General features: G+C 27.9%; 2 protein-coding genes across 3 annotated transcripts; one reads left to right on the forward strand and one right to left on the reverse strand.

Annotated features, from left to right (window-relative positions):
* Window positions 1-5,405: 5,405 nt before the first annotated feature.
* LOC129968725 (structural maintenance of chromosomes protein 6-like) lies at window positions 5,406-96,536 on the forward strand. 2 transcript variants are annotated; one of them, XM_056082907.1, is made up of 26 exons: window positions 5,406-5,670; window positions 6,625-6,720; window positions 8,061-8,142; window positions 12,722-12,845; window positions 16,829-16,934; window positions 21,136-21,272; window positions 24,161-24,222; window positions 25,395-25,481; window positions 29,836-29,937; window positions 33,251-33,367; window positions 36,720-36,800; window positions 41,275-41,421; window positions 46,135-46,223; window positions 48,111-48,275; window positions 53,559-53,731; window positions 61,317-61,495; window positions 66,830-66,931; window positions 68,969-69,162; window positions 75,580-75,790; window positions 82,765-82,938; window positions 83,725-83,862; window positions 89,560-89,669; window positions 91,731-91,830; window positions 91,985-92,143; window positions 92,842-92,991; window positions 94,778-96,536. In XM_056082907.1, exons 3-26 carry the CDS (start codon window positions 8,137-8,139, stop codon window positions 94,973-94,975), a joined length of 3,111 nt encoding a protein of 1,036 aa, XP_055938882.1. In that variant the 5' UTR covers window positions 5,406-5,670; window positions 6,625-6,720; window positions 8,061-8,136; the 3' UTR covers window positions 94,976-96,536. The 2 variants fall into 2 exon arrangements, with proteins under 2 accessions (XP_055938882.1, XP_055938881.1); XM_056082906.1 differs by lacking the exon at window positions 8,061-8,142.
* Window positions 96,537-101,191: 4,655 nt separating this feature from the next.
* On the reverse strand, window positions 101,192-105,407 carry LOC129969439 (60S ribosomal protein L21-like). Its single transcript, XM_056084009.1, has 2 exons — window positions 105,271-105,407; window positions 101,192-101,725 (listed from the first exon to the last, which is right to left on the reverse strand). The coding sequence occupies exon 2, from the start codon at window positions 101,698-101,700 to the stop codon at window positions 101,218-101,220; it is 483 nt and encodes a 160-aa protein (XP_055939984.1). The 5' UTR covers window positions 101,701-101,725; window positions 105,271-105,407; the 3' UTR covers window positions 101,192-101,217.
* Between the last annotated feature and the right edge of the window lie 1,325 nt (window positions 105,408-106,732).

Genomic DNA, 106,732 nt, shown 5'->3' on the forward strand with positions numbered 1-106,732 from the left:
TCTTTTCTGTAAAGGTTGAACTATTTCAAAAAGGTTATATGAAAGAGGAAAGACAAACTGATATCAATGCTTCCTTATTTTGTACAAGGTATCTTCAATTACCCACATTCCTATTTCAGGAAATAAGTTGCCAATAGTATTAATTTCAAAATGATACAAGCTGAATATCAGTAATTCTGTTTCTGATAGTGAACTTATTTCACGTCAAAAGAAAATAATTGCTCGTATCTATAATTACTTCCAAAGAGGGAAATAATTTTAGATTTCAATTTTCAAATCTGTCTGGGAAATATACATTCTATATCTATGGAAAAAAATTTCAAGAAATGAATAAAACTATAATTCCAAGGATTTTAAATAATAAAACTTGTTACATATACAACTCTCAGCCTTAAAATGTTTCTTACCCCTGTATATTTTTGATACCATGCAGTTTCTACTGAACTTGATCTGTTAAAGAACTTAATTATGAATTTTAAAAATCATAGTAAAAATGTATGATTTACAATTTTTATTGCTAGTGTTGAAAATCTGATTTCCTAGGATTTTGTTTGTGATGTACAAAGAATTATATTTTAGGTGCTTTATATAAAACCTTGTTATCTAACTCTTTATGCTTTTCCTCTTATCGTGTTTATCTGTACTCAAATACCAATACAGACTCCCTAAGAATGGATTTCGTTCAAAATTTTAATGAAATCTTCAAATTTAGTATAAAATCCATGCACCAAATTTCGTACATATAGCTCAAATCGTTTTTCAGTTATCAAGGTCTAAAAACATGTTTGCAAACTCGGGAAGATCTGAAACGTAGACAGTTATGAAAATCATGCCTTTCAATTTACTTAAATTTTCTTTAATTAATTTATTTATTTTTTCGGGAATTATAATTGTATGTACTATCTACATGTACAAAATTTGGTGCATGGTTTGTATACTAAATTTGTAGATTTCTATCAAATTTTGAACGAAATCCATGCTCAGGAAGCCTGTATGGCTATTTGAGTACAGGTGAAACGATAAGTACAAAACTTAGAGCGATAGATTACAAGATTTTATAGAAAGCACCTAAAATATAGTTCCATATTATATTTTAAATAATATCTAAGTGCGATAACTTAAATCGAAATCAATGAAATTTGTTAGGTAATTTTGTTACTAAAATTGCAATCCTTTTTTTCTATTATATTTGGGATTCTTGGTCCAATCGGTAGAAGAAACCTTTCCTAAAATACATACGCAGTTTGCACAGCCATATTAAGAGGCACAATACTCTCATTTACGGGGTTCTGAAAATAAAAATTTGAATACTCGTGATGTATACGACCTTTATTAAGGTCCATTTTTGTGGTAGGAGGAGGAATGATAACATCATTATTAGAAAGTATACGGAAAAGTTTCAGGGAGACAATTTCTGCTAACATTAAGTTTAACTGCTATTTTTTAAGATTGCGACTTTATAAAATATTTTCATTAGTATGAATATTAGAGTGAAGATCAACAAAATTCCTCGAATAACAATAAAATATCTCCATTCATATGATGATGTAAAAGTTTGAAAAAATCGTAAGGCTTGAAAACCACTGATACGACTTTATATTGACTTTCATGCAAATATTTGTCTCTTCAGAAAAAAATTTCACTTTCCGTTTGACAGGTTATGAAGATAAAATTTGCAAATTTTCTCATCTTTGGTTTTTAAAAATTTTAGTCAGTTAACCGGAAGGCGTTGAAAAATTTTGTTTATTAAGCAATAAAGTAATAAAAAAATACAGCTCTTTCGTCATTTTCCCACCAACTTTATAAAAATAGAGCTATGAAAATGAAAGAAAATGTGAGAGAATGTAACCAGCATGAGTATTCTCAAGAATTGTCACAAGCAATGCTTAGAAAATTTAAATATTCATACTTCAAAAACTCAGTGCATGACAATGTATTAAACTTGATTAGTTATTATTTTGGAAATTTTCTCCTAATTAAAATAAATAGCAATGAATATGTACGAAAATAAATGTATTTAGTATAGTCGCTAAGTGCCTGAAAACAAATAAAATGACTGAAGTAGTAAAAAGTATTACTATAACATTAAAATCTTGCATTGACTGGAAATGAAATTGATTTCACTGAAAGGTGCAGGTGAACACGATAATTTAAAAACATAAAAATCTAGATGGATAAAATGTGGTTTAGCATCTAAATTTTGATCTATCGACTGAGAATTCAATGCAGTGGTTGTCGACGATGTTAAATCCAAATTCGCAGTCATCTGATTTAAATGCTATGATGCTCATTCAGTATATAATTTATACTATATTTAGCAGAATAATCAATAAGCAGGTCAGTAAATAAGACGTCACATTTTCACCCGACTAGTCTTCGTCCTTCAGCTAAGATTTTATCATAAATTATAGAGAAAAAAAATTCTTTTCATCGGGGACTTCTATTTACTATCAGTGGAATTATTAGAGAAATGGATGCTTTTTATATTAGTCGTGAATAGGACGATAGTTGTTTTCCATAATTCAAATTCTAAAATCAATCGTCATCTTATTCATTTAATTGTTACTTCCTCTGTAACGAATTGGTAAATTTATTTTATTCATTTCATTATGAGAATTGTCTGCCTATAATTTAGTTAACGGTTAAACTAAATAATTTAATAAAACACTCTTTTTTTTTTGCCACTCTTGTGCATATGCATGCAAAAAGAGTTACTTTGCTGTAACCAAATGATGTGAATTCATTTAAAAACATGGAGTAAATAAATTATATAATTGTAAATTAAGTTTTTTTAACAGGAAAATCTCTGTTTTCCTTTGCAATCTAATTTATCAGTGTACAATTATTCATTAAATAAATATTGCTGATTGCAACTGACGACAAAAAATAAAATAAAATAAATATTTGTGGTATGGTAGCTTTTTAACTACACTAAGAGTTTATCCAAGTATGCACTAAATTTGTTAAATAAATTACTGCCTAACTTTTTCAGACTCTGCATTCAATATTATGACTATGTAATCGGGGAACTATCGTTTTTATTTATTTGTTTTCTTTCAATTGCTATTCGTGGCAAAAACTATATAATTTCAGATGCTTCTAAATTTTTAGTAGACTTTGAATAAAGACGTCTTGATGATTAAAATAATTATTCATAGAATATTTATATACAACACTTTAATTCCTTAACATACGATTTTACTTAACTTCTTTATTAGATGGAAGATCTTATTTGGGGCAATTATTATTATTTTAATCCCTAGAATAATATAACGACATTTGAGGTAATGATGCGTTTTCAAGTGATTTTGCATTTTAAATTACTTAATGCTTTCACTTAATTGCAGATTTAAAATTAAAAATTTAGTAATTCCATAAGCGAGTCAAACTCGTTATTTATACGAAGGGGTTAAGAAAAACCAATGCATGCAACTGAGGGGATAAAACTCACTTTTTGGGAGTAATATTATCTTGCACTAATTTCGAATTAAAAAAGTACTTAACCATAAGAACGCATGCCTAAAAATGAAAATAAGGGAATTCATATTCAAGATTTAATTGTTTCCTATTAAAATGCATTAGTTTTTTAAGCCTGAATATATATTGAAGAATAAATACAAGGGTTACTAGTACTAACATTTAAGCAAACTTTTTACATAAAAATATTTTTCATATCTTACATAAAATATTAAGTTTGTACATATATTTACAAAAAAATTTTCTCAAGCTTTCTTAAGAAACAACATCATTGTATCTATTCCGTATTCTATATTGTTCGTATCCGAATTATAGTATATTTTTGTTGTGCTTGAACACTTATTCTCCTGGGATTCGAAATACCTCTGAATTCCTGCTTGTTGTTGCAACCCTTATTTTACAAATATTTTAGGTAGGGGACTATGCTGAAAAATCGATATTTGGTGAAAACACCGAATGTTTTTTTATTTATTTCAAAAAATGTTTCTTTAATAAAACCTTTTTGTTTCAATATTCATTTTAAATAGCTTTATATATATATGTAAATAGAGCATACGTTTGTTCATTTAGCATGACACAATCTGTGTTTCTATCTAAATACTACAAACTAGAATGAAATATAACTATATTTTTTCTAAAATTAGATGTCAGAGACATTAAATCTCAAAAGCCTCATAGTTTTAATTTTATTTAGTTATATTAACGTCCATTTTAAAACAACTCTAAGGTTATTTTGGGAAGGATCTCGTAATTCTGAATCGAGGTCATATAACGAAGATGGCACCTGGGCTGGCAGCCCCCTCTCCAAGCTTCCACATCACACCAGCGGGGGGGGGGTGCGTTTGGCTCCGACGGATTTAGCGTGCAACAATGCCAGCTTATACGATGGTTCTTCAGTGGAAGCGGGCATCCTGCCCTCCTGCATGTAACAATGAAGTTGGGAATAAAAATTATATAATAAATGCTGATATGGAAATTGATTTTCAATGAAAAGACCTTTATTTATTAAAACAGAAACCACTGAGGTGCACAGCGTTATAACAGGATATGATAACAGTCAATTTCAGTTTAAATACAATAAACTATTGACATTTCATTTTTAACAATAGAAATGTTATTTGATATAAATTCACTTTGAATTCATCACAAATCTGCAAAAGTAATTAGAAAACTAGTAATATTCACTTCCACCTAAGTTTAGCATTATAGCAGATGTTATTTTTGCAACAGGAGTTTGTTTATTTACATTAATTAAATTTAGATAAGATTTTGTAAAAAAATACAATGTAATACTCATGTAAACATTTTAAAACCTTCTAAGCATATTCAAAATTATCAGAAATTCCATCAAATGTGAATAAAGTAAATTAGAAATTCACTCACGATTTTGTTTGATTGTTTTTGACGGCAAATCGCTTACCGACTTCTTTTTCTTCGAAGAGTTTTTCTTACAAGTTATTGGAACAGCTATATTTAATAAATGGATATACACTGAATGAATTCTTCAAAATGATCGGAGCATATCACCGACTTCGAAGGCTTGAAAAGATCTATACCAAAGCTATCAACCCAAGTCAGGATTGTTGAAAGGAAAATAAGAAAACATTTTATCATGACAGTCACTCTTGTATTTCGCATTAAAGCATGCATCCATCAGCACACCAGTATTTCCTCTGTTAACACATAATAAGAGGAAAGAAAATGATTCAAAATTTATAACTTCGAATGTAAACAAAAAATCCGCTTCATACTTGGCGGAGAACGCTAATGGCAGACTGATCGACGAGAGCGGTGCGGATGAAACTTAAATACCATGCGCAGGAAGTACATGACATCTGACTTTTACGTCACATGAATTGACCCCCCCATTCTACTATTGAAAGTTTAACTCTGAATGCTGATTGGCTGATAACACTTTGGACGTGTCTGCTCTCTCCCGCTAATAGGAATAACATTATTTAAAAAGAAACTCGATAATTTGAAAACTATCGATAGATTTTTCATATTGCTATCGATTATGTAATTTCGAAAATTCGAAACTCCATATTGTTTTTTCTGTATCGATATGTAGCCATTGTAATATTCAAATTAAAGCAGAGCGCTAACTTTTATGATGTTTCTATTGTTGTAATGTAATTTTTTCACACCTGATCTTAGAACTGAGATTTTAGCATTGTGATTGTCAAAGAAAACGTGAGTAAATTTATTAACCTAATCTTTTTCCTTTATATATTTTTATAATAAGATTTGACAGTTGTAAATGTGAATAATCTTCTCATGAAAAATGTGTTTATAAAATATTAATATCGCCTTCAAAGAAAATCTGTAATCTTGCAATATATACTTATAATAAAATTGAAATAATGGAATGAATGTTGCAAGAATATAGTTTGTAAATTGAAAGAAGTTTGTAGATCATCGTTTGAACTGTTTCTGTGAAATAAAATGTTCCTTAAATTTAGAATCGTTTATTCAGTATTAAAAGTTTTATTTGAATATTTGTTACAGACAGTTTAGTTCATGTTGGATAAAAGATTTATCAATGAAATTTGGTCGGAATTTAAATAATAATGATATAAAAAATTCGGAGGATATGTCAACTACGTGTTTGTAGCCCAAAAGTGTAAAAATCCGTAATTTTATAAACTGTTAGAAGTTTGACCGAAAGGAAGCACTGATTATTTGCTTTAGTAGGAATAATGTACCATTAAGAAAGATTATGTAAAAATGACAAAATCAGATATGCATTTTGAATATATCTTTTTGATTTAAAAAATCATGTAGTTTGATAATGTACTATTGTATGACAATTCATCTATATGAAGCAATGTACAATAATATAGTGTTGTTAAATTTTCCTCCTTGTGTGTTGAAAAAAGTTACAAAGCTGCTTCAGTACAATTTAGCTTTCAATCGTTTATTAATATTCTCTTTTATTCATTAAATACCATTGTTTCCTTTTGGGATACCTTTTTTTAAAATTTATTTCTACCAATGCAACAGCTTTCATTGTCGAATCTCCACAATGAATATTGGTACTAATAGAATTGGTTAATATTCAAGCTTGGTAATAGTTGATATCTTGCTAACACAGTTATAACAGATTACATAAACTTTATGTAACTTTAATTAATATTTTTTTCTTAGACTTTTAAAGCCATGAAGAGACTACCAGAAAATAATGCCACTGATAGAAAAAAGAGAAAATGTCTAAAAAATGCTGAGTGTGAGAATTCCTCCCTTGTAAGAATTTAATTTTTTTTTATTGTATTTCATTTGTTATTGATAAAATAAACAAATTTATAGAAAATTAAAGATTTTGGATACTTTTCTGTTTGTTAAATTGCAACGAAATGCCTATTAAATTTGCAATATCATTTAAGGATATTGCAAATTTAATTTACAGGTAACAAAATTACAGGAATTTATAGGTAACAAAATTAACATAATCATATAATATTGAATTGTAAAAACAAATGCTATGTATACAGTATAAGTTATTCATTATACTGGTATCTCTTTGTTTTCTAATTGTTTTTAATCCATTTTGTCAAGTATCTCTGAATACTTACAATTTTAATTATTTTTGCCATTGCCAATTTCAAATAAGAAATATTTGTAAAGTATCTAGTTAGTAATACTGTTTATATTCCTTATGATGCCATCTCATTCATTGTTGATATATTATTTAAATGACATCATCATGTTCTAACATATTTTACTTCTAGACTGTTCTATAAAATGAAAAGTACACAGGAACATGTAGAGATCTGCTAAAAAATGAATTTTTGAACTAACAGAAAAGCAAACAATTAAACTAATTTTTGAATTGGAAACCATGTTTTTAAGAAAATCTTATCATATTTATTTTTCTTTTTCTTTATTATATTAGAAAATCATTTTTATTCTTTTTTTTGTTCCAAAATTATAAAATTTTATTTATTTTCTATGTTAAAAGAAAAATGCAGAAATTATATTTCTCTGCTATGTAAATTTCTTTTTACGCTCCCAATTTTATGGTTAATTTTAAAGATGGTTTGATCTTAAAAGAATTCATAAAATACATAGAATATTAAATAATTTATTTATGTTCATGCTATCTGAATTTTAAGTCATTTGTTTATTTCTCCTCTTAAAATACTTTTGTGATTTGATTTCAGAAAACAGCTGAACAACCATATTTGTCCAATTCTGTTTATTGTTATTCTAAACACATAAGTGCTCTATCTATAATTTATTTTTGTTTTCTAAGCAATTTCAATTATGGGAATATTCTGTTTTTTCTGCATGCACTAATCTCTTTTTTTTTTATTCATTTCCTCATAATTGAGGTGAAATAATAGATAGGAAAGTTGCTTATTTTTTATTAAAGTTAGAATTACACAAGTTAGAATTAAAGCAAAACAATACAGTTCAAAAATAAAGTAAAAATTAATATGAAAAAATAATAGAAAAAGAGAAATGTGCCTTTGGGAAAGTGCTTTTCTTACTTTCCATGTATATATTCCCTCTGCTGAATAAATTGTCTTAAAAGTATATTCATAAGATTCTGAAATGAAGAGGTAATTTTCTTTTTCCTTTAGTTGTGAAATTGATCCTCAGGGTTGCCATGATACTGGGAGAATCATAAAAGTACAGGGAATTTAAAAAACAGGAAAAATGCAGGTAAATTTTAAAATGTTATTAAAAAAACAGAAAAATACAGGAAAGTTCCTTAGTCCCCCCTTTTTTTTTCATCTAAAAATGCCGATCTCTGAACATTGCAAGGGGTAGAAAAAATCATAGTCATAGCACCAAAAATGAAAGAATTGTGTAATCGTGGGAATTGCCACTTTTCTATGCATTCTCTCTCTCTTTTTCTTTCCTTTGTAGATCAGTCTAATTTCAATTTTAGACCATTGCACTCTTTCCAAGAGATTCTTGGATTGCAGCGAATGAGGATGCTCTAGACTGCTATAACTGCTTGGAGAATAGAATTAATTACTTTGCCGAGAATAATAATATTCAATTTGTGGAAGAATCACAGTGGTGTTTAGGCACTCACATGCGAGTTCATTGAATGGTTATTTATTATTTGAGAAATTGTGAGCTTATTCAAAGTAGATTAGAATTTTTTTTAAAAAAAATAATAAGCTGTTCAGAATTTATATTTAATACAGATTGGATGGATAAAAATATGAATCTTGATTTTACAGAATGAGTAGAAAAGTCCTGTAAAATTTATATTGCTCACTTTGTAAGAAGATAATTGTTGGAAGGTCGGATTAAGTGATTGCTCATTATTGTTGTAAAAATGACTACATCATATGCTGTAAAACCAGTTTATTTCAACTTGAAATAAGTTAACATAATAAAATAAGAAATAACATTATTCTCTTTATTCATTCTTTCTTCATTATTACTGCTTCTGCTGCACATAAAAGTTTACACTCTTATTTATATGCAATTAAGAGCTTGTGGTTAAACCTGATTAGTCATGATATCATAGTCAATTCTTACTGGCCATGACATCACAGCACTGAAATTTACATAATAGTAATTTTATGTAAAGAAACAGTGCATTTAATTAGATAAGTTGAACAAAAATGATTTTTAAGTCATAAAAAAGCTTATAACAGACAACAGTAATAAACTTAATTAATTTTTGAAAACGGACACATAATGGGCATGCTAAAAGAGGAAAACATACAAAATTGCATACCAATTCAAAAAAGTCATAATTGATATTGGACTTTATATCTAAAAGGAATATAAGTGAAGATGATATACCAATTCCAAAAATGGGAAATTTGATTTCTGAAAATAAGCCACTTTTGAATTTTTTTGTTTCAGAACAATAATTTAAAGCTGAACTTTTATGAGCATTAACACATGTTGCCTCACATTTCTCCTTTAATGCATTCAATGATATATTGGAAATATTTTCACATGTGTTACTGATAGCAAAATAACGCAAAAATGTATTTTAGATTGTACAAAAATGTGAGATATTATTTGTTATGGAATGGTTCTGTTTTTTCAACAATTTCTTTAAAAAAATCTTTAAGCAAAAAAAAATTTGTAATATGTTTTGACAAAGCTTTGAACCGCATTTTGCAAAAATACCAAAATATATTTAATTGTAAGATACTGGTGTGAATCAACCAATAGTCTCCACAAGATTTTGGAATTTAATATTAAGGCATATACTGCTTGGGAATAGTTTGAGAATTTTAAAGAAGTTATATCAGGTTTTGAACATACTTACAAAGTAGAATGAATGGACCAAATGTAAATTAAAAATTTTTTTAACATGTCAAAGAAGAATTTCTGAGCAAAAATGATTGGCAAATTATATCTAGGTTCTTGTGTACTACACATAATCCATTCAGCATTTCAGAATGAACATAAATCTACTGAATGCAAAGTAGATGTTATTCTAAGAGCAATATATAGAATATTTAAAGGTACTCCAACTAAGTGTACTGATTTCCTTTAAATTATTAGTTCTTCTGAATTTTCATTAAAGATTTGTTCTTTGCACTGGCAGTATCAGTATTTGTGAAAGGTCTCTAAAAGATTTTGACAATATAGAGAGATACATAGGCTTCAATAAAAAGGAAAAAAGCTTTTCTTGGATCTGCTATGAGTGATAATATTAAAAATGTTTGTCAGAATAAATTGATTTTGACTAAATTCAGCTTCTCTTATATTGGTAATATTCTTCAGCCATTTGTTTAAAAAAATGAACCAATGGTACCTTTCTTATATGAAAATCTTTTCATTTGTATTAATGAAAAGCATTTTCAAAAGAAGTATAATTGAAAAATCAAAAACATTAGTCTATTATTATTGATAGAGCTTGATGATCATAAAAAAAAATATAATGCTGAGAAAAAAATACTGATATTGGAATAATGCAATAAGTTACTTGATTACTAGTATGACCACTAAAACAAAAAAAAGCTTTTGTGATGTTTTATATTTGTGAAGAATATTATAAAAATTAATTGAACATATGTTGAAACATTTTATTATTTTAAAAATTGCATCTTGTTTAAATTCCACATTTATTGAAAAGCCTTGCTTTTTCCCCCATTCATTAAAGCTACGGTGTATTGTTATTCCATTATAACTAGCACATGAGTACTGTTCGTGCATCCTCTCTTATATTGCATATATGTGCTGGGTAAACACAGAAATTTTTTTTCCCGATTTGAGTGATGGCCGTGGTGGCCAGGTGGTAAGGTCTCGGCTTCGGAACTGGAGAGTTTCAGGTTCGTGACCCGATTCCACTAAAAAAAACCATTGTGTGAGCTGGTCTGGTCCACGTTAAATCTGTCCATGTGAAATATCCTTTCGCTGGTGTGGTGTGGAGAAGGGGGTGCCACTCGGGTGTCGTCCTTGTCATCCAACTGTGGTTCAAAATTACGAGGTCCATTCCTAAATAGCTCTAGTGTTGCTTTAAAATGGGACATTAATATAACTAAACTAAATCCAGATTTGAGTAGCAACCCTGATTCTGGCTCAGTGCCAAGAATATTCATAGCAACTATATATTTAGGATAGTAAGCAAAATAAATGAACCAATTGCCCAATTTCAACTAATAATATAGGGATTGTGCTAATTTTAGCTTCATGTGAAAACACATGATCCTTAAATACGTCATCAAGGGTGATTGCCTGTTTTGTGGGGAGAAATAAAAAAACCAAACCTCACTGTACATTCTCTATGGATAAATCTTGTGACAGAGTTTGTCAGCTAGCACCCCAGTTTTTAAAGAATACTCATGATCTCTTGATATATCATGAATAACTATTTATTCCCTTTTTCTCCATTGATTTCTTGATATATCATCAATAATTATTTATTCCCTCTGTCTCCATTTCAAGAGATAGTTTGTAACACAGATAGGTTGTTGGAGAACAAGAAAACCGGGAAAGCACAGGGAATTTAAAAATAATCTAAAAACACATTAAAATGCAGGGTTTCGCTGTTCAGAAGAGTCATCATTCATGTTGTACTTAGTATCTCAAAGGAATACAAAAAAAGATGACATGTCAAAACTGAAAACATCAAATGTAATGTCCAAAAATAAACTTTAAAATTTTTAATTCAAGAACAATAATTTAAAGCTGGATTTTTATGAGCATTAAAACTTGTTGCTTCATATTCGTCCTTTAATGCATTCAATAATATATCAGAAATATTTATAAATTTTAAATAATATTTTTATTTAGATAAATCGGAAATATAATACACTTGTTCAATGAAAATGAAATTGATAAAAAAATGTTTGTCAGGCTGTACAAAACTGTCATACCTTATTTGTTAAGGAATAGCTCTTGAAACTGAGAGATGAAAAATCTGCAGAAATCGATACCCAAATACATGAATTTGCAAAAATGAATAAATAATTAAAACAAAGTAATTTTGATTTGTAATTTTTTTTTATTAAGTAATCATTAAATTATGTGTATCATAACAAAAATGTTTTTGTTTTATTTCACCTAAGTTCTTAATTTTGTGTGACTCACAATTAAAGAGCATGACAGATAATATATCCCTCCCCCTTTAATATATAAGTTTTCTCTTGCTAAATTCTAGATAATAAATAAAGAGAAATCGTCTTTTTTTATGTAAAATATAGACCTACTTTTAATATGCTGTTATTTCATATAATATTAAATTGTTCTTTCCTTTTTCCACTCCTTGAAATCATATTGCATTTTGCCTAGCACCTGAGTTCTATTCTCATATTTCCTCATATCTTGAATATATGTTGAAGGAAAAAACACGGGGAATTTTATTTTTTTAAATTAAACCCTGAGAGATATTTCAGAATAAAATCAGTACCTAGATGTCATTAATTTTCATAAGAAGTAGAAATGGCTGAAATCAGTTACAGTGGTTGAGGGACTTTTTTCTTTGGTTTTGTTATTTATTTTAAATAAAGATGAATATAATAACTAGTTTCCAAAGACAATTAATTTTCTCCATTTTCTGAAATAAGTTTCTAGCAAGACTTTTTTTTTTAAGTATCTAAGTCGTTAATTCTTTTTATACACTAGTTTAAGGGCTAGGCAATTTGATTTTTTCTAGTCTATGAATTTTTAATATTGAGATTCTTGGTACATTACTGTTTTTGGAAAAAGCTTCTTGATCAAATTGTGTTCACAGTATTCAATGTTATTATTTAGATTCATTGTTTTGTGATATAATTATATATATATATATTATTTTTTATTTATTTTCAATTTTTAGGTTCCATATAAGGAAGGTGAACTTGGTATTGTTGAATCGGTTACTGTGCAAAATTTTATGTGTCATGAAAATGTAACACTTAATTTTCAACCACATATGAATTTTATCATTGGAAGGAATGGAAGTAAGATTTTTGTTTTATTGAGTTGTTTTTATTGCATGTAATTTTTAGAATTCCACCTTTCTTGAAATGTGAGAATTAATAAAATATTTAAATTTCCTGAAATTCCAATAATTTTCAGAATTTTCCTTTCTTTTTTTATATTTATAGTATCTTGTGATATTCTTCTGGATTTGATTTGATTTTAACTTTTTAAAGTTAATTTTTTAATCCTCTATTGAGCTGAATGAGATCCCCCCCCCTCTCATTTTCTTTACTTGTGTATCTTTTTCAAAGTTCCATATGTTAAAATGTTCTGGATTTCTAGGTTTCAATTATGTATAAAAAATAAATTTATTATTTACTAGCCGCCTTTGGCGACCAGCCGGTTCACCAATCTTAATGCTCATTAAAATTTTAATAATTAAATATTTTATGTAATTCCTACTTTAATAGCTACTTCATTAAAATATTTTAAAATTTCACATTTCAATTCAATATTATATTATAATTACAAATTTCAATATTATAAAGGCCTCCAGTCATAACGTAATCTGTATCTCTAATTTTCTGTTAGCTCCCGTAGAATTTATGCTTTAAATTAAAGTGGAAATGATTAATCTGCAATTAATATAATAATATTTTTTACTGAAACAGAGCTTTTTTTTTGTAATATGATTACTGAAACAGAATCACTGAGCATTTAAACCTTATGCGCACTAAAGAATATCTTTCTTAATTTATGTGATATCTCAAGAATTTGTCAACAATTTTCTCAGATTCATCATGAACAGATCGATTAATTATCAATGTTTAGTTTTAAATGCACACACACATGCACACATGCATGCACACAGCTTTTAAGTGTTAAGCAGTTATTATCTGCTAAAGTTATTTAAGAAACATAATAGAGTGAGCTGCTGGTGACATTTCAGGCTGATACTTTTATCTCCTCTCCTCTCCTCTAGAATATAATATAGGTCATTTTGATATGGATTTGATCAATTGTTACTTTGAATTAAGGCAATCAAAATTTATCATGAAGCAGTAATAACACAAAAAATTATTGCTAAATAACATATTGACCCAGTGAAACATGACTTTCAAAAGTGGAAACTTTCTTGTTCTTATGTAGTTGATTAATCTACTAAGAAAGGAATACTAATATTGTTCAAGTTTGAATTTCCAGTTTGTTTATGACTCATAATGATTTAAAAAGACAAATTCAAATTTTTTAACTAGAATTACAAGGATCTATAATAATGTTAATGTTATAGTATGTAAAAATTTAATAGATGAATGTGTGCAAGAAGCTAATATAATGGTAAAAATTAAAACAAAAACAAAAACATTTATAATTTTGTCTCATAGCAGCGGAAATTGTTGTGAGCTTTATATGGATACATGTTGTAGCTCCAATAACCCTCCATCTGATATTCTGATGTTATTGAAAAAATGTATTCTCTGTCATAATGTTGATAAAAATTATTTTACCATTTGGCTAGTGATGCTATGAATTCTAAGTTATTATCCATTAGCAATGTAACTAGAATGTAGAATTCATTTAGCATTTGTATTCACAATTTCTTGAGAAAATCATAGTTGATGCACTTGGTCATAAAATATGATGTGGAATAACTTTCATTTGAACGGTGACATGAATCTGCATATTTGTTGTATCTGGCAACAAAAAAAAAATTCAATCAGAATTCAGTAAGAACACCATTAGAAGTTGTGGCATAATGTAGTTTCACTATCATGTTAATATTTTGAAAAATAACTTTAGCAAAGTTTGAATCTGTTTCTTGAATAATAAATAACATTGAAATATTTTAACAATTTTTTTTTTTCAAAATAACAAAAGTATCATTAAAATAAAGATTTAGTTTTGATGCATGATGGAGCACTTATCCATTTTCATATATCTATTCAAGAAATTTTACTGCAAATTTTCACCTATATTTGGTATTCTATTTTTTATCCATTTAATTTCTTTTCTCATCATTGCATCTGATTGCATCCCTAATAACTTCTGACATTGGGAATTTTTAAAGGATCATGTTTATAAATAAATGTAATTCTACAAGAACTTAATGTTACTGACAGATCTACAAACTTATTATATCTAATGGGAAACTTTTGTCGGCATATTCATAAAATTAAAACAGATTTCCTGAGTTCTATTGTCATTACTGATTTCAGAATGAAGAGAATTGTAGAAATTTCTAATAGGCTAATAATTTATTCAGGAATGCTTCAGTATTATCCTTTAAAAATTTTTTTATGCTAATTTTTTGAAAAGAAATCTTGAATGCATGGGCAGACATACCTGTGATTTTAATACATCTTTATAATCTTTAAGTCTATGAAGCTTGTTTTCATTTATATTTTTATTTGTAATAACATATAAGATTATTAATTACTATTGCTTTTTTTTTACTTACACTCAGTTCAGTAAATTCTTTTTAGCTTTGTTTACATTCACTGAAAAGAAAAATATATTTAGACATTTTAATTTAAATGCAATAACTAATTAAGCATTAGATGATTATATTGAAATCGAAAAGAAGTCATTCTTAACTATTCACATTAATTTTTTTTTATAATTTTAAGCAATTAGTCCTTTAGTTATTAAATATAGTTAATAAAAAAGCAAAAAAAAAAAAAAAAAAAAAATGGAGAGGCGGTTAGTAATATCTTTTGTAATAAGAAGCATCCGCCCAAGGACTATTTTGAAACTAAAAATATGTCTCCTGTTGAAAAAAAAAAGTGTATTTTGAAAAATCTTGTTTTTTCTCTGTTTTGCTCTTTTCAAAGTTTTGTAAAGTAAAAAATTCATGCTTATATTGTGCCAAGCCGCACTATTTTTTAATGTTTGATTATCCTAAAGAAAATATTAAGAATAAGTCTGATATAATTGAAACTAATTCATCGTCTAACAGTTGTAGTAAAAGTAATGTATTTCTAATGACTTTAATTGCAAAAGCATGTGTGAATAACAGAGTTATAACACTAAAAGCTTTGATTGACAGTGATTCTCAGTATTCTTATATTTCAAAACATGCAATATTAAAGATTTGTCTACCAATGAGTTGTGTAGTCTCAAAAGTATTGGAATTATTGATGCAATTTGGAAGTGAAATAAAAATAATGAGCATTCAAGAGTGATTGAGGAATTCTGCTGAACGATAGATACGAACTTAGTTTGCCTTTTAAATTGAATGTTATTGAGCTGCCTTCCAATAAAAAATAGTCTTGGAAGTGGCATACAAAGATATGTGAACATGTGCAACAGAATTGGCTTCTTCTAGAGGATTATAAGTCTGTGTTTAAGGAATGGGAAGAATAAAAAATAATTGAAAAAATAGGTTGTGAACTGAAACTTCTCATTTTCTGCCTCTTCTACTATCGGTTATTACTTATCAGTTTTTGATGTGTCGACTCAGGAAACTGGAAAAAATTCATTAAATGATTTATTGTATAAAGGCCCAAATGCTAGTTTATTCAGTATATTTTAAAATTCTCTCAGCTAAAACATTGATTGATGTCAAACTGTAGATGTCAGCTCAGCATAATTATTTGAAATAATGAATAATATAGAATTACGGTACAGTAGTGTTAGAAAATAGTTTGTTTCTATTTTTGACTAAAGTAAATTATTTAAAAGTAAATTAAAAGCTCTTATTTTATAGTAAGAAATTCATTATTGGAACTTTTTTTTCAATTAAAAATAGTTTTTTTATCATCTTGATAACTCAGGGACATGAATAATATTTTTTTGGAAAAATTATGAGAATTGAATATAATTAGAATTTGAACCTAAAATTTTGTATTAAAATTTGAATTTATATAATTGTTTATTATGTATAAATTTATTTAATAAAAATAAAATATTTTACAAATAGAATGTTTTTGTGAAAAACACTCTTGGTATTGGAATGAAGATAACTGAAAATCTTATCATTTTAAAATTTTGTGGAATTTTATTTTTGTTTACTTTTTTATAGGTGGTAAAAGTGCTATTTTAACTGCAGTAATGTTGGCTTTAGGCGGGAAATCCAGCAGTACCGATAGATTTACAAGTATTAAAGGCTTCATCAAAAGAGGGAAAATGTAAGTTTTGAATTTTTTAAAGTACTTTATCACTCATTACTTTTGGTCATTTAAAAAAAAAATAGCTTTACTTTTGAGAAGAAATTTCATTTTGTGAGTAGTAATGAATGTGTCTTTTTATCTCTTTATATAGTTTATATTATCTCATCAGAGGATAAACCAGAATCATGATATATTTTCTGTAGAATTAGAACTAAATCTTTTTGATTTTCCTCAAAAGTGCGTCCCTTGGCAGTTAAGGTAGATTAATTGCCACTGTGCCTTAGACTTTCTTAAGGCTAAGACCTATAAATTAGTACCACTCTTTGAAATTTTGTTTAATTATATAATGTACTGTTAGTTCTGAAACATTAATATTGAAGAATGAATTAAATTCTCTCCTTCAATGCCTTATAACCCAAAAACTATATTCTTGGTGTTGAAATAAATTTTTATTAAAAAAGTAGATATTTTAAGCAATTGATGTCATGACAAATTTCACTCTAATTTATATCTAAAACCTTACTTTTACACAAAATTAGACATGATGGGATTTTAAAATTATTATCATTATTTTTCCCATTTTGTAATGGGGGGAAAAAACCCTCCAAAATCTTTTTTTTTTTTTTTTTTTTTTAAAGATTGGTATGATTAAGATTTTCTTTAAAATTTTTCTTGGAAAGTGTGCTGGAATTTTATATGCAAAAAATGGCCAACATAGTTTTTATTATCAGTTGTTGCTTGCATTAATTAAAAAATAAATAGAAATCATCCTGTATATTGTGTGCTAAATACAATTGTAAAGCCATTTTTGATTATGGAAGATGAATTTTGTTTTTGAAAGTTTTCTTTTCTGGTGAATTTGTATAATTGTTTACTTATAATTTTGTTTTCTAAATGAAATTCACATATACTCATATTTGACGAATTAAATAGCAATTAATTATTAAAACCTTCTGTCAATTTTAAAGATGCCTATAAATTTTATAGGTTTTTCTTTTGTTTCTAGATGAGTATTTCTGTGGGTTTTATTTATTAAATTTGATAAAGGAAGTGATTCAGCAATAATCAAAAATTCTGTTACCATTTATTTTATTTTTCAAATTATATATTTACATTTATATTACTATTTCTTTTTTGCATCCCCCCCATTTCCTTATGTTGCATTATTTCTATTTAAATTAACAAATAAACATATTGGTAATGCCCTTTATAACCGGACCAGGGTGGTGATAAGACCAGGAAATCGGGAATATCAAGGAAAAGCCAGTGAATTTTATTGACCTGGAAAATTAGGAAATTTGTAAAAAAATATATCTATTGGAGGAAAATTGCTGAGAAGAGTATTTCACGCTAAGCATGCACATAATTGGCAATTTTATTAAAATAGGGAAAATACTACGAATTTTTTCTTAGTTCTCTATTTTTCCCATCTAAAAAATGCTAGTCTCTAAAGATTACAAGAATAAAAGATTGTAGTAATCGTTTCCAAAAACAAAACAATACTATTCGCGATTATGTAATGCGGAAACTTGTGCCTTTTCTACCCTCTGCCCCTTTTTTTCTGTATAGATTTTTCCAGTTTCAATTTGTGAGACATTTATTCTTTTTCCATGAGATTCCTGAATTTCAGCTAATGAGCATGCGCAGGATTTCTGTAACTGTGTGAAATATTAGTATACATTTCTCAGGTAGAAATATCAACATTCAACTTGCGGACGCATAATGGTGGTATTTAATCCCTCACACATGATTTTATTGAATGGTTTGTTCATCATTTTAGAAATTGTGATCTTGTCCAGATTAGATCAGAGAATTTTTCTAAACAATGAGCTGCTCAAATTCTGTATTTAATACAAATTGGATGGATAAAAATAATTCAATCCTGATTTTACTGAAAGGGTGCAAGAAGTCCCGCGAATTCTGTTTGTTGCATACTGCTCGTGTTGTAAAAAAATAATAAGCCTAAGTAATATAGGAAAACAGGCATTTATTAGTAATGCCAGAAAAGGAAAACAAAAATATGCTTCTGTTAAAAAAAGTTACAAAAAGAATGAAGGAGAAGGTGATATGTCAAGTCTGAAAACATCAAATTTATTGTCTGAAAATAAACAGATTTCAAATTTTTAGTTCAAGAACAATAATTTAAAGCTGAATTTTTATGGGTATAAAAACTTGTTGCTTCACATTCGTCCTTTAATGCATTCAATGATATATATCGGAAATATTTTCATACATGTTCACTGAAAGTGAAATAGCTAAAAAATGTACATTAAGCCATACCAAAATGTTGTATCTTATTTGTTAAGGAATAGCTCCATGAAACTGATGAAAAATCTACAAATATCGATGCCCAAATACATAAATTGACAAAAATGAATAAATAAAAAAAAGTAATTTGATTAAGTAATCATTAAATGATGTGTATCATAAAAAAATGTTTTGTGCTTTATTTCACCTGAGTTCTTAATTTTGTATGACTCATAATTAAAGAGCATGAGAGGTATTATATCCCTTTCTCCTTAATATATAAGTTTTGTCTTGCAAAATTCTAGATAATAAATTTAGAGATTTTTTTTTAATGTAAATATCAAAATTTTTTTAATATGTTTTATTTCATATTTGTTGCTTTATTTCCTTCCTTTTTCCTTTTCTTTAAACCATATTTCATTATAACTAGCACATGAGTGCTGCTCTTGCATTTCTTCATATCTTAAATATATGTACAGGGAAAAACACAGGGAATTTTTTGAGGACTCTGTTTGTTGTGTAAGTGAACCTTTCAAATGGAAACAATCTCATGACATCACAGCACTATTAAAAATGTAACTAAAAACGTTTGAATTTCTGGTAACATTTTAATCTATTGTTGAAAGTTAAGCGAAAAAAAAAATTAAAATTGTGAATATTTAGGAAAAGTTTGTACGATTCTTAAATTTATATTATTGAAAGATGATTTATTTAAATTTTGAAATGGTGAGAAATATATTTCTTTGCAATAATATTTTTGGTAGTATCACATTAAAACTCTGAAAACTCTGCTTAATTTTTAATTGATTAAAATTTCCAAAAAAAAAAAAAAATCGCTTCAGGCTGCATATTTCCACACTTTAATGTATATATGTGTTAATTTTGGTGATTGTTGGTCAAACGATTTTGCCTGCAGAACACCATCACACACATTCATCCATATTTGTAGAAATAATGAATTGTAAACTTAATGTAAGTATCACTAAATCTTAACATAACACTGATGATTGTCTCCTAGTATAAAAACAAAAACTAAGCAAACATCAAACCATAAGTGCCATTCCATGAGCACAAGTATGTAAAATGGAGAGACCACGAAGTCAAGTTTATAAAAATAAAGGGTGAAGCAAAAAAGAAACCCTTATCAAGATCTTGTTTAGTGCAATTACATATAGTGTGAGTTGTAATTGACTTACAGTTTGTATTAAAATAACTTATTAGAATGACACTTGATATTGCTATGAATGTGGGAAGTGAGACAGGGTATAAATAAAAATTACTATTATTTTAATTTTATTTTATTTCCTCTTTTAAAGAAATGTCATCTAAATTGTGTTTTTCAACTGAAAATCATATTTTAAATGTGCAAAATTAATATTTATATGGTAAAAATGCAATTCTATGTCTATAGAAATGAGTTTCAAAGTTGAAAGAAATAATTAACTTAAACTATTATAAGTAATTCAGAAATAAGTTATATCTTGTCTGTTTAAATTATTATTTTGGTTCATTGCATTGGAAATCATATTCACTTGATATTAATCTATGTGAATTCTGTTTTCAGATTGTATGGGGAATTTAATTTATGAAAAGAAATGGAAAGACCTTATTAACCTTATTAAATCATTATTATTATTAAAATGCCTCAACTGATTCATTTTCATACGCACCACCCTCTACCCTTTCTGTCTGATTTGTATAAGATATATTTTAGGTTCTGTTACTTAAAAAGGCTTTCCTTTTTTGAATAAATTATCTATTTAATTCTTTTTCATCTTCAAATAAGGGGGGGGGAGTGTAGTTTTGTTTATAATGATTCAAAAGTTATTTTACTTTGATGTTAAAAATTGATTAAAAGTTGTGATGTTATTAATTTCTAAGACTCTTGATAATGTTATTCTTGTTCTAAATGATATTATTTTGCACATTATCCTTACTTTGCATATAAAATTCTTAAATAATTTTCTTTCAGTAAAAGCAAAGTTGAAGTAGTGTTACGAAATAGGGGAGAGCTTGCTTATAAACCTGATGTGTATGGAGAAAAAATAACTGTTTCACGTGAATTTACCAAAGATGGCGGGAGTAATTATAAAATAAAGTCTGAATCAGGTATAATTTTTCAGTTAAATTTAATTTTCTGTTATCAGTAGATCTGAACTATTATTGTGCAATTTATTAATGCATGTTGATTAGATTTCTGCTGTTATTTCATGATTTATGAAGGATTATAAAATAATCCCTTCTGTATTTATAGTCTGTGTATTCTGTGTATTTTCAATAGGTGGTTCAAGGTCACATTTTCTACCTCGTTATTGGTTGTCTGGTACCAGTAACACGGTAGAATATGTGACCTTGAACTGCCTATTGAAATTACACAGACTGAGTATTCATGCTTTTTAACATGTAATATTTCTTTAGTGATGTACATGCATTCTAAATTTCTGTATTTTTACAGCCAGAAGGGGGGGGGAGGAAGCGGCAAATTATTCATATCAAAGATATATGACCGAGCCTAGACTTGTAATTCACTCATGCTTATAATTAGAATGCGAATAATTCGCATTGATCTTTTATAGAGCAAAAATAACTTTAAATAATAGATATATGGCAAATTATCATTTGTACCACAAAAATGCTGCTAGTCGTTCTGTTAAAGTTGTATTCATTAAATTTTTTGAAGAGCTTGCAGTAGTAAAGGAAGGATTATTTGCACTCTTTAAGAGATCTCTAGTGTGATGCTAACTACAAAAATTTGGATAAGATAAAAAAGATTTTTATCCCATACACCATATATGCTAAGGTTAAAAAAACTGATGATCAAGAAGCATGGTAGTCTTATATATGCTCTACATTTGCAATGGATGTTTTCATTCCCTTGGTATTGTAAACAGACTTGAGATCTTTGCGAGATTGAGTGATTACTGCTTTGAGTCGTTGATTTTTAATTGCGTCATTAGAAGTCTCGTGCCCTTAGATTTATTGATTTTCTTTTGCAAAGCTAGTGTTAGGACTGTGCAGATTAAGCAAATAGTGGAACATAAGCAGAATACAAGCAATGAAATGTCAAAGCAGTTGATTTTGAGTGTGAGGAATTTATGAGCCGAATATGAAGAGAATATAAAAAAAAGAAAAGAAAAAAAAAAAAAATGGAGGGAGGAAAAAGCAAGTAGAGTATCAACTCAAGGAATTAAATAAAAATAATAAAATCTTGATTAGTTCAAAAAATGATTTTAAGTAAACTTTGAAATTTTATAAAAAGGAGCTTTTAAAACTTTTTAATTCACTTAAAGCAGGACTGGTTGTTTTAAACCAAGTATTTTTTTTATTACTACTCTAATAACTGGTATTTCAATCATGAAATTAATAATTAATTATTATTTGTATTTTTCGCATTTTAATTAAGATAGGCAGACATTTGTTACATAAGCTATTATCTTTAAATTAGTATCTTACTTCTAGCATTACTTGTAATAATAAACAGAATTAAAGAATTTTTATTCATTTAAAAAAACCCACAAATTTTTGATTAGAGAGTATGATTTCTTATGATTTGTTAGAAAAAACAGATTTAAAGTAATATTTTGGCAGTTTTTTTTAATTCTTACTAAAATTTATATTATTAGGGGCATATAGTGAGGCTATTTTTATATTTATGTTGCAGCATGTAAATCTGGTCATTAAGCAAAAAGTGCTAATTAATTGTTGGATTTTTAAGAAATGTTGAGCAAAGATCTTAACCTTTATTGTTAAAATAATTTAACTTGTTTTGCAAAGAGTAGTTTTCATTTTTTTATGCAGATTTAAAAATAAAGTATTTTATTAAAATTTCAATTTTTTTCATATAAGAAATGTAATATACTTTTTAATAGTTTATTTTAAGGATGTTCATTTTTAAAAAACTAAAAATTCATGAAAATGTATTATTTTTTTATATTAAATTACTGTTAATATTTTTTATATTAAATTTTTTTATTTTAAATTAAATTAATTTTTTATAATAATGTATATTGTACACATGCAATATACCAGGTAGAAAGAAAACCAACAAACTAACATAATTGATAACCACACCATAAGAAAATTTTTTCACAATTTCTTTATTGACATTGTATAAATAAAATTTCATGTTTGTGTGCAGCATATTAGACATGTCTATGCAAATACATCTAATCTTAGCATATTGGGCATTTCTAATATGCCGAGCATTTCTTTGTAAAGGCTGACAAATGTTTTAAGTTCAAAAATTATCATTTTATAAATTTTTTATATATTTAAATCATTTCTTTTTTTAAAAATATTTTTAGAAATGAAAATAAGTTTTAAACATATTAAATATATAAATTCTGCTAATAACACTTAAATAGATTACTAACCATTCACAGCTCATTAACCATTATTGGTTATAACACAGAACAGAACACAATCTGTATAACAACTACTTAACTATAGAAGACATATAGTTTTTAAAAAAGTTATTGTACTAGAATATTTCTATTAAAACGAAGGAATGAAGTATATAAAATTCATTGTAAATAAAAAATATATAGTATTTTAAATGGTAAAAAAAAAAGAAGAAAAAGGAAATGATAAATAATTCAAAGAACAAAACTTACCATAGAAATCATTTATGAAGGATATCCTTGCTTTTAGAAACTAGAATGGTGTCATTTCTGAATCGAGAAATTCTTACACCTGTAAAATAATATTTGTTGAGAATTAACTAATAGAACCATAGCATTTCATTAATTATTAAATAAATAGAAGCAGCTCAAAACTAAATTCAGTTTAATCATTCAGATATAATGATTTTTTTTAAAAAAACCTTGCAATTGTAGGAAATCATTGAAAATAGTTACTTTACATTGCATTCAGCAGAGTTACTAAATTTTAATTTAATCAATTTAAACTGTCTTTTTAGTTCTGAAATTTTTGGAATAGCTCTTTAGTTTGTCGGATATGATATAAACAAATATACTAATAGAAGTATCTATTTTTAGGTACAATATGTTCAAATTCAAAGAGTGAGCTAACTAATATCTTGGAAGCAATGGATATAATGGTAAATAATCTATAGAGCTTATTTATTCAAAACAAATTATTATTCAAATAACTATAAAATTGAATTCTGCTGAATTCCATTTCTAATTCTTTATTATGCACTTTATTAATAAGCTATTTAATTTCAAAATGCTTTTAAATTACTATTCATTCAAAAGTTAGTTAAAATTTTATGTTAAAAAAAAGTGTTTTGAAGGAAAATTGAGAGAATATATATAAAAAAATTATCTTAGATATTTAAAAATGATTTTATTAATTTTATTACTTGTAAGATCCTTCAGTAGTGCTGTGTCACCAGCTAATATATTAAAGTTTTTTATGCATTGAAAAATAAAATTCTATAGAGAAGCTTCATTCGTTTAATTCTATTTTTGCTCTATTTAACTCTTTCAGAGATATAAATGCATAAAAATTTAATAATTAGCCAAATTACTTGAGAAAGGTAACATCTAAAATTAATAAATATGAAATATTTTGAAAAATAGAAATCTCATTCCTTAAAAAAGATTCGGGAAGCGGTTTCTTGACAAGATGTGTTAAATAATTTTTTGAATGATAAAATTTTATTTTGTAACGATGAAACATTTATATTTATTATAAAAAATTTAAAAGTAATTTTTATTTTTATTCTTTAATGATTTAAAATCATTAGTTTGATAATTCATTTCAATATGAAGATCTTTCATATATGTTTCCATTTAAGAATAAATAAATAAATTCTCTTTTTGAAAAATTTTGTGATAATTTCTTGATTATTGTTTTTCTTAAATGAATAATTTTTCTAAGAAATATCTTTTAAAATTTTCATTTCTTATGATTTAAGTAGCAAATAAATAATTAGTTATAAGTAAACTTATTTATTTGTTTATATGGCCAGAATTTTTTAATATATATTAATATATATTTTCGTTATTAAACCTCAATATCATTATATCAGTCCTCAACATATATATAAAAAAAAAATAATTTTCTGGAAATTTTCTTTGTTTTTTACATAAAATTCAGGTTCTTTATTTTATTGATTTCTATTTTCGAAATTAGGGTTTGATATTTAAAAATCTTTCAGTATTTTGAAATTTTATTCTTATATAGCTCTTCATGTAGAATATTACCATAAAAGATTTAGATAAATTGTTCTTTTTCAATCTATTATTAATTAAAACGGTTATTCAGATTGATTGTCCTCTCTGTATTCTGACTCAAGCAACCAGTAAAAGATTTTTGATATCCAAAGATGCAAAAGCTGAAAGGTTATTTGAAGTAAGTACAAATTTTTCAATATTATGTTTCTGTATAATTATGAAATAATCTATGTAGAATTGAGAGAATTAGAAATACATCTCTATTTATTCAACAAACAATTTCTGATGTCGAAACACATCTTTAACTTTGGAATTGAAGGATGGTGTTAAAGTAACTTCTTTCATTTCTATTTTCCCCCACTCCATTTGCTATTCTGTAATTATGACAGAAAATTCTCTACTACTTTAAATTGTGGTTTATAGAAAATTAATTTTAAAAAAATTACTAGAAAAATAAATGTTGGCAAGGTGTCTAAATATTGGGAAAATTGACAATTTATAATACAGGGGTGTTTGTGCTCCGGGGAAACCCCGGAATTCCGGGGATTTTGAACTTCGATATCCGGAAATTCCGGGGATCGTCGTTCAAAAGGAAGTAGGAATAATAATGAATTATTTATTTTGATCTGGGTAATTTTGTTTGCTTTGAAAGCAGAAAACGCAAGGTCAGTGTGTGTGGTGAAAACTTTTCCTTTCTTTCTCCAAAGGCAGTGATAATGCGTGAAAAGGGGGAAAAAACTTCTTTTTTGTTCTTTCCTTATTGCGAGTTATGACTCATTCCCCCGGTTCTCGGACATTCTCTTCTGGATTCTTTTCGGCAAGTAGGCGCGGCAGAAAAAAAAGGGAGAGACTTCGTTCGACCAGATGTGCGATCACGTGACCTGGGTTCAAAGGTCTTAATTTTGCAAAAAAAGTAATTCATTGAACTTTTATAATTAGGTCATTCAGTACTTCATAATTGTAATTTTTCATTCCCCCCCCCTCTTCTCGAAACTCCAAAATGTCGGTAGTAAGTCCGTAAAAGTTTCAGGGGATTTTTTGGGGTCCCACAAACACCCCTGATAATATTACCCAAGCTCAATTTAGGAAGATGATAGTTTTTAAATTTTTGAAAACTTCAACCAGACAGATTTCCTGCTGTGTTGTCATACTGGTTTATTCTGTAATGTTTAATATTATAGTTATTTATGTGGGTTTAAATTTCCATCCTTTGTTTGTATTGTCCCTGCATCTGAAGATGTTTCGTTATTAAAGAAAACTCTGATTCTGGAGTCTGGAACCTGATGGCTACATGAACATTTCATGCATTATTTTAGTAATACCTCACAAATAAGATCACCTCCACTATTTACTGAATCTTGAACCTCTAGAAGCCAGCTTTGAATCTAAGGAAAGAAATATATCAATGAAGTTCAAAAACTTATAGCATTATTAGAGGTTATTGTTACAGAATCCTTTTAGAAAAGGTATATTTGTATTTTATGGCTCACTTTACTATTTTATTTAAAAGTGATACTTTATAATTATATTTTAAATGTGACTGATTAAAATGTAAATGTGATTTTATTATGAATGCAATAATTTTTAAAAAGCGTTTCTGCTGGAAAAAAGTAATGAAGGGGGGGGGGAATTCGCAGACAAATTAAGATTTATTAAATTTTTCACCATGCCTGTTAATTCTTAGTTGAATCGTATCCCATTTAGATTGTTATGAAAATGTCTCCCTGTGTATTAAGCCCTTAAAAAAAATCTTAGTTATTAATTCTGAATTCATTATAGTGTCAAGATACAATATTAATTGTGTATACTGTGAAGTGAATTTTTAGCTGAGTAATATTGTAAGGTAGTTTTTCATGGATTTTTCATTAGTAATAATGAATTGTTTCTACAACATTCCTCGGGAAAATATAATTATCTTGAAACCTCTATATGTGCATATTTTTGTATTGACTCGTATCTCAAATCTGCAGAAGAATCAGGTTTTAATAATTTAGTGAAGTTCAAGACTTCATTTCATATAAAAGACTTCAGTTTAAGTATATCATTGGTGTAATTTATATTCCTATAAGTCACATAAATTAGGTTCAGGTATTCTGATACATTATGACCTTTGATCATAGCATTAATTGAAAATTTTATAGTAGGCATAATATATGAGTATGCATATCTTCCTCAATAAACCGTTTTATGATTTTTTTGCCATCATTAACCATTGCACTCAAAGTATTGTTTTGTTGTAATATTAATACAAGTCCTGGTTATTTTGCATAAATATAAAATTGGGTTTTTTTTTAGTTAATTCTAGATCTAAAACCAAACTCCTCCATTCTATATATTGAATAGCTTTTGAATTCAGTTGCTCTGTGTGATTTTATTCTTGTACAAATCTTATAGTGAATGCCTATCATAAATCATATATATTTATCATAAATCATATCAGATATCTGTAAACTACAGGCTCCATGGAGGCTATTTGTGATGTAATTGCTGTGCACACGCGCTACTCATCATCGGTTATGCTTCTAAAAAAGTATTCTCTCTCTTTCTCTTCGGAATGCTCTTGCACACTGCATCGGTGAAGCGCATAGTGAAAATCAAATGTTTAATTTCTTTAGTTAAAATGTAAATAAAATTATTTTTCTAAAATGACCCAATAATTGGAATCGCAACAAATACATGCAACCTTAATTACGACAATCTCTTTTAAATTGCTCTTCTTAATTGTTATTGAATTTAAAAGCTTTAAGATGTGACCTAAATTTATAAATTTCTCACATTTTTTTTTCTACAGGAGGAAAAAACCCTGGTTTTTTTAGATAAATTCTTCAAATGTGAATTAGAAAAAAATTCTTCAAATGTTAACAATTTAGTTATAGAGTTTTTAATTATATATATTTTTCAATGTTTTTATACAATTTAAAAATGAATACAGACAATAAAAATAAATTTCCAAATCAATGAACATTTAAAAAAAAAGAAGTATAAAAATTTTTTTTTAATTATGTATGTTGTTTGATAATGTTTAAGGTATTTTTCCTTGTTTGCTGAAAAGTATTCTTTCAAAGAAAACCTATCTAGTTTATTAAAAATGTTAGCAAATTTATAATGCATTATTTTTTTGCAAAATACCATCTGAATCAGCTGAATTGCAGCAATTTGATTTATTCAGTGGCACCATTTATTTATTACCTTACACCAGGAAAATTGAGAAAATACTGGGAATTTAAAAATCATCTGTAAAACATGAAAAATGCAGGGACTTAAAAAATGTCTTCATAAAAACAGGGAAATTTAGAGTTCTTAATTTTTTTTATTTATGGAAATACCAATTTTTTTAAATATGGCAAGAATAAAAGATTGTCACCATAGCTTTAAGAACTAAACACTGTTTTCAGAATCTAATTCTTTTTCTTCTGCATAAATCTGTCAAATTTTCAAGGTTGGAAAAAAAAAAATACTAATATTGGAATAATGACAACTACTTGAGTAGTGGGGAATTAGTGGAGCTACTGAAATTATATAAGGACACTTTTATATTTGTGTGTAATACTACAAAAGAAGTATTTTAATACATGTCTAAAAATTTTGCTATTTTAAAAGCTGTATCATATTTAAAGCCATAATTATTGAAAAACAATGTAGTTTTATGTGAAAAGTGATGATAGTTAATTGTTAAAAAAAAAAAAAATCAAATTTGAAATTTTTATGAAGAAACTAAAAAGTGAATACTTCATTCAATGAAAAAAAATCATTTAGATTATTTCTATTCTACTGTTTAGAGGTCCAAAGAGTTTTTTTATTTTTGGGTATAATAAAACTTAAATAAATCATGAAAAAAATTGCAAGTAGGGAGGGGGGGAATTGGAACTGATAATAGAAAAACAATCAGAAATCGATGCTCAAATTTATGAGTGGCACAAAAAAAACAAAAAAAAACCCACCATATAATGCTTTTTGTTAAGTAATCATTAAACATATTTTTATCATGATAGCAGGAATGTTATTTTCTCTTTTTATTTCATCCAAATCTTTAATTTTGTTTAACTTTAAATTAGAGAGCAGGATCAATAGCTTTTTTCTCTTAAAGTGAATTTATCTTGCAAAATTTTAGGCAATAATAAGGAAATTTTTTTTCCTATTTGTTAATATAAAAATTCATTTAATATGTTGTTGCTTCAGATAATGATGAATTTTTGATTATTTCCCTCTGCTTGTTCCCACTGATAAAAACTAGGTCTGATAAAAACTGTCTACAGTTATTTATTTCATTGTAACTGGCTCGTGAGTGCTATTTGCACACTTTCTCTTATACTGTGTATGCTTAGAAATTTTTACTCTTTCCGATTTGAGTAACTACCCTATTTATTACTCAAAACTGAAACTAGTCTGTTCAATTTTTTGTTCTCTTCTTTTAAAATTATGTTTTTACATGCCTCTAAAATAATAATTGTGCATGTTATAGTATTCTTTAACATGGCAAGTGATAGCAAGTTTATAATTATATTTTCTTCTTATTTTTTAATCAATTTCAGTTTTTTTACAAAAGCACTGGGCTGGAGCTTTTGGAAGATAGATATAAAAAAACACAAACTATACAAGCAGATGCTAAAGCTGAACTTGATAAGAAAAAGCAGGTAAGTTGTTTTCAGGCTTGAAAGATGAGAAAGAAAGGAAAGAATCTTTAAATAGTTCTTATTATTTGAACATGCTTCTATGTTTTTTAGAAAAATTAAATTCATGTGCTTCAATACCGTAAATTATATGTCTTCCTTAGTATAATTTAAATTGCAACTCTTAAATTAAGAATAAATTTAGTAATTGTTTGTTTGTTTGAACTTTCAGTTCTTTTCTGTAAGCCAGTCTTATTCTGAATACTTTTGCTTCAAAAATGCATAATGTGACTTTCCTGTGGTAATTTCTTTGATTTTTTTTGAAAATTAAATATGAATGATTATTTCCCGGAAAACTATAATTTAAACTAACTAATCAAGAAAATTATTTTTTGCATAAAATTCATTGTTTTATTACAAATTTTATTTTATATGATCATATGATCACTTTTCATTTGTGCCTTAAAATATCCTATTGATAGATCTTCTAAATATTTTTTAACAACTTTAATTTTTTACGGTTATTTGGATTTCATTTGAAATTTACTTTCAAGGAGTATAAATTATAATTAAATATTATTGTACTTTGACTTTAAATATTTCAGTATTTTAGGTAGATTTCTTATAGGAAGACTACCTATTACAATTTTTCTCTGACACGACTTTGAAAAAATTTCTGCTGATCTTCACTGATTATAGTCCCTAGAATCCAAAACCACCTTTCATTCAAAAGTTTATGTATATATTCGTGTGCGTATAATGCTTTTCCCATGTTATCTTGTAAACAAGATAACTAGAGCAATTTTGTTTGAATTTTAATTAGCTTGGAATAGGTTGGAGAGTTTGTAGATAGACGATCTAGCTCAAAGGGGGTGGAAATGGTATGTCGTTGAAATTTAATTTTTCTATAACTTCTTTAATATTAAAGATAAAAAAAAACAAATTAGCTGAATTAGTGTCTCATTAAGACAAACAGCTTTTGTATTTAAAGTGTTTCGATAGCTGCAATTGCTTTGCAGTTAGAAGCTAAAAAGGGATTTCAAAGCAAAGTAAATTTGGATTGTTTCTAACATCAAAAATTTATGTTGATAGTTTTGAAAAGAAAAGAAAGAAAATTTCTACTTTTCTTTTACTTCCATAGTTTGGAAATGTTTAAATGCATATGGAGTAATGATTAAAAACTTGAATAAAACTGACTAAATAAAATAAAGGAGGAGAAAGATTTAATGGCAACATTTATGTAAAAATGATTAGCTTACTCAATTTCCAGAAGCTGCATGTTTCTTAGGTGTTTATAGATTTAAAAAAAAATACTAAATAAATAAACCTCATTATTCCAAAGCTTTTGTTAATTTGAAAGTCCTTTGGTTTAATGTCTACCACATTATTGAGAGTATACCATATTAAAATGTATTGTAATAAAGATAACCATCAGAGCTTTAACCCAAATATGGGTACTTTTATTAATGGACTAATAATGATTAATCCTTAAAAAAAGATTGACAAAGGTATCCCTTGACATTGAATACAGTAAATTAAAAACATTTCCATTAATTTTATTTATTGAAACAGAAAATGGATAAAGAGAAGAATTTGAGTGAAGGAATTTTGGTAGAAATAGATTAAGAAGTATCAATATATATAATGTTTTAATTGTCTCCCCCCCCCACCTCTTTGGCACTACAATACATTGAAATGATTGTTGGAAATGGTTAGATGGTAGTATGAATGATTATTAGCAGTATGGAGTATGAGATGTACCAGACTTGTTGCATGTCAATAAACATTCTAATTTCTTTAATTTTTAGCGTTTTAGATAATGAAGAATATTACTTATGATTAGTAAGTGTAAGTTTAATGTTTTGTGTATTGTTCAAGAAAAATATGCAGATTGTCTGATGGAAAATAAGAATTTTAGCAAGATACCTTTTGTACACTGTAGGGGATAGATATATTGAATGTTGGAGAAGCCTCTCTAAAAATGCAAGAAATTTATGTATGGCATTTAACTACTTTTATTGTTATTGCAGGAAGTCTCTTTCCTACAATACTCATTCAATCATCTTTCTCATTTTCATGCCGTTTTGAAGTGATTCCTTGAATGACTTATTTAAAGGATTTTACTATGTTCTATTGAATTGTAATTCACTGCAGTGTATAATTAAGTTAGGTGATTATATAAAATCCAGTATGATGAAATTTTAACTTTAAGCATTAAGTTTTCAATGATTGCAGTTTTTTTCACAGTGTAGTCCCTCCTCCTCCCCATTTCTTTGAAAATTATTTTTGTTGGACCAATTTTGCCAAACTTTAATTTTTATTAAGAAAGAATCCTGTTTAGGGTGGTGGTATTTAAAATTATTATTATTTTTTTTAAATTTCTATTTTTTTAAGATTTTGTAATGTTTTTAAAGTGATTTTTCCTTTTTCACTTATTGCAACTCTTATTTTTTTGTAGTAACCTAAAATTTTTTTTAATTTATATTATTTTTTTATTATTAAATATAATTCCCTTTAGTTTTCTCTCTCTCTGTATATAATGGCTTATCTTGACTGATAGAATAAAACACATTCTAAACCTCTAAAGTTAGGACATAAGATTTGGCTGGAAATTGTTGAATATTAAAGGCTCACGAAGAACAGAGATTGCAAAATTAAAAAAATAAATAACTGGTGTGTTTCCATATTACCCCACAAATTTTTTCTCCATCATCTTAAAGGTAAAGAAAATTAGATTTTAAATTATAATTTTTATTAATATTTATTTAATGAAACATCCCCCCCCCCTTTAGTATAATGAACTTCAAAACATTATCATTCCTTCAAAAAGTCTTTGAGTCCCATGATTTTACTACTTTTAATTTTAAGGCTAACTAATATAACAACTAATATTTTTGTTTCATTTTTGCATCTAAATCTCTTTTCATTGCCTTTTCTCATCTAGCCTCTTTTTTAACTTCAGGAATTTGTTTGTTATTTTATAAAACCCAGAATTTTAAAATCATTTCCATTTCTTAATGAAATATTTAATTGCATTTCTCTTGTAGTTTTTGAAAATATAATTTTCTATACTTTTTTTCAAAAAAGCAGAATCACTTCTGATCTGCAAATCAAATATGGCAGACTACAGACTCATCAGGCTGTTTCTGTAGTTTGTTTTTTAAAATGTTGTAAGCTATCGATTGTTCTAGTTCGATTATGATTATATATATATATAATTTTTCTTCATTTGAATATGTATTAGGAAAAATACTAATTAATCAATTAGGAGTTTTCTGCTTCTTAAAGGAAATATTTTGGAGTTTATTTTACATTTTGTTGGGTTTTTTTATTTTAGACTTTGCCTGATTTAAAGAAAGATCTTAGTAAGTGGAAAAAGTTTCTTGACAGTTCAAAAAGAATATCTGAGTATAAAAATGAGTTGATTTGGGCTGGAGTGATTGAAATGGAAAAGGTAAATTCTTCTTACTTTTCACCATTGTGGTTTTCTTCTTTTTTAAGAAAATTTTGCTTTTGCTATTTAAAAAAATGTTCAAACTATTGTGAAGTGAAATTGTAATTAAATCACAGTAATTGTAATTAATGACATATTTATATGGACCACAAGGAAAAAGAAATCAGCTATAAAAATAATTGTAAATAACATGTAATGGCTATGAAAATAGCTATTATATGTTATTTATTCATTTAAAACCGAGAAGCTCATTGGATAAATACCGTAATGAAATGAGGTGTGATATTTATCATTTATTTTTCTTTTTCTCACAAGTTGTAATTCTTTTCTTGTTGCTGACATTTTAATTGTTGTTATATTTTAACAACTTTTTCCTAAAAATTCAGCAAAATATGTTATTAATACAAATTAATGGAAGGCTATATTAGCCATACAGTTATCCAGTATGAGAGAGAATATTTTATTTTGTTTTAGCTATTTAAATTATTATTTACATTACAATTGTAATTCTAATTCTCCTTAAGCAGTATGAATTTGTTGCTCTTAAAACAGTTGAATAGTTTTTAATATATTCAAATTAAAGGATCAAAGTAAAGGATTTATTTTTAATTCGATCATTTGAACTGATATTTAACTGTCAATTTATATTCAGCTGCTTTTATATATAATGTTTTCTGTTTGAAAGAGTGCATTTTAATTTATATCTTTTTTAAAAAAGTAAATCATTTTTGTATATGCATAAGATATCTTTGCATAAATTTTCCTGTTTTTAGCTATAAAACTTTCTTACCATTTTACTGATACTAAATTGATTGGTGCAGTTTTACCAGAAACATTTTAAAATGAATTCTTTATGGTTTCAGTTGTCTGATATTTAAAAATTTTTAATTTCAGCATTAATGAGAGCTTTTTGTTTGTTTGTTTAAGTAATACACTTCAATGAATGTTCCTTTATTACCATTTACCTCGTCTTAGTGTGCAAGTGCGTGCATAGCATCATTAAGAAGTCCTTAAAAATTGCTTATTTAAGGGCTTTAAAAATGGTAATTTTTTATCAAAATGATTATATTTCCCTTCTGATGGGGGGGGGACCATTTTACCACATTCAAACATTTATATGTTGAAAGAAGATTCAGCAATGAATAAAAATATTAAAATTTGAATGAAAAATATTAGATTTCATAGTATGTAGTCTATAATCACATTAAACAGTCTAATAGAATCCACTCAGCAAACATTACTAAATGAATTGGGAATTTTAGAAACCTCAACTCATTCAAAATATCGTCGATTTTTGAGAAAATAGATGGCAAAAGAAATAGTTGTTGATGGCATAACGTTATAATCTGATTTCTGTATCTCCTTACAGAAAAAAAATTTCTCTTAGAAAGAGATATTGCTGAAAGTGAATATAAAGCTAATTCACTTATTCGGCAAGTCTGTTTTTTACCACTAACAAAACTACATAATGAGTAAGGAAAGATTATCTGTCCTTTTTTTGTGTACAGATCAGTCCAGTTTCGATTTGCGAGACAGTTGTTCTTTCTTTTTGAGATTCCCGACTTGCAGCTAATGAGCATGCACGAGACTTGCGTGAAAGATTAGAATAAATTGCTTTAGTCGGAACATTCAATTGGCAGAAGCAGTGTGGTGGTATTTAATCTACCATATTTGAATTTATTGAATGGTTTGTTTATTATTTGAGAAACTGTCAGCTTATTCGAAGTACATTAGAGAATTTATTTTTAAACAATGAGCTGCTCAAAATCTATATTTAATACAAATTAGACAGATAAAAAAAAAATCAACCCTGATTTTGCTGAATGGGTTCGAGGACTTCCACAAAATCCATTTGTTGTGTACTGCCATTTTTGTAAGAAAATTATAATCCTGATTTTGCTGATGGGTCCGAGGACTTCCACAAAATCCATTTGTTGTGTACTGCCATCTTTGTTAGAAAATTATAAGCTTAAGTAATATGGGGAAAAAAAAAGACATTTACTAGTCATGCAGAAAGAGGGAAACATAACAAGAGTGCCTGAAAGTTCAAAAGTGTCATCATTGATATTGAACTTATTATCTAAAAGGTATACAGGCAAAGATGACATGCTGAATCAGATAACATCATATTTAATGTCCGAAAATAAACTGATTTCGAATTTTTTAGTTAAGAAACAATCCTTTAAAGCTGAATTTTTATGGGCATTAAGTGCATCATATTCAATTTTTAATGCTTACAATGATATTTCAGAAATATTTTCACATATGTTTACTGAAAGTGAAATAGCATTAAATGTACATTAGGCCATACAAGAGTGTCATACATAGGTATGTATGTATTTGTTAAGGATTAGCTCCATTAAACTGATGGCTGCAGAAGTTGCAGAAATTCATGCCCAAATATGAATAAATAAAGAAAAGTAGTTTTGCTTTATAATGTTTTTTTTAACTAATCATTAAATGATTTGTATCATGAAGACAAAAAAGTTAAGTGCTTTATTTCATCCAAATCCTTAATTTTTTGGTGACTTACAATTAAAGAGCATGGGAGGTAATATATCCCTCCTCTCCTTGATATATCAATTTTTCCTGTTAAATTTTAGGCTAATAAATAAAGAGTTTTTTTTTTTTTTGTGTGTGTGTGTGTGTGTGTAAATATAAATCTTCTTTTAATAAGCTATTATTTTGAATAGTGTTAATTTGCTTTCACTCACTAAAATCTTATTGCATTATAACTAGCACATGATTGCTATTTGTGCATTTCTTCATATCTTGAATATATGCACAGGAAACCTGAGGTATTTTTTTTTCCCAGTTTTGAGTGGCAACTATGTAAATGTTATATTACCATCAGAAACTTTTAACTATATACAAATTTCGAACTCTAATACTCCAGAAAGTGCATGAAAAATCTGTTTCAAAATTGTATTTTTTCAAACATGAAGCAAAATAAGTTAAATGAAATAACATTGAGCATAAAAACGAAGATAGGATATTCAGGAAGAAGAAGAAGAAATAAAACAGTAATGTTGAAAATAATAACCTAAATTGGAATATCGTTAATTAAAATAAGAATTGCTAAATGACAAGAGATTTTTGTTTCAAAGAAAAATGCATTAAACAGAAACAGTATTAGATTTGGAATTTGGAATTATATCTCCAAATATTATAATGCTATTTTAATTAATATAAAAAGTTTGTACACAATAAAATATTTTATAATAACTTAGTAGTAGATATTTTTTAAAAATAATAATAAAACAATTTTAAAAGAATTTTTTTCAAAGTATTTCATAAACCATTTGATTTTTTTTCATTATCTGAATGAATCTATTTTGCCATTTTTTTATAGCAATTGCAAGAAAAGGAAGAAGAACTTAAGAAAGTAGAAGAAGAATTTGAAGAGCACCAAAGAACGTTAGAAGGATGCAGAGTTAGTTATTTCATACAATTATAAATATTTATATTGAATATCCATGAGCAAATTATTTTGTTAGAAATTTGATTACAGCTCTTTTGATTTACAATTTAACTTTTTAATTGCTATGAAGCTAATTTTCTTAATAATTATCTTATAACGGCAATAAATTGAATATACAGTTTATTTAACTTATGTTTTTCCACCATATCCAAAATTACTGTTATTATGTTTAGATTGGGAGTACACAAAATATGCTAAAACAGTGAAACAAGTGTTTTTTATCTTTGAATGTTGTACTTAGATATATACTTCTAATTACAAAATTTCATTCATTAAGACAATCAATTCTAGGAAAACAATTTGGCTGCTGTGGAAATAGATTGATTAAGAATGAAAAATACTATCTGTTTTTATAGCTTCCTAGTTTAAAAGTGTGAATTCTCCTTTTGTATTCAACTTTAAAGGCACCAAGTTTCATGCTTCCAACGGCAAAGTATTGTTTGACCTAACTGTTCATAATGCTCGATATTGATGGAAAAGTCTACAAAACTTTTCTTCAATTAGTGTCATATTACCTAAGTGCTCATATTCGCTCATGAAATTTTTATAATACTCTACAAATTCTGGAATACTGTTAAATTTATTCTCTATAGAAATTAAATGAGACATTGCTGGGAGCTTTGAGTCACCTAAATTTATAGGAGATTTGAAAAAGAGAAGTTTTATCACAAACTAACAATTAGAATGAATTAAGTGCATTGCCGAAGTATATGTTTCACAAAATTATTCTTCAGATATGGGAGGATTAATTTTTGTCATCATGGTTCCTTCCACTTTCGAAAATGGAAAAAATTCCTTTTCAGAATTACCATGGTTGCTTCCATTTCATAATTGATATTCAACTTATATATTACTAATGCAAAAGGCACCATTTAATCAGTTATTGTCATTTAGCTACAGAAATAAATAATAAAATAAGTTATTAAAAAAATAAGAAATAAATAATAATAAATGAATAAAAAAAACAGAAATGAAATTTTGTTCAGTCAAGCTATTCTATGAGCTGATAGATTACTTAGGTATTAAAATATACAAACAGTGGTTGACTCCCATAATTAGGCCAATTTGACCTGTTACATTAAAAGAAGTTATCATTATTTAATATTCATCAAATGCAAAAAATCTTCTAGTTTTATTACATGCAATGGGAGCGATGCCATAAGTTTATTTAAAACAACATGTGATGTGAGTGATACAATAAGTTTATTTAACACAACGGCAGAAATTTTCAATTCCCTTTGGGAGCTGTGATTCAAATTTCTGTCTATGGGCTAAAGATTTTTAAGTCCTAATTCTGTAATTGGATATCTTGCATTTTTCTGGGGACATTCAATTTGTTGAAGCTATTTGTTGAAATGAAGCTATCATTTGTTTTGAAATTGGAAGTCAAAGAATTGTTTGTTTGGAAGTCCAAGCAATTCCTTGCTTTGGCTTTGATCTGTGATGTTTTTAAGGGTTGCATTTGCAGTAAACAGGAACATGTAAGATTTATCAGCTTTTGCATCTGGTGAGGCAGTGTTCATGCTAAGAGTAGGATTTTCTTACAGGACAAAATATCTATGTTGGGTTGCTAACTTATTAGGATCATCATTGATTTTTAGATGATATGAAATACCAGCACTGAATTTCTTTGATAATTACTGTCGTGTATATTAGAATGTTTTCTTTTGCAGAAGAAGCACGTGAAAGAATTATATGCAGTTTCTTTATGTTTGTCAGAAAGGCATTTTTTTCCTCAAAAATATAGTTGATATACTTATTATTTGCTTTTTTTATGACTCGATTTGTGATATTTAGCGTTTATATAGTAGATGACTTCCCTGGTATTTGCAACATTTGATGTGATTGTAAATAAATGAATAGAAATAAATATTGTTGTATCAGGAATTTTGTTTGCATTAAGTTTATCACAGCAAGTTCATTGTTTTTATAGGGGAACTCTAGAAATTTTTTTAAATGTTGGGGGAGGGAACCCTTTTGGTCATTTTATGAGAGTGAGTTTTAGTAATATAATGTAAATTGACCACTGGCATAAATTGATTACTCTTTGGTGACACTTTCTGTGGAAACACTTGTGGATTTAAGGCCTCTACTTACTTCATCAGAGACATCAGCAGTGTTGTATAAGTTAGATATATTTAATTGAATAAGATCCAGTTGGTCCATAAAGGTTTTAATTATTTCTAAATTGGAATATGTTTTATCACAGCTTCTGGCATTAAAGAAAAAGCATTTAAAAGACTAATGGGATTTTTGAATATTGGAAGGCGTTACATGACATGAATCCTTTATATATACATAGTTTTTTAATTTGGGCCATTTTTTAATATTTGCTGTTGAATGTCTCCTCCTATAATTGATCAATGTCCTATGATGGATTTTATTACCAAGTTCTGTTTGATAATAAACTTCCTTTTGAGAAACTATTCCAATCATTCACCATTAATATTTGAAGATCCATATATGACTGCTTAATCTCTGTCTTCAGACTGATATATTAGAGAATCCTTACCTTTTATATGAACATATTAACTTAGGCACAATAGATGCAGGCATATATGGCTATCATGACCTAAAAACATCATTGCAGGCTAAATGAGTATCAGAATGTGGTGTTTTACAATATGGCATCAGAAATTTCTGCAGTTTATAATTTCTACTACCAAAAGCCATCGTTTATTTGTCATATAGCATCTTTAAAAGAACAAATTTTTGTGTATATCTATGGACTTGTTTTAATCTGGTAGATATAATTTTTATTAAAAAGTTTTTGAAACATTAAAATCAAATGAACTATCATTATCAGAAACCAAAGTTATTGGTCAACTATATCTACAAAATAGTGATCTTAATATTTCAATAATTTTTCATTGCCAATGGAATTTATTTTAAGCACTTTAGGGCACTTTGAATATGCATTCCTTTCTTTTAAATACATAGAATTCATAAAAATCTAGCAAAGCCTTTATGAATCTTTTCTCATGGTTTTGAAGATCATTTCGAAGGATGAATTATTGTCTTAGGAGAACTTTTCATGTTTTTAGAACATCAGATACAGTTCTTAGCTGAGGATTCGATTTCTCTTGATTCCTATCCACCAAAAGTATGAACATGCTGACATTTTCATTTTACATATTAGCACTGTGTAGTTTGTTTAAAACTATCTTTTGATGCCCTTTAGGAGTTGGAACTCTGTCCATAGAAAATTATTCCTTTTTGTAAACTGTGATCACAATCTTTCCCAAGAAATTTTAATCCCAATATTGATTTCCCCCTTTCATATACAATTTTAGGCTCTAAATTATTTCTAGTTATTAAAGCTAATTTAGGAAGCATCAGTAATGTCATCTAAAATGTCGGAGGCTTCTAGTAAATCATCTGCGTTTTCACATTTGTTTCATGATATTTAATATCATAACTACATACACTAAGAAAAATCATATACTGTTAAAACCTGGTTGCTCTTAAAGCAGTAAATCTTGTTTAGATCCAAATCTGTGAATTAGTGGTTTAAAATCTGTTAACTATATAAACTTTTTCCAAAACAAATATTGATAAAAACGTTAATTCCCAAGTTATTGGAAGACCCTCTTTATCTATTTGACTATAATAATATTCTGATTTTGTAAAAGTTTGAGATGCAAAAGCAATAGCTCTCTCTGGTCCAATATCAAAAAAGTGTGAAATTATAGCCCAAAGCCCATAAGGTAAAGCATCCTTAGCAATAAGGGCATATAGATTGGGGTTATAAAGAATAAAAACTAGATAACTTTCTATTAAAGTTCTTTTGAACAGTGAAAGATCTAGAGCATCATTAATCCATTTAATTTATGCATCTTTTTTAAATAATAAATATAAAGGATGCAAGTTATGTAAATAGCATAAAAGTGAACCAATCCTAAAAATGATTTTAACTGGCTTGAACTGCATCTAATTTGGCACTAGTGTTCTGTTGTATACAATCCATCTTTGTTAATTAAATGACCTCTGTATTCAGTTTTATCAATATAGTTTAATGTAAAATCTAAACAATCCCCCCCCATAAAGAACCGTGAAGCTTAAGTGGTGATATATCTGAAAATAAAGAAAAAGAGTGCAATTTGACATTACCAATGAAGCAAAGAAAAAGCATGCAATATATATATATATATATATATATCTTTCCTACCTCTCTCTTTCTAATTTAGCCTTACCCTTTTTAAATATATTCTTTTCAGAACCCTTAAATTTAATTCCTGGAATATACTACTAATTATATCATTTACTTATGTAAAGTTCAAAAGACATTAAGCATGAACAAATTCTGCATTTTTTAGTTTAATTACTTGTATGAATGTTTGTTTATAATATATGAATGAATTATAAAATCTGTCATAAACTTTTTTTACCATTGCTGTTATATATTAACATTTTTTTCATGATTTAGAAATCGCTTGCTGAGAAAAAATCGGAACTTGATGAACTTATTAAACGGAAAAGTGCCTTAACTACTGAGATGGAAAATTATAGAAAAAAACTGGAAGAACTTAAAAGTGAATATGAGAATCATTCATCATCCTACAGAAGAAATAGGGTATTTATTTTATTTTGTGTGTGTGTATGTGTGTATGTGTATACACATAGGGTGTTGCCAAATTTGACTGACAAATTCAGAGAGGTGATAGTAGGCATCAAGAAGATAAATAATCACTATACAACATTGGGTTCCAAATGACGTTTAGTAAGTAAAAATTCCAAAAATATAGAAAATCCGATAATTGTTGGAAAAAATTAATAAAAAAATAACAATGATGTTTCAATTACAAATTTTTTTTAAGTGGGAGCACATTCTCTAAAACTTTTTTTTTTTTTTTTTTTTTTTTTTTTTGTGTAGGTAACTTGCTGATTAGATGATCTAGGGGGTCATAAATTACTGGAAACGAAAAAGTAGTTTAGAACCGTTATCTGTAAAAATATTGAGGAAAAATAAAAGCCTAAAATATAAGGAATTTTATACTTTTTAATTTGATATAAGCATGTAGCATGAAAACTGAGGAGTTTTAAAAATATTTAAGAAAAACTAAAAGGGGCAACAGAAAACATTGCTGCAACATCAATACCAATATTTAAAGAAGGTGTTATCAAATTCAAAAGATAAGTTCAGAGTGGGGATTGTAAGCATTAAGGATATGAAAAGTTAGCAGAAAACATAGGGTCGCAGGTAACGTTTATTCAGTGCAAATCGCAAAAACAGACATCGAAAAGAATAGCCCTATGAATGCGAAGATTAGGAACAAGGTAATTGAGAAAAAGCTTTCTCGTATGTAAATTGTTCATGCATTCAAGGAAAATAAAAACACCAAGCAAGTATTCAATAATGAGCATTGTAGAATTGTTGGTCATTAAACCTGCAAACAAAATGTTAATGCAACTAAAATGTATACACAAGAAAGAAACATATGAAAGTATAAACAGTATAAAATACACACACAGTATTTTATTTGATGCCAAAATAAATATAAGGTGATCTAAATTAAGCAAAAGGTATTTAGACTTACTTCTCTGTAAGAAAAACTATTTGAGTGATTTCACTTTTACAAATCACTAAAAAATGAGCTTTCATTTTGAGAAGATTGAAGAGATTGAAATATTTGTCAATTAACTTAAACGAGGCAAGAAGTGTATATAGTAACTGTAGTGCATGAATGATGCAATAGGCCTTGGTCATACCATATCTAACAGTGTGGAGTTCATGGGAAAACTCTTGATGTCTTATCCATTTAAGATTTCTTACTTAATAGTTGTATTTTGCTGATAATTAGACATGGAGAACTTTTGTTTGATGTTTATTGCTCAGATGATGGTGAATGATAAATTTCTTGACAGCTGCTGTCAAGAATTGAGACGGGAGATTTGTTTTCACTTGAAGGACATTGTAAACACCCGCAACTACTGTATTTGGTCTGGCACAAATTCCCATATTCATTAACATGGCCATTCTAATGCATGCTTCCAAAGTGAGTAGTGTGGTGGCTACATCTTGTTTTTTGTCATTCATCCTAACTTATTTGATGAGAACATGACCTCCGACCAATGACATGTTCTTTTATTGGCTCCTGGCATACATGGATGGTTTTGAACTTTGCAATTCCATTGCTCCAGAAGGTGAAAATTAACTTAGGCCAGTTTTATCTGAATTTTGTACATATGCTGTCTTGAGTATAAGTTCTGAATTCACTTCATATTTTGGCTGATAGGGAGCAAAATGATGCTGCAGAGCAGGCAATTTTTATATTTTTAAAATTTACCTAATAGTAATCTGTAATGTATGCCATCATGTAAAGATGCAGTAACTTTCAATGCAATCATGTGGCATTTACTACAAATAAGACAGTATGACTAATAACAATTTTTGCAATAATTTGTTATTACATGTGGAACAGATATGACTTTCTATATCCTATATTTTTTTTTCTGCTTTAAAAATTGCATTTGATTTATAACAAATTTCATGATCGGACATAGGCCATTTACTCGAAGTTTTGATACATGTTGCAAAATATTGTCTTTTAAGATAGGTCCAGAACATTAGTTTCATAAATGCAGTCTTTAAGTAACCTCAGAGACAAAAGTCACATTGGGAGCATCTAACCAAATCACAGAAATTGGATTGGGTGAATGAGGCAGCCATGCCTTAGAAAATGATCTGTTTCTCTATCACCTGAAGAGTTTTGTCACAATAATGTTTGAAAGGTGGAATATGAATGCTTACCTAATGTCAGTAACATAATATATCATTGATCCTGTGATCATGTTTTCACTTTATGAGTGTGCAATGGAATGATTATGTTGATAATGGGAATTTGTGTCAGAGCAAATGTGGCACTCCATATATTTATTGCAACATTTAATTGAAAAAGAGTTCCATAAAATATAGTACTTGTCAGGAATATTCTTATCTATTAACATCATAAAAAGGAGCGTCAAAGCAAATGTTTTCCCATCTTCATTATAATCAGAAAGCAGTTGTTTAGTGATCTCCATTCTATAGTATATGATATGTCCAACTTCGAGTTACTACTCTTATTCTACTGCTAGGAGGTGTCTTTGCTGCTTCATAGCTGCAACTGCAACTTCTTTAGTTTCTTGCTGTCAATTTGGTTTTTCAGATTTAATGGTAAAAACACTTGTCTCTTCAAATTCAAGATCATTTTTAAAAGATTTATCATTTTTAGATGTCCCCATATATACTTTTTACTTGCTGATATGCAGCAAAAGTATTGCTATTTCTTTGATAAAACAGCTTAATAAGTAATGCATGATTTGGTAAAGGCAGTTTCATTAGAGTGTCCTTTTATAATGATAAAAAGGCTTCACAAATGTCCACATAAATAGAAAATGTTGCATGTGTTAAGACATATGTAAATTACATGCTTTACAGTGACATGTCTTTCCCCAGCAACCAAAATATGAGAAACATTTTTTCTTTTAGAAATTAATACAGTATTCTCAGTAGAACATGCATATGGAATTTGGATCTCTCATTCTAATATTTCTCCCCATTTAATGTTGATTCTTTGTTATATAATTTTTTCAGTGATGTCAATAGTTTTTGTTATTTTTTCTGTACTTTTTAAATACATATATAGAATGTATTTCTATATTTACATTAAAAAAATTTGTCTATTTCCATATCCTGTTATTTAATCTGCTAAGTTTTATACTTATACAGATGAAATTTTCAATGTTTCTTATTGTGTTAAAAGTTGAATTTTTTGTGCATTTATTTTCAAGGCATATGACACAGTAGTTTTAATATCTTTGTAATGTAATTATCAGCCCATTTATTAATTTAAGTAAATTTTGATTCCATATTAGTGGTGTCACTTCTTTAGTAATTTTGTATAAAAATTTATTTCAAGATTCCAAGAATTTATAAAATTGACTTACAGATTAAAATTTAGAAAGTAAATAATTTAAAAAAAATCATATTTTTAATACTCTTATAATGATATGTTTTTTAAATTTTTTTTATTACATTTTCATAAATAAATATTTAGTTGTACATGAAAGGGCAATTTGGCTGCAAAGAAATGCAGTATCTAAAAATATTTATAATATTTTCATCAAAAGTATGGAAAACTTTTAGAAAATAACTATAATAATGGAAATTTATAATTTTCATTCAATGTATATGAATTGCAATATGTTCAATAATAATAATAATAATAATAATAATAATAATAATAAAAAGACTGAGTTTGTATTTAGTGAAAATATCTATGTATATAGATTTATTTGTTCCAAAATTAATACAGGCATAAAATTTTTATATAATGATCATAAAAGATTTCATATATTCATTTTGAATTATCCTCGTTTGGACATGATATTTAAAAATATTTCAGATTTAGCTTAAACTAAAGTGCATGTACTTGCACACATATTAACAATGCAAATGTCGATGCAAAATGAGGCCAAATTTGTTTGACAACAACTTACATGTTCAAATTGCTTACAAGTTTGCCTTGTGGAAAATTTAAGGTTGCTTTTGTGGAAAATTTAAGGTTGCTTTTGTGGAAAATTTAAGGCTGCTTTTGTGGAAAATTTAAAACTTGCTTTTTTCTTTTTGGATTTGGGTAATAATTCCAGCTAAGCATTTTTGATTATAAGCTTAAAACAAGAAGTTAAAGCCAATGAAAGTGTTGAAGCATCATTCGTAAGATGATCCATTTGGAATGAATGAGATAAAAGTGTAAAGTACTGTTGTGTACAGAATTATAAGAACATAGCTGTAGAATAATGACAGGATTTTTTTAGGATAAAAAAAATCAGTATTGATTTTTAGATGTCTTAGAATTTTTGCTTTAAAACATTTACATATACATCTCTGTTAGAAAATTTTAATTGTAGAAAGCAATAGTTTAGTTTTTAGTAGATGGTGAAAAATTATTTGGAGTTTATGCAATTTGAAATAGATTGAATATTATTTCTTTTTGCTAACAGAAATGCTTAACTATATGGGAAGTGAACTGGGATTATTACGATGTAATTATTGGAAATTTGTGAGCAGGGGATGTAACTTCTACTATCAAATTATTCCCTAATTCACTTAAATGAAGTTTCAATTTTTTTCTCTATGTATACATTATATATGAGGAAGTTAAATGAAAGAAACATAACTAAATATGATTAAACAGCTTAGTAAATATTGCATCAACATTATACTATAGCTATATACATTTTAGTAGAACAAATTTTGTTTTACAATTTTAATATTTTATGCAATATTTATTCTGAATTTTAGGGTACTCTGCTGAAACTGAAGAATGATAAAAAGAAGCTGGAAGATGATATTTTGGGCTTAAAACAATGCATTGAGGAACAAAAGAGAAAGTATGTTTATGTTTTAACATTACAAATTTATCTTTTGTGATCAAACTTCTATAAATTTTAATAAAACTGACTGATCACCTTCAGCTACCATCTGTCCAACTATCATTTTTAATGAAATAATTTAGTTACATCCACTATCATTAAAACTTATAATTTACATTATCTTTGATAATTTGAAAGCATTAGATGTTACTGATGATCAAGAAACAAGTTGAAAAAATAAAATATAAATCGTGTGTATAAAAATGTGCTAGTATTTGAATTAAATTTTAGGGACTAAATAGAATTGAAATTTATTGAATGTCTTGCATCTGATGAAAATAAAGATATAAATCCTTATTTTGAACTATTTAAAGTAGTGCATTTCAGAATGACAAAAATGCATGAAATATATTGAAGATTATTTTTTGTTTTGGTTCATGCATAATTCTAATTTCGATAATTATATATTATTTAATAATTGCAAAATATGTACTTGTTAAAGTTTATTGTAACTAAGCCCATATGGATTTATAATTTTTCTTCTGTCATTTTCTTAATAGAGGAAAAAAATGTAATTTAAAGAATTGATGAAACAATGATGCAGTTTAGCTTTTATTCCAGCTATGTGGAGTATTTTTAGAATTCAAATTTAAAGAAATTTTTAATAATCCATTGAAATTATAATTTTGATAAAATTTTAAGTCTTAAAAATGTTTTTTGAGCTATCAAATTTTCAGAAGTTATAATGGAAAATTGCCAACATTTTGTTAAAATTTTAATTAAGTAAAATTTTACGTAATATATATATATATTCAAGGTATTTGTTTCTAACCTCCAAAGTCTGCCAGTCTCTGTTAGTTTTAGTTCCGAATTCTATTCTGCTAAACTCTTATGCTTAAATATGATAGTAAAAAATAGCAATCTTATATGCAAAGAAAATTTTATGAAATTTCTCATATATTTTCTAAATTTAATAGAATGATCCAAGTCTTGTTGCTAAAAAAATATATTGGCAAATCTTATTTTGCAGAGTCTAATTTAGATTGGATTTGCTAGGGTTGAACTGCATAATAAGAATGGATTGCCTTCAGAATAAAATTTTTAATAAATTTGTAAATTGAATTTGTTTTAAATTATTTGGAAGGTTTTAAAGATGTGTCACTATTTGTAGTTTAATCAACTAATTATATTTGATTTCTTTCATGGCTTTTTATAAGCCTAATATTGGCTTATGTTTGACTTGGATATTCCTTTATGTGCCATTTCACTCTTCCTGACTGAATGTTAAAGGGGACTTTGTGGAAACCTAAAAAATTTATCTAAAGAGCAATTTACTTTGATTTTAAAAACTGCTTAGGATTATTATTATATTTTATTTAAGTAATTATAAGATATTATCAGAATGTTATTTTTCTGTTGTATTTCATGAGTTCAATTTTGAGCTTGTAATTTGTTTATGACATATATAGATTCAGTATATTTTGCATCTTCTGAAATTTAATGCAGTTCATTTAACCTTTTTAAAAATATTGATAAAGACTTGATAGTACCATATGGCCTGGCGATAGGTGCGAGATCTTCAGATTTGAGACTTGATATGAACAATATTTGTGTAAGTGTCCTTGATGTATGTTTTAATTTGCTACCATGAATCATTCTCAAGTGAGTATGACATGGAAATTTGGGGAATGGGATGTCATTCCATATGTTCTTATCATCTCACCATAGTGCAAAATTATGAGGCCCATTTAAAGATAGACTTTTTGTGTAGCTTAATAATATGGTCTTAATTTGTTGCATTAAATAATAAAATAATTAATAATTCTTGCTGGATTTAAAGCTTGCGGCTTATTTCTTGCTGGATTAATAAAGCATACTTATTCTTTTCTCTTTTTTTTCCTCCAGAGATGAAAGAAATTTGGAAGAGGAGGACAGAAGGCGTCAAGAAGCTATACAGAATTTAAAAGCCGAGAATGTTAATCTAGATGATAAGTTAAAAACTTTAAGAGAAACTATAAATACAAAACAAAATGAGCAGAGTAATTCTGGAAAAGTTGAAGAAAATTTAAGGTTCGTATTTTTTTAAAAAATCTGTGTCCAAACATTTATTGCAAAGAATTGATTAGACAGTCTAATGACAAAATATGAGGGTGGGGGTGGACAAAAATATGGTAATACTTTGTGAAATACATTCTTGTATTTCACAATTTGTGAATACATGCTTAAAGAATCTACTTAGGTCAGTTGTTGGGACATTGTTCTGTGAAGTTGCAATTGCATCATGCCAGAACTAACAGACTTCAAAAGTGGGTCAGATTATTACAGCTCACCTAACTTCTGCAAGGCAAGGACCTCTATCAAAGCTTTATTCTTTATAATTGAAAAGCAAGGATACATAATCTGTTAAATCACAGTCCAGGTGAAAGTACATATTGAGCGACTATGCTAGACAATCATTAAGAAGGATTTGACAGAAAATAAGAAAACCGTAGCTGTAAAAGTTTTTGCTGAAATGAATGCTACGTTCACAAACCTGTAAGCATCTCTTAATATAAGCAATGCACCTGTAAGCAAATGAAGGAAAACTATAAGCACAGTATTTCTGGCTGAACTGCAATTCAAAAACTATTCAGCAGTGACTATTGCCCATAACAGGAAAAAGTAGTAATAAAATCTTAAAGTTCTGACTACAAAGCAATAGAAGACAATGATTTGACCAGATGGATCGTCTTTCACACTGTTTCCAACTGCTGGTTGAGTTTACACCTAGTGGATGCCATACCAAGTCTGTAATACAGACTGCTTTTTGTCAAGAGTGAAAAATAGCATTGATTCTCTGATGGTTTTGGCAGCCATATCATGGTTTTTTTATAGTTCCAATGAAGGCAATCTGTAAAAGTAAATTATTGCCAAAGAGTTTGTGAACATTCAATTTGATCCCTTGGTATACAACTTTTTTCTCTAATGATATGGCTCAGTTGTCTTCCAAGACAATGAAACCCATTCTGAAAAAGCTCTTATTGTCCAGAATTAGTTACTAAAATAAAGGATGATTTGTAACATCTCTCCCAGCTACGACAGCCACCAAATATCAATATAAACCTTTCTGGTCTATATTGATAATGAAAGTGCGTGATCACCATTTGCCATCATCATCCTTATTTGAACTTGCCACTATTTTGCTGGAAGAATAGTCCAATATTCCCTAGGCGAACATACAGGATCTGTTTTTATCCATTTTGAGAGATCTGCAAGTTGTTTTGCATGCTGATGATTTTTCTGTACCATATTAGGCAAGGAAACATGTTTTCATTTGGGGGTGTTTCCATATTTTTGTCCTTCTCCTATATATTAATTTGTTATAATATTTATCTAAAGAATGCTTAGAAAGAAAATTTAGTTTTTTGAAGTAATAATATTTATGTTTCTAAAATATATTTTAGAAATTTAATAAATTAAAAATGTTAAAATTATTCTTTTATAATCTAGGGTCAGAAAGTTTTAGTGCCTTTAAAATATTTTCTGAATGTAAGTAAATTATGACATTTCACTCTGAAAATGAAAGGTATCATGTGACTAACTAATTAGGACCAATTTTATCAAGTTTACATACATTCAACACATACCTAACTTTAAAGTACAAAGATACAAAACTTTTCATTGCATGGAAAGGATGTCAAATTTCGAAGAGTGAGCATCAAATTTTATTTAATATAGGACAGATCTTTTGTCAAGACTTTTTAAATTATTAAAATGGTTAGCAGTGTAACAGCAGTGAATTAAATATGCGAGTGACAATGATTGTCCCCACCCCTACCAAAAAACAAAAAATGACAGAATATTGAGGTTGATAGTAAGTCAGGATGATATCAGTATCCACCGTGCATGAACAAATTGTTATTGTCAGAAGAAATTTAAAAATTGTTGCCAAAATTTCAAACTTGTTACTTCTGCAGTATATTATGAAATACAAGAAACCAGATATTTGGAAAATCAAATCTTGGGCGCTTCATTATGATAATATGTTAGCAAATAAGTGTTTACTTGAGTCAAATTATTTCTTTGAAAGTTCATTGGAACAATAATATTTTTACATTAACTAATCTATTCTATTAAACTCTTTTGCATATTGATCACCAATATATGATAAAAAGTGCCTTGGCTAAATATTCCGAATTACCAATAAATGTTTCTTCATTACATCGAAATAGCCTGTGTTATATACAGAAGTAATCCTATTTATAATCAACCTGACTACAATTCCTTTTCATAATAGATTATCATTCAGCTGTTCGAGTGGCTGATGATTCACTAATCTGTTACTTTTCAACTTCTTATTAGCAGGGGTGTTTGTGCTCCGGGGAAACCCCGGAATTCCGGGGATTTTGAACTTCGATACCCGGAAATTCCGGGGATCGTCGTTCAAAAGGAAGTAGGAATAATAATGAATTATTTATTTTGATCTGGGTAATTTTGTTTGCTTTGAAAGCAGAAAACGCAAGGTCAGTGGGTGTGGTGAAAACTTTTCCTTTCTTTCTCCAAAGGCAGTGATAATGCGTGAAAAGGGGGAAAAAACTTGTTTTTTGTTCTTTCCTTATTGCGAGTTATGACTCATTCCCCCGGTTCTCGGACATTCTCTTCTGGTTTCTTTTCGGCAAGTAGGCGCGGCAGAAAAAAAAGGGAGAGACTGCGTTCGACCAGATGTGCGATCACGTGACTCTGGGTTCAAAGGTCTTATCTCTCCTGGCGTGGCACCAATAAGTAGAGAAGGGGGATTTTTCGCCGTATTAGCTATTTGTCATTGATCGCTTCGCAACTTTTTTTTCTCCGTTGTGTAAAATTTTCATTTCATTTATTGATGCACGTGTAAATTTTTCGTTTCGCTTATTGAAATATTTTTTTATTTATGTACGCAAGAGAATTTCACTTTGAAATTTCAGCATATGAAACAGAAATTACCCCTTAAAAATTCATATCTAATTAGTTTTACAGCATTAGATCCAGAGCTAAGAGGTAAAACCAGTACAATATTAGCTTTTGAAAAATTATCATCTTCTATGTCCCATATTTTTAGTGATAATGAAAAGTCAAAAGTAGAAGCTGAAATAAGGTTATACCAGAGTGATATTGATATCACCAAAGAAATGCTCTACACATCTGATGAAAGTGGAAATCAAGTCAAGTGTACAATTGATAAATATTGGTCTAAAGTTTTTAATTTAAAAGATGATTTCACAAATGATTATAAGTATCCTACATTAGCTAAATTGGTCAAAGCCTGCCTTAGCTGCTTCCATGGCCCATTAGTGGAAAGTGCATTCAACTTAATGGGTACACTTGTCACTGACTATAGAACCTCTCTTAAGATTGATTCCCTAGATGCAGTGCAGACTATTAAATATGATTTAATGGCTTCTAAAGAAACCTCATGTGAAAAATATGGCTCAAAAAATCCAATGACTGATCCAATTCACAAAGATCTCTTACTGAATATGAACAGAAGTTGGAAAACATATGAAGAGGACTTAAAAACATGTATTTCAGATGAGTCGCCTATAAAAGTCTCTGAAAAACCTTCTACATTAGCAGAAAAGCAAACTGCTTCTACCTCTGCATGTGCAGTTCTCGAGGAAATTTCTTCAACTGTAAATGAGGAAAATAAAAGTCAACCTTCCTGCAATTATGGAGTTCACCACAAAAGAAAGACAAGCCCACAAACATCAGAAAATAAAAAAATAGCAGCAGAAATTAGATAATTTTTTTAAAAGAATTAATTCAGGTAATTTAAAATATTTGCATAAAATGTAGTAGTTTATATGTTTGAAAATTTATGGTTATTAATTTTGCAAAAAAAGTAATTCATTGAACTTTTATAATTAGGTCATTCAATACTTCATAATTGTAATTTTTCATTTCTCCCCCCCCCCCTTCTCGAAACTCCAAAATGCCGGTAGTAAGTCCGTAAAAGTTTCAGGGGATTTTTTGGGGTCCCACAAACACCCCTGTATTAGTCACTTCTTTTTTTTATTGTAAGGTCATCCCATCAACTCCTATTCTCTCAGCCAATTAGAATTGTTGGCATCTTTGGTTACAATGTGGGTTACAGAAGGCATTCCAGCTTTCTTGCAGAGGTCAGAAGTGAAGTTTAAACTGAATGCAAGTACCTTGTGAGTTCCAGAATACTAAACAGTCTGACTGCCTTTAAAAAAATAATCAAAATGCACAAGTGGGAAAAATTTAAAATATACATATACCGCAACATTTTGTCTAAAAGGCAATGGCTCTGAAATTCAAAACAATTGCAATAATATTGACATTCAGGCAGTAATGAAAGAAGGCTTGTGATTCACATTTTTTATTTTATAAATTTATAATTATTTTGAAAGATTTTATTGAATAAACAGTTTTTGTATGTATTAATTTTTCCATAATAAAATCAGTTTAGAAATTTTTTGTTGTACTAGAAAGTAAATGCTGTTTTACATTACTGCACTTATATGTTACATTTAGTGTAAATTTGATTATTATGTTTGTTCACGTGAATGTTGCTTAATGCCAAACTGGGCAATCTTAAAATTACAGCAACCCCGTTACCCACCCTTCCGGTTGAGTCTTTCAGGGGTTCATTAGAACGTTGACCCACATCGTCTCCCCAGCTCCTGCAGAAGCTGTAAACAAATTCAGTTTGTAAGGCTTAACAAAGCCAACCACAATGCAATACCGCAATCAGCTATGTATTATATGAACTACTCACCGCAAAAGGAGTTTATATAGTGCAAATAAAGAAGTTTAAGCAAAAGTACAGTCCATTGCTCACTTCGATTCACCAATGTTGATATGCTTTGATACAGTAATTCTTTTGGAGAGCCTGATAATTTTTTGTGGCAATAATCACATATATGTTGATAAGTAGAAAGAAATTTCATTTCCTATATCATTTGCATTACTTAATTATGTTATTCCCTGTAGTTTAATTTATTGGTCATAAAAATAATGCTTGCCATTTGATTAGAGTCATTAAAAATATTCTTTTTCTTTACAATCACAAGTATTCAAAAAATTTCAAATTTACTCAATATCATCTAAATAAAAGTTTAAATTGATTATAAAATATCTTTTATAAGTTTGATTTTAAGGATAAATTAAATTCTTTGTATGTTATAAATTAAAAACTTCTTTAAAAAAAATTACTTATTGCTTATAAATTGAGCATATTCATTAGTACAAGTAAATTTTAACACTTCAAATCATCTGCAAGAGTAATATTTAAGAATTAATTAGCTATTTGCCCTTAATTTTTGTATATGTATTTTGGTAATATCACTTATTGTTAATTATCTGTTTGACTTTTAGAGCTGAAATGAATCATAATTTATATCAACTTAAGAACATTGAAGATAATTTGGCTGCCTCTAGAAATGCCATCCGAAACAAAGTTAATACTTTTGGAGAACACACTGAAAAAGTGTTACGGGAAATAGAAAAAAATCGTAATAAATTCAGAAATGTAGTAATTGGCCCAATTGGTAAGATATTTTTATATTTGAATGTTTCCAATTACAGTGAAATGTTATGATAATGTTAGATTTAAAAATTGTCTTTTGATAGTAAATAGCAATAATTGCTAACTGTTAAAGACCACTGTTATACTTCTTTCTACATTGCTATTTATCATAATTTATTTAATGTTCATTTTGGATTCTCCAGTCAGAAAAATAAATGCCATATTTTGTTAATTCTATTGATGCCAAATTCTTTAACATGTAGTGCAGTGTTATATACAGTGCAATGTTCCCAAGTGTATTCTACAACTCATTTGGCCCTTCTGTCCTGATGTTCCGGACATTCTCATATAAATTGCCATGCTAAACTTGTGCCAGATTAGCATTCGCCATTAATGATACAAAATTTTGCTCTGTTGACATATTTAAGTATATTAGCTGGACCCATCTATCATATTCTTGAAATTGTTTAAAATGGGTTAATGAAAAAGAGATTACTGTTAAACTGTAAAAGATTACTGTTAAAACATGTGCAAAAAGTTTCCTTCACAGAAGAAAGAAAATTTTTCCCACTCATCTGTACAAATCTCATCCTGTACAACAAAGGATGAGATTTTGTATGATTCATTTCTTTAGAGGCTTTCTCAAGTGCTGGCAATCTTTTCTTTCAGTCCCTGTCTATTAGAATTAAACACATCTTTCAAATTAAATAAATTTAAAAATAAGTATATGATATACTTCCTGCAGACTTCCTTGTAATGTTGTTGTACCGTTTTTTAAATTTTGAAAAAAAAAAAAAAATTAGTAAATAAAGTAATTGTTATTCTAAGCTGTATCTATATTAGATTTTCATAAAACTTCAATAACATTAAGGCATCTTCTTGTGATTTGTATGAAAAAATATTTTCCTTACCAGAGAGTGGGTTTGCAAAAAACATTTCCAAATTCTAAAAATGATGACCCCCCTCCTTTTTTTATTCTTTCTCTTCTTTCATCTTCTGTAGAATTTGACATGACTCCATGAAAATATGCTAAATAGTAATCATCCAGCATGCATTGCATTACAAGAAAACTATTTAAAACAAATGAATGCAGCTAAATTCAAAAGCCATTACTGAGTGCAAAGAAATTATATCTCAAACAGAGCTTGAATGAGTATAGAAATTATTACTATACTCATTTTTTACAATAATTCATCTATCATTTCTTTGCATTTTAACTAAAAGCTTTGTTTGTGAGGGTTTCCATAAATTCACTATTCTAAAGTATGCAGAATCTATTTTGTTTCCTCCTAGTTCCATTTCTTGGAAAGATTGCAATAAACTGCTACTTCTGTTTATTATTTTGGTTGATTTTGCGAGGCATAGCCCATTTTGAGGTAATGAGCTCTGTTAAAGTGCAAGAATGGCAAATTGTTGAATTCATCAATGATTATTTTCTGTTTATGGAATAATAGTGAAGATGCTTATTTCCATCATTAGACTAGATTGTTGTTTTCAGGATTTTACTGTTTGCATTTCATTTTCGGCTGCTGGTTTTAATTTTGGAAATGACTTCCACTTCTGAACCATTCCCTGTTTTTCTGGCTTTTATTTCATCCAAAAGGATCTTGTTTTGATTTATCCTTTAAAAATTCCTTTAAAAAAAAGGCCCATTTGAGCAGAAGGATGAGATTGCTGAATACTACTATCATAATTAGGTAGTAGTAGAGATTGAAATCAATGAATTTTTTTTAAGGAAGTTTTAGTTTAATTGGGAAGAAATTAATTTAAATTTTAGTTATTTTTAAAGTCAGTTTTTGACTTGCTTGATTCACGTAGTATTTCTAACTACAATAAATTTGCAACATCACTCTATCTGTCAAAATATCTTGATATCAAGAACTCGGAGAATTGTTGAATAACAGGCTTAAGATTTAAAAAAAATCATCAGGAATTTGTTATGAATGTTGCTGAAATTAAATGCTACCATCTATCCTGCTCTCTTTTTTAGTTTTTTCAGTTATTATTATTATTTTAATAACTTAAAACCAAAGTCCTTATATTTTCAGGTTTCAGTATCAATTAGTTTAGTTTGGTATAGTTTGTTAGATTAACATCCTGTTTTAAAACAACTTTAGGAATAATTTGTGACAAACCTTGAAATTTTGAACACAGTCAGATGACTTTAAACTAATAGTCCCTCTACAAATTTCCCCACTACACAAGTGGGAAAATATTTGGCCCTGACAGGTTTCATGTGAGTTAGACCTTACGCAACGGTTCTTTAGTGGAATTGGATCTCGATCCTACAACCTTTCAGTTCCAAAATCAAGACCTTGCGATCAGGCCACTGTGGCCTTCAGTATTGGATATTTTATTTTGGAGATATTTTAGTTCAGCCTTTCAACTATAATTTCAATATTTTCAAATCTTTAATTTTTATCTTTTTTATCTGTAACATCTTCTGAATTACCTATAAAGACTGGCAATTCAGAAGATACTAAATGGACTTTTCTAGGATGTTAATTCTAGAATCATGTGTATCATCATTAATTAATATATATATATATTTAAAAATTTGTAATAAATGTTATTGATATTGTTAGCTGGTTGAAGTGCAGTATTTGTTTGATGTATTAAATTACTTGCATGATAGTTTTATTTCTGGTCTTTCAATAGCATTATTTAGTTTAGTCAAATTATCATAAAGCTTTGCTTATCTATTACTTTAAGGTGTTAAATAAGAAGGAGTATTATAAAAATAATTGATATAATTGTATGTTGAACTATTCATTATCTTTACCATCTGTCTTGAAAGCAGTTAGATGCTAACAAGGGGAGGGCACAATTGGAAAATTGCATTTGCAATGAGATTTAGTATAGTGGTAGCATAACCTATAGAATGTACCTTTATGAAAATATTAAAATGCAATTTTTATGAGAAAATTACCTTTGAACCTTGTGCATAGCTTATATATTAGTAATTTGTCAATGCAACCAGTTTCCTAGTGGCATGGTTGTAAAGATAACCATTTCACAAACGGGAAGTTAGAGTTTAATCCTCAGTGTGTCTTTTATTCTTTTGTTCCTTTTAATTTTTTCCAAAACTGTTGAAATTAAATAAAAAATTAAAAAATAGTTTTAATTAATATATTTTTTATTTTGAAGTTGAAGAAAAAGTCATATTTCTTAGTGATCGGGAAGCATCCCTTTTGAATTTAACATCTTCAGTGCATTAATTGATAGGTGCTGATATGGCAGGCAAAACTTTATACAGAAGATATTTTGAAGTTGTCTTGCTATTTAGTTGCCATAGAAACATTACTTGGATGGAATCTGATGGGTAAATTAAAATGATAGTTATGAGACAGTTATATCATTACATGTGAGCAGTAGAAGTAATCTTTGAAGTTTGCTTATATTAGAATATTTACCCTGTCAATAAACAAAGTCAAAAGGAACTCTGGAATGAAATTGAAGAATTATTTTTAAATGCTGTTATATAAGATAAAGATATATTGTTTTGTTAGCGTGGTTAGAAGATCAACCTGCACTGCCTTCAAACAAAAATTTGGCATAAAGGCTAAAAAATTCAGTTGATAAAATAAGAATTCCTGGCATTCTTGATGATTATGAAAATATTTTTGAGGACTTGAAGAAAAAAGGTATAGTTGAAGTAATCAGTATTGAAGACAGACAACCCTGACTTCCACTATCTTCCTCTTCAACCTATCCTGAAAAACAACTCTATGAAAAAGATCAAACCGGTATTCGATGATTCTACCAAAATCAAAGGAAACCCACAATTAAATGATTGCATTGTTAAAGGCCCAAACCTTCCTACTTACTTTATCTATTTTGAATCAATTTCTTGTGAGAAGAATGGTGTCAATGCTGATATCCATAAAGCTTTTCTTCAAATTTGACTGAATGACAATGATAGATTACCTGTGATCTCTTTTGTGGCAAGAAGGGGATCTGAATCTTCAGTCTACAGGAAGTTGTTTGAAGTTAAATTGAGTTCATTCCTATTCCATGCCATTCTGGGTTATAACTTAATAATTGTTTCTAATTGTTACAGTTTATCTTCAAAATATAAAATAATAATATAAGAAATCTATGTATGTTGAGAACTATATAATTCGTGTTGCTAAATCGGATAAATTAGAGAAATTAATCAATTAATAAAAAAATAAAAAAATTATGGCTCTAGGAAAGCTTGATTTAATGTAACTTTTGGTGCCTTAAAAGAGAACTATGATGAATCTCAAAAGACTTCTCCTAGATTACCAGATGTCCTTTACCTCAATCTTGTTTGGAATATCAAGAATGAGACATTAAAATTTGACATAGTATGAAATGAAGTTGAATGTGAAATCATAGAAGTAACAAAGGAACATATTCTTTCCTATATGTCACAAATTATTTGATTCAATTAGTATTAATGCTCTCATAATTTTGATACCCAAAATAATTTTACATGAATGTTGGAAAATTAAGGCTAATTGGGATGAAAATTTATCAGAAGTTTAATAAATGGGACAAGCAGTTGCAGGAATTGGACAAATTGCATATACCAAGTTGGATTCAAGGACATGAGAAGTCGAAACCTAGTTTACATGTCTTTTCTGATACTAGTCAACAGGCATATGCCATTTACATTTTCCTAAGGTACAAAGAAAGATAAAAAAAAAATTACTTGTAATTTAGTTGCAGCAAGATCTAGAGTAACCCATATTAAAGATATTTTCATTTCAAGATTAAAGTTGCGAAGCTATTGTATTGGACTGAGAATAACAAAATTGATATGTGAAGATGTCAAAGATCTTGATAAAATCCCTATTTATTATGGTAGGATTCCAAGAATTTTTCGTATTGGATAAAAAAAGGATAAGTAGTGGGTGGATGGCATTTGTGACCAATCGAGTGAAGAAAATAAGAGCTAACAGTGAACCAAATTAGTGGAATCATGTTATAGGGAATTTAAATCCTCCAGTCCTATCTTCTAGAGGATTTTCTGCCAAAACTTTGATTACAAACCTTCAAGAAAAATATTGGATATTTAGAGGCAGAAGATCAGTTGGAAAAGTGATTTGTCAATGTGTTACATGCAAAAAAATCAATACCAAACATATTGAAATGAATTTTGCTTCTCTTCCTGAACAATGATCAAAGATTTTGCCATGTTTGAAATGATGAGAATTGATCTAGCCACTCTAGTATTTTTGAAAAGTAGAAATAAATTGTGAATAGTTTTATTTACTTGCAAGATTTTCAGAGCAATACATCTTGTCTTGTATTTGTTGACTGATAATTTTTGTGAACTCAGGTGATTCATAATTTGTCGGGGTAACCAACATTCATCTATTTCAGATAATAATTACAACTTTGTAAGAGCCAAACACCTTTTGCAGATGGTTGACTGGGATAAGGTAATGCTGACGGAGTTACAAAAAGAATAATTTGGAAATTTATACCTTATTCACCTCTTTGGTGGGTGGATGGTGGGAGCATCTTATCTCCTTGGTTAAAGATTTACTCAAGAGAAGCATGAAGAAAAATTATCTTCGAGTTTTTCGTGTGCGAGTGTGAAAGTGTCGTCAACTTTAGACTTGTCACATATGTGTCCATCAATGATGATCTTGAACCTTTGACACCTTCCATATTTATATAAGAAACAAAAGAATATGGTATGTCTGATTTTGACAATTTCGCATCTGCCAGTCTGCAAGAAAGATATCTGTATGGAATGAGACTTCATGAAAACCTTTGTAAACATTTCAGGTTGGAATGCTTGGTTCATTTAATACAAAATACAAAGGAAATTCAGGATATTCATGGAATTAAAATGGAAATAGTGCTGGCAGAGAATGCATATTTTAAAAGACTGTTCTGGTCTTTAGAAAAAAAATTACTGAAATATTTCCCAGTATGGATGGTGTTATTTGTCTTGTTAAAGTGAAAACCTCTAAGGATGAAATTTTGCATTCTCTTTAAATATATACAGTTTCTGCAGAGCTTATTCATCAATAATTTTTAAAAACTGCAAGAAAAAACTGTTTAAGCAGTCAAAAAAAGCCAAGAAACTCTTCATTTTTTAAAATATTAAAATACCCAACCAAACAGTTGGGAAACCTGCATCTAGGAAATAAAGATGTGGACGTTAAATCAAGACTGTCAAGAGATATAATCTTTAATTATAGACTTTTATTTTAAGTTTTAAAGCTCAAATTCAAAAGGTGGGAGTGTTACTTATGTGATTGATTTGATTTAAACAACTCAACAATTTCTTAAAAAGATGCAAACTCTGATTTAAGAAAATGGATTCGAACTCTTGCAAATCTTACTTTCATTAAAATTCTTTTCTTGCAACTTTAAGCATTATTTTGTCACGCAAATTGCTGAGTTCCATATCAATCTTACAGATTGAAAGAATCTGATGTTCCAGTATTTTGGTAATTAGAGAAGTCTTATCTGTGGTATTTTGTTGATACAAAATGCTGTTGCAATTTAAAATATGGTCTGTTAGTTTATAGTGTTCAATACATTTTATTTAAATCAGAGTTATATTAAAAAGATTTCTATAATATAAAAGTGTAAATATATTTTTCTAATGAACATTTAAATTATAATTTTATCTATGTGCATGTGTCTTTTCTTACTTTAAGTGATAAAAAAAAAAAAAAAGCTGTGACCTAAAAAAAATAAATTATTTACAAATTGCTGCATATACAATAATATGTTGTTCACTGAAAGGATTGGGGGAAAAATGTCAGTTTTTGTGTTGCAAAAGCAAAAGTTTGCAGTCTATACCTCTTAATGCTGCTACTTCTACTAGAGGGTATTTAATCTGCCATTTAAGAACACATTTGTCATATGAAGGACTATAGTATACACAACATTAGACATTTCTGTTGATATAAGAGATGCATGTTGCTTAATGTAAGCATTTCACTAATGTTCTTGGACAATTATGGTATTCCTTTAGATTCTAAATCTGACATTTCTCTAGTTATGCAGTGAATGATTAATTCTTTATACATGCATGGTCATCCAAATCTGTATACATCCTGTTGATTCTAGTTTTGTGTTGAAAATCTATTTTTGATTTCATCAGTACATTGCTAATAGTTTCTTTATATGGTCAGCTCTTTGCAAGCTAATAATTTTTCAAGATTTTGGTGACATTTGATCTTGCATCTTTATGTATGATGAAGGTGTGCTGGTGCTCTATAAGCTGGATGGTTTGATCTAGAGCTAGCGAATCTGGCTCATATTTGGTAGCTCTTGGTAGGCTGGAATAAGCATTTCAGAGCAATACTTTAAATTCAAAATTTTGGCATTTTTCTGCAATAGCTACTACAAATATTGTAGTACAAAAATGATTTATATATCATCTTTTCAATAATATTAATTTTTTATGCAGTGCAATTTTGTTATATTTAATTAGTTTTTAAAAATAATTTTAAGCATTTTTTCAACAGGAAAACAAAGATTTGTAAGAATTCTGAACAAATATATCAAGAATGATAATGCAAAAACATAAGAATTATAGAACACCACAAAGTTATTGATAATATTATTTCATTAGTGTTGAATTTATTCTTATTTTCCTCCTTAATGAATAGGTGTATATATGGAAGTAAAAGACCCTAGGTGGGCAGCTGCTGTTGAATTTGCAGTTAACAGTTCATTGTTGAACAGTTTTTGTGTTGATAATCATCAAGACTCCCAAGTACTGAGAGATATTCTTAGAAAATTTTATTCAAAACCACCTTCAATAATTATCAGTCAGTATGAATCACAAGTAAGTTTGAATATCCAATATTTGTTATTTTCAGATTTATTAAAAAATCATTATTTTTCTGAAGAAGGTTTATTGATAAAATTGGAGTAATATCAAGACTTTGATATTTCACAATTTTGTATTAATATCTTTATATATTTTATAGCTAAGTTGAATAAGAAAATACTTTGAGTTATAGATTTTAAAAAATCTGGATAATTATATATGCATGTAAGTCAGTTGATTATGCTGAAAATGCATGTTAGATTAAGGAATGCCAGTTTTGTCTGATACTGCTATTGATATATCTTGTAATAACAATATTTTCAAGTCTATGTACTTACAATATTTTAAATTTAATAAAACTTTTTTTTATTATTTATTTATTTGCTGCTATATTTCTTATTTTCATTCTCTCTTTTCTGTGTCATCCAACCGTTTACCTGGCTGCTCAACTCCCTGACACAAAATTGAACCACATGACACAAGATTTTTAACTCTTGGGTTTCTATTTTCTTCTACTTACCATTAATATAGGAAAAACAGAATTTTCATATTGTTTGTTTTTATTGCAGTGATCTGAAACGCTATTATCTTCCTTTAGTTATTGACCAGAAAAATACAACATTAAATTTTCTTTTCTCTTGCAGTCCTTTTCTTTCAGAAAGATGGAGCTTGGTAGTTTTGAATGATCTTATATTTTGATAAGGATTGTTTAAGAATTAGTGGAAATCATTAAAATTAGAAATTAAGAAAATAGTATTTTTACTGTAACAGTGTAAAAAAGAGAATATTGAAAGATAGGGGAGAGGAAAAAGATATAAAGAAAAAGAAGAGCTAAGGATTTGGTAAAGCAATAAAATTGATTTGGATTTAATTACAACAAATTGAAGCATTGTTACAAGTTGTATTTAAAATAAATTGGAAACATTTCTAAAAATTAAAGAGAGACTTGATTAAGGATTGAATTGATACTACAGAAGACAATATTAGTTCTTTAAAATGATTAAATAACTTTCATGAAATTAATTATTTCAGAAGTTAATAATAGAAACAAAGTAAAAACGTTCAATATTGGGTTAATTTTTTGTTATTTCAATTAAATATGTTAAAAATGAATTAGTTTTTAAAGTTAAAAATAACACAGTTGATCTAGAAATGTGCATTAAAACCACATGTGCAAATTCTTTTAGCTATTGTCCAGTGTTTTGGAGGAGTTCTTGTGATAAATAAACTGAGAAATGCCTTTTTTGCTTTTACATTATACATGGCTAGCTAAGATCCAGTTCTTCTCTCTGCATTATGAAATCCCTCAGTGCATTGAAAATTTTCAATTTTTACATTCTAATAAATGTCTTGTTAGAGAAGCCGATTTTATGAAAATTGTTTTCATAAGAATTATTACTTTTTAAGTAAAAAAAAAAAAAAAAAAATTAAACATAAGCTCTAGCTTACATGGAAGTTGTACCACAAAACAGCTATTCCTCCACCGATCAACTCATGTATCTTTTTCTAATGATAATTATTCTACTTTATGAATTATTTATTGTTAGTAATATTCAAATATATTAATCAAAATGTTGTCAATAATTATAGAGTCAGTAAACCATCCAAGAGGAGATTTAAAAAAACCTTGAAAATTCAGGAATTTTAAATCTCTTAGTTATATTTTTCCCATCTAAAAAAATGCTGATCTCTAAAGATTGCAAGAATAAAAGATTGTAGTCATTGCTCCAAAAACGAAACAATAACATTCACAACTGTGTAATGCAGGAACTTGAATCTTTTCTATTCTCTCCCCCCCCCCCTTTTTTTCTGTATAGACCAATCCAGTTTCGATTTGTGAGATAATTGTTCTTTTTCCATAATTTTCCTGGATTTTTGTTAGTGTGCATGCATGAGACTTCTGCAACTATGCCAAAGGTCAGAATACATTTCTCTGGCTGGAATCTGTGGACACATAACAATAATATTTATTCACTTACACAGGAGTTTATTGAATGGTTTGTTTATCACTTGAGAAATTTTGAGCTTATTCATAGCAGATTGGAGAATTTTAAAAAAAGAATGAGCTGCTCAAAATCTGTATTTAATACAAATTGGACAGATAAAAAAAATAACCCCCTGAATTTGCTGAAAGGGTTCGAGAAGGCCCCCAAAATCTGTTTGTTGCTTGCTGCTTGTTTTGTAGGAAAATAATAAGCCTAAGTAATATGGGAAAATGGATACTTATTGGTCATGCTAAAAAAAAAGGGAACAAAATTGTGTATCAGTTAAAAAAAATCATAATTAATATGAATATCTAAAGAAATGAAGGAGAAGGTAATATGTCAAGTCCGAAAGCATCAAACTTAATGTCCGTAAATATACTGATTTCGAACTTAGTTCAAGAACATTAATTTAAAACATGACTTTTATGGACATTTAAACTTATTGCATCATATTCACCCTTTAATTCCTTCAATGAATATCGAAAGTATTTTCACGTATGTCCACTGAAACTAAAATAGTTAAAAATGTACCGTATGAAAATGATAACTGAAAGCTCTACAGAAACTGATTCTCAAATACATGAATTGGCAAAAATGAATAAATAAAGTAATTTTGCTTTGTAATGTTTTTTTGTTAAGTCGTCATTAAATGTTATGTATCATGATAATAAAAATGTTTTGCCTTTTATTTCATTCGAGTCCTTAATTTTATGTTACATACAATTAAAGAGCATGAGAGGTAATAATCCTCCCTTAATATAAAAATGTTGTCTTGCCAAATTCTAAATATTAAATAAGAAAATTTTTTTGTATGTAAATATTAAATTGTTGCTTCCTTTCCTTGCTTTTTCCACTCCTTAAATTCATACTGCATTATAACGAGTGAATGAATGCTTATTTTGGCATTTCCTCGATTCTCGAATATACATATAGGGAAACACCGGGATTTTTTCCCCCTCCTGGATTTGAGTTGCAACCCTGATTTATTCAAGTTGAAATACTATCATTTGAATTGAAATTGAAGTGAGTTCCAATTTGGTTAGTTTTTTTCTTTATATCTCTCCCACCATCAGAATTGTAAATTTGATGAAACTTTAATTATGGTAAGAAATGATTTGCTTATACTGCAGTTTATGCATTTTTCAAAAACTATATCAAGTTTCTGAAACAAATGCAGCTTATAAGACATATACTTAATAATTTTTTTAAAAAGTTATATATATATATATTGCTATATGAGTAAAGAAGTTAAATTTCCATTGATTTGTAAACTCATTATATTGTGTAATTTTTTTGTTTGAACTCTATAGAAAAATTTCATTATTATTATTATTATTTCCTAAATTTCCCATTTGAAGAAAATAAGCATTTTGGTCTATATATTCATGTTGTTATATTACCATGTTTATTTTGTAAATTATTCTTACCAAAATAAAAGATTGAAGGATAATTATTTTGTTGGATTAATATATGTAGGTTTAAAAGAAATAAATTAATTTTGATTCATTTATGTGTGGATCAAATATTTTGTGTAATTTTAGCTGTATATGAGTAAACATAGATTTTAGTTATAAAATAATAGATTCTTATTTTTGTATTTATTATTTTTCTGCACTTATTCATGCAATTTTTAATTCTTTCCTAAAAAAACTTTAATCTTCGCATAAATTTATTTTCCTATATTTTTAGAAAATCTTTGAGAGAAAAATTAAAGAGCCTAATTGCTAATTTGTGATTAATTAATTTCTTAAAATAGCATTTTAATTGAAAACTTTTTATTTTGGTTTTTTTTTTAGATATTAGTATGAATAAATTATAAATTAATTTTGTGGGAATATTGAATTAAATTAATGTTATGATTGTTTATAAAAAGTAACTTAGAATATATGCACATATTTATAAATATTTTCATCATTTTAAAATTTACAAGCTAGCAGCGTCATATATATTTTATTCATTTTATTGCCCGTGCACAAACAGTAATAAATTTTTGTTTATTGGTATAAGTTTATATGTACCAGATTCAGATCACATCTGACTTCTGGTTGATATGTATCCTCAACCTACTTTAATGCACCCTCACAAAGCAGGTTGCCCAACAGAATAATATCATATTGACATCAGTGCAAGATTCTTCTTGGGACTTCCGGATCTAATTTAAGGGTAGGTTCTGCATCATCCAAATCCATGGAATGATAGAGTACTTAAAGTTTGATAGGTATTCACCTGTGCTTGGGTGTCTTTGAATAATATCCTCCTTTATTGATTTTAAAACATCTTTGTTCACACTTGTTGTAAGTAGCTCTAATTTTTGAGAAAGATTCTTTTTCCAGTCTGTGTTATCCTCTATCCCACTTTAATTTTTTAAAACTTAATATCTGCTGGATGATTACTGGATCCTTGCAGCAACATCATAAGCTTTCATTCTGTGCTGAGGTTTGATGAGCATGCTCATAACGGTTAAATTTTATCTGTATTTTGCATAAAATGTATGGTGTTATGGCTATGCTTTTAACCTATTTTTTGAAAATTAATTATAAATAATGTTATTGCAGAAAATTAAAAAAAAAATCACCCATAGATGCATGTTTTTACCCTCTAAATTAAATTTTTGGCAAGTTTGGTAATTTCAAGCCAATAATCTGGTCTGTAAAGTGTCAAATCATGACACACATGTACCATAATTATTAGTAGAGAAGTTTATATGGCTATTTAAATCGTTTTCTTGTCAATTTTTTTTAATTAACTCATTTTGAATATATTCTTTTATATGTTCTTTATAATATCTATATAGAATATTTCAAGCTCTGTATTTAATTATTCAACTGTATGTGGATTCATGTTACTACTTACATTATAAATGCTCCTTATGCTTAATATCATTTATGTATTCTATGCAACAGCCTTTATAATTTTTTTTATAGCTAATGTTTCCAAATGTTTTATAGCAAATGTTCTCAGTTTTAGAGCACAGTTTACTCATTTGAATTCTGCAAATATTTTAGGGGGAGGGAAGGACACATTTTTTCTTTTTTCTCAAATCTAATTGTGGTATGTAGCATAAATCATAGGCAATAGAAGTATTTTGTACATAGTATTGTTTTATTGCTTTTGTTTTGTTCAACTTACAATGAATCTGTTTGGATTTTTTTTAAAGCTGATTATTGTAGAAACAAATGATATTTCCTTACAAGTGTAATAAAATAAGCTTATTATATATATTTAAATTTAAAAAATTAAAGGTTTCACGATTTTGTCCACATTGAATGAAATATATTTAATGTTTTAAAATATACTTTATTACTTTAAGAGATTCACTGAAATGTGATTGAACTCTGTTACTTTAACAGTTTTCTTTTCTTAGATGTTTGATGTCCAGTATGGAAGAGCACTGTCTAACTTTCCTACAGTTTTAGATATGCTTACAATAAACAATCACCTGGTTGCCAACTGTTTAATTGATCAGGTTTGTGTTTAAAAATTAATACTTGATATAGTTAGCTACAACTCTCATAATTGTTTACTTTAAAATTCATTTTTTTATATAATATATTTAAAAAATGTAGTATGCATGATAACATACATATTTCTTATAGACACTCAGCAAAAAATTAAAAAAATAATAAAAATAAATAAATAAAAAAATTTAGAAATTCAACTTTTGATGACACATAAATGATTTTTTTTTTAATTTGAAATATAGATAACTAAAAAATAATGCACAGAATTTTGTTAGCAAAGAAAAATATTCTTGAAGAAATATGGCTAAACTATAAATCTATATTTCCTCTTCCTCTACTATAGTCCTCTTCCCCACGTTCATTGAATCCTTTCTTTGGCTGTTAAAATTAATATTCATTAAATTTTAATATCCAAAATAGCAAAGATAGCTTTTATTGTATGAACTTATTTATTTACAATATTTGATGCCAGAATACTATTAATTATAATTTTTGTTTGCTATTTTTGGTAAATTTATTCAAAAATATTATTAGAATTATTGACTCTTGAAAAGGCTCATAAGTTTATAGTATGTGTGTGTTAGGTATGTGAAACAAACAAACAAACAAAATGCGAGGGAGCTGCATATCCATGTTTATAGTATTTATCAAGATGGCCAGCTTTCATAAAAACAATGGATTTTATTATTAAAGCTCATTTTCCAAATAACATGATTGTCATTTTCAGCACATGCAAAAATAATTAAAATTTCAAATAAACATCCCTATCTCTTTGGGTGAGGGGGATCGATGTGGGTAATGGATCTGAGTTACCCACATTGATCCACTCACTAGTTTGCTCTGCAAGAAGTCAGTAGAAATTCCTACCTACTGATATTTAATTCCTAGCTGTAGGCTTTGTATTATTTGAGAAAAAGAGACAGTCGCAACAAAAATAAAATATCAAATGATTATTGTTTTAATATGACATATGATTCTGAATTGGTTATTTCTTCTCCTACATTATATTTTTAAATTCATATTATGTTTATTATATTTTACACTTTGATATTTTTACCTGTTATGTCACTTATTTATGCTCTTTTTTGTCTGGAAAAATTTTGTATAGTATAATAATCCTTGTTATACTTTTGTGTAAATTTTATTTTCTCTTAAAATTGCTGAATGTTGTGCATTTTGTGGACATTTATTCAAACACCATTTTGATAAAATTTTCTTAAATATGTAAATAAGTATAAGTCATTTTTAGTTTACTTAGGTCTGAACTCTCTAAATTACTAATTAATTTAAAATTTTTGTTTATCAAATAATTTAATTCCTTAATACGTTAAAAAAAGTCACCCAATAGAGTAAAACTTGAAATGCTCTTTAAGTATTTTTTTTTTTTGTGTGTGTATTATTAATTGTTATTTGTGTAGTAAAAGATTTATATAATTTTTCTTGATAAAAAGTAGGCATGGAAATTAATTTTTTTCGAAAGTTGCCAGTGTTTGTCTTATTGATCATCCATTCAAAGAAGTATTTGCTTGGTGCAGTAAATGCAACATATGTTTTCTTATGGCAGTAAACTAGAAACACAGTCTTTATCAACTGAAATTTAATTCCAAATAGATCCCTTCTAAAGATCATAAGAATTAAGTTATTAAAGAAATAAAAGGCATTTTTAATGATTTTTTTTAAACAGTTAGATATCTGCATTAAAGGAATAATCAGAAAATTTAATTTTTGAAGAAAACACATATTTAAACAATATTTTAATAAGTAGAAACATAAAAAAATTTGCTTCATCCAATTACAGAAATAGTGTTATTGCCAATTTTTAATCTTATTATAATTTTTGATAAGCTAAAGTTAAGAATATAATTTTTAAAAGAGTATAATTAATCTGGACATTTATTGAAATTTTGTAAAAAAACTAAATTTCTAAAGTGAAAGTCATTAATAAAAATCTTAATTTTTTGAGTTTAAAATATTAAGTGTCTTACTTTCTTATTGGATTTTATATCGGAAGCTTGTTGACAAATTCGAAATTTTTCTTTTAGGCTCAGATCGAGAGAAAAATTCTTGTTGAAAATGAGAACGATGGTATAGATCTCATGAAAAATCCACCAGTGAATTGTCAATCGGCCTATTTCATGAACTGTGATCAAATATGTTTTAACCCTTCTCGCATCTACTCTTTTGGGAAGAGGACACCAAGATCAAGATTGAGTGCTATTAGAGTAGAAGATATCAAGTACATATTATAACTCCTGATCCTTTCTTCCTTTAGTTTTATAAAATATTAGTTGCATTTGACATTAAATATCTGGCTGTTAGAGATTATTGGATGTGAACATTTTCAATTGTTCACATCCAATAATTCTTTAGATTTGAATTATGGACTTAGTTTTAATGGCTTTCTCAGCTGGGTATTTTTAATAAATAGATAGATATTAATAGTCATGTACTCATACTATTTTGAAAATCTTATGCACTTTTCATTGTGCTATCCCATTATTAAATTTTCAGTTTGAGGAATTTAATTTTTAAGTGTCTAAACTTTTAATAATATGTGTGCTGTTTCAAAATATGTGTAAAAAGCAAAGGGATAGAAAGAATAAACATTCAACAGTGAAGTTTCATGAATGGCATAATATATCAGATTATTCCATTAAAATTTCTTTAGTTAAATAAAAAAAAATTCAGTATGCTGCAACGAGAAATCAAATCAAGCTAACAGCTATTTTTATACCTGCAGTTATATTACAGGAAAGACCAACTGTATTTAAAAATGCCTAAATTTAATTTTTTTCGTCATATCTTACTTCTGAAGTTAAACACTAATTGTAATTGCCTCAGTTTCTTTCTTTCTTCTTCTTTTTTTTTTTAACTTAAAGGTGCTTTAAACATTAACTTATTTAACATGAAAAGATAATCTAAATCTTCATTTCTTCAACAATGAAACACCCATGAAAAATATTAGAAAGCAATAGTGAAAATAATCTGGTTTCATTATTGCAATGACAGTAGGTTGCAAAATATATTTTAAAACATCTTTAAATTAAAAAAAAATTAAGTTATGAAAGTTAAACAAAATTTTATTTCAACTAAATTTGTTATCATTGAAAAGATTATCTTTTGAAGTTGGAAATAGTGTAAATATTACATTTGTGCTGTGATATTTTCGTATATTATAGCATGGAAATATTAAAATCTTGCTTCAGTTTTGGTTAATTAATAATTTTAAAAAAATCACTTTGAAGTGCATATTTTAGTCGCCCCCCCCCTCAAACAAAAAATTACTTTGGTTCAAATTTAAAAGCCCTAGATCTAATGAAATGTCTTGACGTACCTGCAAATTCTTCTTTATTATTAATAAAGATAATTTAGTAATTGATTTGTTTCAACACCATTTAAACATATAATATTGGTAAGATGTTCTTTGTATTGCATTATAAATTTGATGTAAAAACTTTTTTAAATATACAAAGGATGTTCAAATGAAAATGTACGAAACACCGTAACAACATAACCATTAACATATTTGCCTATGCCGCTAAGGGAGAACGTAGCGAGACAGGAGAGAGCAAAGGCTCTTATAAAGAACGCTGTTCAATTTACGTGGCCATGCATGTGACTTGTTGACTTCCTCGAAATGCAGAAGAACCATTAACTCTGATGTGTACTATGAGACACTCCGAAGACTACGCAGGTCCATCAAGAACAAAAGACCGGGGCTACTCACGAAGGGTGTGGTTCTGATCCATGGTAACGTGCATCCACAGGTATCCAGGGTCACACACGCGGAACTGGTTAAGTTCAAGTGGGAGCAGCTCAACCGTCCCTCCTACAGTCCAAATATATTGCCCTGCGATTTTCATGTGTTTGGTCCTCTGTAAAAACATCTGAAAATGTACCTCTTCAACTTGGACAGAAACTCAAGGACGCTGTGAAAGACTGGGTCCCGTTCACAGCCACAGGAATTCTGGGAACAATTAATCCTTCTGCTCGTTAATCAATGGGATCGTTGTGCTCAAGCCTATGGTGTATATTTTGAATAAAGTCTTCATTTATACCCACAGTGTCGTTTCGTACCTCTTCATTTGAACACCCTTTGTAAATAGACTTTCTCATAATTAAATTTTTATGAAAGTGATTTTACGTTTATGTTCTAAGTTTCCTTGTCATCAACCTTTTAATTTTATATTGGCATTATTAAATAAGTTTTACTGCAGAGTAAACTCAAGAAGGATTTTACTTTTCTAAAAGGCTAATTTTCAATTAGCTAAATTTTAATTTTTAATTGAACTAATTTAGTTTATGCTTTCATCTACTTTCTACTGCCTGCCATAAAGAGCTAATGCATCTTGGCCTTCTAGATTTTATAAAAAAAATCATTATATTATAAGCATTTGATTAAAGTAGTAGTGCCATATACCATCAGGATGTCTTTATATATATTTAAAATAACAAGGAAAAACTGAAAAACCAACTCTAATTGCTGATTTGATTTTGCTAATTCTTGTTTCAAATGGAAGCTTGTAAGTTCTTGATATGTAATCAAGGATCACCTGTCATCTTCTGCTCTGCAATTTTATGTATTTTTTATGGGGAAATCCCATGACAGAGTTTGTCATTTAGAACCACTGAGCTCATTTCAAAATTTTTTATTTCATATAGCATCTTGTGGCCTTTAAATATGTCAGCAAGAATCATCTGTTCTCTTCCACCCTTCATTTTCTAATGAAATAAAAAAAATACTGCTGCTTTTAATGTTTACAACTTTTTAATTTAAACTTTTGATATTGATATATTGATATTGAAACCTCATATCGATAATTTTTTTAAGCATGAAGAGTTGGGGTTAAATTTTAAACTTAGTGTCTAGTAACATATCCAGGCGTAAAGTTGAAGGCTTGTTTTGGATAACAAACTCAATAACTTGAACCAATGGAAATACTGTTGTGCATTTTTTCCATGTCAAAATTTAATTTCAACTGAATTGTAACTCTATTATTTTTGTCCAAGTATAATTTAAAATAATGTTTTCTCTTTTGAAATAAGTTGTATTTTTTCAAAATTTATTGAGATAATTAAATTATTCTCATTAATATCTTCCATGATCCATATTAACAATGCCATGTTGACTACTTTTGATGAAACATGTCTTAGCAAAATATATCTATATAATATATTGTGGATATGCAATAATGATAGCTCAGTTATTGAATTTGGAAAACTGATTTTTTATTTTTCACTTGAAACTGAAGATGGTGAGTGCAGCCGACCCTTCACAACATATCTAGAGGTTATCAGTTTTCATATGAAATAAATACTGTCGTAATCAGTACTATATTTGCTTTGTTGGTTCCCATACAAGATGCCAAGTGAAGCAAGTTTGAAATTTCTGTCGAAAATGGCATTGGTAGGGACAGGTGGTTATTTGTGATGTGTTTAAATGTAATTATTTTTCGTATGGTACAAAAATTTGCAAAATCGGTACAAACATTATAGCAGGGGAATTTCTTTTTCGTATTTTCCGATAATTTTAAATATCTAGATAGAGTGTAAACAGCTGGTTACCGAAATCATTTAGTTAAGTTTCAGGAAATTACATTTTTTTTTTTTTTTTTTGTGTGTGTGTGTGTGTGTTTAAATATTCCAATGAATTTTATCAGTCATAAATTTTACATAAAGACCATTAAGATAGAATATGCAATTTCTACAATCAGTAGGTACAAAAAAATGTTTGCAGTATCTACTCTGATTGAGGGATTTATTTAGAACTAGCTGGTACCCAGCAAGTTGCTGCTGCAGAAGAAATAATTTTAGAAATATCATTGGAAATTTTAAATAGCTATTTTGTTTAATTAGGAATGATAGAAATAATGATATATATCTTCTTGTCAACAGTGAAAACATTCATTGAAATTGAATTATATATAAAGAAGTATAAATAGTAGTAATTCTTTAAAAAAAAAAAGCCCCTATTATTTCAGTATTTTTGTCTTATTTAGGGCAGATGGCATTTTGTTTATTATATTTTTTCCCCCCCTATAGTTTTTCCAGCAAAAACAAATAAATTTTTTGGCTGCTTCACTCATGAACATCAATATACAACTGGCCATGTGAAAAACATGGATTTTCTAGATTCAGTCCCCATTTGAAGTGATTTGACTTGTGCCTTGTTGTTGGTCAACAAGAATGCGAGTCGAATGGGAAACTGCAGTTGTTTGGAATCAAAAGGCATATTGGTAGGAATAATGGGAATGTGTGGAATGCGCACATCTTCTCCATTCGACTTTTTGTTGAGAACAGCTGCCTTGATTCCTGCCGGTTGTTGGTCTTCTGATTATGATGCATGTGAGTGGTTACCACATAAATGTTCTCTTTCGATTCTTTCTGCTTGTTTGATTTTGATATTCTGAAGCATGTGAATGTGCAATTCATAAATGATCTGCTTCATTGCTGGCTTGCTGTTCTTCGTTTATTTGAAAAGCTCGATTCACTTATTTCTACGTGCCTGGCTAGTAGGTTTACTAAATGACGAATGTTTAGGGGGAATATTTTTTAAAATAGAAATTAACGTGATATATGCTTTATAACAGAAATATCATTTATCAATTCATTGAATAAATAGAAAAATTGCTGTTTGAACTGGAGAATTTCCATTATATATATAACTTATCTTAATCGACATCAATAATAATAATTCTAATGTGCATATGTGAGATAAACTCTGAATAATTTGTGTGAATCATCGCAGCCAAAATATTGTGTTCGTTGAGTAACAATATCTCGTGTAGATGACTGTTCAGTAATGAAACGAAAGAAAATTAGTGCTTGCACTAAATATTTCTGATTTCATTTCACGTACAATTGATTGGCTTCGAAATTTATTTTGTTTGATATATGTGCGATTACCTCCGTATGACATGTGTCATTTACTGTTTTGTCTTTTGTCTATTTTAAAATACTGTTGAATCATAGAAACGTATGAAACGATTTGTTTGTAAATTTTATTATGTTCAAAATAAATGCTAATAATAGTACTATGTCTGCAACCTTCCCACAAATGCAATCAATAAATTGTCAAAGTTTTATTGCAATTGAATGAACAGAACACCATCGCATAAAATACGAGCAAGCAAAAATTCATTTTTATATATTAAATTTTAATTTTTGTAGGTTGGTTGATTCACAACCAACCTAATTTCTTCAAGTTGAATTTCTTCAGATATTCATTGGTATGCTCCATTCTAAAATGTTTTAGATGATATCAGTGATGATGATTTCGATATTTCTGGGATGTTATAAATTAGATTTTGTTAAGACAGCTAGTTCTTTTATGTCAAAATAAAACCTTTAATAAATTTAATTGTAAACTCTATGCAATATAAAATATGCTAATATTATGTCTAACTGTTGCAACTCTTATATGTTATACTGTCTGTTGAGTTGAGAGTGATTACAATCATAACAACCAATGTGCATGTATAATTTTTGCTTCAGAGTCTTGAAATATAATTTTTTGATAGATATAAATGATTATTTTCCTATTTATAATTAACTAACCTTAATTATTCGTGTTTTTTTATGCCTGTAGGTTTGCAGTTTTATACTGAGTGTTTCTTTATGAAACTGTTATTATTCCAAAGAAATTCATTACAGCTTTTTATTTGACCACTTTCCATGTAGAGCCTTTGTTGCATTATATTCTGATAGATGCAACAGTATCTAACCTTTTACTTGCAATATGTATTTTAACAATGAAAAGAATTTTTAAATTTCATCAATATCTGTCCTTTATGGTGGTTTGTCTTTTAAGCACTATGCTGACTGCTTTTTATGATTGATATAAAACTGCTTGCACTGGATTTTGCTTGGTTGATTTTTCTTTGTACAAAATGACATTTGGCATTCTTGCAATCCATTGAACATATACATTTAATCAGAGTCTGTGATTTTTTAAAAATTTGTTTCACTAATATTGATTATTTTTCATCATGTTCAGTTTTACCTTTTCACACCTTTTTCTTATGGCTACTTTATAGAACCTTTCTAGAATTTTATTGATTTTTGTTTGGTGCACTACAATTAAATAAAGATGTATCATAAATTCCAAACAAAACAAGACTATATCTGGTAATTTAGCAAAATAAACCTCTAAGCAAAATATTCCTCTGTTCATGCTTACTTTATAAATAATTATTAAATCATTAGCTAAAATTAGGCTCTCCAGTTTGTCATCACATGTTAATGTGATAGGGTATGAAATTCAGCATTAATAATTTTGCATAGGCATAAATTAAATCTTCCTCATTATTTGACATATTTGTTATGGTGACCACTTTTAAAAATTCTGGTTTAAGGATTTTATGTTTCAAGTAAAAATAAATAAATAAAAATGAAGAAAAAGGGGAAAAAAAAAACAAAAAAAACTGTTATTTTATTAATTTCAAAGTTAAATTTCTTATATGTACAAATATATTCAGAAATAGAAGACAAGAAGAAACACAAAACTAAATTGGTTATAATCTTAGAATTTAACTTTTGTTTGCCTAAAAGATGTATGGTATTATGCCAGTTGTCCATATTCATCTTTTTTTATTTCTACCAGATGTAATTACTTGTGAGAAAGTCCTTTATTATTACCTTACTTTTTCCTTAGAAATATGGAAAGAGATAAAGAAGAAAAATTGAATAGAATTAATCAAATACGGAAACAAATAGAGACAATGAGAAAGGCTGTAGTATCACTCCCAGAGAAAATAGAACATCTAGAAGGGGAAGTGGTGAAACTTTCTACAGCATATAAAAAAAACTTGATGGAAATCAAAGAACTAGAGCGTAAAGAAGAAACAAAAACTGTGGATTGTTTGGTAAGTGCTTATTTAATGTATTTCATTGTATGTCTATAAAGAAATGTTCTTTTAAATATGTGTAGATTCTTCTTGACTTATATCTAATTTCTGTTTCAATGGATTAGTTGTAAATCAGAATTATATTTTTCAAATTTACTGATAGCAAAAGTATCTGAAATTTTGTTTGATTTGGATATATTTTATGACCATGAATATGATCATAAGCTGAACAGAACTCCTTATTTATAAATGCTCTACTCTGATAAATCAAATTATTTATTTAAGTTGATTAAAAATATTTGAGAGACAAATATAAATTTAACATATTTTCTGCTTTTTCTTAATTTATATATGTATTTATTAAATGTCTTAATCATGAATTGGATTTGCAAATGCTAATGCTTAATCCTTTTAAATAGCTAATTATATTTTTAATAACATTTTCTGATTGATAGGCATCTGTTGCTCAATGTCTGAAAAATAAAAGTTGACAAGAATTTTAGGTTTTAGAATTTTTCATTTGGTATGTAAATGTGCGAAAAACATTTTATATTAGGTTTAAGCAAATGTGTAGCTATCAGGGACGAGCATTTTTTTTCAACATCTTGTATTAGTATTGAAGTTATTGATACTAATTTCAGTTATAAAAAATAAGCTTGGAACATACATAAGGGTTGTCATGGTACCAACATATAACTAATTTAAAAAAAAAAATCTAAAAAACAAGGAAAGGAAATGGAATTTGAAAATTTTCATGAAACTCACTAAAGTACATTGAATTTTAAAATTCCCGCTTATATCCCCCCCCCTTCTAAAAAGTTCTGATGTTTAAATATTGCAAGATTAAAAGAACATAGAACAGTAATTTCAATACACCATATGTGACTGTGTAATTGTAGAAATTCCTTCTTTTTTTTAGTCGCTCACCTTTTCCTTCTGTATACAAGTAAATAATTGATATTGGACTTTTTATTTAAAAAGAATACAAGAGAAGTGGACATGTGAAATTTGATATCCGAAAAATAAGCCAATTTCAAACTTCTTAGTTTTAAATAATAATAATAATTTAAAGCTGAACTGTTATGGTCTTTAAAATTTGTTGTGTCATATTTGTCCTTTAATGGATTCAATGATATATCAGAAATATTTTCACATATGTTCACTCATAGTGAAATATTAAAAATTGTACTTAATGTCATATAAAAATGTACATTATTTATTACAGATTAGCTCCATTTTTTTCAATAATCTTTTAAGAAATCTTTAAACAATAAGAAATTCATAATATGTTTTGACAAAGCTTTTAATTGTATTTCACAAAAATATCAAATGAATCTTATTGTAAGATATTGGCATGTATCAACCTATAGGGTTTCATATTGGAACATATTGGAATTCAGTATTTTTAAGCATACAACTGCTTAAGAATTTTTAAAGAATTTTAACGAAATTATATCAGGTTTGGACATACAGTTACTTTTTTAAATTAGTTTGAATGGACTAAGTGTAAATTAAAAATTTTTAAAACATGCCAGAAAGGAACTTCCGTGCAAAAATGACTATAAAATTTTGGATCTAAGTACTTGTGGACAATGCATAATTTATTGAATGTTTTATGAACGTAAATCTCCTGAAGGGAACGTAGATATTATTCTAAGAGCAATGTATAGAGTATTTAATGATAGTCCAGTTAGATGTGCCAATTTCCTGGAAGTTATTGATTCTTCTGAAATTTCATTGAAGTTTTGTTCTTTCCACTGGATAAAAAATATCTCTGTTTGTGAAATTACTCTAAAAGTTCTTGACAACATAAAGATATACTTAAATTGCAATAAAAAGAAAATTTTTCCTGGATCTGCCACAAGTGTTAGCATGATAAATGCTTTTCAGAATAAATTAATTTTTTATGTTGCTAATATACTTCAGCCATTTCTTTAAAAAGTTCAGACATCTGAACCAATTATACCTATCTTATATTAATTTTCTTTTGAAATAATTAAGAAAAATGTTGTCAGAAGAAGAAACGTTGTCAAAGAAGTAAAAACATCTGTTAATTATTTTCAATAGAGCTTGACAATCCGAAAAATCTAAGGCTGTGGGAAAAAATAACGATTTAGAACAGTGATTACAAGCTACTTCAAATTGGAAAAAAAAAAAAAAAAGAAGAAGAAGGTTTTTTTAGCAGAGTATTTTATATTTGTGAAAAATAACTGTAAAAATATTTGAACACATGTCCAAAAGTTTTAATGTTATAAAAACTGCATCTTGTTTAAATCCATATTTAATGAAGAATCTTCCTTTTTCCACTCATTAAAATTATGAAGTGATATTATACCATTATAACTGAGTGTTGTTCACACATTTTCTCTTATATTACACATATAAATAGGGAAAACACGGAATTTTTTTCCGTATTTGAGTGGCAACCCTCTTTGAAGGAACCAAACTCAATCTCGGAGAGTTTTAGAAAAACCACTTTCATCATATCATTGGATACTTCAAGATCATCAAGAGAGCTGTTATGTCTTCAAGGAAGAAGCTTGTCTAGAAAACATAGTTGTGTGATTCCATGGGCTTCAGGAAGTGCTTCTGCAATCTGTATTGATGAGACTGTTTCTCTGGCAAATATGATGGAGCTGTAATTGGATAGCAACTATGTTAATGAGCTAGTGGAAGAACTTATGAAATTACATTCTGTGTTGTAACAAGAAGTTATGGAGGGTTCATCAAGAGAGGGAAAAAACAATAGCCTCATCAGAAAAACAAACTTCCATTAAAATAGGAGAGATATTGGAAAATGGGAAGCTTTCATCTTATGCTGAGAAGTATCACCTTCAAGAGGCAATAGCTAAGCGTGTTGCAAATTTGTTCAATAGAGCTGTTTTTTTTTTCTTCTTTTTTTTTCTTTGCCAAATTTTGAAGCTTAAGTAAAAATAAATGTCTTTAGATAACTTTTTTTCATTAAAAAGCATTTATTATAAATATTAAATTACATTGCTATAAATTTTTTAAATTATTTTTTTAATAATGGAATGCAATATTTTATTGTATATTGATCCTATGGGAAAAAATTTTTTCTCTTGAAAAGTGTTTCACATTACAAGATTCAGGATATTTTTTATTTATTATCCAGTACTAATTCAAAATGTTGTAGTTTGCTGCTTCTGCAACTTGACATTTCATTTATTAATATAGAAGATTACCATAGACATTTTGCAGTTAACTTTTTACTATTTATTGAATGTATTTGGTGCATTTATAACCTTATTCTAATAAATTATTTAAAAAATAGTAAATATTTAATTATTGACATAAGTTCAACTTAACAATTGAATTCTAGATTCAGATCAGATTCTCGCAAGGAAAAATATTGGGAGGTATTTGATTCCATAAATCTTTTCATAGTAAAGGAAGAAATCAGCATACTCAAATGTTGTTGAAACGATTGATTGTCTGTTTTTCAATGGATTTATTAATTAGAGAATTTACTAAATTATACAATTATTAGTTAAAATGTTATATTTTTATGTTTATTTATCATAAATCTTCCATTTTGAAACAGAACTGAAATTTTTATGTGTAGAATCTGTTATAGTCTAGGTTACAATCATCACAAAGGAATATTTTTGGAAAAAATATCCACGTAATCACAAAGTTTTATTTTGAGTAGACTATATAAGGTATTATTTTTAATTCTAATCTGTTAATCACACTATCAAATTTAGATTTGATAGTGTGATTAGCTTTTAACAATCCTTTACTTTCCTCAAACTGTTTAGATTCTTATACAATGCTTTTCTCGTTGCATTCTCCAATTAAATTCCCTAAAAGATAATTATTTTGAGTAACAATTAAAATTAGTAGTTGCAATTTTAGTAGTCAATACTGGTGAATAAAAAGCTGTATTATATGTGTTTTAAGCAAGCATGCATGCAACCCATTTTCCTAAGTGAAGTGACTAAAATTTGATATTGTGATTCATAGTATTCGTATTGCTTGACTTCCATACATCTACAAATTATAGACATGCAAAATATTTAGATTTTAGTTTTACATACTATCTGCTTTATTCAGTGTCTTAAGCAGAAAAGTTAGTTGTTCGTTAAATTATGGGGCATTATTTCAAAACAAGAAATATGTACTATTCAATATGATAGAACAAATGCTGATTATTTGACAAATAATAATTAAAAAAATTCTCATGAACTTTTATTGAACAAGGATAGTTTTTCAGAAGTGGAAATGAATATTCTTTATAGAAATCATATGAAAGAGAACAAAGCTGTAAAATTGTTGGGGGAGGGGGGGAAGCTTGAATCTGAACTTCCTAACATGAAATTTTTGAAATTCTTTAACAAGCAAAAGATTTTTGTATATTATCAAAAAATTATTATTAATGAAATAATGGAATGTAAGCAATTAGGAAGTTTCAAAAGCTCAATGGTTTGCAAATGTACATCAAGAAGAGCTCCCATATACTTAATTTCTGATGGTCATTTAAAATGGAAATTTTCAAGATTGTTTTCTTATATCAAGTTTAGACCTATTTGGTAATAATATTATTAGCAGCCATGGTATTATACAATAACCATTTTATAAGACAACATTTTGGAACCAACTAAAACCACCATTCAAGCTGTGAATTCCAAAGAGCAAAAAAATAGGGAATAGTTTAATTAACACAAAAAAGAAAAATAATTTAATTAGAAGTTTACAGTAGTTTAAGAGTTAAGCTAGAAGAATAGTTTATTTTATGATGAAAAAAGTTCTCAAAGTTTCTGAAAAGAAAGCATATGGATTTGATGAAAAATATTTGATTATCTGTTAAGACAAAGTTTGTTTAGATTGCCATTATAACCTTTAAATAAATATATATCATATTAATATAGACTATTAAAAATATATATAATGTTGTTAGTTATTTATCATGAGAACAGAATAAAAGGATATTTGATTACATGCAATTTAGTGAATCTAATATTGCAAATTTTGCTGGTGATTTCTTTTGAAGGGAAAAAAACTTACATTTAATTTTCAAAGATGATTTAGAGTTCACTATGCAATGAACTTATCCATCTGAAGTGCTAGGTAATTAATTACAATATCAATATATAATATTAGAATAAAGAACCTCAGAAATTTTTAAACGCAAAGTTGCCACTCAAAACTGGAAAAAAATTCCCTGTTTTTTCCCTGTACGTATATTCAAGACATGAAGAAATGCATGAACAGCACTTATGTGCTAATTATAATGCAATAAGATTTTAAGGAGTGGAAAAACAAGGAAAAGAAGCTACAATTTAACATTATTCAGATTAATAGCATAATAAAAGAAGGTTTATATTTACATCCACACACACAAAATTCACTTTATTTATTATCTAGAATTTAGGAAGACAAAATTCATATATCAAGGGTAGGGGGAGGGGATTTATTACCTCTCATGCTCGTTAAGTCACACAAAATTAATTACTTGGGTGAAATAAAACTCAAACATGTTTTGTGTTTTATACAAATCATTTAATGATTACTTTTGACAAAAAAGCATTGCAAAGCAAGATTACTTTTTTTAGTTACATTTTTGCCAATTCATGTATTTGGGCATCAATTTCTGCAACTTCTGCAGCCATCAATTTCATTGAGCTAATGTTTTACAAATAAGGCACAACATTTTTGTATGGCCTAATATACATTTTATAGCTTTTTCACTTTCTGTGAATATATTTCTGATATATCATTGAATGCATTAAAATATGAATATGATGCATCTTATGAATTTTTAATGCCCATAAAAATTCAGCTTTAAATTATTGTTCTTCAACTAAGAAAAATTTAAACTCTGTTTATTTTCGGACATTAAATTTGGCATGTCATCTTTGCCTGTATTCCTTTTAGATACTAAGTTTAACATCTGTGATGACTCTTTTGAACTGGCAGTCAGTCTTGTATGTTTTCCTCTTGGGAAAAAAAGAGGAACAAATTTTAATGAATCTGTGCATTTGCTGATGACATTGGTGTTGTCACTTGAACTCTGGAAGTACTTAAATAGGAATTCCTTTCTTTGAAAGATGAAGCAAGTAAGATGCATATATTTGATGTCTACTAGTTTCAATAATCTTTATTTTGATATAGATGAATGCAAGTTTGAAACTGTCAGGAGCTTCAAATGTTTAGGCTCTGAAATAAACTCGCTGGCTCCAGATATTCTCACAAAAAAAAAAAAAAAAAAAAAAAAAAAAACCATCTGTTAATGGAGTTTTTCTGAACTACAAAGATGTTTGCTATCTAATTTCATCAACAAGAAAACCAAATTACTCATTTGCTAAATTTGAGTAGCTAACTTGAATTGTTCTTATATACACTGCTGAAACATAGATAATGACCAAGAGAGATAAAAAGATTCTTGGTATAATTGAAAGAGGAATTTAAAAAAAAACACATTAAATATACATTATATACTATACATTAAATTTAATGATTGTAGAAGAAAACTTGGAAAATTTAGAAACTAAATAAGGAGTTGATATTATTAAATGTATTGAAATACAGCACATTAAATGAGCAGGACGCTTAATAAGATTAGATGATAATCGAGTCACTAAAAAGATCTTTTTGACTAAACCATTTGATGCTAGAAAAGATAGAAACCAAAACTTAGGTGATTTAACTGCCTAGAAAAAGACTTAAAAACAGTAAGTTAACAAAGTTGAAAACTTTAGTGAAGAATAGGATGGCTGAAATTTTGGAAAAGCCCAAGATCCATCTTATATTGTTACACCAGTGAAGAAGAAGAAGCCCCCCCCCTCCAGAAATTTTCTGCACAACTACAGAATTATTCTTTAATGATTAATTCACTAGGGGAAATATTTATTTTTTAATACATTTTCTTTTTAGGGAAAAGTTTAAAATACAGAAGTACTGTTCTTGAATATCTTGTTAAATCCTTCCATATTTTTCCAACCATTTAATTAATAAATTTATTTTTTTTCCAGCAAGAAGACCTACAAATTTTACAACAATCCTATGACCAAAAAATTGAAGAAATGAAACGATTTTCACAAGTCGTTTCAGAACTGGAATCTAAAAAACGTGACCTAGAAGGCCAGATACAGACTATTAGTGCTTCACTTAAATCCTTAAATGATGAAGATTACCAAAAGTTACTTGTAAGTTATTTTGTATTCTAACTTTTTAAAAAGTTTATTTGATTATTATCTTAAAACTTTTAAATTGTAGCCAGGGAAAAATCTCAAACTTTTTCTTAAATGGTGGATTTTGACAAAGAATCCATAGTCAAAAATGACTGGAAATAGAGATTTGTGGTTTTGTTTGACACTATATATTGTTTTCTCAGATTAGTAATGATATATGATTTAATATGATAAGGTATACAATCTGTCTGCCCAGTGGTGAGAGTAGAAACAGTTGTACTTCTGTAAAACTAGGCAGGAAGCGACCATAGTAGTCATGATTTTAAATGACATTCTGCGTGATGTTTATGATACAATTGCCATTTAGTGAGGATTTTATTTGTCTTGGGTTGCCAGAGAATTATCTTAAGAAATTTCAGATGATCAATACACAATGGAGATATAACAGGAATTATTTCCAGTTATGAAAGAAAAGGAAGCATGATTTTGATATATCTCCATTCATGAACTTCCTGTTTACATAATTATATTATTGTATCTTTTTCCTCTTCAGTTTGGTTTTAATTGGAAAACTATTAACTGGAAATACTTTTCTTAGATATTTTAAATATTTTTGTGATGAAAAGAATTTAAATAATTAAGCAATTTTTTGTAAAATGTGAATTTTGAAATTTTTGTTTTTAATGTGTTTTTAAGATTTTTTTTATATAACGAAAAAGTACTAAAGCATTTTATTATAAAATACAAATTCAAAAAATAAATAGATAAATAAATAAAAAAAATAACAGTAATTTTTTTTAGACAAAGATGAGTCAAGTATCCAAGTTGAAAGAAAATTTTGAATCTGGGAAAAGGTCATATGAACTTCAACTAAGATGCAAGGAAAATAAATGTATTATGCAACGAAAAGATGTGGAAGAATCACAAAAAAAATTAGAAGTGAGTATATTTTGTTTCTTTGCTAGTCCCCCCCCCTTCTTATGTCTCCTTTTATTTTTATACAGTTTTGAATACTTACCCAAGACTTTTTTTGTACAGTTGAAATATTCCCTAAATACCATGCAGTTTACAAGCTTTTGGTTACTGCTACATATCTTAAAAACTCTGATGAAATTAGATAAAACTGGCAGTACCTGCACAGTGTTGCCTGTGGCATGACATCCAAGAGGAAAAATTAGCTTTAAACTTAAGTCTAGCCTCCACCCGATATGACATAAGCATGTCATGCAACATGAAATATAAGAATATACTTAGAAAACATCAAAAATAACTACAAAACAATTTTTAGCACACATTCAGAAATATTTAAGGCTAAGCTTTGATATACAGTCATTTGGTGCCTTGCGAAGTTGGCAGTTTTACGGTGGTGCTTTGTTTGGGGTTACATTGCTGCCATTTTTTTTTATGTGACTGTATTTCGATCTTTCCTGTTTATTTCTCTTGAATTTTTCCTGCTGTACATACTCCTTATTCTTACTTTCATTATTTTCGATTAAAATTTTTTTGTGTGCATTCCATTTTACTGCATTTATTGATTTTTTTTTCTACATTTCTGTTAGTTTGCTGCAGTGTTTCTCAGAACCGCATTATTGGCTGTTAGCTCCACATTCAGTCATTTTGCTAAAATTTGGCAATAAAATATTTTTTGGACAAAAATGACTGTATATCAAAGTTGTTCCATACTTAGACAGCTAAAATGGTTAAAAACGTAATATGTTCGTAGACAAAACAATTCATTAAAAATATAGAATAGAAAATGCGTTTTAAAATTTAAAAATATACAAATAAGTGATTGTACCCACTGTTCCACACTTGTTTATCAATTCTGTATAATCAGATATGATAATAAATTTCAGCTTGCTTCATAATATTTCTTTGTAAACTATATTGACTGTTTTTCTTCTTGGTGCTAAGACAAAAGAGACAACCAGCCAAATGGTAGACTTCGATGTGTATTTTAAATGTTGGCATAAAGTAGTGTTCGTGCACCTGTGCACTCATAAATGAAGTTATTGGAAAGGCATTATTATACTGGCATATGTTCTTTGTAAATTCTTTGGAAGTAGGATGCTCACTAGTAAGAAGTGAATTTAATGGAAGTAAGATGCTCATTAGTAAGAAATGAATTTAATGGTTCAGGTGAGGGAGGACTTCATCTAATTTAGTTTTCCCTCATAAACAACACATGAGTTTTGATTCATCTTTCCATCTTAAAGCTGAACAATATGGACAGACTATAGACATTTTTCCTATTGAAACCGAAGCATCATTTCTGTAATCCACATATGGATCGTAATTCAAGGCGGAGTACACCTTTTTAGACCAAATATCAGGAATGTTTATTCTTTTTCTTCTACTCTGTCTGAAATTTAAATGTCTTTCTATGTCAGCAGACAGGAGAGATTCATCCTCTCTCTAATTGAATTGCAGTGCGATTTAATAGAGACGGTTACTTCGGTCAACAAAAAACTCTCCTTTTCTAAGTATCGACATTCTTTCTCTGATATTCGCTAACCTAAAGTTTCATTTCTTCTACATTTTCATTATTGTGCAACAAAGGAAGCGTTTTAGCATTTAATGTGTTCTGGCCAAGGTCGGATTTCCTTTTTTGGGGCACAATGAGTTTTGAATCAGTGTTTAAAATCAGATGTAAATAAAGAAGTGTTTCGCAGATGCATACTGCAGCTCTTGCTATTTATGCATGAGCAGTTTGAGGTTTTTGCACATTCACAGATAAGTGAAATGTAGTGCGAATCAAAGTAGGAAAATAATTAAAATCGTAATTATAACATTCCATTTTTTTTTATTTTGTTAAGGCTTTAGTATATTAAAGCCTTCCCTAATAAATACCCTACAAAATGGTACAAAATATCTCCAACATCAGTTAAGTATTTCTCGACTTTTTCTGGTCCAAACATACAGATGCTTTCAGGAGACTTCATTTTATACTATGCATAGATTTGCTATGGGGATGTTTTAAGACTCTTTTGGTTAATTTCTAAATTCTTGTTATTTTTTATTCATAAGTTTTTAACATTTGAATATAAAAATTAATAAAGAATATAAGGTATAATTTTATATATTTAAATATGTGTAGCTTTTGCCTTTTTTAATATTTTATTCTAAAAGAATTGTTATAAAAAATCATTATACCTTGGAGGGGGGGGGGCAAAACTCTCATCATTCTTAGGAACTGAAAATTTTGATTGTTTGTAACTTATGAACCATTTACTTAAAATTACAAATTGTTGTATGAATTTGAGCTATTTTAATCTGGAGAATCTGTATTCAAATTTCAGTGTTTCTATTTGAAAATAATTGAGTTTATGTAAATCTAAATACGAAGGTGATCTTTTGCATGAGTTCTTTGAACATTTATAAAGAACATATTTTTCTGTGATAGAGTTTATTGTTTAATAATTCATTTCAGAATAACAAGCTTGTGAATGGATGCTTTTTTCATAAACTAGTACTCTACTACTACTACTACAGAAAGCAGCAATTCAGTGTTAATTTGTTAGATGTGGACTGCTTTATAATCCTTAAAAGTGGCTACATCATATATTAAACTTTTCTCCCTTTTCATCAGGTTCTTTACAATTTTTAGCATTAATTGTTTTATTTTGGAAACTTTTCTTTTGTCATAAAGAACATTTATTTCTAGTTTTTCCATTATCTAACCTTACATTCAAGTCATGAATAAATCTAAAATAAAGAATGAAATGTTAGTGAAGTCATGTTTTTGACAACAATTAATTGCAAGATTGTATTTTTCTTTGTTTTTATCATCATTAATGTTTGAGGTTTTGATTGATTCTTAAATTTATCGCCTTTCTGCTTTATAGCTTATGCTGCTAACATCACAAAATTCAGATTTAAAAATGATAACTTACAATGAGGGTTTTTCAGGCATTCAATAGGAGTTAAATTTTTATTGGTGTAAAAAAATTTGTAAAAATATAGGTAAATTAAACTTTGAATCTCCTTATTTTATTAATGACAATTGGGCCTCAACATTTTTTTAATGAAGCAAAATTTATTGGATTCCTTCATATTTATCCAATTTCTTCAATTATTAGTTACTGAGTGCTGGATTCATCTTAAATAATTTTAACTCTTCTTGTTAGCATTTAAATACTTACAACTCAATAAACAATAATAAAGATAACATGAGAGTTAAGAGCTGGAAAGAAATTAATGTATACTTAATTTCTGATTGTAATGATACCCTTTCTCAATTATCAACTATTAAATTGAGTGTTGTCTGAGCTTATACAGGGTGATTATAATTAAACTTAACCTATAAACAGAATCCTACAACGCAAACAGATGAACGGATTGCTGCAAAATTTGGTATATAAGCTATACACAAGATACGCTCACAAAATTTCAAAAAAAAAAAAAAAAAAAAAAACATGTTCACCAGAGGGTGCCTTTTCTTGAAATTTAGCACAATGAACACCCAAAACGGAATGCAGAAACAATATTAACAATCCAGAACAAGAATTATGAGTAATAAGATGTAAAACCAGGAAAAGCTGTCAATTCTAGGAGAAAAATTTCGAGATTTGCATGCTTGCAAAGAAAGCTATGCAAAACAGGTTAGGATAAAAAATGTTTGCAGTCATTGTCATGTTTTATGATAACAGTATCTTGTTGCAACGGTGGTGCGACATTGATTGACATAAAGAACTCCACAGCGCTGCATGTGTGAAGCATCACAACTCATCAATTACAATATGCTGTTGAACACATTGTCCATTGAAATTTTGCAGGTGAATGAGAGTGGTCACATGGAGCACCTCTCCCTGCCTATATCATCCTAGACGTGATAAAAACTGCTCCTGTTGTGCAATTTCATCCTAATCTGTTTTGTTTCTGCAAACTGAACTGTTTTTCTCAAATTGCATACTGCTATTTTTTCCTTACCTTTACTTCATATGGTTAGATGATAAAGTGATCAGAAACTAGTCAATAAATGTGAATATTGTTTTTGTATTCCGTTTTGGTCGTTTATCGTGTTAAAATTAATTTTTTTCCGGAAAAGACATACTCTGGTGGACATTTTGGAATTCAAAATTTTATTCGAAATTCCGTGAGCGCATCTTGTATACCAAATATACCAATACCAATACTTGTATACCAATCTATATACCAAATTTCGGTGCAATTCGTTCACCCATTTGCGTTGTGTGATGCTGTTTATAGGGGAAGTTAATCATAACAACCCTATATAAATAATTTTTAATGCATTTATTTATAAACCAAAATAATAATACATTCTCAATTTTGAAATTTTTATGAGTCATGGTTTCTTTTTCTTCCCCTCCCGTTTTGATAACATAGAATCGAGCTAGTCTTGCTTGCTTGCTTTTTTTCTCTCTCATTCATAGAGTTTTTATGAAATTTCAGTTTGGAAACCCTTCTAAGAACTATTATTCTGACATCCAACAACTTATATATGCACTCTAATTTGCAAATATCACTATTAGTTTCTTTGTATGCCTTATTTTCAATAGAAAACACATTAATATCTTGAAATTGTATATTTAATAGTTTAATGACTGAACACAGTTCTGTTTTCAGATAAGCTTTTAATTCACTTTCATTATCAGATTTCTTGCTATTAGAAAATTGAAAAGGATTTCATTTCATATTAACTAATGGTAATAGGATATATTTCTACAAATCTTAAAGGCATTATTTTTATGTCCCTTTATTTTATGAGATATTCATTATTCAAGCATGTCTTTTGCAAATAATAATAATTTGAATTATTTATGGATCATATTTTATCCCATTTAACTAATGAATTCACTACTACTAATAAAAAACAATAGATGTATGTACGTTTCAAAATTTGATAGCAAGCGTTTCAAAATTTGAATCACTTAATAATTTTTCGAAACGCTTGCTTTAAGATACATATTCTTAACCTTCAAAGTATAAATGTGCCCAATTTGGTACTCTAGGTCAAATAGTCTAGCCTGTAAAGTGCCAACTGTTTTTTATTATAAAAATAAGCTATAAGCGTACTTAATAGTAAAATTTTGGCCATTTTTATAGTGACTCCCCAAAGAATTTTCTACCATCTTAATATTCAAAGAATTATCCTTTTAGTCATTTCAGTTTAATGGCCATGCAATGTTTTTAATTTAACAGTTAAAAATGTTTTTCTCCCCTAATATTTGATTGTATTATTACATTGAAACTCAAATGTTTTACTGTTTTATCAAATACTCAACTGCATGATTTTCTTCCAGTATTGAAAGTTAAAGAAAAAGGATTTAATGCATGACAAATAAGAATGTGAAGTTACATGACAAAAATTAGAAAATAAATGTACTGGACAATTTTATTCTTAAGCTTTATAATGTTATCTTTAAGGACTATTCATATACACAGTGATGTCAAAAATGAATAGATGTTAGTTTGTTAAACTAATGTGGCTCAATCGTCTACCAAACATTAATGCTTAGAAATATTTGTTTTAAGGAATTAGGAATATTAAATTATGCATAAGAGATTTAATTGAAAGTAAATTCAATGAAGATTCCTGGTGAAACAGTTGGTCACCAAAATCATTTAATAATTAAAGAACTGCATTGGCTTTAATCAAACTTGGGTCTTTTCCAGATTGCTCACTCAAGAGCTGAATCAGTGTGTTCACGAATAAATACTGATAGAAGCTATGAAGAAATCTCTCGCCTCATCACTGAAACAGAAAAAGTGGTTGAAGCACAAAGGTGAAAAAGATTTCTTTCTTTATAAAGATCTTTTGATTGAAGTCATTTTTTATTAATTTTAACAGAGAATTGAAAAATATTTACTTGCAAATTTTAAGTTACAAATTGGAAAAATTCTGTAATAATAACCATTTGAAAATTTTTTATAATATTTTATAATCATTTTATTTAACTATTTTTCATTTGGCTCATGAAATGAGAAAAGTAATTTATTATGTATGTATGAGAGATATCCAGAAACTAAGTCACATCTTCAATTTTTGCCATGGAAGCTTCCATTCGTGATTTTACCTAAGCACATCCATTTAGGTGACTCATTGGTAAACAATAGAAGTCATATTTAGGTTGCTGAGTATTGCATAGACTGCATGCTGAGCTTTCAAAACATTATTATTATTATTTTGAACAGCTCATTGCATACAAGTTGTGCTTTATCATTCACTTTCTTTATTCTAGGAACATTTGACCAATTGAATTTCACTGACAAATTTGTGTAATTTATGAACAAAATACAATGAAAGGTTTAAAGTGTATGAAAATAAAGTGTTAATGAAAGAGTTAAAAATTTTCATGATGTAAAACGAATTTGGCAACATTTTCTTGTTTGTTAATTAATTGCTAACTGAAGGTGAAGATAAGGTTAAGAACTATAGATTCTCCATTATGATAATGCCAGTGTATTTTCTTCTACCTTCCCTTTCACTTCTTCCTCGCCACAAATGGCATGTTTCAATATTAAGGAAATACAAAATCTCATGCTCCTCTATGATAAATGCTTTTACAATGGTTGCAATTTAGTGGAAAAATAATCTAGGATTGTACATTATTATATAATTAAATATTTCTCTAATAATCATTTTTGTTTTTTTAAAAATGGCTTTAGTGTCTTGTATAAGTTTATTATAGCTTATCATTTCAAAAAAATGCTACTTTTAAAGATATTTTTATAATCCTTATGAACTATGATATATTTACAAACTAACCAAGTATGTGGTGGATATGGTGTATTTTTTTTACACCAAAGCCTCTTCTCTGACAAAATTTTGACTTGTCAGTGGTGCACGGAAGAAGGGTCTATAAATCATGTGATCAAAGCCTGTGCACGAAGGCGAGAACACAGAATCAGATGGCCTAGGAGTTTGATGTCTCTGTACGTCAAATTCTTTAAAATTCCAGTCATTAAATCTTTATTAAGGACATTTTGTGAAAGCTCTTGTCTTTAATTCTCTCTTAATGTAAGGATTCATTAAACATTTAATGTAATTCATTCATTTTTAATGTTTCACAATTTAGTACATAATGTAAAATATAATGGGTCTTTTTTCCCCCCCTGGATTAACATGCATTCTTTCTAGAGTGTCCTTTGTTTTACAAGTGTCCAATATTATTAAATGTAAATTGTTTCTTCGTGTTAGGTGGGGTTGTTTTTTGGTGGTCCCATCAAGTTTCCTACATGGCTCTGGCTAGGTCGGAGTATTGCTTGCATCCTTATTAATGGATCAGTTGTGAACTCTTTGATTAGTTATACCATTTTATGAGTTCGTTAACTTGCATTGTAAAAAATACAGTTTACAACTCATTCATATAGTTACTCTTCATATAAACCATCAATTATGTAAATAATTTAGTAAAAAAATTCATGGAATGAAGAAAAGCATTTAAAAAAGAATGTTTTATTTTTGTAGGATCAGATTTTATCTCAAGCAGATTTTGCTATTTTGTTTCTGCAACAATGTGATGTGTGTTCTTAATACCAGAAATTCAAGAATATTTATATTAAATTGAGAGAAAAAATAATATTCAATTAATATGAAATTTGTTCTAAGCTAGAAAGATTTTGTTAAGATATTTTATCTTGATGAAAATTTCTTATGTGTTGAGTATTTTTCCTATTTTCTTAAATTTTATATAAAATATTCTTCACCATAATAATGAAAAAAGGAAAACTTATTTCTTCTGTTTGAACCCATAAGTTTAAGAATTTTAAAGATACCAATAAAATACATTATTTAGTGTTGTATGAATAGTAGAAATAGGCTTTTTATTTTTTATTTTTTTCAGTAACTGTGACCGAGAGAGTTTAAGTCGAAAATATAAAGAAAAACTGGAAAATCTACATAGAGCTGAAATGGAACTTAAAAAAATAGAAAAATATCTAGCTGTAAGTGCATGCGCATTTGAATATAATCAATGTATTAAATATTTATGAGCAATTATTGTTTCCAAATACTTATTTTCTGTATTGTTTGTAAAGAAATATTGCATTCATCTTGTTTTTGTAAATAATACATTTTACTTTCTGTTTCAATTTCAAGCACATTGAACAGATGGTAAAGTTCCGGTATGAAACATTGGACCACATTAGAAAAAATACCGAACTGATTATTGGTTTGGCTTTTGTTTCTATCCTTCATGGGAATGGATACCAAGGACATCTTATTTTCGATCATGCCAGTAGAACTTTAGTTATGAATGTATGTCGCCCTTTCTTATCTTCTTATGATTTATAATCTCTGTTTTATATGCAAAGTAGCAGAAATTTTTTAAAAAATAGAAATAATAATTAAACACAAGAATTAAAAAAGGGGGAATAACATGCAAATGCATTAAAATATCAATTGAGCTATACACCAGTTTATATTAGCCTTTTATATATTATGTAAGTGGTATAAGAAATATAAGTTAGCAATCAAAACCTATAGAATTTCACGAATAGAAACATTCTAAAGAAAATCATGTATAAGGTGTTTGAACATTTTGTATCATATGGAAATATGAAAAGAAAGAAGTGTTAAAACTAAATCCTAAGTGAATGAATTTAGAAAATTAAATTGTATGAAAAAGCAAAAGAAAATGTGTTTTATGAAGAATGCTTCTGATAAATCTGTTAATACATTGTTTTGATTGAATTTAATTTTTTTTTTTTCATTTTTTATGGGTGTTTTGGAGTATAAAGCTAATAATGCATGTGTTGAAAGTTTGCATTTATTTTATGAAAAGAAAATTTGTTCATAAGAAGATAAAATTAGAAAGTTTACCGTATTTAATAACAGAGAAAAACTGGGTTTTTTGTGTTATTTTGATGAAAAATTTTGTGTTGAAAAACTTTTATGCATCTTGTGTATATTTTGCAAATGTAATTGTTTAACATACTGATTATATAATTTTATAGGTATCTCCAAGAACTGGTGAAAACATTCGGAAGAACCACAGTAGTTTAAGTGGTGGTGAAAGGTCATTTGTGACAATTGCTTTCCTTCTTGCTTTGTGGGAGAGAACAAGAATGCCTTTTGCTATCTTGGATGAATATGATGTATTTATGGTAATATGCTATTTTTTATTTATATTGATAGAATTTTAATTTTATATGTGAAAGCAACATTGTAGGAACATTTTACAAAGTTTGATAGTAGATCATACAATTTCATTCTTTTAATTGAACTTGCTTTGCAAATTATATTATTGAAGAGAAACTTTTATATTTTAATTGGATTTGGATTAGTATCATTGAAATAATTTTGTATAAAGGGCCAAGTTCATATTAGATATAAAACATTGGTTTCATTTATTAATAACTAGCTACCTTTGACGACCAGCTGGTTTACCAGGATCAATGCTCCTGCTACATAAATATGTAATTTAATATTTATGTATCTTGGTGTCTTAAGACCTTTTTCAGCAAAATATTTTTAAGCTTCAAATCTTGATAGTAACATAATTCATATTGTTATAGAAGCCTTATGATATTTTATTTATTGTACTATATATTTCTCTAAGTTGCTGTAAGATTTAGATTTGAAAATGAAAGAGATAAAAGTTCAATAAATATGAAAATATTTTTTTTTGCTGAAGCCAAACACATATTTTTTTAAAATATGACTACAGAAAATCGAATCCTTCAACATCATAATTCTATGTATATTACAGAATACTTTTTTATATATAATTTATTATGAATTTCAAATAATTATTCAATAAAAAATCTCCCTGCTTCATCATAAAATTCAACCTTACTTTCAAGAAGATTTAAATGCTATGAATATTTAATTTGATTTCAATCAGTAAATGTATTTAGGGTGTGTTATGTCATAAAAAGTGCTTAAGTTTGTTAAAAAGTTATTTAATTTAGGCATTTTTTTTATTAGATACCAATTAATAAAATTTTAGAAATTACCTGTTGAGCTCTGATTTAAATGAATATTCTGAATATATTAAACTATGTATGCCTTAAATAAAATAAAACTGAATTATTGAATTAATAATGTAGCTCTTAAAATGTCACTGGTATTTTTTTTTTTCTCATTCATTGTTTCAGAAAATATCACATTTCATATTTATTTCATTTCATACAAACACATGCTGAATATTACACTTTCCTAGGTTTAGTTTGCAGTAAGAGTTAATCTTCCAAGTTGAGTTTTTATCAGTGTGATGGCAACATGCTGATAAAAATAATTTTTGTCACACACTCATAATGCGTTAATATAAGTATAAATTTTTATTTTCATTCTGTTCAAAATAAATTTTTGAAAAAGTTTATTAAAAATAGAGATTTAATTTATTGATTAAAACATTGAAAAGATTATTTTTTGAACTTCAGATGATGTAAAACTCACTTATGTGCTTCAATATTTTCGGAAGTTTGTGCAGAAAAATGAAAAAAATTCACTTAATTTCTAATTAACTAAAATTATAATACTAAAACTCCTAAGAGTTGCACATTCCTGTCCTCCAAAGTATTTATGTACAGAGTTTGGCAACTCAAGGTCAAATGGCCTGACTTGTAGAGTTCCAGTGCACACTGCTTTTTTATAAATACAGATCTGAAGAGTACTACTATTGTCTGATATGTTTCTTATCAAAACTTTGTAGTAAAGTGATGTTATGTAGAAATATAATTATAATTCCCCTGATGAAATATTTCTTGAGATCCGACAAATTAAGCATTGCGATGCTGATTTCATGCTTATACACATGAAATTTCAATAATTCTGTTTCACTATTTTTTATTATTTGAAGTGGATATCTGGTTTTTAAAATCGTCATTACAATAATATTTGTAATAATTTTCCACCTCTGCAAATTCAATGGTCCCTTTCTATTTATAGGACTCCAGTAATCGTCAACTGAGTGTAGATCTGCTGTGTAGAAAAGCGGTTGAGATGTCCCAGATGCAATTTATTTTCTTATCTCCATTGGACCTTCCGAGAATGTCATCATCTGAATGTATACATATTCTGAAAATGGCTCCTCCAAAAAGAAAGGCTGAAGATGAGGAAAATTCCCCACGGAAAAAACGTTCTTAATTGCTGTGATCAGTATTCTTGGTTTTTATTTGTGATAAATGTTGCACATTTGGATTTTAGGCTTTGAATAGTTGCTTTATAAATTTTTGTATCAAAAAAAATTATAATTTTATATTACTGCATTTAAATTCAATAGATCTGTACTATTGATTTTTGAAAAATATGTATATAATATATATATATAATGAGCCGTTTAAAAGTTTCGGAAATGTGATTCACAAGTATCTGTGATCTTATTGGTGTTTTTAATTAAATGCTCTTTTATTATTTTATTAGTGCTCATTTATTTTGTGTTTTTAGTTTTCTTTTAAACTTTGATTTTTGTTTGGATATGCAAATTCTTGAATGATTCAAGCTGTATGGGGCTTGGGGAGATTGGAAAGTAAGGCATCAGTCAGTTTTAAAATCAATCACTATACATGACAAAATATTATTAAAGCATTATATTAAAATCTGAAAATAATTCTATTAATATTCAAAAAAATGAAAGTATTTCATATAAATAGACTAATTGTTCATTTGTAAAATATGGCATATATTTCTTTTCTTAATTCCAGAATCAAATTTATATAGAGCCATCTAATGTTATAATTTCAGCCAAATGCTTTTAAGATTCAGGAAGAAATTATCGTTACTATGAGATGAATTTCCATTGTTCTCGAAAATAGACTAAACTATGAGGGCTTCTCGTATAATTCTTTATTCTTGATACTCCTTGAACTTGAATCTTCAAATAGTTATACTGAATTCTATACATGGTTAAAAAGTACACTGAATGCTCCTTCATACTTATAAGGGAAGTACATAAGTTGCATTAAATTATGTTTTATAGATAACAAAATAATAATAATGCTATTCATTATTATTTGCTCAAACTTTAAACTACTAACATTATGTAATTTCATTTATAATATGATTAAATGCATACAGATTTATCGATTTTTAAAATGAAGTGGAGCCATCTTATACTGTAATAATAACTGCAGTCCTATGAGGAAGGCTTTTGATGACTAGTTTTTGGAAGGCTTTTAGAGGAAATGCATATCATTCTTATAAGTAAGTTTCTTTACTTATGTGGGTTATTATTGGCTAGCTGAAATTCGATGTTCCTGTTCATCCTTTGGATATTCAATGGCATTAAGATTCATATTCTGTGCTGATCAACTTAATCATGATATCAGAAGGCCTAATTGCTGAAAAAAATTCAATAGCACGAGTCCTCATGTTAAGGAATAGCTTAACATGAGCTGTGAATGAATTGGGTGTGTCCTCAAACCTCACATCCATTACTTAAAGGCACTAATTTTGTTTCAGATAGAAATTGATGAATTTTAGAATTTCCTTTCAAGGTTGCTCACTTATGAAAGAATATATTTAAAAGATAATTTTTTTTCTCGTTTAAACCACTTGAACATGTTATAACTATCAATACTTATAAATTGATTCAAATATTGGATATTAAAGCTCTTTGATGATAATTTTAAATGGCTGATGCTTTTTTTTTCTTCTTCATTGTATAATATTGAGTGTTCATGCTGTGTTTTTAATTTTGAGTTCATAAGTTAAAGAAAGTTGAATGTTTGTGAGTGCTTTATTTATTAACAAATATTTGATATGACATCTCTAAGGAGTTTCTTTAATAAAAAATTTCTATAATTATGGTTGAAAATTATTTTAGAAATTCTTTAATGCTATGTAATACTCTCACTGTAATATTTTTCTAAAGCCTTTATTTATTATTATTTTCTAACTCAGCAAAATTATTTGTTTTCCATATTAATGCTGAGAGTTTTGAAGTTAACACAATGCACATTGCATCATGAAAAGACTTTAAATTTCAAAACCACTTTTAAGCATCTTGAAAGTATTTGGTTTTCAGATAGATCCTTAAAAAGTGCTGAATTTTCTGAAGGCATCTAGAGAAAGCTTTTTTTTTTTTTGGTTTGTTCCCCCACATATTAAATATAATAATTCAAAAGCATAGGCAGATTTGTTTACTGGATGTAACAAAAGGGGAAAATTTGGAGGAGAAATGCAAGGGTTTGAATACATATTAAGATAACGCTTAGCGATCCTTTTTTTCTTGAACAGTTTGCGTTGCCGTTTATTGAAATACTGGAGTAGTTATCTAAAAGGGGCAGTATGAAATTGTACTATGCCTTATTTGTTGCAATTAGAAAAACGTTCGAACTTTCAATTTTTTAGTGTTTTAGATGCTGGAGTATTTAAGTTATGTCTGTAAGTATATGTTTCATCTTTTATGTGTTGTTGAAGAGGAGTGCTCAGATTGGAGCTATCAATGGAAAATAAGAATACAGCAGGATGAATTTGGTGCCACCAAAGTCCACAAGAATGGCATGCAGTTTTTCCTGAAATATTACAAAAAATAATGAATAGCCTTCCTCATAGAATGAAAGCTGTTATTGCAATAACAACTCGCCTTATATTAATAATCAAGACATCCAAATGCATTCAATTGTATTGCAAAATAAATTACATATTGTAAGGAGTCTCAGACAAATGACAACAGCTTTCTGAAACTTGATGGTATTTTATATAATTGTTTTGAATTGGAGGGAGATGTTTTATTTCGCGCATGAGTAATTAAAATTATTTTCTAAAAAGGTTCCTTTTTTTTCATTAAATACTAACAGAATTCATATTTTAATTCATAATGTAATTCTGTAATAATAATTTGTCTTCTATATACTGTAAATGATGTATTATTTAGTTAAAAATTTATATTTATAAAAAAAAAAAAAAACTAGCGAAAATTTGAAATTTTTTAAGGAAAACTTTTGTCTTTCCGAACATGCTTGCTATATTTACGAAAATGTAGATAGTATTGCCCATAACAAGGAATGGAAGCTTTAAATTAATACCTGCTTTCTGTATTATATCCAATTTATGATGAATTCTACTTAAAATTGTGCGATTGTCTTGAATTAACAATATGGCGGGCCAAAATCTTTTTCTTCCTTATCAGTTTTTAATCAATCAGCTTAATGTCTCATGACTGAAGCTTCACGGTAAATTGTGTGTTAAAGAATAGAATACTATCCCGAATCATTCCAGCGCGAAGCAGCAGTGGAGGGCTTTGGTGAAAGTTCCGTTCGGGGGTAACGCCTTTTGGTTGACGAGTCTATCGAAGGTCAGCATTTTAAACTGAAAGACGCGTTTGGCAAAATGGTTGTTTCTAAGAAGTTTGAAAATTTAACACAAAAGTCAAATTATATCGTTTGCACAATAAAATGTAAAAGAAACAGATTAAATCAAGTACTATTTTCCCTTTAGATAAGTCTCAAACTTCATTTTAAATGAGTCAGAATTTCTTATTATTATAGCAATCATTTTCAATTGTAACGAAGACCCTTCAAAGCGGCCGAATTTCCTCAGTGGCCGTTTAGAGAGATTTCACTGCATATCTTTTTTTTTTGTCATAAGATTTTTTATCTTCTGCATTTCGACCCTTTGAAAAGCAATATGTAAAAAAAAAAAAAAAAAAAAAAAATGGTTTGGTTGTATGGCGCAAAAGCCATTAAAACATAGATGCAGTTGCATACTCTGACAATAAAATATTCTATACCAGAAATTTTTTTTCTTAAGTTTCCTCACAAGGAAGTTTGATAAATATATCTCACTGCCTCTCAAAGGGCTTGAGAATTAATTCTCCTAACACTTCTTTGACTCGTTCTGCCGTTTGTTAACTCTTGTTTACACTAGGAGCATGAAACTCGCTTCTGGGTCAATTTTTTATGCTTGAAAGTAAGTGTAACTGTAACAGTAAAAGAAGGAATTTTCCCACAATCAATTCTTTAATCCGACAATTTAGTATGATATTTTGTTGGGTATTATATTCTTTGAAAGCTGCAGAAGGAAGAAAAAATAATGGTTCTAATAATAATAATTCTTTGTAATTACTGAATTTCAATAGAAGAAAACTGCCCCCTCCCCAGTTGTAAATTATGTACAAAGAAATGCAATATGAACTTTCCCTTGAATGCATTCAGGAACTCACATGTGCTGCATACCATAGAGTGTGAAATGGGAAAAATGTAAGTTTTCAAAAGCAGCAGGAAATGACAAATTGAGAAAACGAAATAAATTTTACTCAAAAAGAAAAACTTACAACATAGATATAAATATGTTGGGAAATTATAGAAAAACTTCCGTGCAGCAATTCCGGTTGACTGAGGTTTGTGACTTTTTTTTTTACAAACACCTTTGCATTTCTGGAGAAATAATTTTTATGAAATACTTTTATTTTATTGTACTATAAGATACAAAGTAATTTCATTGAAAATGTCATTATTTTAAAATATTAGTTAATGGCAATTTATAGAAAATCCATTAAAAAAAGTTACATGAATAAATTAAAAATAACAGTCAAAGAAAACTAAAAGCAAATTATTGAAAAAATTATGTACTGTCCCTCTACTTGCCAAGAGACTTGAGAGGTAGTGGGGCAAATTTTGTCCACGTTTTACAATTTCAGTACTTAGTAAGGAAATCACATTTTTAATGCAAGAATTTATCTAGAACATATTCATTGAATCCAAGAGATTTTTTTTTGCAGCAAATATTAAATTAAAAGATCTGAAAAGCCAAATTTAAAATCATTTTAATAATAAATTTTAAATAACATTATAAAATTTATATATATAAAATTTTATATTTTCATGAATCATTTCAACAGAAAAGATTTTTACATTAGTAATGTTAACTGATAAATTAAAATTTATAATTAGAAAGTAAATTGTCATGCTTATATTTTAAGAAATATAACAAGATATTTGAAAACTGAAATATTACCTTAAAAACCAACTTGCCAAACTTTTTAAAGAAAAGAACGAGAAAAACCAAGTGATTGCAATTATTTTAAATATACTGAAAAGTAGCATGAAGTTAAAATTCAGAATGTTTATGTGATGCAAAATCATTAGCAGAACAAGGGAATAGTTTTTGAAAAAAGTTATGGTCGTTAAAATAATTGCTCGTTTTTCATAATTTTGCAATATTCTTATTTAGTATAGAAAAAGTGTAATTTTGAAAATAACTATTCACTACAGTATTCTAAAATATTACTTTTTTTAAATTGTTGAATTTAATTACTTGAGAGTGCAGGAAACTCTGGGAAGTATTGTCTATATTGCTCTTGATTAATAAATTAGAAGTTCAATTTGACCAAGACAATTACTTTTCATTTACCCATCCCAGTAATCCATTAATTTCTAAATTGCATACTATATGTATCTATGTTAATAGTCATTAGAGAGGAGCTGACAGGTTCATGGGAAAAAAATTAAGATATCAAAGATGAAACACATAAAATCTTGACAAAAAGAATTTTTTCGAAAGTTCCAATACCAAAACTTCATGTGTATTTCCATTTAATGAATATAAATATTTTATGGTTTGCAAAGAAAACAGACATCTGTTCTCAAAGATGTTAATCATTTATAAAAATAGTACACAAATAATTAGCTATGTTTCATCAATTAAAATTATATTTAACTGTACATTAATTTCATATAAGCAATGAAATTTGCTGCTTCACAAGGTAGGATAGAATTTAAATAACTAAAATAGAAGATATTTCTTCATGAGGTCCTCTCCCCAACAAGCAATCTACATTTAATGCACATTTCTTAAATGAATGCATCTAATTTCTTTTCCTAAAAAATTATGTTCTATGAATATTTCCAAGAATTGAAAAAAAGAATTGATATTGTAAACAATTCTTTAAAATAAAAGTCAGTTGTTGCAATGATATATTTATTCTAGATGAAATAATACTAAGATCTTGTTGCCAAAACCACCATCTTATATGAAGGGCGGTTTTGATCCCAAGAACATTTGTTTTTCAGGACTGCAACTGAAAATGTTTTGAGACCATTAACAGAGAATATTCCCTTTATCATCTTAATGACAGCAGAAGGTTCCAAACAATTTATACGAAAATCACCCTAAGGAATCAATAAGAAAATTTCTACAAAACCTGCCAATGTTTGAGGGCAAAACGCCATAGGGATGAAAGATTACCTGAACATTACTTAAAAAATACCTCAAAGGAAATATATTTGAAGAATAAAAGATAATTTGTTTCTTTCCTCAGCTTATCCCGATAACAAGAAGCAAATGATACTTTAATCTTTGATATTATAATCAAACGTTAAATAAAATACCTAAAAAAAAAAAAAGACTGTTGGACACAAATGAAGGATTTTTTTTATTGATAACAATTAGGCAATAAATTCATATGGTATTGGCTCCAGATATTGCGGTTCATTGTTCTTGGTACTAACAAAATGGGCTGTCTTGGGTTGTTTCGGCTGCCTTTTGAGGTTAATTTGTATGCCCTTTTCCTTGGCTTCCCTCTTCTTCCTGTCATTTTCCTTCACACGTTCCAAAAAATCTTTCCTACACTTGGAGTGCCTGATATGTTCAACTCGGACATTGATGCGCTTTGGGATGATTCGGTTTCTCACTCTCTTGTTGACAATGACACCAACTGCATGAGGAGTGACATTAAACACCTTCCCTGTCTTTCCATGGTAGTATTTAAAAGGCATGCCCTTCTGGAAAGCACCATTTCCTTTGATATCAACAATATCTCCACGTTTATACACTCGCAAAAAAGTGGAAATTGGCTCAACACCACGATGTCTAAATCTCCTAGCAAAAAGGTACCTGGTACCTCGCCTATAACCTTTAGTATTTACCATTTTAAAAGTTGCTCCTCAATGCAACCTAAAATGAGAAATGTTGAACATATATTTATAAGAATTTGAATTGTAATAGAAACAAAACTATGAATATACAACATAATTTTTAAAAAATCAACGAATAATATAAAATCCAAATATTCTCAGCTTTTTATTCATATTTTATTGACTGCAGCATAAAGTTAATAAAGAAAATAATAATTGACATTTTATGCTTAAATGATAAAAATATGAATTCTTCTCATTCACAGATAATAAAATTTAGTACAATGGGCTTCTTGCACTTAGAAATGATATAACATGTATATGAAGATAGCTATTGATGCAATAAATTAGATTTTCTTTATATAAATTGCAAGCAGTTTACTTTAATAGAAAACATTTAAAGTAAACAGAGGTTACAAGTTTAATTAAAATAAATTTTTTTAAAGTTGATTGGAGTTAGTTTAATGTGTCACCGAGTTTGTCGCCAATATGACAACTGAATGAAATGATCTTTTAGCAACCCTAGTGCTGTTTTGTTTACTAATTTTATTGTACCTAAACTACAACTATTTTATGAAAAATGTTAAATTAAAAAGCTATATTTTAAAGATTTTAATTTAGTTCTGTATAATAATTTTTTTAACTGCCGGTATGCGCTTTAAAAAATCGTCTGAATTCTTTAAAAAATTTCTGCAGTGGAATTCCTTGCAGTTTCTTTTGTGCTCGGATGGCTCCCGTGATAATTTGTTATATCAGTACTTGTGCAAAAGTGGAGTCTGGTGAACGAGGTGGCAGAAAGTATTTTGAACCGGCAGAATGGATGAGTGAAATATATATACATATATTTTACGAATTGATGAAGTTAAGAAAGGACCTTTGTATGTACTGTTCCCGTTATCCACACAGTCCTTAGGTTCAATGTGGTAAAAAAGCATCCTACAGCTTTTCTAAGTTAAAGATTTTGCTCAGTGCCTTCTTCAGATGCCGAAAGGCATCGAATGCTCTAAATTTTGCTCCTTACATGCTAGTTTGAAAAACTTTATTTAAAAATTGTTAAGATAAGCAGCGGCAATGTTCCCAAAGCTTAAAAATAAATTTAAAATATCACATAAAGATTAAATAAATCTCAGATTAAAATAAAAATTGCAATACTTGTCAGTAAAGATCATATATTTAATGCAAAAAGTGAAAATCGTAACTGCTTTGCAGAAGTGTTTATTTTGTCTGCCATCTTTATTGGCGATTTGACATCTTTGACACAAGAAGCAACATACTACACTTTTACCAAAATTATAAGCTAAGCAACTTTATACAGTTTCAGATAACAAAATATTCAATAATAAAGATTTTGTAATTACACATACTTTTAAATGACCAAAGAGAATTTATATTGGACCACTGGTTGATTGCAACATCACAAAATTTTATTTATAATCTCATAATGGAGCTTAACAATCTTATATAATCTGAAAATCAAGTATAACCAAAGGATGCTATAAGATGGCACTAAGATAAAAAGGGAAGCTTGGCACCCAAACCACATTTCTACACATATCAACTGATGACAAAATTTGGCCATACAAAAGAATGAGTACATGACATTAAGCTGTAAATTTTTAAGACAATATGATGTCAAATGTGTTAAAATCATTTTTAATTTCTTATTCTATTAGCGAGTTTAGTAAGTGTTGATAGGTTGGGCCAGAATTTTTTCACATTGATAAAAAACTTGGTGACAGATTCCCTTGTTTGACTCAAAATTACAGTTCCATTCCAATATTTCTGTTAACCCATCCTCAATTACAAATAATAATCATTGTATACAGGCCTCATATAAGCCACATCAGTGTCCTTTAATAAAAATGTTTCATGATTTAATATAGGACCATTTCACAAAACAAAATATTAAGGTGCATGTGTAATATGCATAATAACTGATCGAGTGTAAACCCACCTTTACAAAGATCTATTCATATAACATTATACATCTGAGAATAAATGAAAATTATTAAACATTTTTAAAGCTTTGAAAATTAGTGTCTCCAAATACAAAAACTCTTTACAAACCAAAACAGCAAATTGTGATAGTTAAAGAAATTTCATTCCATTATTCTAAATGAAGTGCCCAATTAAGGAGAAACAAAACAAATATCAAGAAATTTTATTAACTATATCTATATAAAAGAATTCAGTTATCAGATGTTCTAACTACTTTAAAAAAAAAGTAATATTGCATTAATAGTGAAAGATTTATTTAGTTTTCTTTATTTTAAAACAAGCCAATCACATTCACAATAAGCATTTAAAATCAGCAATTAACTATTTATATATAAGTGAACAGAAACTTAAAAATTCATTCAAGAATACCAGCCACAAGTAAAAAAACATTGAAAATCTAGCCAATTTTATGAAAAAAAAAATTTTAATGAGATTTCTAAAACTATATTAGTAAACTGAAATTATTTTGGAATTAGCAATTATATTAAGTTTTTTTTGTGGTATTAAGTATGCAGAAAACCTGAAGAAATAAAAATCTAGTCTGAAATTTTAATACAGAGCAATTATTCAGTAAGAAACATTGATTCCCCCAAAACCAACTATATATTTTTAATGTAGAGAACATAAGTATTACCTTTTACAATGAGATAATTCAACAATTTTGTGATGAATTATTTAATGTAAAACAAAAAAAATTATATGAAACACAAAAAATTATTGTTGGGATTATTAAATAAGAATTTAGATTATCTATTCTCCCAAAACTTTTCTTTAAAAGAATTTTTAATCTTGAAATCCAAAACAGAACTCCTAATACTTCAAATGAAATATTATCTATTTAGCTTACAATGCTTTATACCTTTATTATTTTTTTGGGGGGGGATGAAACTTACAATTAACAAATTACCTGAAATCCTTAAGTTACAATAAAGCGGCACCAAACATAGTATATGCAAATTCCTTTTTTTTCGAAATTCCATTTTAGATGCATTTTGAAAGTGCTTTGAAAACAATGTTTATTACATATATGAAGCTAACAAGTTTTCTCATCACCCTTCATACCATATACGTATCGAATCAGATGACTTTATGAAATTAATCATCAGTTATTGACAATATAAATGAAGAAACTTTTAAAAATTGCCTTTTAAAATATTTATCACATCTTTGAAAAAAAGTCAATATTTATAAATATACACTTCTCACGAGGCTTAAGTGATTTTACTAATAAGGCTTAACTTTGTTAACTTGTGATCTTTAACCAAGCCAGTGAAAGATCACAAGGAAAAGTTTAAAAAGAAAAGGCATATAAAAAGAAACACGTTAACACTTAAAATTTTGACCTTTTACCAAAACTACTACATATTATTTGTCAGAAGAAATACTTTAGAGTACCTACGTATGACAAAGCAGAACATCACGTTTTGTGCATTAGTTAAAAAAGAAAGATTCTTTCTCTATTTAAAATTCGGAATTGTTTTTTAAAATGCAAGTTCCATTTATATACAAAAAGGATTCTGATATGAGAAAAGAAAAATTATTTATTAGCAATTACTTAAAAACTAATTATCAATTTAAAGCACTTACCACGTTGAAAACTTTCAGGGAAGCCGAATGAGGTAAAACAGAGTTGAGATGTTCTGAATTCATCTCATAATAACTCACAATATCGTTGCCAGATAGGAACTGGAACATAATACTTGGCCTACTCTGTTTATTAATTTCCGAATAGGGATAACGAATATTTTAAGAACTGCTATTATGCAATCAATATCAAAAAGCCACAAATACCAAAAATAATACTTTTCAAAGAGAAGTATGATTCAAATCCTCCATATGATTTAACTGGTGATATTTCGATAACAGGTTCTGAATCACGATAGAATGCAACATTCGATACGATATGTCCAATGGGGTCAATTCACGATCACGTGTCAAGTACCAAACAAACCGGTTCTGTTCAATTTTCAACCGTTCTGCGCATGTCGGGATGTCTGCCGATAACGTTGATGAAACCATTGTTTAGTAAATGTTACGCTAGCCGATCAATTATTAAAAACTTCTGATTTTTTTAAGACATTATTTTGAATTATTTTCTCCATATTTTCGTAGTTATATAATTTTATTTCTTATATTAAAATTTTAATTAGTATTTTCAATGGAATTATTGTTTTTGCATAATTAATTAACATCGCTTTTTAATTCGTTTGGTGCGAATTTATTCTTTCCTTTCCCGTATCCTTTCCCCCCCTTTTTTTATCCGAAGGATACATTTTGACAAATGACTATGGCAGTGTTTTTGAAAAATTACCTATGTTCTTTTTTACATATTATTTAAATATTATTGAATGTTGAATCTTATAAATATAGTTCTTTTTAAAAATAAATTATTACTCTTAGAAAAGTTAATATTTTAAAGCTTACTAATAAAATTATTACATTTTTTTTCTTATGTAATGAGTTTTATTAATATTGAGACTTTGATGTTTTCAGTTTGCTCAGAGGAAAGAACATGAAATTCAAATAAGTATATATTGAATAAATTATGTTTACAATTTCAAATTATGAAATATAAAAAATATAGATACCTTTTTTTAAATCTATGCAACTTATGAATCAGTTATTTCATTTTAATTTGTAGAGATCATTAAAGGAAAACAAACAAAATTACAGTTTCCTATTTTTTATTTACACATTACAAATATATATATATATATATCTGATAATTATTTGAAAAAATGTGATCAAATGGATGTTTCAATGTACTTACTAATTCAAAAAACTATTTATCAACATTTATTTTTCTAGACACTTAGAAAAAATATAAACACAGTATGACAAGAATGTCAATGTAAATGATGAAATCAATTTTATTCAACAGAAAAATTCTAAATACTAAACAACAGTTTTTTTTTTATCACGAATAAAAACATTATATTGAACAATATACTTTTAAAGCAGAACATTTATGAAATTTTTTTAAAATGTTAAAGTTACATTGATAAAAATTACATTGAAAAATATCATAAAATAAAACATTCAATACAAT

The sequence above is a fragment of the Argiope bruennichi genome, chromosome 5, assembly GCF_947563725.1.
Source record: "Argiope bruennichi chromosome 5, qqArgBrue1.1, whole genome shotgun sequence".
In the NCBI taxonomy this organism is placed as follows: domain Eukaryota; kingdom Metazoa; phylum Arthropoda; class Arachnida; order Araneae; family Araneidae; genus Argiope; species Argiope bruennichi.

What these genes read in the sequence shown, in the direction of transcription:
- LOC129968725 (XM_056082906.1), top strand. Translation starts at nt 6,637, where the DNA reads ATGAAGAGACTACCAGAAAATAATGCCACTGATAGAAAAAAGAGAAAA. An exon ending in AGTGTGAGAATTCCTCCCTT is followed by an intron (nt 6,721 to 12,721) that starts GTAAGAATTTAA and finishes TTCAATTTTTAG; the next exon opens with GTTCCATATAAGGAAGGTGA. An exon ending in CATCCTACAGAAGAAATAGG is followed by an intron (nt 41,422 to 46,134) that starts GTATTTATTTTA and finishes TCTGAATTTTAG; the next exon opens with GGTACTCTGCTGAAACTGAA.
- LOC129969439 (XM_056084009.1), bottom strand. Translation starts at nt 101,700, where the DNA reads ATGGTAAATACTAAAGGTTATAGGCGAGGTACCAGGTACCTTTTTGCT.